This window comes from Chelonus insularis, unplaced genomic scaffold, assembly GCF_013357705.1.
Source record: "Chelonus insularis isolate UGA/USDA-ARS -01 unplaced genomic scaffold, ASM1335770v1 contig_23_pilon, whole genome shotgun sequence".
NCBI lineage: Eukaryota > Metazoa > Arthropoda > Insecta > Hymenoptera > Braconidae > Chelonus > Chelonus insularis.
This window is the reverse complement of record NW_023276443.1, coordinates 562,885-671,959: the sequence shown is the minus strand read 5'-3', so window position 1 is coordinate 671,959 and position 109,075 is coordinate 562,885. Positions and strand designations below refer to the sequence as shown.

General features: G+C 30.0%; 3 protein-coding genes across 3 annotated transcripts; 2 read left to right on the top strand and 1 right to left on the bottom strand.

Moving 5' to 3' along the window:
- The first annotated feature begins 16,726 nt into the window (after nt 1-16,726).
- On the top strand, nt 16,727-83,311 carry 5-HT2A (5-hydroxytryptamine receptor 2A). Its single transcript, XM_035079267.1, has 7 exons — nt 16,727-17,212; nt 22,030-22,321; nt 72,931-73,155; nt 74,861-75,170; nt 79,267-79,482; nt 81,861-82,157; nt 82,532-83,311. The coding sequence occupies exons 1-7, from the start codon at nt 16,862-16,864 to the stop codon at nt 82,767-82,769; spliced, it is 1,929 nt and encodes a 642-aa protein (XP_034935158.1). The 5' UTR covers nt 16,727-16,861; the 3' UTR covers nt 82,770-83,311.
- Nucleotides 48,885-52,142, bottom strand: LOC118064583 (uncharacterized). Its single transcript, XM_035079269.1, has 7 exons — nt 51,804-52,142; nt 50,723-51,092; nt 50,401-50,645; nt 49,846-50,030; nt 49,606-49,771; nt 49,366-49,529; nt 48,885-49,240 (listed from the first exon to the last, which is right to left on the bottom strand). Exons 2-7 carry the CDS (start codon nt 50,764-50,766, stop codon nt 48,899-48,901), a joined length of 1,146 nt encoding a protein of 381 aa, XP_034935160.1. The 5' UTR covers nt 50,767-51,092; nt 51,804-52,142; the 3' UTR covers nt 48,885-48,898.
- Nucleotides 83,312-88,027: 4,716 nt separating the features above from the next.
- On the top strand, nt 88,028-92,319 carry LOC118064563 (uncharacterized). Its single transcript, XM_035079246.1, has 4 exons — nt 88,028-88,132; nt 88,654-88,925; nt 89,115-89,400; nt 92,224-92,319. The coding sequence occupies exons 1-4, from the start codon at nt 88,028-88,030 to the stop codon at nt 92,317-92,319; spliced, it is 759 nt and encodes a 252-aa protein (XP_034935137.1).
- The last annotated feature ends 16,756 nt before the right edge of the window (nt 92,320-109,075 follow it).

Sequence of the window (109,075 nt, the reverse complement as noted above, 5' to 3'; positions counted from 1 at the left end):
TATTAAATATGATCAGTTAGGTATTGCAATAATTTTAATACATTGTTTATAAATATCATCAAGATTTATCTTTTATCATGAAAATAAATTTGATTAATCTGTCAAATCATTTTTAAATCAAAGGAATGTGTATTTAACATTTTTAAATATTCTAAGACTTTCAGAAATTGATTGAACATTTCAACGAGTATATTTCTCCTAAACTTGTTTTGTGATTTTACTTTTAACATAAATATTTAAAATTCCATTACATTGTTCTCTAGAATTGATAAGTAGAAAATAACTCCTTTATTAAAATAACAAAAAATTACTTATGAATTAAAAATAGTGAACTTAAGACATGAATATTAATTACTTTTATTCTGAAAACATTTGTTCGACTGAATAACATCTATTCTTAAAAAAAGTTCATTTATTTCATCTAAGAAAACTTTTTTTTTATAATTTTTATCAAATCATTTTTAAATCATTAAATTATTTGTTTCATTTAAATTTTCATTACGAGATGTCAATAACAATTTTTGTCTTAATTAATTAACAAATCAATTTGGTAACAAAGATTTTAATTATTATTAATGGAAATAATTATCTACTTGTATGGTTCAATATATTTGACATTAATTTATAGTGTTATTAGAATAAGCTTGAATGAAAATATATAAAAATAATTTCTTTTTCCTGTTATGGTACACAAAAAATAATTTTTCATATCTATTACAATTGTTCTTTCCTCTCTTGAAATTTTCATGCCAACCTCAAGTTGAAGAAAGCTGCAAAATTCTTAGAAAAGCTGTTCCACTGCCTGCCAGAAGTTTATAGAGAAATTTATCGGAGTAAATTCGTATGAAATTGAACAAGATAAGTTATTAGATCCAAAAAATGAAAACTTTAAAAGGCTAAAATCAGATTTGAGAAGTTTTTTATTAATATTCCTAGTGCAAATCAGATTATTTCTTTGACGACGAAAGTTCTAAATTCAAGTAGTAAAGTAGTAGTTGATAATGGCGTTTTAGATCAGATACGGAATGATCAAGAGAATTTAGTCTACAATGATAAATACATTTATGTAAACTTTTTTTTTATTCTTGTTAAATAAAAAATGTATAACTTAAAAGGATAAATGGGTTTTAAATATTTAAAAATTCTATGTTGAGAAAAAAGTCTGCTTTTGACATAGAAACAATCGTTGGAATTCGCTGCTTAAAATATTAAATATAAAGTTAAGACAATTTAATATCTATAAATAATTCAAGTCGCTAGTCAATGTTCATAATATAAATATAATTTAGTAGGAAAATTTAAACGCTTAGAAATAAACTTTATTAACTTCCTATAAGGAAGTTATTGTAATATTACAATAAAAAAAAATAATTTATACAATTCCACTTAAATTGTGCTTGAAATTACTACATAGTACGTATAGTATTTATTGATACCAGTTTTCATTTATTATTCTAGAAAATTATAACTTGATGTGAATAAATAATTGTATATTGTTTATAACAAAAGTCATTTTAAAAAAAAAAAAAAACTAGAAGATCACAAAATTACGGATTTCAATTAATGGGAAGTTCGTCATCAGAGCCCAAAGTAAGCCCAGACTTTTTCCACAATAGTAATTTTAATCTTCATAGAAATCAGTGCTTTAAGGGAATTAAAACAAGATAGACAACACAGGATATTCAGTGTTTGTATTAACATTTAAAATTTCATGAATCTGATCATGTTATACTTTTAAAATTTTACTTATATTATTCTATTAAAATAATGATCTTTGTTAATCAATCTTCAATTATTAAATCTTAGGAACATCTGTCCCATCAATAAATTATGAAATATTTAAAAGTATAACAAATCTTATCTCTCCAACAAGAATGTATAGTTTTGCTGCCAGTCATTATGTCGATTAGAAGTCATTAGGTGAGATAACATCGCACATTAGAAAAATTATTATTGATCAATTGGCCTACTATTCATATCAAAAGTGATGTCCTGCATGTAAAGAAGGATTGAGTGAAAATTATCCTGTTGTGCCGAGCAATTGTGGTACACTGCATAGAAAAAGTTAAATTTACCCTGAAAAATAGTGTTAATTTATTCTTTCACTTCATGAAAATCCCTATCTTATAAAATCAATATCATTATTTTTGTGTTAAAAAATTTTAGACAAAAGTTATTCCTAGTAATGCATATAACTGATCCATTTCTGGCTTCATACTAGGACGGTCTAACTGACAGCAATCTGATATTCGAACAGTTTTACTCCTTTCTAGGAACTCTGGGTAAATATTTTAAGAAAAAATTGTAGACGAGTTAAAAATGGGGTAAAAATTTCTCACCTTGAGATAAAAACGACTTTCAATAAAAAAATTCATAGATCATCACACTGATGGAGGAATCTGTTTAAATAGTCTCAGAAATTTATAAAAATCCTGATCAGAATTTGTTTGATACAAATAAAAATTGATTAGGGGAAGGTGGGGTAAAGTGGAACACCATGAAAAAACGTAAATCAGCAAAGTAACCATTATGTTAATAAATGTTAATAATTTTTAATGCATTAATAAATTGAAAAATTGATGTACAAAAAGTGCAAAAAGCGTTGTTAAACTCATTTTAATAAATTAGTACATTTTCTCGAGCGTTTTACTTTGCCTCCACGTTTCATTTCACCCTCCCTTCTCTTAATTAATAACATGCTCTATATTCTACCATCATCAATATTCTATAATTTTAAATAAATGTAGTTTTTTGTTGCAATTATTTATTTATTGCATCACCGATCTAATGGTCAAAGTCAATAACAGGGTTACAAAGATTAACATTGTACAGGTCCTTTTGTTCATTATTTTGTTATCAGAAAGAGAATACAATCTAACTTATCCCCTATATTCAATCATAGAATATTGATATGAAAATAATATTTATTGACTATTGATCAATTATTCATTTTATTCGTAAATAAATCCTTCTGTTTATACATTTTCCAATCATTTCTATCTTATTTTTGAGTGTTCTCTATCTCAAGTTAAGTAATTTATACTCCAAAATATTTTCAATATACGAAATATTAAGTTATCAATAAGTAACAAATCTTGGTTAAACGAACACTTATCGACATTTCGATACGTGTTGAAATTTATTAACTATTAATAAATTTCATTCGAGATGGTTAGATCTTTCAATCAGTATACACACTTACTATCATCGACGTACTTTTTCTATCTAAACGATAAAAAGCAGTTTATTTTTGTTGTCTGCACCAAACAAAGCTTATTTCCCTTGACCGAAAAATTTTACAGCTGTGTACTCAATCTTCAATTTTTGTATCTCTTCAAAAATATATTCCTACGTATTATTGTAAATCATACTCGCTGTTTTATACTCACAAAATTGTTTCAATTTTACATTCCTTTTTGTCGATATAAAATGTATATAAAAAGGAATTTTACGTAAAAAACTTTGATTGGAAATCATCAAAAAAAAGAAAAAAAAATACATAGCACCAGTTGATGTATTTTCAAGCGTAAAATTCAAACTTAAGCAAATAGGAAAATAGTTTTGTAAAAGTTCTCAGCGTTAATTTAATTAAATGTTTGACGTATATCACTTGCTTTTGATACTGGTACTGAATATCTATTATCTAGTGCATCAAGTGGGACGAAAATGAATGAGAAATCGATATTTACAATGCAATTCATGTGTTTATATATTTTTATATATGAGGAAAAAAGTGTAAAAAATCGGAAATATTTATACAATTTGCTATAGATATTTATTATCACCTACAAGTCTCAATGCATGACTCATGACATTGTGATAAATTCCTTTCATACTCAATACCTTTAAACAGGTGTTAGATAACCAAAATACATCTCGGAGTGTATAAAATGTTGATAACCATCAAAATAATCATCAATGATCGTTTAAAAGTTTTAAATATTTTGAAATTATTTCAGTTTTGTTGCAACATCGAAACAAAGGACGATAAATTAATGTCAGAATTTCATTTTTTTTTTTATTGTGAAAAGATAGAAAAATGTACAATTTTTTTTATTTACGAGGCATTTTCCTAAAAGTTATTTCTAATTTTTTTTAATTGAAGCAATTTCCTCTGCTACCATGTAAAGTGAAGAAGGTTAAAAAGTGTAGCTGAAAATTTTTTTAACCATATAAATAACTCAGGCAGTTTATTTCTAGAAAAATAAACAGAGTCATTTGTTGAAAAAAAAAAACAAATTTTTTTTGTCTTTCACGTTAGAAAAATTCCGATACTAATTAATAATATTGCAAAAAAAAAAGAAATAGGTGACAGAATTTCATTGATTTATTAAAAATAACTTGACGAGGTTCCATTTTTAAAGGGTTTGATGGGTTGACTTACAAGGATTTTCACTCTGTGGAAAAATTTAGGTCATCTGAAAAATGAAAAATCATCTTACTTTTTCTTGATTTTATTTTTAACAAAAATAAAATCGTGAATAAGTATTAGGTCGAGTAAGAGTAAGTAGGCTAGTTAATGAAGCTATTGCAATTAGTCGCGTCTATCATTAAAACGACTTGATAAATACATAATTTTTAGAAATCGAGTTCGTATAAAATTTACTAATTTTATTCGAGAAAACAATTTTTAACATTCAAAAATTTACAAATTAAATTTCCTTGGCCCATTTTTTCGCAAATTTTTCATGTTGACACTGAATTTATAATATAAATTTAAAAAATCAACAACAAAAAAAAACAAGTGTACAATCACTAAAAGAATTTATATACTCCAGCATTGTTGGTTAAATTCAATTATCAGTCTAACGGTTGTTTTAATAAAAATAGTATGTATAAATAACAATATTGAATCTGGTCTGATTGGATGAATAATTGTAATTTGATATTACCAGCTTTTTTTCCTTTCAACAAGTTAATGATTTATTTGAGTATAAATTTTTGTTATCTCATTAGTTGTTGGATATTGACACGAGAAATATGTTACAAAACGTGGCAATTGTTTCTGACAATAAAATAGTGGAAGAAATAGAAATGGAGCAGCTACATATGCTACATATGTTAGACAACATTCGTTTCGCTTACCTACGTGTGTAACGATCCCACGGGTTTATTTATCTTGACTTTTATCTACTATTTTTGCAATACCTCATGCTGCTTTTTGGTTATTTCAAGTTATTCTTTTACACTAAAGAACAAGTCTTTCCATAAAGATAAGTTCTTTAATTTATTTATTGATTTCTTAAGGAATTAATTGTAAAACTTCTTACGAGTATTGCTTGTTCTGCTTTATCTATCTATTGCTGAGTAAGAAAATTTGAAACTTTTCAATTAAAGGGTTTTTTTCAAAATCAATTTCATTTAAATTGTATGATATTGGATGGAAAAAAAAAATATTGAAAGACCTTAAAGTGGATAAAAAGTGATGATAATATTATCAAAATGGGTGAAGTCATAATTAAATACTTCCAAAAAATAAAATTTACATATTTATAATTTTGATGAAAATTTAATGAATTTCTGATAAGTTTGTTTTAATGAACATGATATATATTTTTTATACATCCTCAAATATGTGTGTAGTAACTAAAATTAATTGCCAAGTTGGATGAAAACAAAATTTGTTTAATAATGTTTTTAATACTTTATTATAAATAAAATTAATAATACAGAAAAAATTCACAGTTATTCTAAAATGAATTCATTGAATATAATTTGTTATTATTATATTAATGTTAATGTATAATTGATGATACATTGACTAAATTATCCTGGTGGGTTTTGGTAATAATTATTATCAATAATTTTTTTCTTCAGAAATAACATGACAAAACTTTTTTTGGTCAAGTATTCATCATAAAAGCTGTTGGAATTAGCAAAAGACAGAGGCCAGTATGTGGTAAATTCTCTAAAAATGAAGCAGTGAAAATAATGAAATATACGGCAAAATTAGTGAATATCATGCAACTGATTCAAACAGACAAGAAAATATAATTTGCTAGACATTCTTAAATGCTCATGCAAAACGTAACTGACTCCGATGAGTCACACAATATTAATATTGACCACATCAAGCAAACGCATTGACACTATATGTAATTTATTGATGAAACTGTAATGAACCTTTTTCGAATGAGTGATGAAAAATATAGTGTTGTTATTAATTATCATTGGTTTAAATGCAGAAAACAGTGAACTTTGGTAACAAACAACTCGAATTCTAAATGATGAATCGGTTTAAACGAACATTTTCTAACAATCTTTAATTCTACTGTAGTTAAGGAGCTATTAAAGACGGCAAATTGGTCGTCTATAGACACATAATGAATTTATATTTAAATAATTCGAATTTCAGTCGATTTGTAATTGAATTTTGGATCGAATGATACTTGAATTATTTAAATATAAATTTATTATGTATCGAAAAATTGTGTTCGAAATTTTGGTTAATTTGTCGTTTTCAATATCGTTTTTAAAAAAAAATCTTAATAAAAAGTTAATCTCGATCAAAGTACCTTAAGAATACAAATTTATTCGTATCCAGAATTCTTTTTAGTACTAAAAAAATGGAATCTACAAGAAATAGAAGATTAAAATTTTTTATTGTTTTGTGAGTCTTTATTGGAGATGAGATTTATACAAATTTGAGGTTTCCAATAGAGTTGAAATAAAATAAATTTTCATTTGAGCGTTTATTGAAAAAAAAAGGAATTTTTCTATAAAATTATTGTCGAAATTCAAGCAACGTCTTAGTACCAGAAACGACTTCTTTCGACTGAATTAGCGCGTGCAAACGCGACTGGGAAACATAAAACCATTCTTCCATACTTCTATTCTCTCCAATTGCAATCCAGTTTCAGTTCTTCCACGTGTAGTATGATCTATTTACCATATAAATGGTACTTTCGCTAACGCAGCATTTGATCTCTCAGGCTTTAACAATTCTCCGGAATTTCCAGAATAATAATATAGAAAATTTTCAGTTTTTTATTTAAATTCAAACTAGATCACGTCTCTCTGGTAATATCACTATGGTGATATCTATATATAGATATCTCGTTTAATTTGTGATAACTTGTTGAGAACCAAAGATACACGTGTAACCAGTGGTTCAGTTATTTGGCTTGTGTCATGATTGCAGGTAATTGGAGAACAATGGCATTGGACGTGCAATAATTTTTTCACATTTTTTAACAATTAAAATTGAATTAAATAATAATAAAAAATATTATTTTCCTATTTTTCTAGTTCAATTCATGAGTTGTTAATGAATCATTATTGAACAAAATGTTTCAGTAATGTTTCTTATAATCGTCATCAAACCCTTATGTATTTATTGACGATTATTCATAAAATATTCATGAACAATATTACATCATCCATTACAGGAAACAATTTATTATTGACAGCTGCATTTTTTTATTAAACACGACTTGTTCATTAAAGGTGATATACAGATAGAGGTGATTTGTTACTATTAAATAATAATATATTGATATACAAAAACAATTGTATTTAAGTTTTAATAAATAAAAGAATAAGTAACTTTAGATTAAATAAACTTTTTTTGATAGAAAAATATTTTTTGACAATTAACGAATCTTTTGAATCATAAAATTCCTCTTTCATACACTTTAGACAATTAATATACACTTCAGATAATACTTTCTCTTTTGAGTGTGTTTCTAAGTTGAAATTACTTTTTTGAAAAACAAACGAATGGATTGTAAAGTTAATCGTTTAATTGACAAAAACGGTCTCCATACTTCTATCCAAAAAATCAATAGATTATAAGCTATCACGAGATGGAAACTTGTTGGATGGATTACGCCCCCATATGCACTTTTTAATTTGTAACTGAGATGTGAATTCCTAGGGTCAGAAGTGGTAAGCTTGCCAGCTGATTTGTTGCTCATAAGTTTATGCTGCATTGTCAAAATATTGCTAAATATAATTACTCAGTTACTAATTAGTCGTTTTGTTGGAAATGATGCTGATAAAGGTGAATAAACATAAAAAAAATGATAATTTTTTTAGAAATCTCTGACAAAAAACAAATTTTGAAAAAATATATTTGACAACCGAAAAATCCTTTGAGCCATTGATTCGGAAAAATAAGGTGAACTGGACAGGAAGCTATGTATAATCAAATTTGTTTCATTAGAACTCTAAAAACTTTTTCTTTAATATAAATTGATTAAGTGGAGGACTAAAATATTCAGACTCTAAAAGATGTAATTGCCACAGAGGGAAAAGAATAAAATACCGGGAAAATTATTAGAGAAAAATTTATAATTCATACATAATATATGATTGAGCATTGTCTTCATTTAAAAAAAATTTTTACTATGTTTTAAAATGCTACCGCGATCAGGGTAACTTGGCCAACATTTTTCCACTAATCTTACTTGTGGTAGTCCAATTTTTCCTAACTTTTATAGTTTTCAGAATTTTGTAAAATAGCAAAGGACTTTTTTCTTTTAAATTTGTTACTAATTAATTAAATATAAAAAAAACTTAAATGTTAACAATTCCGAAATTTAAATGCATTTTTCGCGAAAACTGTCATAGATGCAAAAAAAAGTTTCATACAAAAGTTATAGATTTTAACATTCTCTAGAACTTTTGTTTGAAACATTTTTCTATATCTATGATAGTTTATACAAAAAATGTGAAAAACTCGGCTCTTGGAGCAATCTTACCCCTTTTGTACCTTGACGCTGGGTTCGCAACCCCCTTAAAACTATTCCTAGTCAAATTTAACATGCCTAGGAATATTTCAGCCAAGTTTGACCGAGGTTGAAAAATTTCCATTTCAGGTCTAACTTGACTGGATTGTGGGTGCCACTCGTTTTTGAGGCCAAACCTGTTCCAGACCGGCTCACTCTAAATACCTGAAAATTTGCAAAAACTATGAACACAAATAACCTATATTAAATAAATAATCTTACACGAGATTGCAAAAGAATATCAAATTTATTATCAATAACATGAATTAATTAATTAAATCAAAATTATTATTCATCATATGACGCAAAGAACAGTTTCAATTTTGCTAATAAAAAAATAATAGGAAATATAATAAATAAAATATTCATTAACATCCAATTTAACGGATTAATTGTTCAATAATGACTGAGAACGTTCTCGAACTTTTTATGACAAAAGAAATTCATTAGAGATATCCTGAACTACGCTAGTTCCAAATTTTATTGTCACGCTTTCTTTCACTCATACAATTCACTCAAGGATATGTGTTTTTATTCGGTTTACTGTTAGTCTCTTCGTCCTGGTAGCCCAAGAGTCCATTTGGTCTTTTTGAATTAGTATAGGCTCTTTTGGTTCCACATTTGCTTCTGGTGAGGTTTACAGTATAGAATAGGTTACTCATTCATATTACATACTTCATACTTTAATTACAATGATGTCCATTACAATTAAATAGTTTAAACTCGATATTAAGTTTATTTGTATTCTCATAATATCATATTGCATCTGGTTCGATTGATTGTTTACGATGATTGTAAGAAACATACACATTATCAATAGCTGTTTAGATATTTTGTCATTAAAAGGACAAAACAATACTTTAAAAGAAACAAGGAAATGGATAAGTAAAATATAAAGATTAAGGAGGAGTTTGTACATGGTAATATCTAATTTAACTAATGCTAAAAGACTATTTTTTAAGTGAAAATAGAGTGTTTCTTTGATGAAGCTTTGGTTCAGCTGCTTCGGAATCAAATATTTTAACAATTTCTGGTTTATTAAAAGTCTTTATATAATCCTTATCATTTGAGATCCCTTTGTGTTGGTTCAATTATTAGTATGTAATATCTCACAAAGGACTTAAGGCTGGTTCGTCATCCTTTACGTACTCATATTCGTTGTACCAAAACCCTGGTTCTGATTTTTTGTTTTCGTTTTATACTCAAACAATTGATTCTTAATTTGTCTGATTCACAATTATTTGTAGCTTTATTTTTTTCTGTTGCGCCAGTTTCACCTGGTTTCACTTGTTCTGTTACTGTCGACTTTTGTGTATCAAAAATACTTGGTTAATTATCTTCTGGTGCACTACTGGTACTAGATTTAACTGTTAAAGAGATACAGTTGATATTTGACCCTCTTCCTGCTAGTATGCGAACAGTGTGTTGATTCATAACTATTGATAAATTATAAATTCTGCCTCGGAGATTCATTTTTGTATTTTAATCAATAGGCAACTATTTATTTTTTGAAAAGCTACTTTTCCGATTGCAAGAGCATGTGTGTTTAGTCACCCCTATTTTCCAACACCTTATACAATAGTCAACCGCTCATTTTCACATTTGGATACAGTATGGCCTTGTTGAGCACAGTAAAAACATCTCATGGTTCCTTTTATTTGAGCTTGTCTTGTCTTAATCAAGGCAGCTGTTTTCTCAGCTTTTAATACTGCAACTACGTATTTACTGTAACAACTATGAATAGAGGGTTGCGGTATCAATTGTAATAATTCAGGCTTTAGTCCACGATGGGTAGCTGTTATTTGATCTTGTTCAGATAAAGCTCTATCTATCATAAGAAAATAACTTTCAATAACTTGAATGTAAGTGCTAGCATCTTCACTAGCAAGCTGGCTCCGTTGTATCATCTCAACCTGGATTTGATAATCATCTTGTTCTGGTATGAAATTATGCAGTGAAGTCAGCTCTAAATTCAGCCCAATTTCTCCAGTATCGACATCTAGATTCATACCAAATACAGGCAGAATCTTCAAATACCCAGACCAAAGCAGCTACTAGTTCTGGGAAGCTGGCTTCCTCGATATAAACATTTCTTTCGATATAAACTAAAGTTTAACTTTTAAGCTTTTAACAGAGCATTCATATGATGTCGAACAATGGTCCAGAATATTGTTGCCAATTGATATGACAATGGCGATTTCTACTGTTTTTGTTTATCAAACACGTTCTGATTAGAACGCTACCACTGATAATTTATGCAAGACTAATTAATAAATGGGTCAGTAGATAATTCTGGTTCTGCATCGATAACGTATCGATTAAAGTATTGAAGGGCTGAGAGACGATGATCGATATATTATTACGTGACAGCTTAGATTTCTTGAATGTAGATACAAACATTACCTCAATGTTTGTATCTAAATCAGGCATAGGTAAGTGGTACTCCTCAGAGTAACTGTTACTCGGTATCTGGATTACATAATATAATTTTCATTGTGGACTTAATTATACGAGTACTCTTAATCTTAAAAGATACTCTGACTTAAAAAACGTTGCCTATGCCTCATCTAAATCACTAGTAATATCTTAATCATTCATATTGAGTGATTCGTAAATGCTAAATAAAATTATTCCGACCCAAAACACATTCGAAAAAACGAAAAATTCATCCAATTAGCACTTAATTGAAACTCAAGAATATTTTCTGTATCTGAACCAAGTTCAATATCTGTCCAATCGAGGCTGGAAATAATTCAAGAAATGGTTTGAGCAACAATAGCTTCTCGTGATCTCAGTTACAACATTCTAATGTATCCATTCAGTATTAGAATTTCAGTCAATTCCACTATTGAGGTATTTTTAGAACCACGTTAGATCTGATTTAGCATTAATTATTGAATTAACTCATGCTACTCAACTCATAGCCAACAGTCAACTCCATATTGAGTTTGTAGAAATTACAACTTATAAATGTCCCGTGATTAACTAATTAGTTATTAACTAGACAGTTGCTAGCATAAAACTCGAAATTATTAAATTCATTTCATTCATGGTAAGTTAAATGATAATTTTTATTATAAGACACAGTAAGTATTATTAAACCCATGAAAATTATGCACAGTAATTATGTAAATGTCAAAGTAAAGCTAAGTAAGATGATGGCTAGATAGAATAGCTGGTAAAAGTATAATGTACAAGAGATAAAGCATTCGAAAAAAATTATTCTGTTCTTTATACACAACAATCAAACTGAATTACAGCTGAAAAAAATGAAAATATTTTCTTAGGATCTTCATTTTACCTTGGTCTTTCCTGAATAAACATGATTAAGATACTTAAAAATTAAAGGATAAATTGCATGATTTAATGGCTTGATAATAGTAATATTGTTATCAAAACACATTAAAAGCATTAATTGAAATAAATTGACATATGAATTGGAATGATAATTTTTTTTAATTTATCATAAATTTTGAACTAAATTTTGATAATAACGAAAGCTAATAAATCCCAGCTACAATTCAGTTTAAACATGGTAGAATTATAAATTTAGTGTTTGTCGAAAATTAAAATGTAAATTTATTTCACGATTAACCGAACGGATTATTTTATTAGCGAATATGGTGATTCAGTTGTGAAGGATTAGCTCTTACTTAATGCAATCCCACGTTATGCATACATTTCCATCAACCTAGTAGACAAGTTTTTAATTTTTTTTTATTTATTACAATAAAATCATCAGAAAGTATTGAAACCCCTAAAACCTTCGAGTGTAACGTAAAATAAAGCTTCAACTTTTACTCAACAGTTACTACAAACACAGTAGGAAACAGCAATGTTGCAACTACCTTTCAAATCCCCTTTCTGGTCATGAATCAAATGAATTGAATAACGAAACTTTCCCGATAATTTCTTTCAATGTCGTATTTTGGTGAATCATGATTTTATTTGTGTATTTAAAAGAAAAGGATTACTTTTATTTTCTTGTCTCATTTTGGCTAGGAATTATGTCTAGTCATCATCAATGATGAAAGCCTTGGAAAGTCCTAGTTAAAAAAGTATAATAAAATACTCAATTAAAAGCTCAAAATACTTGGCCTTACTTGAGAATAAATTGCAATATCAGAGTAAAGTTATCAATAGTTGATAGCATTCGACTGAAGTTCAATTGAAATAGATTCTGTAGCAAGTTATGGTATGAAAAATTCATGCTGTTATCAATCAATCTTGAATTTTATTTTTATCGTTACATCTTCTAATGTTGTGCTGCTTATATTTGCCATCATTTTGCTGTCATCATTTACATTTTTGAATGCTTGAAAAATTTTCAATTAAAATTAAATAATCAATATTGAATTGATATTCTGATGAATGAATAAGTACTTCAAGTGGAGTTGAATCAAAGAATAGGAAAATATAACGGCAAATTTTAAGTAACACAGTTACAAAAAGAGGAAAAAAGGAGAAATAAAGTAAAGCCCTTGAGGTAAACAATCTTTATTACAGCTCAACAAACTAAGAAGATTCATGAAACATGTTTAGTTTTACTTCTAAAGATATTTATTAATAAAATATAGTTGAGAGTTGTTATTTACTGGGTAAAATGTACCTGTGTACACATATAGCTTTTTCTTTTTTACCTTTTTTTTATTGCATATCCGTAATTTACTTTTAATTAAATTTCTCACTTCTTGGATGCTTTTTTAGTTGATCGACCGTGGACTGTTTGCCCTATTACTTTGTTCCGGCTTTCGTATTTACAAAAACTGATTAATGAAATCTAAGGGCAAATCATGCTGAGAGAATTACTTTTCACTTTAAAAATAAAATTTCAATAATAAAAAAAATCTAATAAAAACTTCCCTCAACTTTCTTGGCTTAAAAAAAATGATGAAAGTAGCAAGTTCACCTTTATTCGAAAAGCTTTTATGTGCTTTTTTTAATCGTTTTTTTCCCATTCATGATTAAAATCAAAGTCAATAAAATCTCATTATTCACTGTATTATTAATTGTATTTTCTCAAAGTTTTTCTTTGGAAAATGAAAATTACAATTCCTTTGCATATACAAAAGTTCTGAAAGGATAGAAATTGGATTTAAATATTCTAAATTATTTCTGATTATTTATAAATAGTTGAATATGTATAGGACTTACATGTACATATGAATTAATCATTCAAAACAGAACAATTATACTCATGAATGAAGTTGGATTATTAAATGAAAACTAATATTTAAATAAAAATATTGCGTGCATATTGAGTCAAGGGAAATTTATGAATGGAAGAGATCTGGACTAGGACCAGGTGTTGAAGTATTGGTTGAAGTCGTAAGAAGGATTGGCCCTGGAAGCTCTATAGTGGAAGTTTTGAAACATGGTGTCATTTATTACATTATGATGAAGTCCTTAACTTGCAAAAAGAAGAGATAGAATTGTAATTAATATTTAACATTAACATTGAGTTACAAAGAAAGTTGATCATGAAAACTTATAACACATCCTAATTTTAAATACCCCATGGGACAGTTAGAGTCTTGAAAGTTAAATAAATAATCAATTCTATACTCACTCTATAAATAAATATTCTATTAATTCTACTTATTGAATTTATAAGGGGTAAATAAATGTAATTATTTTTGTAGTATTACTCCTCAATTACATCAATCAATTGATTAATCAAGTTTGGCTCTTCATTTGAGCAATCCAGGAAGGCATGTCTTTTCTCTTCGAATGTGACTGGTGAACTGAAATACATAAGACTAAAATAAAAGCATCTCTGCTTCTATTAACAACTGATCTATTCATTAGTGTTCAAGACCTTGATTATTACATATGTCAATCTCTAATTGTATACACGTTGTTTTTTTGTTTAGACAAATAAACTTAATAAATTGATGTTTTCTTTTCTGAAACTAATAATGCAATTTGTGTTTCATCAACAGCAGGAAATTTGTTTCATAACAAAATCTTATTTATAAAAATTTCATAATACATTTAGACACGATAACTAGATAATCATTCAAAATTACTTAGATACTTAATAGCATAAATCTTTAGATTATTTTTAAAAAAGAGTTAACAAGTAGATTGTTAATAAAATGACCAAGTGGATGGTTGAAGTTGACGAGTATCGCTTAGTTCCAGTTATTTTGATTGAAACAAAAGTTAAGGTACTCAGCTACCAAAGTGTCATCAGATAAATTGGTTACTGAATTTCGTTGAGTACAGTCTAACTTTTGACCTTGATTTTCCATAAATTGTGAATGATTTATGTTTTAATTTTCTTTTGAGTAATCATACATAGTGAAGATGATACCATAAATTAACAGCAGATGTTCATGTGGATAAATGAAATTTATAATCTTTTCTTTGTTCCAGATTGCCAGTTTACAAGCGGAAATAAAAAGAAGAAAAAAAGAGATTTTTTTTATAGTGTATTTTCATGATCGAATCTTTATTTCGACAACTTCTTGTTAAAGAAAAGTGTGTACAAACGTGCAAAGTTTTTGTGATACTCATTGAGTCAAGATTCTTGATAGTAAATCGTAAAGTTCATACGAATGTTATTACTGAGGAACTATAAAATTCTTTCCTCCACAAGTTTTGTATTTATTTCCTCTTCATTCAATTCTTCCTCTTGATTTTTTTTATTTTTTACTTCATATCCTCTACTAGAATCATCCACTCGCAGTGTCTTTCTGACATAGACGAAAATCAAAAGCTAAAAATTTATTTGTGAGTTCCACAACTCAGTTTTGATAACATTCAACTCTAAATGGAAAACAACAGTTTGATCATACTAACACAAGGTTGTAAAAAAATTGACCAATGGAATCGTAAACTTCAATTATCTCCAGTTTTTAAGTATTTCATTTATTCTTGTATTTTTTTATTTTATTTGATGTGTTGAAATGGTTTGCCAAATAGAAAATTAGCTAATGTGATGATGAATATTATGATAAAAGCAAAATTAGAATCCTGATGAAATGATAAATAATTTAATGTTATAAATTAACGAAGAAAAACAATAAATAAATTTTAGAAAGTATTTAATTTTTCAATAAAACTTGACCAATTTTGTTTTAATTTAAGAATAAAAGTGACATAAAAAGTTCTCATGGTGAAAAAGTAGATATTAAAATGTAGGATAAACATGAAATATCTATATCTAGAATGCTTTAAATTTTTTTTACGACCACCATTTAATTAATTTTTTATTACTAAATACTTTTTCGTGAAATTACATATGCTGATGTAGATAAATTGGAAGTAATGTATGATGGTAATTTAGTTTTCTAGAATGCATATAAATGATGCTAAAAAAAGTTGAACATTTTGATGTTTTATTGATCTTTGGATTAAATGAACAAAAAAAAATGATTTTCACTTTAGAAACGTTACTAATGATCAAATTGTTCTCTTGAGGATTGTCAAAGGGATACTATTAAATCTCCAAAGTTCCCACTTTGCAATGCATTCATTGTACCCATCATTGAACTAGTTTGAGTTTCGTTATATCGATTGCAACCTTTGCAACATTCTTTGACTCTATTTTACTCCATTTATTGTAATGCTATTCGAGGAATGTAAATTATCAGTTATTCAATAAAATACTTTTGAAATAAGTAATGAGCTCAAAGAATAGAAAGATGAAACTTCAGTAAAGGTCACGAACAAAGCTTCTTATTCTTACTTTATTGTGCTTTTTTTACAAGCATTGAATTCTTAAAATTGGTATTTTTAACTTGCTATTTTTTTGTTCGTTATTTAAAAAGAAATTTTGAAATCTGTATGAGATAAGACGTTTTATTAAAAAAACATTATCACATTGACAATTTGGCAACTCTTCAAACTTTTCCACAGTTTGAAAAAATCGTTAGAAAGTTTTTGTTGATAAACGGAAGTTTCTTTCTTCAGGCCCGGATATGTTTATTTAATGTTATTTTTGTTTTTGGAAATTTGGAAAATCGTTAATAACAATAAACATCAAGAATAATAAGTAACAAGTGATGAAGGTGAAACTCAAAGTGAAACAAACACGATGCAGTCAGACATCAAGTGATGATACAGCTGGATTGAGCATGTGATTGACGAATATTTACAATTTATATGGACGTCGAGGTGGAGTCATCATGCTCGAAGGTAACGTCGCAGCTTGGACAAGTGAATTGACGGCTATGCTCCATCAAATACCTTGTAACATTAGCAGCGTTGGGCTTTTCAGTTGTACAGACCAATGTGGATTCATACCCATTGATTATGACCACTTATGCATGGTACAGCACATCAACGACACGATACCAACTGACACAGACAGTTATTTTGTTGGAATGCCCTATACTAGCTTATTTTGTCGACCATGTGATTACTCTGAATGTCAAATTAACGTTTCTCTTGTACTGAATGGACTGGAAAACATTGAGGGAGCATTTTTGTCACGGATCCCAAGAATAAATGATTGCAATTCAACTTTTCTTGCTGATGTAAGTAAAATAATTGACTAATAATTTTTTAAAAATTTATTAAGAGAATCTCATTAAAAAACATTCATTCATTTCTCACTTTTGATTATTGGTTTGTTCAAATTTTTTTCATAAATTCGATGATAGAAATGAATTACCCCTGCAACAGAGTTTACACCATAAAGACATTACAAATACTCGATGTCTTTTTGTTAGATTCACACTATTGTTACATTCACAACACACTGAATTTCAATCATAACATTATGTTTACACCAGGTCTACATTTTGCATATATTACGTCGATTTGGTGTTCACACCAGGTCTACACTCCGTACACGATACATTATTTTTTGTCGTTTACATCAAATTTACCACCACACTAATAATTTGTGATGTATATTTATACAAATATTTACACCTAAAAAATTTCATAATTACACAGTGAATATATTTGCTGAGATAAAATAAGTGTAAAAATGGTGTACAGTTTCGAGTGAAAAAAAAAGTATTCGTGAGGTATATAAGAGAAAGAAAAACAACGTTTATATTCGTCTACACACTGTAAATTCGAGATGATTCACACACGTGTGAAATTCATTCATTTGATGTATGTTACGTATATAACTCCGTTAATGAACTATTCTACGTGTGTGAATTTTTCACACACTCTTACACTATGAATCCAGCTAAATTCAAATGTTTACACTGCAAATTCAAGTGTGTTATTCTTGTAGAGACTTTTAACACGCTAAGCCTTTTCAATGTTAAAAACCGTAAACCAATTTTAGATTTTTCACATGCTGTGAAACGTGTAAAAAGTGTCTACAAATAATGTATTGTTTGTTTATGGATATTTTACATTAAGCACACTTAATGTGTGTTATTTTAACACGTTTGTAGAATCTTAGGATTTACAGTGTAATAATTAAATACTTACAGTTTACAATAAATACTATAGAGAAACTATATCATTTTGGTAAACGGTAAGAAACGTTTAACCCTTAAATGCATAGCGTATCAAAAATGAAACGGTAAATTTATGCTCCTATTACACATTTATAATTACTAATCTCAAGACTCGGTGGTATAGTAATGATGTCTTGTTGTATTATTTTCAAGTGTGTAAAAAAAATAAGGGTATTAGTAGAGCGCGGGAATGAAACTGTCATTTTCGATTACCGGAACGTCTTTGGTGCGAACTACACGGAGAGAATTTTTTCACTAAATGTAAGAGCAAAAATGACAAGTACATGCTCGAAATTTTGAAGTAAAAATATTTCTGTTCAATAGTGAATTTTGGGTTGTCGTAATTAATTTTTGAGTTATCCTAAGTAATTCTTTTACTAAGACACTTTTTAAGTTTCAAGTTTACTTACAAGAACTCTAAATTTACTATCATATAGAAATATCTTTACTTCTTAATTTCAAAAAGTGGACTTCACTTTTTGCACCTATATTTAGTGAAAAAATTCTCTCCATCTACAGTATGTTGAAAAATTCTGTTTGTGATTAAAATTAAATTAAATGGACTTTTCTTAGTACATAAAATATATTTTGCGTCATACCCGTGCGGAAAGTTCACTTTTCCATTGGAAAAGAGTTCAAATTACCACGCAGGTATGATGAAAAATCATATTCGGCCCTAAGTAGGCCAATCAGACTACCTTAAACCACGTATTTACCATTCTTGCTTTCGGCTCGGGGATTACACGTGATTTGAGCTTTTCTACTTTCCCCCCTAGGTGTGGAATGTACTGATACCGGTACATTATATCGATAAATATTCATATTTTCTAATTATGATTTTAGTATGTTTTTTTACTTATGTCTGTTTTATGTTATTTTCTTAAAAAAAACAATCGTCTTGTCAAAGGTTTTTTCAATAATAACATCTAAAAATATGTACTTTGAATCATTTATATTTTTTTCCTTTTGAGTAGAAAAAATCATGCATTTAAGGGTTAAAACTGCTAGAGTTTGATTATGGAATTTAACATTAGAAACACATCAAATGTTTAGTTTCTCAACACTCAGATTTGTAGTGTATGTGTGTAAAAAGTTGCTACAAAATTACTTTACAGTAGGACTCCTCGACCATCGAGGAACCTAGATTCTTATTTCCCTCTTTGGATGGAGAATTAGTTATCACCACTCTGTTTATTTCCCCAGGAATTTTTACTCCCATGCCGTAGATTGCCGAGGAATCCTACTGTAATTTATTGATGGCATTATACATTATATGTGTGGATTTTAAACATGTGTGACGAGATTTTGGATTTGTTGTGCACTAGAAATACTACGGTGCATAAATATATGGTATAAATACTGTTGCTAGGGTACCCGAATATTTAGTTTACAATACCGAAAAAAGGATAAAGTAAAAATTACCCTGCAATTCAGAGTAGCTCGGGTACAGAGTAAAATTTACCTGGCTCCATCACGGCAAATCATAAAGTTTTATTTAAAAAAAATTTAAATGCATTAAAATAAAACACTTACAATTAAAGCAAGGTCCAATAAATTAGCGTTATCATTCAGTATTGGTCTAATCATTTCCCATGATTACACTGATTAACGCTGAATACGTGCAGATAAGTTTACTGTAACACGCCTCGGATTTTATAGTGTAGACTACACGGAGAAAAAATTCCGTTAATTTTTATTTAAAAATACATACAAAAATTACCGTGCTGCTCAAGAATGTGAGTTCAAACTTACTGAAAAGTAAAAAGTAATGATCAACATACAAAAATTATAAGTTACATAAGAAAATGTATCATTCAGTTTTTTGAAAATTACTTTGGCAGCACCAGAAAATTTAGTGTTCCACAGCACCTGAAAATTTAGTAACGTTAGCTGTGATAACTACGTAACCGACAAACAATTTTATTTAAGTTTAGTGATAATTTTTTTGGTTATATAAACAAATAAATAAATAAATTAGGTTCATTGATAATTAACTTTCTTAACTAATTAATTCGTTGGAATGAAATACGGCACACGTTTTACAATACTGCCCCCCCCTATCCCTACGATCGGGATCTTACGCAGAAAACCTGTGTCGTCGATACACACCACCCGGCTCTCCGAAGAGATCTTCCTCTCCCGCTCACGGTGGCCCGAGAAAATCATATAAATGACTTTTGTCTCGGCCGGGACTCGAACCCGCGACCCATCGTGTGTCAAGCTGACGCTTACCCATGAGTCCACCGCGTCAATCCGTTTAAGCTTATCATAAATTGTTAAGATATAACGTGTTGCCGCCAATATTGAATCGTAACGAAAAATATGAATGTCATCTTTGTTTACAATATGGAAAAAGTAACTATAGCACTGAGGGTGTTCACACAATCAAAAACAAAAGCCGTAAGATGTACGCATGCGTACAAACCAATTTTTAACTTATTATGATGTTAGTATGCACGCGTACGTCTTAAATTGTACGTTTTACGGCTTATATTTTTGATTGTGTGAACGGTCTTACAATACAAAGAAAGATTGTGTTGGACCGATAATTCGAAGATTCCCGACCCAGCACGGAAACTCTCGAGAATAGAAAAAATTATAGGAGAGCACCCGAATTTTTCCTACCACACGGATCATAATAAATTATATACAGATTCTCATTTTTTTCTAGTCACTTACTAATTTTTGTTTAAAGTTTGAATAAAAATTAATATTTATCGAATATTACCGTGCTGCATAAGAATTTTTACTTTTACTCTTCTTAATAAATATTGAATCTATAATAAAAATTTTAAAAGGATTACTAATTTTTCTTTGAAGGTTGTCTTAATTTTTAGGGAATTGACATTTGCGCGTGGATTGTTGTGCTGAGCACGGTAATTTTTATTGGAATTTTTTCTCCGTGTAATACTACACGCAGAGAAATGTATAGTAAAAATTACCCCGAATTTTATGGTAATTGGGTAACACTGCAGAGTGAGGGTAAAAATTACTGTGCACATTGTTAAAATTACTAAACTGCCTAGTTATTTTTAATCTACTTTTACCCTAAAAATTACTATGCCATTTAGTAATTTTATCAATGTGCACAGTAATTTTTACAATGTGTACGGTAATTTTTACCCTCGCCCTGCAGTGTCACCAAATTACCATAAAATTTAAGGTAATTTTTACTATACATTTCTCTGCGTGTAGTTATGGTAACCAATAATGGATGTATTTTGTAACCCTGTTTAGGGTGAAAGAGAAATTTTTACGAAATAGAAAGAAAAATTTTATCATTTTATAATTTTCAATCAATCCTTTTTTTTTTGTATATCAATTTTAAAAAAGCTACAATTGATCCATTATTGGATTGTAATAAATTACCAATTAATATCTGGACCATTATTGGAAAATTTTAGGGCAATTTCAAAACAGTGTTATAGAAGTTAAGATATTAAAACTGTCCTAATATAAAATTCCCAAACAATAGTACAGGTTAAACATGGACAAACTTTGTTTTTCAAAACAACCGGCGTATATTGAATTTACGTGAAAAAAGTGATTCATCACCTCTAGGTATTTATCACTCTGGTATTTCTAATTCTGATATTAATAAATTGCAAAAAAAATTTTCTCTCCAAACCAATTAATTTTGTTTTTCTTTTTTAATTCATATTTTCACTTCCATGTTGACTTGAAATACATCAATATTACAAATTGACTTTACTAAATAAAATAAATCTACTTTCATCGAGCTTAATAATGACAATAAATCAGCATACGAATTAAAATACAAAGAAAACAAGTTAAAGTTAATGAGTAATTTTCTATCCGACTAAATAATAGTATATCAGTTATATAGTGGAAAAAATTACATTTCACAGATTTTCGAGTGCTCTCTGATGGGAAATACAACAACAGACGATTTGATGGTGTCTTGTTTGTATCGCAATCGTCAAATAGAGTCAGCAAAGAGTCGTAAGCTCGATTGGAGCTTTCTCTTTGTAGCGGTCTTTATTGTAGCTGGCGGTTTAGGCAACATCCTTGTGTGCCTTGCAGTATGTCTCGACCGACGTCTCCACAACGTTACTAATTATTTCCTCCTATCTCTCGCAGTGGCTGACTTACTAGTGAGCCTTTTTGTCATGCCGTTGGGTGCGATACCTGGTTTCCTTGGTAAGTATTTCATTAATTTAATGTCTACGTCATTATGCCACAAACTGAATCACTTACTTTCTCTTTATTTATGTAATTAAAGTCGTTATTTCAACAAATGTACGACTGAGATTGAAATGAGTACCTTCTATATTTCAAGTCATTGTAAGAATTCAAATCGATCCTTAGACTTTTTTCTTTACATACAATTAGGTTTTCTCGACATGGGTTTTGTGCAGAAATTACCGGATACTTGATTGCTTCATCTCTGAAAAAAAATCCAATCTTTTTTTGACACAAAGCTCATTTACAGGTCACTGATCTCTTGCTTTCATACATACCACTTTTTTAAGATTCCTCGATTTTTGCTTTTGGAGGTGATAAGCTGGAAAATATGTTCTCTATTGACTTGAAGCTTCATTAAATCCTCGTCACTTAAATTTGACAACAAAAGAATGATTCTACAATTGAAAAAAAAATCCCATTTTCTTTCTTTTTCTTTTGTTATAGAAAAAAATTGTAACAGGAAAAAAAAACCAACTTCGAAAGACATAAAAAAAGCAGTCACTTTCCACCACACTGGCTATAAAAGCGTTGAATTCTACAAAAAAACAATCATCTTCAAAAAAAAACTTACCTATGACATGAGCAATAATACAGAAAAAAATGAAAGTATCACCTTTGACTGTGTATTCTAATTTTTTTAACTAGAATAAAAAATAATGTCTAGAAGATGGTCATTAAGATATGAATATTTATTGTTTTTTTTTCATTTCATTTTGATACCGTATTTACTTTGATACATTAAAAATTAATCTGGCACAATGAAATCTGCAAGTTTCATGACAGACTATTATTTTAAATTTAGAAAAAAAAAAAAAAAATTCCGTTTTTATATCAGAAAGATGTTTTTTTTAGTGATAATTAAATTTTTCTGATTGTTTATGAAATCTACACTAATGAACACTGACGCTGAATTATTGTAAAACAAACAAATAATAATTTTATCACAATTCCATCAAAAAGTTCAAAGAATCAAAGCTACATTAATATAAAGATTATTGATATAATTACAAAGTTAGTTAATTAATTTCATTACATCATTTGAAAGAACATTTCAACAATGTTACATTTGGAGTGTATGTGATGTGAGAGAGATGATTATAATAACGAGACTCTGGTACAACAATGAACTGTTTCTATATTTTCTTTTATGCTTACGTACATGTCTTGTTTCTATTGCTTTTACAGTAACACAATTTTTCGTTATTTTTTTTTAACATTGAAAGTTCTTGGAGTCTATTTCTTCGTCAAGCTAAATGGTATTCTGTCGTATTGCCATAGAAAATTACTTTTTAAAAATTTTCTTATTACAGAGTCATAAAATTTGGTAATTAATCGCTTGTGCCCTCTACAGGGACGCCATGGCATTATTACAACAAATTATTGAAGTAGAAAATATCAAAGTTATATTATTATAATGAGTATTTCAGCAAAGAATAATTAGTAGCATTAAAAATAATTACAGTTTGATTTTATTGAAAAAAATGCGTTATTTAAATGAATAAAAAGATAGTAGTAATAAATATATTTGAATGATAAATGAACCAGTAATTGAAAGGGAAAAGATTTTCGATGAAGATTAGGATCAATCTGAATTATAGATGGTCTTAATCTTTATAAACATTTTTCAACCATTTGAATCTCAAAAACCTCTTCACTTCCAGCCCACCAATGATTGATACTAAACTTTTTACTCAAACAGATGAAAGCCGATAAATCGATCCAAAGCCGTAAATCCTTGTCGTATACCCTAGAACGTCTGTTTTCACGAGTCCTCCTGCTACTCGTCCTAGATCAAAATGAGAAATGAATTCTTCGTTTGAAGACATCAGATAACGAGTTGACGGGTAGTTTACAAAGGATTCAATTCGCGTCAATACTTTGCTATAAACGGAGGCAAATTCCTCGAAATTATTTCTTTCTGTGCCATTAAATACTTTTTTTTCAATTTTTATATTGAAAACAAATAAATTGATGATAAATTATCTTCATCCAATTGAAGATGTATATATATTTTAAATTCGGTAGTAAAGTACATAATTTTATTGAAAACAAAAATTAAAGTACTCTCGATAATACGAAATAGCTCTCAAGTTGTCTCTTTGTTTCTATTAAAACTCAGATCCCTCAAGCGTTGAGATTAAATTTCAAGCATTGCAACGGCCGTTTCCTAACATTCACAGTCCATAAAAGTCCCTGAAAAAATGGATTAATTACCAGACTCGTTTTGCTAGGTACTTGAAGTATGTTTGTAAGGATATTAAAAGTTTTAACGTACAAATATTTTTTTCTTTAAAATTATTATTTAGAAAGTTTATTTTATTTTTTTCTCTGAAAGTATACACGGTGAATACTTAAGTAAACATTTTTTTTGGAAGACATTTTTTGTTTTAGAGGTCGCGAATTAATGTCACAAAGTTTTTTTTTTATTTATGGACCAACGAAAAGAGCCATTTATCAATATTTAACCCTTGAAAGTCATAGGCAATTGGACTTTTAATATCAATGAAAGTTAGTTGTACATAGTCTGTAAAAAGTAGTTAGTGGTTTTACAAAAATGAGTCCATTAACAAAATTTTAATACATATTTTATTGATTTCACTAAAATTTTTTATTTAATCAATTCTATAACGAATAAGAAGTTCTCATCAACTAACTTTATGTGCTTTATAATCGAGAAATTAGTTGGTAACCATTAATGGGGTTAAACAGTGTTAAACAGCAGTACGAAAAAAAATAATATTCACACTTTTTTATGTATATGCAATAAGCATACTGGGAGCTTAATAAAGAAGAAAGAAAATTAAGTAACAAAAATAAATGCAAATAATCATAATACAGAGTGAAAGCAAAATGGATAAACTTCTGATTAGGAGTCACCTTCGATTTTGACCAAAATTTTTTTACGAGTTTACCTCAATTAGTGATAAATTTTCTCTTCGGCATTCTTGGCGCAAATGCACCATATCATTTTTATGGAGGTTTAAAGATTTTACCATTTTTAGCCATTTATTTATTTAGATCGCTCCCAAAAAGAGTGAAATGTTAGAGTTATGTTAGAGACTTAACACGATAATAGGTATTATGACGCTGGTAAAGACCATTGTAAATTTTTTATACTGCTTAAGAACTCTATCCTTTATCTCACGTCTTTATTATCACTTACAATTTTAAAAAATTATCAATCTTACCATAAAAGTCAATCACGATATAACCATGAAAACCCCTATAAAAATGTTATGGTGGCCCATAACTAAACTTTTTTAAGGAATCATGTTTGTGTTGTCAAAGTCAAAATATCGTCAAAATTCCACCCCTTTTTGGTGTGATACCAATAAATAAATGGATAAAAATGGTACAATCTTTAAACTCCAATAAAAATAATATGGAAAATTGGTGCCAAAAATGCCTTGGGAGTTTTTCATGTCCCATCCAGGTCCAAAGCTTCATCTCATTCGGAGATGACACCTAATCGGAAGCACATCTTAACTCTTTATGATAAATATTTCTCAATATATTTTTATTGTTTACATATAAAAGATATCGCTGTTTTTTAACAAATTGATTTTAGTTAATCAACAAATAAACTTTTTGAAGTTTTGTTTTCTTACATTGGAAACTATATTTATGCTGAATATATAAAATAAATGGGCATCAATTAAGTGTCACTTAAAAAAATTTAGAATAGTTATAATCCGTAATGACATAATTCAATAGATCCTTGTATTGAACAATACTCTCTCAAAACAGAATGATACTAAAACAATAAAAGAAAGAAACTTTATCTTTTTTTCAAGTTGTTAATTTGATTTATACAATATAAAAAATTTTAAGCTTGTTAATGTGTAATAATTAGTCTTAATATATAATACTGGATATAAAGATTTTTCGAATTATTTTAAATCTTGGATGTTGATTCAGATCTAAAAAGTACAGAGAATTTTCATAAGTACTCAATAAATTCTTCAACTATGACGGTAATATAAATATAATGAATATCAAAACAGTATTGTGATGAGAAATTGCAAGAACAATTTATTAAATTAAGTCAATAAATTTGTAATTAAAAAGTAATAAAAATGTTATGCATGTGAATGACTATCATTTAAAGTAACTCATTGTTCAAGATTTTTTAGTTATTTGTTCAAATTTATTGTTCAAATGCGGTGATTTGCCAAAAAAGTATTGTTGAGTCTAATGATTAAATACATTCTTCATTTGCCAACAGAAATCGAGGAAATTCCAAGATCCCTCGATTTTGCCTTTAAAGTGTCTTTTCAGTTACTTTGAGCGCTAAAAAGTTCCTTGACGAAATTTCTACTAGGGTATTATATCAATCGTTCGAAAAAACTCAGAATATAGTAAAGATTATTTTCAGCTTTATGCACTGCTATCTCTTAAGATAACTGACTAATTTATTTTGTTCTCAATACCTTACCAGTTTCTACTCCTTAATTTTTTATTTAGATCATGATAACTTATTTTTATTCGTATTTGTAATTTCATAACTGTCACCTATTTTAACACAGTCATGACAATTTTCTGTATCATAAAACTAAACTTTCCTTGTTGGAATTTCTTTAAAGTTAAGTCGATGAAGTTAATATCAAAAAAAGCCTTGGGGATGAAGAATTATTCCATTGATTTAGAAGAATTTATTGGCAAAAAATTGGATGGTTTATTTCATTTTTTAGGATCGTTGATTTAATAATAAAAATAAAAATAAAAAAATGATCAATTCTCTTTAACTTCTTATACCCTTTCCAGTGAAAATCTATTCTCTCAAAAATTTGCATAGAAATAGCTTGATAATACATGAATATTGAGAAATTTAAACACATCCATCTCATACTACAGACGATGTCACAAGTGACACTTCATCGTTGGTGTTCAGATCCCGATGTTATTATCGATTACCGATTCATGTCAATTCAAGTTGAAGTGTATGTCAATAAAAGCATCAATGCGTTCTGAAGGACCTGGTGCTGAATGATCAGTAATTATTTAGAATATCTCATTACTTCTTTCTAATTAGAAACAGTTGAAAGTGTTAGATGATCTACTAGAAACTTTTTAAGTGATCAACAATTGAATTAATTCATCGTTAACTCGATTTATATTACATTCTTGACTAATATTATTATCTTCAATTATCACAATCAATTAATTATAAAGATAATTTCAAATTAACCTAAAAACGGTTGTTGCTATGATTATTTTAGTAAGACAACTTATTTTTTATTTAATAATACAAACTTATTCATTTAATTATTACAATTACCGGAAACTTATTATATTGAGTATCCCATAAATAAACTTTTGTTATATTCCATTTAATTTAACTGATAGCAGTTCAAAGATTTAATTAATTATCCAAGTAAAACTACATTTACTGCTTAATTTACTGTTCAGTTTTATCATTTTCACCTTTGTTAAATTTATAATTTTTATCTCCCATCTTCTCTCCTCCACTCTAGCTTTTTCAATGTCTTCATAATGACATATACTTGACATTCCACTCGTGGTGAGATGCATCGAATGAAATGAAAAAGAAACTTCAACTTGATACTCACAATTCTGCTTAATTTAACTATATAATTTACTGTTTGTTATCTTTCACTTCTTTGTGTGTTTTTAGTGGTAAAATATTTTTAAAATAAAACCGATAAGGTTGGCTATTTTTTTTTTAATTATAATCATCATGAACATTAAATATAATGCTTTGGAAAACAAACATACTACTAAAATTCAAGTTTTAAAAGTGAATGATGAAGCCATTGACATACCCGAGTAGAATTTATTTTTGGGAAAGAGTTCGCATCCAATTCAAATTTCCTAAATTCAAGTTAGGCACCAAATGGGATACCACATTAGGCCCACATTGGGAATGTAACGCTTGTCCCTATTAGGACCAAGTGAGGAAAGCCTAATTAAGGCAAGTTAAATATAAAAACTAAGTTTTGTTTGATTATCTCATTTTTTATGATTTTATATTGTTAAAATACTAATTATTAAACGTATTATAATTAAATTTCCGCGAAAATACAGATGCTGAAATTTGTTCCTTGGGGGATTCGAACCTACGATCGCTAGCTTGCTCGCATCTGAGACCAGTGCCTTTACCCGCTCGGCTATTCATTTAATTAAAAAATTATTACTATTATATTAATATGAACGAATCCACATGTATAATCTTTTAAAAGATTTATGTAAATCATTATTTATTTTAAATCTCCATAATAAATAATGTTAATGGTTTAAATATTTTCATGCGTTTAAATTATTTATTTTTTCTGAAACTACAATATATTTCCAGTACAACATAATTCAGTTAAGGTTTAATAAAAACAATTAACTATTGTTTAAAGAAAAAAACAATATCTGAAAATATATTTATTATTACAATACTTTGTTATGGGAATCTAAAGAAAATACTTAATTTAATAAAAAATTTTTATATTGTTACAAATTCATTTTAAATTCATCCTCACAAAGTTTTTATTTGTTCTTTAAACATTTTAATGAGGATAATGTAATATGTGCCTAATTTAGATGTAATTTTTGTTAGCCTAATGCGGACCTGATAAACATTTCCTAATAAATGACGAACTAAGACATCGTTTCAGTCAAGTTTATAAGGTTGTAATTGGGAAGTTATTGGGTAGTGCGAAATTGGGCAAATTTTACTTCATCCTAAAAACAAATTGATCAGGCATAGGTTGGGAATGCCTAATTTACGCTAGCCCATTCAATTCCCAATAAGGGCCCAATAGGTATTTAGGCATGCCTAAAATAAATTCTACTCGGGTATATATCCACATAAAGAAGTATGAATGGTGCATTAATGATAATGGAGAACTGGTGGAAGTAAAAAAAAAACGGTTAATTTTCAGGTGTTTTAATCGTTAGAAGAATGGTAGGACTTATGTGATCTGCCGTGTTTATTTTAATTTTTTGTTATATTCATTTTTCTATTTTTACAAATTTATCGTCTTATTATTTTTTTCAAGTACATTAACCCGAATAATAGAGAAAAATATTTATGCTTTCTGTCAGATTCAATAAATAAAGTTGAATTATATTAAATGATTCCCAAGTATTTAAGCAGTGCAATGATACATAGAAAATAGAATACGCTATAATTTTTCTCATTATTAGGAATACATTTGTTGTCCCAGATAATTCTTTTTTAAAATAAATAAATCGAGTTTTAAGCTTTCACGTTTGACTTATAAATTTATTTATAAATTGATTAAAAGAAAAAACAAATTGACCCCATTACAATAACTTCCTAATCGGAAGGTAATAAATACGGGATTTCAAATGTAAAAAATTTGAATTCGAATTTATTCACTTTCAACTGTAGAGGAAAAAGGGTAAGTTATAATTAAAGCCCAACAATGAACTTGACTCAGAAAGACCAATCGAGAAATTTCAATTATTGAAAATTATCCATAGCTTGGATGTTTAGTTCAGAAAAAGTTTTATTGGTTTGACTGTTCAAATCTGTATCGATTGTAGACGTGATTCTAATAGATACGAAAGTAATAGTCTAAATTTTATATAGAAAGTCAATTTCTTTATAATATTTATATTTGTTTTTAGGATTGTTTGTAAGAGTTTGAAGTTTTAAAACTTCACTCTTAATTTATCTGTTTTGCAATATTTAAAAAAAATTATTTCAAAACAACTATCAATCTCTGCACCGTAAATTATATTGTGGATTTTTGAAATTTATCAACCGATTATTCGTTAAAAAAATTGATCTAAGTAAATTTCCAGAAATGAGTTTAAAATAATTAAATTGAGTAAAAATTTAAATGAAATTTCAGTTAACCTTTTACTCTCTGAAATTAAACAATGAAACGGTCGTGACATATATACATAGATATAGTCGGTATTATAAATTCTAGTTTGTGCAAGTATCCCTAGGTGGCGGCGGCCAGTCCGGGTTCTCGCGGCTAGTGACTGATGATTGATCGAAATCGGCATTGGTTTCACTTTATCGTGCAACCCTTTTTGTGTTACTTGATCGTACCTGTCCGACGAGTGAAGTGAGCATTTCACTATTCCAAATGACCTTTTTTTTGCTTTTTGGCAAAGGATACGGAGGAAGTGAGAGTGTATTGTTTGTTCTTATTCGCAAATTACTTTTTTTTATCATCTATAATTACTGAAGGATTTGTTTCTTTGTACAATAAGCTTTTATTTGTTATCTGTCAAATCGCCACGATTTAATTATCTTGAATATGTTTTAATATACATACATATTCTTTTCAATTGCATACCCTGCGAAGTAGGGTTTGTTACAATACTTCTCGTACATTCCCTATAGTAGAAATCCTATTGCAACCTCTTCTAATCACTCTTTCACTGTCTCACTTTTTTCTGCCTCTACCAACTCACTATTACACATATAAAATGCCGGACTGCATCTGCAGCTGACTTACTCCTTAACCATTGTATCGCATTTGCACGAGGACACAGGGAAACTGCAAAAAACCTGTATCGATAAACCAGCTCTTCAGAGAGGTTTTTCGTTCACGATGACCCGAGAAAAATCAGGTAGAGTTCCAGTCGAGAGGTACCTCCACTTTTCGCCAATTTAAACACATATAGACTATGTTACGCCTAGCTTAGGATGATTCTCTGCGAAAAATATATTCTGTCAAGACCGAGATTCGAACCCGGACCTTCCAGTTACGCACCAGCTGCTTTACCAGTTAAGCTATCTTGCCAGTCAATATTATTATTTTTATTTATACAATCTCTAATTAAGTGTATCCCAGCACAATTAATCTATTTTTGGAAGTGTACTCAGAACAAAACTATATCTAAAAAGTCATGTAGATGAGACTGTGGTTAGTAATGCATTCTAGAGATGAGTGAATACGCCATTTGATTAGAACTGCGAAAACGAATTGAGTCAGCAACGAGGGATTAGCAATCTCAGTACTATTTAACCAAGTAGAGTAATTCCATATTCAAGACAACCCTGTAAGTCAAGCTTCGTTATTTGCTCAACCGATAGCACAAATTTGTATTCGATACAAAAATATCTGTTATTTCCCTGATAACTCACTTACTCAAATGACGACTGCTATAGTTCTCTCAATATCAATGCAACTAATGAATGACTGATCTGAGCAAAAACTTATTATTACTAACAAGTATATAAAGCGAAAGATAAAAATCAAATACAAAAGAAAAAACCCTTCAACCCTTTAGCAAGCTGCTGAATTGCTCACTTGTAGATAATTCCAAAAGAGTAAGACGTCTCAAGGAAACGAAAGTGACGTGCAATTATTGAATATTGATGATTAAACACATAAATTATTGATATTGCATGTCCTATATTAAACATTGAAAACATGGTTGATCAGTAAGGTCATTCTAAAATTTTACTGAAATTAAATAGAAGATTGCACCTATCATTACAATTTTCGTCAATTGCCATTTTCATTTGGACCTATAAAGAAATTACAGACGTTTAACTAGTGACATTATAATCTACGACTAGAGACGAAAAAAAATCCGAAAATCTATTCCATTAAAACAACTAGAAATCCTAGAGAAAGGAGACTAGTTAATACCAAGGACAACCATTGAATCAATTATCAGAAATTGGATACAAAGCACCACTCCCCTATAAATCAATCTAATATTTTCAAAAAAAAAAAAAACTTTCTCATGTGCATACATAAATTGATATTTTTAACAATTCTTTTGAAAGTCTCCAACAACAATTATTAGTTTTCCTCGATGCGACACTCACCACTTCAACAAGTCTACATTAATAACTCTTTTTATCAGACTTCCAATATTTTTTGTTTTATAATTTCTTTTTTATTTGTATTTAACGATTAATAAAAATATTTAAGTTAACTGTAACTGTTTTGTAACTTAAAATTTTTTAAATCGAGTCTTATTGAAAAACGAAAAAATTTACTGAGCTTGAATAGGTCGTGGATGACAAAATGGACACTGTCTTTAATTATTCAAAAATGATTCACAAGACAAGTAGTTAATTGACACGCAGGAATAAAATAATAAATTTTTTTTTCGAATTGTCAATGTGTTTAGACAACTATAAATTGAAATATTATCTGTTGTTTCAAAAATAAAATTTTGTATATTCTATTTCGACAGTATACGAAAAGTTTATTCCTGCGTTACTAACTTTGTGATATTTCACTGAACATCTCACAAAGTTTCCCGATGGGATTGAAAGATATTTATTTTTTTTTATTGTTGATTTTTAATATAATTTAAAAGAGACCGACCATTAGAGACAAGTTGACCAAAAAAAGTTTCAGATGAAATGAGAAAGTTCCTATGTCTACCAAAAAAAGCAAAAACACTTCTCTGACGTAAGAAAACTGTGAACTGCACACTGAGAGTTTTGGATAAAATTTCAGCAGTCACGTGTTTTTATGACATGGTTGTATAAACTTTTAAGTAATTACGTGTCATATACAATGTGTAGAGTAGCATTGTCTGCTATTGGACAGTAAATAAATAAAATTAAAAATTGCTAGTAACATATGATAATGAACATTGAGAAAAAATGGTGATGAATTTTTTTATTTAATAAATTACACAGTTTTAATCGAAAAAATAAAATAAAGAGTTTTATGATAGAAATTATAATCGAATTTCGAATGGGAATGAAACTTCATGCAGTTATTGTGATGAAGTGAATAAAATTATCCATGAATGAAGAACGGAATGTCGATAGATTTTTTAATGAATTCTTGAATGAAAGCAATCTCAAGTGATGTAATTAGTTAAAGTATTTACAAGTTACCATCATTCGAAATGAAAAAAGTTGTATTCAGCTAATTACCAATGTTCCACGTAAAAATAAGGACCTACTCAATTCATTTAAAACTTTTTTAATGAAATATTTTTTGTTTTTTTCTATCAAATAATACAAATAAAAAATCTCAGTAAAGATACATAATTGAGTTAATGAAGTAAATAAAATCAAAAATTGTTTTTATGTATTTAGTTAAGTAAAAAGTTTTTTATTTTGGTAGAATATAAAAATTACTTTCTTTCATTCAACAATCTTTTAAAATCAAACATTGCGAGAGATTTTAAACTTTTCGAGAGCTCTGCAAACTATCTAGTACTGCTGAATAATAAGCCACAGTGTGTTATATGTAAATTTATTTTCAATTTTCAATAAAACTTATTAAATATACATATATATTTTCTCTTTCAAACACATTAAAAATGATTGTTTGATTATGATAAGAAGTTATTATAAGTTCTATGGAAATTTTAGATATTGGTGTAATTAGAAGGGAAGAATTAGTAGAATTCAGTCAATACTTTCCATATAAGTTAAATCATATTTCTAAATAGCTACAGTAACTTACAATTTTCTAATAAAACTTCATATTGCATTAGATTTATTATAAATTATAAAATGAAAAATCATAATGGTAATTCTTCAGAAGGAACAATAAGGACAAAATTTCTCTCGAAATATTAAAATATTCATATTAGATTCAAGATCATGTTATGGATCAGTGATCAGCAAAAAAAATTTTAATTAATCACTTATTAATAATTGAGAAATTATTAAGCATCAGTTAGAAATTACTTAATTACTGTTTAAATACATTTTGTTATATTTATTATATTGTAAGTATTATATACGTGGATTTTTCAACTGTCAAAATATTGCTAAATAATAATAAAGTAGATTCAGTCGTTTGTCTATCAGCATATAGATAAATAGATACAATCATTTTACAACAAAATTATATATTATTAAATAAATTCGTAATCACAAAAATTTTAATTTTATCATAACGACAGCATTTTTAATATTACAAAATATTTTTTAATTATTGAAAAAGATTGTTTTTGTTCATTCTAATTTCACTGTAAATAGTTTCAAATCTCTTCTATCAATATACAATTATTTAATATTGTTTCTTAGAAACATTTATATGAACAATTTCTATTGAATATTGAGAAAAAAAAGTTTAACAAACTATCAAGCAAATGATTACAGCATATTAAAAAAATTAGCGTCACTGAAAATTTGTGTAAAATTTCAAGTATTTTATTTTACTACGCCGTCGATTCTTTTTATTTCCACAAGATTTTCCCTCAGATCCAATCCCTATTCAATATGATGGCAAGTTTTTTATTTCTTTTCTCCATGAATACCGTCCCATACTTCTTGAGTGTTGAATGTTTCAGTAAAACATGTTTGTGCGCTTTTTAATCTCATTTCACTCTCTTATAGATTGTAAATAGACCGAAAAATATCTTTGAATAGACTGTCGTCATCTCACCCTTCTTCTGACAAGTAGAATAAAAATTTATTCATGAGATTAAAAACGACTACTGAACTAGCAATGAAATATATCCACACAACATACGACCAGATTAGGAAAGATAAGTTAATATATATGACTTCACCAGTCAAAATTTTCGACTTATATTATGTACAGTTTTCTATCATTTTATTCGATCTTGTCGATTTGGTTAAATCAGTGAAAGCTGTATAACATAAATTCAATATAAAAGTACAGAGGAAGATACTAATACAGGCCTTTTACTCTTCTATGAGTTTTTAAATGCTTTCGAGACAGTCTTTGTCGTTTCTGAAGCATAATAGTTAATCAGAGACGAAAAAGCTTCAAAGAATATCGATTACATATGTATTGAGCATATTTAAACGGCAAAAGAGAGATTACCAGGATTAAATAGAAGCGAAAATACCCTGTTATATCGATTGTTTTTTTATAGAGATTTAAAAGAAAGTAGAACAAAAATAAAAAATGTATCTTGCTATATATAATTTGGGATAAATGTTTAATACATTTCTTCTTGTCATTCTCAAATTTATCGAATCTTTCAATTTGAAAAAATCAAAGTATTTATGGCGGCTTAATAAGAGCGACATATGAGATACTTAAAAAATTTTTAACTTCCCAGTGGGAAGTTATAGTAATGGATACGATTTTGCGAATCGCTAATTTTGACATATCTCCACGTTTTAAGGTCCCGCGAATCCAATACGACCGTTTTCCAGTGGACGTCTGTGTGTGTGTATGTACGTATGTGCGTACGTACGTTCGGAATTATTTTTCGCCTCGATTATCTCGAGAACAAAAAATGATATCGATGTGGGACCAATTGCATTCGACGCGTAATTACGTAACTTAGAACTGAAAAAGTTTTCAGGAAAATCGGTCCAGCCATTTCTTTTGCAGAACCAAAAAACTAGCAAAAATGGAAAATAACCTGAGTTTCTCAATTTATAAATTGTACCATTTTTTAGACAAAATTATGACATCATAAAAAAAATATAAATATTAAATAATTAGAATACTTGTATGAAAATATGGTGATAATATTTCATCGAAAAAAAAAATTTTAAAAAACAAAATCAGCAATGAAAGAATTTTAAATTCGTGTCAAGATTGAGAAAACAGCATTAAAGACGCCATAATAGTCAATAATATGGAATTGTGTTTATAACAATTGAACATTGTTACTAACAAGTGATTATTGAAAATAGTAATATTTAAATAATAAGTTTTAAATCGTTATAAACAATAAAAATAGGGATCCATTCTATAGATATGTGTACTTTTAACGCATGATTTTTTCTTTTACTGAAATAAAGTAACTAACTGTGTCAAATGAATAAAAACAGACTCATTTCGTTTATAACAATTCTATTTGTTATAAAAAATGAAAACAGATTTTATTCGAATTGTTTTTTCATTTTCTTCACTGGGAAGTTGGTCGTGTGGACCTTTCGGGTCGCACCCAGACCACTGCAGAGCACTGATATTTTGAGTAAAAATGTACATGTTTAAATTTATTTTTGGCCTAACATTGACCAGTTTGGCCAAGTAATCAATGTGATAAGGATAATTTTTTTATCGATATGTTTGGTCTAAAAGTGAAAAAACAAAAATCTCCTTAAATCAGTGTAATTTTTGAGCTAATTTATTTTTGTCATTAAACTCAGTCGACTTTTATTGACTAATTTTAATTATTAAATAATATTAATTATTAGTTAAAAGCAATATACCTTTGTCTCTTTAAGACTAGAAAACATGGATCAAGCGGAGTCAGTATGAAAGATACATCTGGCATTGTCAATTTTTCTTAGATAACGAGCGAGGTTAAATGATAGCCAATGGTGTTACTCCAAGTTTCTTTGAAGGCGGTGCGTAGATAATTGACTTAAGTCTTAAGTAGAGCTTGCCAATCGATAATAAATGATATCTTGACACCTACATAAAGATAATTTTTGCACTAATCGTAAGTAAAAAATGACAAGTACACTTTTTGAATAATAGAAGTACACGCGGAGAAATGTATAGTAAAAATTATCCTGAATTTTATGGTAGTTTAGTGACACTGCCCGAGTCAGAATTTTACTCTTATTTTGCCGCTGAACCTCCTGAAAGTCGGGAGCATCAGCGGGAAATAGTATATTTCACACCTAGGGAGGAAAAGTAGACTAGCTCGAACCACGTGTAAAATTACAACCCGAGCCGAAGGCGAGGGGGGTAAACACGTGGTTTAAGCTTGTCTAATTGTCCTCCTTAGGGCTGAATATAATTTTTCGTCATACCTGAGTGGAAAGTTCAACCTCTCTCCAATGGAAAAGTGAACTTTCCGCGCAGGCATGACGAAAAATTTTTTTTTTTGTATAAGAAAAATAATACAAAATATTTTTATATTTTGCCGCTGAACCCCCTTCATAATTCCCGATTCAGGGGCTTCAGCGGCATAATATTTTTAAAAAATTCAGGGGCTTCAGCGGGAAAACAATTTCAAGGGGTTTAGCGTAAAAAAAAATTCAGGAGGTTCAGTAGGATTTTTTCATTCAGGGGGTCCTGCAGGAAGTAGAGAAAAATCGTTGGTGTTCCCGGCGGTCACCCATCCAAGTTATGTACACGAGAAATTTTGCTTAACATCGAGAGATCGAGTCCAGGTTCCTACATCCACTGCACTGCGTCGAATTTATGAATTTTTTACTTATTTAAATCCACAATAATTAATATTATAAATAAAATACTATTAATGGTAACTCAATCTTATAATGAAAAATTAATTAGGATATACAAAATAATAAAAAAAATATTTAAAAGTTGCAATTAATAATCACTGATTACTGAAAGTAACTTAATTATTTTTTTTTTAATAAATATTAATCAAAAAAACTGAATACTATTAAAAATAGTTTATAAAAATATTCTGTACTCGGTAGTAATAAAATAATCATATTAACTATAATAATGTATTGTTATAAACAATCAAATTTTATAGAAAATATTTTTTCACCATTACTAACCATTAGAAATTATTTTAAATCATTACAAATAATTTGTTAACGTCGAATGTTGATAAAACTAATTTAATAATATAGATTTTATTAATAAATTCATAATAATTATGGAAAACGCGTAGATATTCTGTATGAAGACATAAATTTTTATCTTAAATAAAGTATAGTAAGCCGGTAAAAATAAATTTTTTCAGGGGGTTCAGTGGCAAAATAATAGTAAAATCTGATTGGATCGTCCGTTTTTTCCTTGAACTTACATTTAGTAAAAAATTTCTTCATCTACCAAGTCCTTGTCAGGTAGAGGGGTGAGGATGAAACCTATGGTCTCGTGAAATCTGAATCCTCCTTCGTGTTAATCAATTTTCTTTATTAAGAATAAAAGAAATGTGAGTAAATAATCAATATGTATTATGAATGACCATTCATATGTACATACCGACATCGTGGCCTAAGTGGTAAGGTGCCAGCCTAGCGCACTATGGGTAGCGGGTTCGATTCCCGGCTGAGACAAGACCCATTTATAATATAGTCTTTTCTCTGACCACGATGAGCGGGAGGCCTCTCAGAGGGCAGTCAAGGGCGTAAGCTATCGTGCTGATGACTGAATAGTACAAAAAGTGCTATTGCCGCCACGATGCCCTTGGGGAACCAGGCGACACCCCATTGTAGTACAGCCTTGCTGATGCTGAGTCTGAAACCAGGACCCTTGAGGTAACCGGTAGAATCTCCGAGGGTAGGACGATTTCTTGTGGAACTGGGACGACCTCTTAGGTTGACACCAGGCCTATAGATCTTGCCTACCTAAGGCTGAGGAAACCGAGGGACCCATGGGGCTTAGCGGAATCTCCAAAGGCAGAAATAACGTTCTTTCGTACCACCATAATATATATATATATTGGAAATCGACAGGGACTGTTTCGGGGCTCAGAAGGGAACCAAGGCAACTTGGGAACCTAGGGAACCTGCAGGCCTAAGACATAAGACGACCGCCTTTACTGTGCAAACAGACCCTGTACAAAGGCCCTGTGGCTAAGTGCAGGGGAAGGCGGGACATTCTAAGACATCTTCCAAAAAAAAAAAAAAAATTCATATGTACATAAATAAAATATTGTATTTCGCAGATGTCATTGATAATTTATTAATTAGTTAAAAAGCACTATTGAGTGATTTCCGCTCGACTTTGGACCAATGTTTATTATGTTAATTTGAAGAATAATAAAAATTATTTATCTCTGATTTTAATTGTCCGTCACATCAAATTTGTCTAAATATATAACAGTTTACGAGCTTCAAAAGATAGGCACATACTGCAATGAATTTTTCCGTAAAAAGATTATTCCACATGGAAAAAATTTTCTAGGAATTTTCACTAGTCAATTTAGAGTAAAATTTACGAGCTAAAAAAATTAAAAATTACTTACTCTGTTGAGTAAAAATAGCTAAAAAATTATATTAAAAGTACTGCATACTTTGGTTGGTAAAAATTATCATAAATGGTAAAAAAGTCCTATGCTAGTTGGTAAAAATTTCTAGAAAAAAATTTATAAAATCAGAAATTTACTTTGTATTCAATATTCATTGTACTGACATTGTATAATTTTACTTTAAATTGACTAATGAAAATCCCTAGAAAATTGTTTTCGTGCATAACAAAAAAAGTTGATAAGATTTTAGTAGGTTTTGAAAAATAATTAAGAATGCAATATTTCGAGTAGCAATGAAATAGGTCTATGTATGGATTTGATTACATTTTCTGAAGACATATTGTAGTGGGTTTTTTGTCTGATTAGTTTCCAGTTACCTTATCATACACATTAATATAAAATGAACAGTTAACGGTTCAATTGTTCTGATGTGTCTCCCATATATTCTGAAGTATGATGAACTTCTTTCTAGATGCATCTTGAATTCATTTTCATATATAATGAACGCTCAAGTTATCCTCAAACAAGTTATTAATCCCTTGGTTTCATTTTTTGTTTTGAGTTTGAATTTACTTCCTTCTATCCTCGTAGCCAGTCCTGACTTACGAATTTTCGTCAGACTTACACGTACGTCTGTTTCTGTTCTGTATCAGATTGCCGTTCATTTCTGACGTGAAATCTTATGTCTATCTGCTTCAGAAAAACGACAAATACATACGTAAATGACAAACTTAGGCCAAAATATATAGGTCTGTCATCAGTCTTATGTCGATTTGGCTACTAGGGTAGAAGCCCTATTGGGCGAGACGTCTCAAAAATCAAATAAGTTTAGTTTGAGACTCCAAATTAAGGGCAAATTTCAATAGGTACCCAAGTTGTTTAAAGTACTTTATCAATTTGAAACTATAATTGATAGGAATTGCAAAAAATTTATTCTCTGTATGTCATAATAATTCTGAATAAACTAATAACAGGAAACGATGAAAACGATTGTACTCATATTATCAAATATCGTAACAAAAAATCAATGAAAACTACATGTCATTTCTTGTAAAATTTCTACCGTCACAAAAATGTACAATAATCTATCAAAAACAAAATGAAGTTATTTATCTTATTGTTTATAACTTTTTTATCTGTTCAATACAAAGAGGTCGCTTTGAGAAAATGAGACGTGTTTCTTATAGATTCTTTCTTTAAAATTGAATTTCCTGTGAAGACAAAAAAATTGTCAATTGCGAAATCTTTCTTGTAAACTTCAAAATAAAATTCAGTATCAAGTGATTCGATGTTTCGATAATATTGTAAAATATTTGTATGTCGCCATCTAATGACTATTAGACTAACGTCAGTTTGTTAGTTAACGACGATTGCTTGACGATTAGATTGTTTATAGCAACGAGGGGAGAGTTTGTTTATCTCCAGTTTTTGACTGAGTCTTGAGTTGACCGCACGGATTCTTTCTTTCTAATTAATTGCTGTCAATCTTTAATAAACATTTTTCTTTATTTATTAATTTTCCGAAGTTGTTATTTAGTATTATTATACACTATTATTTTTTAATATTGAAGTGTCTCTGATGTAAAAGTTTTTTTGCTTAATTTATATCGAACTTTTGCAAAAATTAATAAACTCACAAGAGATAGGATACTTTTTCATGTTTATTTATTCGTTACAGACAGTTTTTGTCTCATTAATATTTTCAAAGATTTTTAATTTGAAGTTTCAACCATTCATTTGAGTAAATATCCATTAAACTCTTTATCAAGCTCTAGACTCAACTCGAAACCCAAAAAATTCAAAAACTCATGTGCTTGTGGTTCCGAATTGGAAGCATTCTGCAAAGCTACTGAGTGGATATTTTACCCTGAATCTGACTCACTTTTTTTCAATTCATTTTATTACATTCTTTATGCTATTCTCCAAACTATTTCTCCTCAATTTAGTTTCCGGTTATAAAAATGACATTAGATACAGTGAAAATTCTATTTTGTTATTTATATCAATACAATTCTGTTGTACAGTATTTTTTCACAATTGTACTTAATTTTTTAATTATTTGTAGACAAAATTTCTTAAATATCATTGAACTTTAACTAATTGAAAGAAAGTTCTTGAAAATGTTTCTCGAAAAAAATGTATTATTCTTTTTATATATGCCATTGTTTACTTATTGAACAATGCTTCAATTTAAAAAAATAAAATCGTTTATAGTAAAAAAATATTTTAAAAAAAGATATTAAAAAAATGTATCAATTGATAAACAATATTTTGTTATAATCAATTCAAAATACGCATTAAAAAAATAATTTGAAAAAAACCCTAAGTGGGATTATTTTAAAAAAAAATGAGGAATGATTTTTAAGCGAAAATAATTGTTTTTCATAGTCTCATTTTTTAAAATTGTATAAAAAAATTATAAAAGACAGCTGCTAAAAAATTTTCAAAAAAATTTAATTGTAAAATATTCAGGAAACGATTACGAAAATATGGTAATTTTAAAAATAAAATTTACCTTTTTTTCCAAGGGTAATTAAGAAGACTCTTAACACCACATTCTACTAGAACGCTAAAAACGGTCGATTTTCAAGTACTACACATTTCTACCTGTATGCGTTAGATAGGTGCTCTTGTGTACTTTTCTTATAGAGCATTCGATTTTCTACAAAAAAAGTCTCATCACTTTTTTTCGTATCTATCGCTGTTTTCGCTCCGTAAGTGGTGAAAAGTTGAAAAATGCATTTTGCCAAAATCTATTATTAAATAAACAATAATAAAAATAATTTTTCAGAATCGAAAATGAGCACAAATGTTCTTCTCACTAATCTCTATAAGAGTTCGTTGTTGAAAATTTTTTATTTCAATTTTAAGATTAATGCATCGTGAAATAGGGCTTAAAATTATGGCTACTACATTGCAAACTTAAAATTTCACGAACGTGTTTGTTTAAATTATTTAATATGTTTGAAATTTAATTAATAAAATAAACAAAAAAAAAGTAAGAAAAATTTTGATTAAAATTCATTTAAAATTATTTATTATCAAATTTTGAATTAGGCTTTAATAACTGAAATTAAAATAGCTGATCTAAGATAAAGTAGAATGTAGAGAGCTGGTTACCCGTCGAGGTGATCGCAGACCAGTGTTGAACGATAATTAAAAGGTTGAAGCTGTTGAATCCTGAAAGAAAATACGAATTGGTATTTTCTCAGAGAGTGAAACGTATGCCCAAAATTAGACACAGCATTGAATCAACATTTTTAATCGAACTTTATTAGAATTGAATCAATTGGTTCTGTCAGCAGAAGTGTTTAATAAACTTCGTGAAGATTCATGCTGAATCTTCCAATAGACATATGATCAGAGATTCACTTGATTGCCAATTGAAAATCAACAACAAAACTTCATCGTCTAAAATGTTTCATATCAACTAGTTTAGCCAGCAGATGTTCCTATCTGGAAATCATTGAGATTTGAGAAAATCTCAGCACTTGAGAATGTGGCTGTTTACGTAGTTGATATGTCTCATTTTTAATCAATTGTGGAGATAAATCAAGGTATAAGTCAGCAGAAATTGTGTATAATTTCGTGGAAGACCATCTTAACTTCCTCAAGAATGTGACTTATACGCATTTGATCTAGTAACATAAGAAGAATCAAGGCTGGGCTTGATTCAAATAATAAAGAAAGTAACTCACAACTTAGTTGAAGATTGAATCCAGCAATAAGATTTATTGCAATTGACCAAATAACAATGAAAAAGAGAATAACTTGTTGATAGACTGACTTATTTTTTCTTTAAGATATCTTTGATGGAGAACCAAACGTCTCTTTCTTTGTCTTGATTATGCGTCGATCATAGACTCATGTGCTGGTACAATCATCATGAAAGTAATAAAAGTATCAACAGATGAATGTAACCTGATACTTGAGTATACATGAGAGTACTTAAAAAAGACTCTCAACGAAAACTTTATACTAAATATGTATATTGGTTAAAAATTTTAGTCTTAGCTTCATCATTTTATTAAAAATAAAAGAATGGTTTTAATGTAACATTATAACATCATTATTTTAAACAGTGTTAAAAAGTGTGTTCAATGTGAAATATCCATGCATAAACAATGTGTTCAATTTATCGTGGAGGACATGTGTGAACACACACAAAATAAATGAAGAAGAAGCGCTTAATACAAAACACATTGAATATATTGAATAATAAATATTTAGTTAAAGGTTACAAATATAGAATTTTTAGTTGATCGTTTGGTCTTGTGTTTACCGTCAAACTGATTGCAGACGAATAAGTTTGGTCTAGAGACGACCTCATTACTCACCTATCCATGTGAAGTATTGGATTTTTCCCTACTTTCCATACTGCAAATTCCAAGACTTTACAAACGTGTTAAAATAACACGCATAAAGTGTGTTCAATGTCAAATGCCCATAAACAGACTATACATGATTTGTAGACACATTGAACATATTTCATCGTATGTGAAAAATCTATAGTTTGTTTACGACATTTAACATTGAAGAGGCTTAGCGTGTTAAAAGTGTCTACAAAAATAATACACTTGGATTAAGACAAACTAAATTTGAATTCGACAGTTATCCGAATTCCAAAAAACTCACTCAAAACATTTTAACCCGAGTAAAAATAAATAGGCCTAAAACAATTTCGAAACACGCCAAAAATGAAAAATAAGCCCAGAACAAACCTAATTGAAGCCCAATCTTGGCTTAGAGAAATTTTTAGTGCCAAAAACGAGCCCATTACAGGACAAAATTTCGAAGAAGCCCAAAAATTATTTTCTAGGCCCATGACGCGATCGATTAAAGTTGAGGTTACAAATGTATCTGATAAAACTTCTTTTGAACCTCGAAAATGGAATTAAATTATAGGCAGTAATTGCACCATCAAAGGAATTGAAAATTTTTAAGTTGAAACTGAACTTTAGATTTAGTAGCGGGATAGTTTGTTTACAAAATTAACATTGAAGAGACTTAGTGTACACAGGGAGAATTTTTTCACTAAATGTAAGTGCAAAAAGTGACCAGTTCACGATTCGAAATTTATAAGTAAAAATATTTTTATTCGATAGTAAATTTTGAGTTCTTGTAAGTAAACTTGAGACTTAAAAGGTGTCTCAGAAAACAAATTACTTAGAATAACTGGAAAATTATTTACGACAATCTCAAATTCATTGTTGAATAGAAATATTTTTACTTATAAATTTGGAATCGTGCACTTGTCATTTTTGCACTTACATTTAGTGAAAAAATTCTCTCCGTGTATAAAAAGTGTCTGCACGAATAATACACTTAGATTTGCAGTGTACATAGACTACATGAAGACGTAATTATTTTGTCCCAACAGAACATACTTCTTTAAGCTTCTTTTCAATGAAAAAAATGAAGTAGTCATTCTTTTCAGTGAACGTGTGTTAATGACTACAAAAAATTATCATGTTTATTTGGAGATCAAACCGTTCCATTTCTATCTATTGTTAATGTCAGTATCAGACAAGGTCTTGACTAAATTCGCAAGCTTTCGAAAAGAGGATTGAGCAAATTGTAAAGCTTTTAGAAGATCTTAAAAGATCTTGAAGACTTTCAATATTAGCTGTACCTTAAGCTCTTCTTTGGCAATAAGAAATAAGAGGAGTAGTATAAAAAGTACATAGCCGGAGGATAAATGGAGCGTTTGATTGGTTTCCGCACTTCTTACCCACGTGGCAAATGAAATGAACTCTAGGGACAGTTGATTACAAGGTGAAAAAATGGATCAAGGTGAAAGACTAACTAAAAGATAATTTAATCTACGCACGTATGAAAAATAAATATTGTTAGAGGCTATCATTTTATTATGAAAAGATAAAATTTCCTTTATTCCTTAAAATTCCAACATTAAACAGAGTCAGCCCCATTTTTGTATTTAATTCTGGTAACTCTGAAATAAATTTATCAACACGATTACTTTTTAAAATTATTATTTGTATACTTGTTACATAATCTTTTAACTTGAATGAATTTTTTAACATCTTTTTTATGTCGTTGACTGTCAGATTTAAAATGAAAATTCAAAATCTTCAGTACAATTAAATAAATCTTTCAAATCTGACTATCCTATTTTAAAGCTGACACTTTCTTTTTAAAATCGTGTTTTTTTATGAACGCATTAGACTTTTTTCTATCGAGTTGCCACCTGTGGAGAGCAAAAAAGCTACTTTTAAATTCCAACGCTTATAACTCATGAACAAATGACCGCATAACAATCACTCAGGTGTCATTACACTGAGAAAAGAGATTATTTATAATAAATAAGATTTGTTTGTAGTTAAAAAATGATATAGTTGATAATGGCGAAATAAATATTTAGTTATTATTAACAACTCCCATATTTGATGATTTGATTTGCATCAAACTTTCATTTGTTAACAACGAACAAATCGTTGCATTGTATTAAATTAAAATCAGATTAATTCAACATTATAGTCAATTAGGCAAAACGAGCATTAATTTAAAAAAGAATTACATAAGTTTGGGCGAATAAAATAAATCTTTGTAAAAAAAAATTGCAAGAGTCATCTCAAATAAAACAATATTTCTATATATTATAAAAATAATTCATTGAATAAATACAGAAGCTAAAGCAATCTATTACATGGTTACATAGAATAGATTTTTTTACTTTTCGAAATAATGTGCAGATGGTTGGAAAGTCGGTGTGTTAACAATAAAGAAACGTATTCTTTGATAACATCAGATATTATGATGGTAAAAATAAATCAATATTTAATATAAAAGTATGCTCGTTAGAATCAATTTTGTCAGGAGACAAACGAAACCTGCACGATATTTCAAATAAATTACTTTGTATTTGAATCAATTTTCAATTTTTGTTAAAAACATATTTTAGCAATTCGTAGTAAATTAAGCATTAATTCAATTTTTTTCTTGGTAATTTACAGGATATAAATATTAATACAGAATAAATTATTGAACAACAAAATTATAGATAAAATAACTCTTTATTGTAAATCTCTGCGACTTATAATTTTTTTACCGTTTGCTGTAACATGAATTTTTACAGGCCTTACATAAAAATTATTATTTATATTAAATAATTTAGTTTTAACATGAATATTTGGCGTTACAATTTCATATCCCTTTTGATGATTATTAAAACCAATAGTGTAGCATTCTTTATAAACTAAGAAAATCGTACAGTCTTTACTCATAATAATACTTATAATTATACCAAACATTGGATCATTAAAATCATCATTTTTTACGTATATACCAAAGTCAGGTTTATATATTGTTCCGTTGATTTTTACCCACGAAACTGTACAAGCTTCTGCACCTATATGTGATGAAAATGTTGATTCATAATTATCAGAAATTTCTAACACCTGACCGTATTCAATTTTTGGCTCAAGTCCTTTCTGACTTAAAATTCTATAACATACTTGTAATTGCATTTTTAATGCCAGAGTATACGTAATATTAATCCTTGAGTTGACAACATGAGCATTTTTTTCGACAATTGATGAAACGATTCAAATTTAGAGCCAGATAGATTCTTTATTGGTCCCATATTTTTTATACATGATGGGTAATGAGTTAAAAAGTGACTTTTTGGAACTAAAGGCCCAAATAAGTTTATGAAAAGTTCGTTGTGATTTCGTATTAACTGTTCCAAATGAATTACTTGGTATTCTGATATTGATGAACTGGTTACAATGTCAATAATTTCATAAAGGGTATTATATAACTCCCATGCATCATCATCAACTGGAACTAAATCACCAACGATTATTCCAAAATAAGAAATTAAAGCTGACATTTCTGAAGCTGTAATAATTATATTACCCTTATGAATGTGGTGTGCTGAAATAAACGATATTTTCTTACCACGATCAATTTCCGAATAATCAAAATATTTCAAACGGTTATTTAGATGTTCTAAGCTAAAATAGTTTTTTTTAATACAGTGATCTATGATTTTAGCCATGTCATAACGACAAATGCCTAAATATAAATCATGCATCAAATCCCAAGTAATATTTATCGTACAATGATAATGCGGAATTACATTAAAAATACATTTTTCCTTTACGCCTGTTGATAAACTTCTTGTATCATCTTCATAATTATGAATATTTCGAAGTGATCCTTTATTTTCTACAAGCTGCTTACTACATTCATTGTTTGTACTTCTACAACATCGACAAAAATATTCAGCTATAAAACTTTCTGAAAACCCTAATATGCCATTCATGCCCAAATTATCACCTAATACACCAATCAGGACGAAAAAAATTTGTTTATTAATGCCATTTACATCTACCCAAATCCCTTCTTCTGCCAAGAATTTTAATTCATCAACAATAGCTCGACAACATTTTTCATTTCCGAACTCTTTTAAATCCATAGTATGGATAAATTCAGCTAAAAAAACGGAATCAATCGAAGAAGAATATTCTGGGGGCATTGAAGCTATGGAAAAATAGAATGCACCGATTTTATATATTCCAGCCGCACTTGAAAGTGTATTAGATATTTCAAAATCATCATCGTAAAGGTAAAGAGGTATCACAACTTTTTTACCATAAGAATTTGAAATATTTTCCCAGATTTTTCCTTGAAATAAACTGGTGTATAATTTTGGTAAATAATTACGGGAAGACTCATCTTTAATATAACTAATTATTCTTTCGTAGACATTGGGTAATTCGAAAAATTGACGCAGTACAATCCGCATTGGTACTACTTGAGCAAAACATTGTTTATTTGTTAAAACTACAGTACCTTTCATTTTTTTATCATCTTTAATTTCTCCTATTTTGAAAGGTACAGGAGTTATAAGTAAATTTTGACCTTTAAAATATTTGAATCGTTTGTATTCACTGTCGAAATTGCTACATGGATTAATTTGTAAAATATTTGTAATCAAATCGTGATAATCAGAAGGAATTGCAGTTTTCAAATTATGTTTAAAAATGGAAATTATACCGTGTGTCAACTCACTAAAATTTTCTACAATATCCTGGACAATCAATCTCGATAATGATGGCTTATTATACAAATAGCCAATAAATTGTAAAAATTTTCGCTCAATACATTTATCATCGACAATTGTACCAATACTACTCTGATCTTCAGAACTTTCCGTGTGGTCATTATGATCTGTATTATTTAAAGTAGAATCAAACTTGACTTCTGATTTTAATAGTGTATTATTTTGTGTTACCAAATCATTAGCAGCTACTAAGCAAATTTTAATATGTTTCTTCAGAGTTGGTATTGATGCAAATGTCCTGTTACAATTATTGATACACGGATAAACAGTATTATGAGAGTGAAAAAGTTGCATATGACGCAATACTTGTAAACTGCACGGAGAGGAAAATTCGTTGCATATACTGCAATACATTTTGTAATTAAACCACACTAAGTTTTAATTCAATTAAGTAAATAAAAAATTATAGTAATGATGTGATGAAAAATATAAATCAATATAGTATGTCAATCAATTGAGTATCTCAATATTAGTTGACTTATCAATTTTTTATTTTGATCAAACTTCTATAATTTACTTTAATACTTTCTATCGTTGAGATTAAGATTACATGATAATGAATCTATTCAAAAAGTTTTCTTTGATAAAATTAAAAATTTTTGTATGAACTTAAAGGAAAAAATTAAGCAATTCATGTATAAAAATATTGAGTAAACATCTAATAATAGCGAAGTAACTATAACAAAGTGTTATTTATCTTTGGGCTTTAACTTATTTAATGTATTAAATACCAACGGAATTTTCGTGTCCGATTTAGTTTTAATTTGATAGACTCCCCACTGTATCAAGTAACAGAAATTCTCGCATTCTAACGGGTAAGCTAAATTAAAAACTAAATATATTTTGAACAGAACATCAATAGCTTTTAAAAGTGATGGCAGTTCATATGTAACTGATTCAAATCTTACATACGACTTAGTAATATTCGTCAAATCTTCTCCTATAGCAATCACTAATGGCTGCAGATGCAATCCTTTTTGAATCAATGCTTTTTGTTTAGAATATATCCGAGTCTCTATGTCTCCGGGAATCTGTAGACCATTGAAAAAATTATTATCATGTCATAAACTATCTTTATACAGATATCATGCATATTTATTTACTACTCTTCAAAAATATTAATAAAGTATTAATAAAAAAACAACGAAGATTATACCTGTACGTGAAGAATGAAGCCTTCACGCGATTCAGCAATACTCGGTTTCCAAAAACCTAATCGTTCATTATTCGTTGTTTTTTCTTTTTTCTTAACCCCTGTTTTATTAGACTTTGGAGCCATTAAACTCGCTAATAGATAGAACTGTATAGCAGTTTTACTGTCTATATAACAAGGTTCACAAAATTAGTTTATAAAATGAGATAATCTATTGTTAATTTATAAGTTAAATATATGTACCTGCTCGAAGTTGGCTGTCCTTGTTATCTAAGAGTTTTACGTATATAGAATCCTGGTCTGTAATTTTTTGTCCATATAAATTCAATAGATTTCCAAAAAACTTATCCCATTCTAGGATGAAAGTGTTACCAGCATTAGGAAACTTTCTATCAAAGTCTTTCTCAATCTAAAAAAACAAAAACTCATGCAACTATGTAAGAATAAAACATAATATTAAAAATCACTTGAAATCAATTATACCAGCTCAAAGCTTTTTGATTCTTTTAAAATTGGCCAATTGTTTAACACGTCTTCAATGCTAGCATAGTTCTTCTCATCTAAATCTATTTCACGCAGAATGTACGATGAATTCCAATGGTTTAATACTTCAGTCGATTCTCTGTTATGCACAAGCCAAATTTTGCTTTCTTCTGCTGTTGCTATTTCTGATAAATAAATCAAAATTTTCTCTTACAAATAAAAAATAATTAAGTATTTAATTGTATGGGTTTTTTGAATCTATTCATGTGTTTATCTTTGCTATTTTAAAATGTAGTTATTCATAATTTTAATTTCATCATAATAAAAGAAATTATAATTATACATGAATAATTCTAATTATGATTTTGAAAAATAATATTTGATTCCAGTTATAATGTGCATTCAAATTTTAAATTATACCTTTTTTTATTTAATACTTTAAAAATAAATTATTGGGTGTCAGAGCTCTAACTATATTTAAAAATTTCAATAAAATTCGAAGAACAATTATAATCAATATTATCACAAATGCAAATCAGAAGAAATTATAGATACCTTTTTGGTCGTGATTCTCTTTCTCTGTATATATCGTTACTTCTTTTCCAATACGAGCTGCTTCACGAATTATTGTTCTCAAATTACGAAGTTTATCTGGCAGCTTTCCTTTTGAAACTTCTGATAAATTTGATCTTGAATCTCTTTTTTTCACGGGTGGTATATAGAATGTTTCGACACACTCTTTTTCAAATAACAGCACTATTTGTTGAGCAACTTCACTAAGATCATCATTTGTAACGTGTCTATAAAGTGAGTTAACTATTAATGAATAATTTGATAGTGAAATAAAGAAATATACACATAATAATTTGTTACATACCGTGGAATACGTAAAAGCTCACAAACAATAATGTCAACTATCATCGATTGATATTGAGTCGTCAGTTTTTTGTTGAACTTTCCAATCTTCAAAAGAGCTACTCCAATTGGATGTCCCTCCAATGTTGATTCCACAGAAAACTCAAATTTCGATGACTCAATAATTGCCTTTTAGGAGGCGATTCAGCTCTGTTTTGCAAAAGAGCAGCTGGATCACTTGCACATAAGACAGGAGCCACTGAATTACTTTCAGATGTTTCGGGTGGTATATTAATGAATTGTTCAATCAATTGAAGTGGTAAAGGATTTACTAATCCACCACCTGAAGTCACTGGAAGATTTAATTCGAGGATATCCTTATTTACTTGTACCTAAATTAATGGAAAGAAAAATTATATCACTACAGATGCTTGATATAAACTTACAGAATAAATATTTATTCATAACAAACACATCATATTTTCAGTGAACAGATCATTTTTATGTGAAATATGATGTGTTAATTATTAACAAATCTTTTTTGTGATCGATAAACCTTTCTACAGTACAAAAAAAGCAACATGAGTGAAGAAAATGAGACATACTTTAGTTACAATAGAGAAATGGGAATGCAAAATGGAATATTAATAATTAAAAGAATAAATATTTTATGATGTAATGAATTGAAATCAAAGAAAATGTCACATACGTATTGTTGATATTTCTTTTCTAGCTTCAATCGTGCTCCCACATTTGTTATAACCGCCTTCATATCATCTGGATGAGCAATAAGCTCGCCCAGAATTTCTAAATCATTAATGCCATTTTCTGAGAATATACACCGAGTTAATGGTGTTAGTGGATAAAAAAAAATAAAAATTGGGATTAGATATATATAATACATCAAATTAAATGAATAAATTTCCTACATAAACTCAAAAAAAACAAAAAGAATCCAATGATGCTACGATATCTATTTTTTTTTACTACAACACAGATTGATAGAGAATGCAGTGAAATAATTAGCTTTAGAGTTATTATATGTATGTATTTATTATATATAAATATAAAACTAATTATCATGTTTAATATAATTTACGTACCTTCTAGAACTGATTGTAGATGAGTAAGTTCTGATTGAATCAAAAATTCTTCCATTACACAAAGTCAACACGTCTTTATCGTTTCACGTTCACAAAAGAAATGATGTGAACGACAACGTACGAAACTTAAACACGTCTTTTGTTTTCTTCAAACTTGATTTGGTAACTGTTAATAAATGGATGTTTGAGAGAATACTATCGATACTGTGTCAAACACCGACTGCATTCGCTCAAGTGTTGGCCGTTTGGTCAACAAAGACGCGTTTCTCTGACCAGCTAATTCTTAGGAACTCGATTTGTTTACTATTCATACATGAAATACACACAAGTTAGCTGAAATCTTTTTTACTATAATCGAATAGCACACGGATTCTTGGTTTATGTATGTACTTTAGCAATTATACATTCGCTTATCTAAAATCGTATTTGTTTATTCTAAACAAATGATATTTTTCAAAAATAATGGTACATTTCGACGAAAGAATTAATAAATTCTACTAAAGTAATATCCGATTGTAACCATTAATTATATCGTGTCCAAAGCATCAAACAATGTTTTGATTTATAGAGCAATGAATTGTAAATAAAGCGTAGGTTTTAGTTCTAATACAGCTCGGAAAAAAATTGCATATACATATATTTATATGTATAAGTGGGAGAAATATACAAACATCGAAGATCTCCAATACCCTTTTTTTAGCGCAGCAAAATTTAATTTATTAACAGTAAATACTTGTGTACTTACATCAAAATAGTTTATTCTACACCTACTTCTACATCTTTATTTGATAACTTGCAAAAATTTGATTCACACAATTTTTTATTTATTTAACGATTAGCAGATGTTATATTCAGTCTAAAGATTTCAATCTTACCACTAAATATAATTTACTGCTAAGAATAACTTTAATTAATCATTGACAAATTTGGCTTGTTAACTATTAATAAATCCACATTGAAAAAAATATGTCTATTTTGTAATTATAACTCTTTCATACATTTCAAAGTAAATAATTTTATTTATCTGAAATAATACTAATTATTTTATTTCCTGATTAATTTACTTCGATGAAATGTAATTTGCTCTGATATTTCAAACTTTTCACAATTTTCTGGAAAATAAGATTTATTTGTGCTGAATAAGTACCACAAATAAATGTTCTTTTTGTTTCAAGTATTCACCTTATGGAATGTAATTCTGCCATTTTATAAGATTTACTAAATTTGTTAATAACTACTAAATACTCGAAAAAATATTGCAAATAAATATATATATTTGGCTCAGTCAAACTCTTTTCTCAGTGTAGTAAGCTAAAAGTATTCACTTTGAAATATTTCCCCTCCAACTCTGATCACCAAAATTTTCATGTCACATTTTCCATTTTAAATCTGTTTAAAAAATTAAGTATTTTTTTTTAACTTGTTGCCACTTTAATAAATGGCTGAATCGTTGAGGTTTTTTACCTTTTTTCGTTTGAAAACACTTCAAACGACTGGAAAAAAGATCGAGTGGGTAAATTTTTTTTTTTCTTTATTTCAAAGATTCAAAAGTTTAAAAATAGCAAATAAAGTACTATTTAGTTTTAAATATTTTACGGTCGAATTTTGAGATTCGTTTTACTATAATTGATTGATTATTTTTTTTTAGTTCGTAAATCAATACTCAGTTTAGCGATTCTATCAAATTTAGAATGTGTACACGAGGAATCAATATTTTAATAAATTTAAAAATGGGTTTAAACTCACTGTAGAGTTTCCCAAAGATGAATTAGTCATTAGAGCATTTTCACTGACGATAAAAGAATAACTATTATTATTTGTTTATTCCAACTATCATTGTTATAGACAATATGCAATGATTGAAAGAAATATATAGTCATTGACGACAATATTTAATTAATATTGATTGAAATCATTAATAACATTCATTGTTCAATTTGTAAAACTATTTGAATTGTTCATAATAAATTATCATTGTTGTGAATATTAGACAATTATCAAAAAGCAAAATTTTTAATCATAATTCAATCAATTTTAATCATTATTCAAATGAAAAATTTGTTCTTCATTTTTTTAAATAGAGAAATACTCTTTCTATTCCATCAACATAGAGATATTGAGTTGAATAATGTGCTAGAAAGCAGTCTTTATTTGATTTATTGTTTTGTTTCTTTAGTATAAAAAGAAAAATGACTTTGCTGAATCTGTTCAAACTTCAAATTATCTTTCGAATAGTATTGAAATAGAGTTGACATCTCCATCACACGTTCATACATCCTGTTCAGAATCTATCAGTATGCTTTCGAATAGTTCAAATCGCATCACAATAACTTTCTGATAAAAAGTTAAAAATTATTTTATTGTATAGTTGACACAAGTAAACAAAGAGCTTTCAAAAAGTTAAAGTTGCCCAGCTCTGGTCTAGACTTTACACATTGAACGAGCAAATCATTTTCACTGTTTTGTGATTTAGTAGCTCCTGACTTTTCTAATTGCCATTCTGTGTGCTCAATAATTATCTAGGATTAATGAGTACATCTAAATTCAAATTCAACCAATTTATTCATTTTAATTTTATTCAGTTAATTCATCACACTATCTAATTAATCAATCGATTGACTGTATAATCTATAATTTTGTAAAAAAGATTAATAATAATAATTGATGAAGATCCAAGCCAATTTTTTAAACTCTGAAAAATTGAAAAATCATAAAATTCATTGCTGAAACCAAATATTATAATTAATAAATTAATTTTTTTAGGTATTCAATGATAGATAAATATATAAATAAAATTCATTTTATGATAATGTAAAAATATGTTATTCAATCATTTTACCGTCAATATAGTTTTGAAAATTGATCCTTATAATTTATTTATTATACCACATGATTAAAATCAGTATTTTTGATTTAAAAAAATATTGAAGAAGTGATTTTGAATAATCAAATATAAAATGTTTTTCATCACAATTATAAATTATTGACAATCATATGATGGAAAAAAGCTTACATTTTCCACTTTCATTCTGATATGTTTTCGATAGAAAACTATTAATATTCTTCAAATAGGAGCGGTTAGAAAAAAATTGTAGATAAAAACCATTTATTGCAGCTGTGAACGTTCATATCATTGAGTACAAAAAAAAAAAATTAAAGATAATTGCCAATTCAAAAGCTATGAATGCTCGTCAGCTGGCGATTATTTTTACACTTTATTCTCAATAAACAAAAGGTAATTTAACACATCATTGATGTTTAAAGGTTCCATTTCATTTATCACAGCATACCGGTTGACAAAATTTAAAGTATACTCACTGTTAATCACTATCATTCAGAAGTATATTATAAAATATATAATCTGTTTTAATATTATATTATTATTCAATAAGAAATTTCGTGAATTCAATCGGTATTTCTATTTCCAATTTATATTGATAATCAACTTCTGACATTGGATGCACAATTGTATAAACCTACAATATATATACATATCTATATTAGAATGCTTTAAAGAATTGCAGAAGCATGAAAGGAACAGTAAGTTGAATCTGTTACAAGTATCGAACGGAAATAGAAAGCACAAACCGTGAAACCAAAGTAAGTCTCATTTATCAAACGAAAAAATATAGGGAAGCAATTTATTGTAAATAAGCAGATTTAAATAACGAATTTCTTTAGCATTATGAAAACCCTTGATGTGATATTTTCATCAATTATCACAAATAGATCAATTATATGAGTTCTAGGACACCATTTCTAACTCTGTGATGATTATGCAATATCTATTGAGTTTTGAATTGTGTCCCAAAGCTCTGATAGTCTTTCTATTTATGATAATTAATGAAAATATCACATCAAAGGTCTCATGTAAGTGGATATCGAGTACGTATTTACATTTATAAGGTTTTCAAGCAACTTTATCGTGATATCGGAATCTCTAGTAAATCTATTAAGCATCATAAACACCTTCATAAACAACATCTTTGATATTATTGCAACTGAGTCATCCAAATTGGCTCATAATAACAAACAATCTAACATTACATCTTGGAATATTTAATCAAATATTTATCAGTTATTACCTGGTGAGTTGACTAAATACACTGTAAGTGAAGGCACAAAAACTGTCACTGTAAGGATTTTTTTTCTGATTTACTCTGATCAAAAATAATTAGAGTAGTTATAATATTGGATCATCAAGCTTGGACTGATGTTCATGAGCATTGGTTCCAGTTTGTGTTAGTCCTAAGACTGTTATTATTCCCTACATGAGATAGTGATTGGTCATACTCATCAGAATATACTAAAACTCTGTACGAAAAGATTTTCCACTTACTTTATAACTGATTAAGATTATGCTATTGAACATGACAACAAAATATCCATCAAATAATTCTGATCATTTGTCTTGTAAAAGTCATATCTATCAAAAAACTTTGTTCGTCATACAGACATTATATCTTTTAGAATAACTTTGACCGTCTAACTACTAGAGGTCATATTTAGCTACTAAAACTAATTCTTAATATCGTTAGGTGTTAACACTGCAAATATTACTGTTTTATTTTAATACATTAAAAGTGTTTTATTATGGTGTCACCCATTTGATAAACGTTGTTTTGTTTTTTAAACGTCTGAAGTGTTTTAAAACAAGACAATGTTAATCAAATGGGTGACATCATATTAGAACACTTTTAATTTATTAAAATAAAACACTAAGATTTGTGGTAAATAAATTAAACAATCAATAATTTCTTATAATTATCTAATTTTTTTATTTTTATATTTATTTACACTCATATATATTAATTCTATATTTGTGTCTTACATGCATATATCTTCAGACTAGTTACATAAGTAGGCCAACCCTGTAGTTCGTTTTTTGGATATTATAATTTTATAAATATTTTCAAACTTTTCCCTAGTTTTATTACTAAACACTATAATATATCTCTGTTTATCTTTCACAAAATCTAATTTTAGCTTATTGATTGATCAAACTCATCGCTATTAGGTGGAGTGTTAAGCGGTTGACTTTAAAGTAAACTGATATTTTTTCGACTTTTTTTTTCACACTAGGTATCTCCATAAGACAGTTATTAATTCTTCAACATCAATACTGGAATAACAAATGAGTTTAGGTAAATCTATTTTTTTCTATAAATCCTCATTTATTGAAACACTACTTACAGTAAACAGTGAAATAAATCTGATCAATTTAATGAGGAATTAAGGATCATGTTGCATCCAAACTAAACAATCAATTACCTAAATTAAAGCTGAATCAATTTGTATATTAACAAAACTTTTGTTTAGGAAACATGAATTACATGAAACCTACTTCATGCATTATAGCTTCAAGCTTTTTTTTCCATCAACAATCAGAAATAAAAATTACTTCAATTGAGATATTTCGAAACTTGTAAGAAAGAAATGAAAATTGTCTCAACATTGAAATTTATTTCCATTAATTTTTTTTTCAATTTTTTATTCTAATATTTACAATATATATATATTCAAACTCTACAGAAGAATCTACACTATCACATTTCTATTTGACTACAAAATGAAAAGCGTATTTGGACATTTATATACCAATATAAAACGTGCTTTTTAAAAAAAAAATTGAATAAATTTTTTCACATTAAAAATCGAGAAAAAATTTAAATTTACGACCTAAATTTATGATGTATTACAGCATAATTTATTATAACACGTGCCTTGATATACCTATATTACGCGTTTATACATATGTATACCTACATACATACATTATGATGATAAAAATTCCCAAGATAAAAAAGAAACTAAAAGACTCTTTTTCCTTTCTTTGTGCATATATACAGTCTTATATTGAGCTTTCGGGAGTATATTGGCACTAAAGAATTGATGCATTTAAATTGGTGATTATAGGTAAACGTTCAACAGCTATAATGATTCAATCAGTGCAGGTGATTAAACCATCAAGATCCAACTTTAGTGTTCTTTACATAGTTGATAAGCTTTTAGATTAATTAAAAATGTTTTATCACAAAAATGTAGTAACCACACAATTAATATACATCAAATAATTGAATTCTATTTTGATTTAAATTATAAAAAGATGATATTAACGTTGATGTTATTATTTATAATTGAAATCAATTCATGACCGTTATGAAACATTTAAGTGAATAATTCAATGTGAAGATCTATAATAGTTTGTAAGACAAAATTTAATTACAACAAAGTTGTGTACTGATGCAGACCTATCTTTCCTTCCTGGCCGTAATTACAATTCTGCTAAGATCCACAGTAGTTAGCATTTTATTACGTAATTAAGATGAAAAGCCTAGTTTAGTTATGAAGTATACCAAAATACGCTTAACCGCAAAATCACTGATACTGCTAATTTACATCTGTAAATAGGATTTTAGCTTTTTTGTATTTTATTTAAGTGAATAGCTTCTATAATTCTAATCTTGAAAATATTGGATAACGATTCAATATTCTAAAAGTAACGATTATCTATAAATAAATGTGTTGAGAATTAATTAATTCTCAGTATGAATTTGCCAGCTGACAGGAACTTCGGCGGCCATCTTGGGACTGGGTCGATAACCAATCAACCAAACAATCAATAATTCTTAATTTAGTCAATCATTTGACTAATTTTCAGTGTCCCTGTTTACTAATGAAGTTCCTGTCGCCATTCTTTCACTGTTCTCGTTCACGTGTTCACGCCATTCCTATTCATTCTTAACAAATCTTACAAGTTTGAGTCAATCATCAGTACTAGTGCTATTGAAAATCATCAGAGCCATTCAAGCTTCATTCTAAAACTAGAATCAAGAAATATTTCAAGATTTTTCAGTGTAATTCAAGACATTTCATCAAGATTCATTTGCATTGCATTGATAGGCTAACGCCACGTGCACAATCACATTCTTGCTCAACTTGAGAAGCGTGCTGAGCTCGTGTGGGAGGTCAATAATACCGAACACACCAAGTTGAGTAGTTTTTTGGACATTCAATTCAGATTCAAGAATTAAAAATAGACATTCAGTGATTTTGAGCGACATTCAGTCTTCCTAGTTAACAACTCAAGTTTGTCAGTATACTTAGTGTACCTGTTAGTGCTTAAAATAAAGATACTTTATTTTTTATAAAACCTGACTTCCGTTTGCTCTGTTCCGGCACAATCATCCCTATCCTCAAACGGTTAGGTTAATTCACAAGTTGAGATTTTCTCAACATTCTATTGGTCCTTCGAGCCGGATCAGAGCTCTCGGTTGTGAAGTACTAAAATTTTGGTGCCACAAGTGAAAAGGACAAAGACAATCAAGTGTTCAAGTGCACAAAATGGCCGACCAACAAAAAGAGAGTGAGGACCAAGAGTCCAAGGCCTCAAAACCTCAACCCACAATCAGTGTGACTCCTGACGATGGCGGAGAGGAGTTTGGTAGTCCAACTGATCAACTAGAAGAACCAGATCTCCAGCCACAACGGAGATCGACAACGGAAAGCACAATACAGACAATCACACCATCCAATCCTAGTCTACCTATTCAATTGACCTTTATGATTAAGTCTCAAATGGCTCGGCTACGCTTAGCCCAGTCATTCACCCAACAAATCAAAGACCAACAACAGACAATCACTAAAGAAGAAAGACTCTCGCTGGAGAAACAACTTACAGCGTTGCACGAGGCTTTCAATTCAGAACATCAAGTGCTCGAGGAGGTTTGGCCACCATCTCAATTTCATCATCCGTACATTGTGGATGATGTTTTTGAGACATTCAACAAATCAGTCTCAGACTTCTTCATGATATCCGCTAAAGTTGCTTCCAAGGAACCTCTAGCACAATCAACATCAACCAGTGACGCATCTGACGTCGCACAAGCTTTAGCCCGACTTCCTAAACTGTCAGTACCTAAATTCCATGGGACTAGTGCCTCCTGGTTGTCATTCAGAGATCAATTCGAGTCCATGATAGCCAATCTACCTGGTCTGGATGAGGTAATCAAATTCAATTATCTCAAATCAGCTCTTTCAGGTCCAGCTCTCTCTCTGGTAGAGAACCTTCCTCACACGAAGGAATCATTCACTAAAGCATGGTCGACACTCAAGTCCAGGTACGAGAATCGCAAGAGGCTCATTAATGTTCACCTGGAAAAACTCTTCAGCCAGTTTGCTGAGTCAAAAAGAGCTCCACTACATTCAGCCAAGATCTCATCCTTACTTACAATTGTAGACAATTCATTGGACTCACTCAAGCTATTAGGACAATCAACTGAGAATTGGGATACAATACTCATATTCCACATTCTCAAACACCTTGATCAACACACTCGTGAGCTCTGGGAAACTCAGGATAATGATCTTGAGCGGATGCCTACTTACTCAGAGTTCCATGACTTCCTATTGGCTCGGATTCGTACGTTGGAGAAACTGGAGCCACGTATCAAATCAGACAATCAACAACGCTCATCACATTCAACAAAGAGTGAGCGTAGATTCATTTGTGACTGCTGCAATGGTGGTCATTTCATCGTAGTCTGCCCAGAATACAGGGCTTTGCTCCTCGAACAACGATTGAGGACTGTAGACAGTAAAAAACTGTGCATAAAGTGTCTTGGAAGACATAACACACCAGCTTGCACCAACAAGAACAGATGCAAGGAGTGCAACTCCAAACATCACACCATGTTCCATTCACTACTACTCAGACAATCATCAAGCAACAACAATCAAGCGTCTTCCAGGACACAATCATCACAACAATCACCATCAGACACTCAGCCTTCAACTTCACAGCAATGAGGAGGTGAAGCAGTCTTCGAAAATCAATCATCATTCACACAGACATTCAAGCTTGCCGATGGACTTGCTCTGGAGAGTCAAACTGACTGGATGACCTTAGCACATGAGGTTTCGGCCTCAGGAGGGTTGAGGGTTCAGTTGGAATGGTCCAAAGGACATGTTCAGAAGCAGCAAAATCATCTAGGACAATCAAAAAGTCAGAATCACCACAAGACAATTAATCAACATTCAACTAGTAGTGCTGTCAACACACAAAATCATCAATCAAGTGACGTTGAATCAACTCAACTTAGTAGACAATCATCGACAAGAGCAATCTGCTCAAATCAAACTATTCCAAGTCATCTGCAAGATGATCATTCAACGCTGTTAGCAACAGCAAAAGTCAGAGCAAATTCACCTACAGGGAGTTGCATAGCACGAGTGCTCATAGATCCTGGATCAGAGCTAACACTAATCACAACTCAACTAGCCAATCTGCAGCAACTGAAAAAACGCCATCAGACAATCAACATAAGAGGAGTAGGAAGCTCTAAATTCACTCAAAAAACAGGTGTAGTCCAACAGCTCCTATAGCTCAACTTTCAAACTTTGGTTGGCTAATTCTTGGTCCAGTAGCACCAAATTCATCAGTCAATCATTATCACATTCATCATGCTACTACAATCAAGAACCATGAAGACATTCAAGAGTCGCTGACAAAATTCTGGGTCGAATTCCACTCATTTATCCACCTGCAGCTCTTGGGGACTCCTATACAACTGCGTATCGATGCTTGAGACGTCAGTTGAGGAGATCAACCAACAAGAATGAATACAACAATCTCTACAGACATTTCATGAAGGAATACGAAGGAGTTAATCATTTTGTGCAAGGGGGGCGGCTTTCCCCTTGCAAAATGGCAATCAAATAGTCAATCACTCCTCCAAATAACGTCACTATCATCAGTCAATCAAGGAAAAATCACCTTCGAAGACTGTACCAAAAAATTCTTGAACTTTACTAGAATCCGAATTCAGACACATTCAGATTCTGATCAAAATCAGTCATTCATGAGTCAACATATTCAAAACGCCTCATTCATTCAGAAGTAGCTCAAAACTATGATCCATTGGGGTTGTGTCACCTATAACAATCACAGCTTAGATGTTCCTTCAAGAGCACTGGCTACACAACCTCAGCTGGGACGAACTAGTCCCACAACAATTCATTAATCGCTGGCTGCTCATCAGAGAATAATTCACATAACTTAAGAAATCATAATTCACAATGGATCCATACAACAAGACATTCAACAGTAGAAATTCATGAATTCTCTGGTGCATCACAGCTCGCGATGGCCGCGGCAGATCAATTAAAAAATCAATTCACCGTCCACAGGGCCCAAAATCACATTCATCCGTGCGAAAACTAAAGTAGCACCAATCAAACAATTCACGATCCCCAGGCACGAGTTAACAGCTGCGTTAATTCTAGCGAAATTCACAAAGTATGTTCGAGCTACACTTATAAAGTGAACATACAATTCAATTCACTCATGGACGGACTCTTCAATCACTCATTCGTGGATCAATTCAAATGCAGGACGCTGGAAGGACTTTGTCAGGAACAGAGTAATGCAAATTCAAGAACTAGTTGCGGACACGCACTGGCACCACATTTCTGGCAAGGAATATCCAGCGGACTGTGCTTCAAGAGGCATCACAGCCAATCAATTAAAAGATTACTCGCTATGGTGGAGGGGATCCACCTGGTTAGCTGAAAATCAAGAAAACTGGCCAGTAAATTCACCACCAGCTGACGAGGCTTGTAACTTAGAAGCTCGTCCTGGAATTTCACTCATAGCAGCAATTGACGATACAACAATTCGATGGGACTTGGTTAACAGATATTCTACACTCAACAAGTTACTTAGAATCACCGCCTTAATCATTAAATTCACTTCAAGACTTCGACATTCACCAGTTACCAGTTGTTCTGACTTGGAGGGGCCCAAGTCAGTTAGTCAGGAATAATCAAAATTTCATAATGCCGGACTTGTCCACCGGCGCTTCAGTCAACTCACTGGACCAATCATCGGGAAGTATTTCCCTCATGGCCCAGAAGGCAACTCTACGGCCCTAGTGACGCCAACAAGCACGCGGTCGAGCACTTGTGGCGTCAGTTAGCTCCAGGCAAATCACGCGGTCATCTCTGTACAATCGTTCGCAGTCAAATCGCAGATTTTTGCAGTCAGCTCACTCTTTGTACAAAAAAGTACGGTCAAATAGACTCAGACAACTCTCACGAACATACGTGAATCATCAAATTACTCTCATCAGTGCCAGTGGTCCAGTATATTCAGTTGTAGTGTCTTTGGGCGCGAAGCTGAACTGGCGTCGACGCCATAGTGCCTCACGGACATTCACATATACATCGCACCCACGAACAACTCTGGTGTATACTGTGAATGTTGCTATTCACTGTGTTGAGACTATTTTTTTTGGTGAAAAAATAACCATCAGACAATTCATACGTGTACAAACAATTACTGTACAGTCAACTCAAATATATGTAGTGGTTATTAAGTTCTATTGATTATGTTAAGTGTTATTGTTGAATAAAAAACATCAAAACCTAGACAAATTGGTGTTTGTGAATCATTTTAAGGAACCTTCTAGCATCCAACCTTTGTTCTTATTCTGCTCTTAATTATTACAGTCCACTAGTTTTAGTTTGCTCATCCGGCCGACTCGAAGTCAGAACACCAGTCCTTTAGCATTAATTACAACAGCTGACATTGAAAAAGCGAGAATCTTCTGGATAAAGTCTACTCAAGCAGCACATTTTCACCAAGAAATCAGGACTTTATCCAACAATCAACATCTTCCGCCAAACCATTCATTCAACAGACTCACAGCATACGTTGACTCAGAAGGAGTTCTACGAGTAGGAGGACGACTTCAGCATGCTCAGTTGAGTCATGATTCAAAACATCAATCAATTCTACCTCGATATTCACCATTCACCACTCTTGTTATTAGACATTATCATTTAACCACACTACATGGTGGCACTCAACTTACACTCACAACAATCAGACAACGTTACTGGATCATAGGTGGAAGAGCTCCAGTAAAAACATTCATTCTTCGGTGCATCGAATGTGCTCGACAAAGAGGCATAAGAGCACAACAACTCATGGGCCAATTGCCACAATCACGTATCACTCCTTCACGGCCATTCTCTCATACTGGCATAGACTATGCTGGGCCATTCACAATCAAAACATCATCAGGCAGAGGAGCCAAGACTAGAAAAGCTTGGGTCTGTGTATTTGTCTGCATGTCAACTTCTACAGTTCATTTGGAAGCAGTTAGTGACTATTCAACTGAAGCATTCATTGCTGCCTACAGGAGATTCACCTCTAGACTAGGATTATGCCAGACAATCTATTCTGACTGTGGCAGAAATTTCATAGGAGCTGATATAGAACTTAAGAAATTATTCACACAATTCACCAGAGAGCATGAGGTCATCTCTAGATTCATCATCACCAACGGCACTCAATGGTCATTCAACCCACCTGCAGCACCACACATGGGTGGCAAGTGGGAGTCAGTAGTTAAATCACTTAAATTTCATTTGACGAGAACAGTAAAAGAATCACTCTTCACGTTTAAAGAGATCACCACACTACTGACCCAAATAGAAGCCATTCTCAACTCAAGACCTCTAGAGCCAATCAGTGATGACCCAGAAGACATTCAAGCACTCACTCCTGGACACTTTCTTATTGGGTCAGCACTCAACACTGTTCCTGAACCATCAACCTCAGAACCTGCACATTCAATTCAAAATCGTTAGCAGATGATTCAACGACAATCACAGCAGTTCTGGTACAAGTGGTCACAATCTAACTTACAAAAATTACAAGCTATTTCTAAGTGGTTTTTCAGGAACAGAACAATTCAAGTTGGTGCATTAGCCTTGCTAACAGATGAAAGATTTCCCCCCACGAAATGGCCACTCGTGAGGATCATACAAATGCACCCAGGGCAAGGCGGGCTGCCACGAGTAGCAACGGTAAAGACACCAACAACGACGTTGGTCAGACCAATCGTCAAGCTAGCCATTCTACCGATCAATCCAACTCCTGAAGCCCAGCAGCAGAATCAACCAGAAGACAATCATCAACCAGTTGCTGATGGCGGGCGGCATGTTGAGAATTAATTAATTCTCAGTATGAATTTGCCAGCTGACAGGAACTTCGGCGGCCATCTTGGGACTGGGTCGATAACCAATCAACCAAACAATCAATAATTCTTAATTTAGTCAATCATTTGACTAATTTTCAGTGTCCCTGTTTACTAATGAAGTTCCTGTCGCCATTCTTTCACTGTTCTCGTTCACGTGTTCACGCCATTCCTATTCATTCTTAACAAATCTTACAAGTTTGAGTCAATCATCAGTACTAGTGCTATTGAAAATCATCAGAGCCATTCAAGCTTCATTCTAAAACTAGAATCAAGAAATATTTCAAGATTTTTCAGTGTAATTCAAGACATTTCATCAAGATTCATTTGCATTGCATTGATAGGCTAACGCCACGTGCACAATCACATTCTTGCTCAACTTGAGAAGCGTGCTGAGCTCGTGTGGGAGGTCAATAATACCGAACACACCAAGTTGAGTAGTTTTTTGGACATTCAATTCAGATTCAAGAATTAAAAATAGACATTCAGTGATTTTGAGCGACATTCAGTCTTCCTAGTTAACAACTCAAGTTTGTCAGTATACTTAGTGTACCTGTTAGTGCTTAAAATAAAGATACTTTATTTTTTATAAAACCTGACTTCCGTTTGCTCTGTTCCGGCACAATCAATATAATTTAATTTTATTAATCAAAAAAAATCGAATTGACAATTTCAGGAAATTCTCGGGAACTGGAACGGGCGCCAGGCAGGGGATTACCTGCCACTCAATAATTCAACTTATTCCAAGCAATAGTTCAATCAACGTGCCTAGGCTTTATTTAATAAACTTTCGGTTGAGACTCTTTTACTCTTAGTCGTGGTACAATGGTTTCGGATAATAACCCACGATTTTAGGCGTGGTTCATTTACGTTAAAAATTAATGGTTTTATCGCATCAAATATAATTCTCAAGAAATTAATATCTGGTAAAAACCGAGATGCAATTAAATTTAGTTTGTCTCGATGACATCATAATCATAGAATTACATAAATTTGATTTGATTTTACGTCAATTTAATTTTCTTAATGATTTCATGAATAATAAGTAACGTTAAATCACTAAACGTTGATAATACGTTGAAGCAGACAGAAGGTCGAGCTTCAGTTAGAAAAAGGCGCGAAGCACTCACACATAACCCACACGCGTGACATAAGTCGCGGCTCACACATACAAGTCATTAATTTTCAACTAGGAGATTTTATCTCATGCAACAAAATTTATAGTATAAAATAGCGAAGCCAGAGCAATAAAGAATTTCTTACTTGCTCCCTCTTCGGGTCGACCGATGAAATATCTCCGTTGCCGGCTTCCAAGATGGCTGCTACGTGGCCAAGCAATTTCTGAGGGCTGTAGCCTCCAATATAAGTGCTGGAACACTGGGTCGGATCTACTGGGCTCCTCCACAAGGTTCAGGAACACTCAAATTTCACTTGAACTGTTTTCTACTGGACACACGTCGGTGAGGTATAATATGCACAATTGATTTGCCCAAACGGCTATGAATCAGCTGACAACCTGTCAACGTTCTACGTTATGGCTGACTGCCGGACGTCGGTAGCGTCTTCGACTTCGAGAAAATCGATAGCCAATAGGAATCGTAGTTTTCATTGATTGGCCTATCGACAGCATTCCAGTATGATTTTTCTCCGCTCGTGGCGTGAGAGTAGCCAAAGGGCAAGGGCTCGAATTTCAAATAGTCTTTTATTTGTATTTATAGTGAGGGATTATTATATGGTGAAAATTCTACCTTGTTACAAGACTATACACTAATACTAATAGACCAATACCACATGAGGGTGAAGTCTAGATACTTGGCATACTGGGATGATTGCTTAGATACAATGAATAATAATTTTTCAACTCCATTTAATATCATAATGAGATGAGATATGAAATATTAATCAAGAAAATTGCATTATAATTAAACCCATAATTATCAACAAAAAAAACGTGTTATAAATCAGGTACATAAACCATGCTTTCATATGATACTTTCTCGTATGTTGCATCAACTCATTAATAAATATGTTTATTAATAGTTTTAAGAAAAAACTTTTATTATACTGCAGATACTAAAGTTTTATTTTTCATGATTAAAAGTAATGGAAATTAGCAATCATAGTATAATTTGTTATTCTCAAAGTCTTGGATATACATATTCAAAATCTAACTTTTTTTAGCATGATTGAAATAAATACTTGCAACCAAACAAATAAGTAGCAGAATGATCTATTTTAAAATATTTAAGTTCTATGTATTATTGATTGTTATTCAGTTAAAAGAAAGTAAAAGATTCTTATTAATTTCTACCCTATATAAGTTTCCTAATTGTATCTTAGTTATAGTAGTCAATGATGAGTTTATTCGATTGTACAATCCTATTAAGATAATCAATAATATAATTTTTAATTATATTCTTTTATCTATTTATTAATTATATGTTTGCATATACATTTTCTAAGTCACAAATAATTATTAATAATAATAAACCCTACCTAAACCCTTCGATAACTTGACCGTCTATAGCTACCTAGCTTTATGATTGGTGTCAACATTTTGGTAGGTCTGATCAATTTTTACTCAAGTTAATTCTAGTCTTTGAAATAATGAATAAAAATAAAATATCCTTTTTTTAGAAACGTTTTCTTCAATCATTTACTTTGCTTACTATAAAATCAGGTAAATGTCACTATTGGTCACTACTTGGTAAATATAAAATTTCAATAATTATTTTTTGCACAATACAGTTTCCTTTTTTGTATCAAAAATTCAATTTTCCTTTCATCACCAAGTCACAAACAATTACTTAACTATACAATGGAACAATTAAGAATCTCAACTCATGCAGTAAATACAAATGTTCCATAAGTGATACTAAAAACCAATGTGGATGATTGTGCCATTTGCTATAATTGACTATATCTTTCAAGAGCTTCATATAAATTAAACCCTAGTTAATGATATTCTTAAGTTATATTATAGTACCATATCAATATTCATTAATTATGACGTAATTAACAATGTAATATTTATCTAAAAGATATATATATAAAGTCAAGATAAAAAAAAATCAAGAATTAGAGGAATGTATGAAGAGCAATAGAAAAGCATTAAAAGGGACAATAAAAATTCAAATGAGTCAAGAAAAAGTAAAGAAAAATTGTCCAGACAACATTCTTCTTGATAGAAAATAAGTGACAGTAAAAAATTAAATAAATTCCATGAATAGATTGTCGCAAATTAAAAATTTGCATTATTTAATCTTATACAATAGTTATAGAAGTAGTATGAGAAACAAGAGAGTCAATAAACCATTCCAATACATCATGATATGTGGGCGTATTCTTTATTGAATATACGTATTCCAGTTAATCTCAAAGGTAATTTGTAAAAAATGAATTTTTATCCAGTTAATATGAAATGAACTCGTTCAATCTACTAACGACTGTGTTCTATTTGTGATTACAAAGAGTTTCTCAATTTCATGAAAATGTTGATTGACCTAAAAATAAATTTCACTTTTTGTCATTGAAATTTTTGTTAAATTTTTGATTAGAAAAAGCAAAAAAGTCGAATTAAAAATAATTTTATTGATTTTAGATAAGATGAAACAAATTTAAAATTATTTATATTTAACTCCTTCAAGTTCACAAATCAATGTTTTTTATTGCTTGTACGTTGTGCCAATAAATCAAGCACCATGAAGTAAGTACATAAATTAAGGACTTGAGTTTGAGCTGAAGTATTATCTCGTTCTCTCTGTTAGCGTAATTTTCTTGCAACATTGAAAATGATCTCAGGCCATTTCTCTAGTTCTCGAGGCAACAAAATTCCGTGGTCGTTTCACTGATGACACATAAAGAGCAAGAAGAGGAAAGAAAATATAGACGAGAAAATAACGAAAAAGTAGCTTCATCATTTTTTCTAGATTTTCCGTAGTCCGTTCTTTATCTTTTTTATTGTTCTACCTCATGAAGGATTAAATTTGATAACCTTACGAAACCTTTGTTGGGCTATGCAGATTTTTATCATTTTTTTTGAGAAAATTTTCCAGTAATATGAAAACCTTCGAATTGGATTTATGAATGGCAAAATGAAATATTAAAAAAAGCTTTACTTTTCCATTATCACCTAAATTAGTAATTTCAAAATATTCTTGTTTTATATTTCTTGCTCATGAGGTACAAAGTTTCATGATAAGGAGAAAAGATATCATTACATTTATATAAGCTTATTAAAAGTAAACAATCAAAAATCATATTTTAGGAATTAATAGCTTACACTAGTATGTAAATATTTATTTATTCGATTATTTATTCAAGAATAGATCCAACAGTAAAAGCACTAACAGGGCCATACAGGACCCATTGGCTATGAGCATGCTGCTTTACAAGAAGTATTAAATAGTAGCTGCAACCAATCAAAGTTGAGTCCTGCATAAATCTAAAACTTTACATTAGACAATTTTAAAAGTTTGCTTGGCTGTAAGCTTAAAAAAGGTATTGAAGCAAGGTATCTTTTCACAATTATGCTATGAGAAGAAAAAAGATACAGTTTAGAAAGTTGAAAAGTGATTTACATTCTAGTAGAAAAATATCAGCAAGTATTTAGTTCATCAAACTCTAAACATTTTTGATTAAAATCTCATTTCATCCTTGAGTAAAAGCATGACAAACTAAAAGTGAATGCTGAATAGTTTCAATCTCAGAAATGTCATAGTAGAAATACTGATGATTAAGATTACCAGCATTTTTTTGATCAAAGTAAAGTAGCAAAAGTAGGTAGTTGTTAGTCTACACGAAGAGAATTTTTCACTAAATGTAAATACAAAAAGTGACAAGTCCACGTTTTGTAATTTAAAAGTAAAAATATTTCTATTCGATAGTAAATTCGGAGTTCTTGTAAGTAAACTTGATACTTAAAAAGTGTCTTAGTAAAAGAATCATAACGATTATTTTATAATTAAATACGATAACCCATAATTCACTGTTAAACAGAAATATTTTTACTTCTAAATTTCTAAATGTGTACTTGTTATTTTTGCACTTATATTGAGTGAAAAAATTCTCTCCATGTATCTTAATCAATTTTCCTATTTATCATTAATTTAATAACAGTAATTTTGAATTAAGCAATCTATAAATGGAATAAGAATCATCTTTTACAATACCAATATTATTCCTTCCAAAGGTCATTTTAAAGATATTCTACTAAATGAAACAATAATTTTTAACTGACTCGCACAGCTGCAATTTCAACTATTATAAATTCTACTGATTCTGCAGTTTTTTTTCATCCAATTTCCAATAATAAACTTCCTTTGCAAAACAATGAGTTTTCACTGTGAAATAGTAAATTCCTACGGTTTTACCTTAAGAAAGTATTGAATGCAATGTGTTCCAAGCTGCATTATCATAGGATTCGCATGAGCTAAAGACTAAAGCACAATCACATGGCTTATTGAGTAAATAGTCGATAATAAGTCATTTGGAAATTCACTTAGATATGAGACCTGACATCAATAGCTACGAAATTTCAATTATCCTTGCATCGTTTCTCTCACAGTTATATGTTTCAACTAAATCATGGATAAATTTCTCGAAATTGGACTAGAAATACATCCTCCTGATTTACCAGCATTATCAATAGATTGTATGTCAATAGTATTCACCAATAGAGATGAAATGATTAATCTAAGTGAAATACAGACATTATTATAATAGATTACATTTACTTACTATTGAATAGTTGATTATATTAACGAGGAAAATAAGATTAGAAATTTATTATAATCATTTGATAAAGAATAATAATTAAATTTTCGCGTTTTTCATTTAACTTTTTAACTTTCCATTAGGAAGTTATTGTAATGAAATCGTTTTTTGAAATTCGTAATTTTATCATATCTTTACGTTTTGAAACATTTGAAAGAATATTAGAAGGTTCAAAAATAAATTTATCTACGTGCGTACAATTGTCCGTATGTATAATTGCACCTACGTATGTCAGATTTTTTTTCGTTTTTGATATCTCGAGAACTACTGAAGATATCGACTTCGGACGAATTCCATTTAAAAGATAATATAATGAAGAAGATCTGAATGAAGTTCAAACAAATTCGGTACAGTCATTTTTTTTTATAACGAAAAGAGTGTAAAAAAGTTGAGTAAAGAAAACATTTGGAATCGATTCTAATTATTAGATGATTGACATTATTGACAACTGAGGTCAATATAATATGGTTGTTAATAACTTCATATGACTCTAGATAATTATGTGTTGTTTATAACAACAGTTATTTTTCATAAAAAAAAGAATTAAAATATGACAAAATTACAGATTTTAATTAATGGAAAGTTTATCGTCAGGGCACAAACTAAGCCCAAACCCATTTTCTTTATTGATATCATTAAGCAAAAGAGCAAAGCAAATTAGCAAATATTAAGAGCAGATATTTAAATAGACTGTGTGTGTTAATATAGTGGACATCAATTTATCATATTATATTAATAATGATATTAGTAATGTATGTAATATTTATTATGTTAAAAAAAACTCTAGGATTCATCAGTAAAGGTACTATTGTTTTATATTTAAAAAATATCAAACAAATATCGAAGAATAATTATAATGTCAAGTAGGAAATAATAAGAACTGAAGTGAAGACTATGTCAAGATTGCAGGCTTTTTTTTAACGGTTTTCAACCATTAGGTTTTATTAATTTTCTGTAATAATAGTTTTTAAGTAAATGTCTATATGTTTGTACGTTTTCTTATTCGCACTGATAGAAATATTTCATTCTATCTAACATAATTTATTAGCAGCTAATAAATATGTTATTTGAAAAAGAAATCGAATGAACATTTGTTAACAGTTGAGAAATTATTTATTAGAGTAGATTTATTTGGCTCAATGAATGATTAACAAATATTTATTTCTCATCTAAATACTATGATTGGGCTCGATAGTAAGGTAGAATGACGGTAAAGCATAATCAAATGTTAAGTTGTATGATGAAATAACTTTTATGTATTAATAATTTTCAAATAAAAAATAACGGTTTCGTAATGATTAAAATTAATATTTTCTTTTAAACAATAGCTCGACGAGCAACTACATTATAACCATTTAATTTCGTATGAATTTTTAATGGTTTTATAAATATAATAATATCAGACAGCTAAGCAGAGAAGATTTATTACCTACAAATAAATATTTATTTGTATCAAATAAATGCTGTAAAATAATTTTAATGAATTAATTTAGTCCCATCAAATATATTCTTCTATCAGTGTGTCAGTTGCACTCGCTTTATAATGATGAGCATGAGAATTTTTCTATAAAATTTTTCTCCGTGTATATGAGTACGTACGTTCGGAATTATTTTTTGTCTCGATTATCTTGAGAATAAAAGATGATGTCGACGTGGGACCAATTGCATTCGGCGCATAATTACGTAATGTAAAACTAATTAGGTTTTCAGCAAAATCGTTCCAGCCATTTTCTATGCAAAATCGAAACATTGAAAAAAATGGTTAACCAGCAAAATCTTATTCGTTCTCTCCACTGGGAAGTTAATGATGTGGACCTTTCGGGTCGCATCCAGACCACTGGAGAGCACTGATATTTTTTCATGAAATCATACTTCAATCTAGTTTCTTATTGTGGATTTATTACTCTTCCGATATTAAGATAGATTTTTCTTGTAATTCACTTGGAGAAGATCTGAAAATATATAATTTATCATGAAAAAGGGTTTTTATATTAATTTTAATTAGAACTTTTTATTAAATACCATATCTTGGCATACCTTTAAAAAATCTGGTAAAATTCTAGCTACACTCAGACATGTCCTAATATTTTTCAGCTCAAATTGTTCACCTTGTCTTTTCTGGTGTTCTCCAATTCCATCATTGTCTTACAAGATAAATTTCTGTCTAAAAGAGTAGAAACTTTTCTAGAAAAACTTCTTCGACAAAATTTCTTAACATAAATGATCAAACATTTAGCAAACATTTTCTCTCTCATGCATTAAATTAAACTCCTAGATAATAATGTCAACGTTGGACTTATAAATTACAGGATATTGGCCTTTCGGAGTTACATGGTGCAATGTGTATGTGACGTGTGATGTCCTGGCATGTTCTGCAAGTATCATGCACATGTGTTTCATCTCATTGGGAAGATATTTAGGAATAAGAAATCCTCTTCATACCCGACACATTTCTACTAAACGGATGGTCGTGTTCAAAATTGCGGCTGTCTGGTTCCTAGCAATGCTTGTTAGTAGTTCAATCACAGTATTAGGTAAGTCAAATATTTATCAATAAAACAATAAAATGGCAGTTAAAAAAAACGAGAAAATAATAGTTCATGAATAATTGAAGGGTTTAATATGACAATAAAATAAACGAGCAGAGAGAAATATTTTTAAAAATAGCGAACAAATATTTATCAATAAACGAAAGGATTTTCATTTACTCTGGAGGATTGTTTTTTATTTAGTAAAAGAAATGAAACCAATAGACCATCAATTATATAAATAATAACAATTTATTGCAATAATTTGTGTGTAACGAACAAATTTACAATACCGAGTACAATTACAATAGATAACAAGTCGTTAATAAACGGTGTAAAAGTAGAGCATATTTATAGATGCAGGGTCCAGTTTGTAGACATTAATTATTGAGATAAATGGGAAACGATAAAATTCTTCTTTGGTTAAATTAATTGTGTTACTTCGTTCAACTAACTTTCGATAGTCGCTTTGTAAGTTTAACGTGATTATCATCCAACCAGATGCTTCAGTCTCTATTATTTCAATAGATTATTCCAATATTAATTCATGTAGCAAATTAATGTAATTGAATTTTGTATCAGAATTAAATTAATAATTTACTTTTAAACGAAGTTTAATATTAATGAACTTATGACAAATTATTATCTTAATTGAACAATAATTATTGTTAGTAATAACTAAACTTTGTCATTCATTTAAACTTCGATTGGGTATTTAAAAACAGCTCCAATCAATTTTATTGAAAAAAGTTTTTTAATTATGAAATTTACTTGACTATTCATTATGATTTTTATTCAACCGTTTATCCATTCTTGGATAAATATTAATTGTATTATTAATCAAGTTATTTCAGGTGCTAACTTCATTATACTTCATTGAAGCTTGGAAAACAGACAATTTTATATGGAGTTCATATTTTTGAAATATTTAACAATAAATTTTTTTTAATATTATAGAATTCTTTTATAAACTTCTTAAGTGAGAATAATTTATGAAAACTATTACTAATCTTTTAGTAGTTCATATATAGAGATAATAATTTAACACTTGTCACATTTTAATTCTCGGACAAGTCTGTTGTATAAATAGTTCTTACGACATACAATATCTCAGTAACTTGGTAATAATTATCCTTATTTGCTATCAGTCTCAGTTGACTCAGACTACTCCAACCATGACCCAATAATGGATCATAAATGAATCAGTCTTTGCTACCTGCTAGCGTAGGTTCACTAATAACAGACCCCCCCCCCTCATATTTTAAGCGATAAACATTCTATGAATATAATAGTAAGTATAAAATAACAAAGAATATCATTATTTAATAATAAAATTGTTAATTGATAAACCTTGACACCTTAGCTATTATTATCCTGGCAACTAATGCTGGTCTGGTTGTGGGAAATGAGTGGACGATAACATCATGTCAGGAATTCCCGGCATGAAAGATGACCTTGATACTGGAATACATTCCATAGATTAAACCAGTATTTGGAATACCTAAAAAATAGATAAACAAAAAAAAAAGATTGATTAAAAAAAATTGTTTGCCATTTTTTAGCAAAGCTTTACAATTCTCATTTATAAAAAAATTCCACTCAAAAGTATAAATAAGCTTTTTTTTATTATAAAAAAAAACACACGTAAAGTGGTTTACTTAAGTAAGAATAGATTGATGTGTTGATAAATGGAATGAATTATTTTTTCTAGGTTTAATAAATCCTGTAAACATAATGCCGAAAGCAGGACTATGTGTGATAAATAATCGAGCTTTCTTCGTATTTGGCTCCCTCGTTGCATTCTACATCCCAATGGTTGTTATGGTAAGCACGTACGTGCTTACGGTGCAGCTTCTCCGGAAGAAGGCACGCTTTGTAGCGGAACATCCGGAGGGCGATCACTTCAGACGATTAGGTGGAAGATATTCATCCACAAAAGCCAATTCGCATAATTCTAGACCAACTACCCGAACATCCAGACAATTATGGAGACTATCTGGTGGCAGCACTACTGTTAGCAGGTATAAACATAAAATTTTACAATCAGGTCAATTGTGTTGAATAGAACTGTTTATTACGAATATAATAATGCTATTGATCATTGCCCTTCGCCCCAACCAGCTCTCTCTGCTTCATAGATACCAATCCCTTTATCTACACCAGAGTGTTAATTCTCAATATCTGATGATCCTTAAATCCTTACAACGTGGAATACAATAATAAACTATAAATTGAAATAAATACTAAAAGTACTGTCTATAATTAAAGCTAACGATGTTTGAATTTGCTTGAATTTCAAGTACTTTCTAATACGTTTGGATTTTCTCAAATAAATTGTCAGGAAAGATATAATGGTTGTAGAGAAGAAAAAAGACTTGTGTGCAAATAGAATGGGAGGTGGAATGATTTCACAACCTCAACTGGAATTTTAAAACCATCTAAATGTGGAATTTCTTTATACATAAATGCTAAAGATAAATAGAATTTATAAGGTTGTTTTTTTATTAACCAAATTTCATATGCTTTATTATGTCTTATCTCATTTTGAAGAAGAGAAAATATTTGTTATTTTGATCTTTACATACGTTCTGTTATCAGTAGAATAGGAAATAATAATTGAATAATTTTGTCATGTCAGGATAATGAATTGTGTTGTGTTCCTACAAGATTTATTTGAAATTGAGTAATGAGTTTAGCTCTATTATTATAAAGTTTAAGTCTATTTAGAGATGGTTTAGAAATAATTATTAAAGAATAATAGGGAATCTGACTAACAATAATTTGATGTAGACCTAATTGAACTAAAATAGAATGTGTATGAATTTGAGCAAGTGGACTTACTTTAGTTGGCAGTAAGATTGATTCAGTATTGGATTAAGATTTATTATATTAATCTAATGTTAGACTAATGATGTGCTTAGTAATCTTACTGTCTATTAGGGCATATGTTAGAGTGCATGATGTGCATATTGTAGATATAGAATAATAGGATGGAAGTTCAATCTAACCAACTTCATTGCTTAGAAGGTTTAAATGATATCTTCACTTTTATCTCTTATATCCTGCTTCTAATACTTATTATGTGCATGAAAGATCAATTAACTAGATAAGTATTAGATTTTTAAAAAGTTTTTAAAAGTATGAAGTATTAAATAATCCATTTAATATTGTTTGTTGGCCCAATTATCAAAATAGTGAAATCCAGTAGGACTGAGAAGTTCAGGTAATAATCTGAACATTGTTGAAAGCAATGAATGATAGTAAAGATACTTTATGAGATAATGACAAAAAAACTGGGTTTGGAGTAGTTTGTTTATAATTTCAGTTTTTGCTCAAAATTGGAGCAACTGCAAGATTATTTCCTGAAACTTTTAGCCATGCTAAAAAATCTCGACTTCACAACTTTGTTTACTGAACTAACATTTCTAGATAATATAAAGTTAATGAGAATTAAATAGATGAAATAATTATTTAGCTAATATAAATGAGACAGTCATAATAATATTCAATTAATTAGTATGAGATAATAAACTTAATTTTTCTAAAAGATAATGAGTTTGAAATTAAATAAATATTTTTTTCAAATCCGAAGAAGGGTTTAAAGCTACTTAACATATATGTTTAAAGCAATAAGTCGATTAAAAAAATAGAAATAACGAAGTAAAAAAGAGAAGAAACTAGGTTGAGATCCTTCAATGAAAATATTAGTAGATAGATTAAGATATCATATTATTGGAAATATCTTAGTTTTCTGCAGTTCATTTACTTACCATTTCACGCATGATTTCGACGAAGAAAAAAAAAAGAAAATGGACATGAGCGAACAAAAAGTTCGTCTAAGGGTAGTGACTTTACAAAAACATTACATTAATCTTTAACTGAACGAAGTAAGGGATGGAAAGTCTATCAGCTGCAAATAACAACTCTATTATCTATACAATGACATTTCCATTATCCTGCAATCTTTAAATCATTCATGGTGAATGTATTATGACTTGTATATAAATTATTTTTGGGAAAAATAGAAATAAGATTGAAATAGAATAAAAACCTTTTTTTTTTTACGAAAAAAAACAAAAATGTTTATCAATAAAATGCATCATTGGATTGCAGCTATATCAACATGCTGAGTTGAGAAATTTGTTTGGTTGTTTTTTTGTTTAATTTGTCTATAAAGTTATTTTTCAACTCCTATTTTAAGATTTTATCTATTTTAAAATAGTTGAAGTGCTTTTAAATTTAACTGAAGTTACAATGATCTACGGAAAAATTTTTTAACTTAATATTTTTAATTAATTGACTGAACAAAACTTAGAAGTGGTTCATCATCCGTGTGGAAATAATTTTCTGGCAAACCACTGATATTTTCTGAGATGATTCTGTACACGGAGAAAAAATTCCAATAAAAATTACCGTGCTCAGCACAACAATCCACGCGCAAATGTCAATTCCCTAAAAAATTAAGACAACCTTCAAAGAAAAATTAGTAATCCTTTTAAAATTTTTATTATAGATTCAATATTTATTAAGAAGAGTAAAAGTAAAAATTCTTATGCAGCACGGTAATATTCGATAAATATTAATTTTTATTCAAACTTTAAACAAAAATTAGTAAGTGACTAGAAAAAAATGAGAATCTGTATATAATTTATTATGATCCGTGTGGTAGGAAAAATTCGGGTGCTCTCCTATAATTTTTTCTATTCTCGAGAGTTTCCGTGCTGGGTCGGGAATCTTCGAATTATCGGTCCAACACAATCTTTCTTTGTATTGTAAGACCGTTCACACAATCAAAAATATAAGCCGTAAAACGTACAATTTAAGACGTACGCGTGCATACTAACATCATAATAAGTTAAAAATTGGTTTGTACGCATGCGTACATCTTACGGCTTTTGTTTTTGATTGTGTGAACACCCTCAGTGCTATAGTTACTTTTTCCATATTGTAAACAAAGATGACATTCATATTTTTCGTTACGATTCAATATTGGCGGCAACACGTTATATCTTAACAATTTATGATAAGCTTAAACGGATTGACGCGGTGGACTCATGGGTAAGCGTCAGCTTGACACACGATGGGTCGCGGGTTCGAGTCCCGGCCGAGACAAAAGTCATTTATATGATTTTTCTCGGGCCACCGTGAGCGGGAGAGGAAGATCTCTTCGGAGAGCCGGGTGGTTGTGTATCGACGACACAGGTTTTCTGCGTAAGATCCCGATCGTAGGGATAGGGGGGGCAGTATTGTAAAACGTGTGCCGTATTTCATTCCAACGAATTAATTAGTTAAGAAAGTTAATTATCAATGAACCTAATTTATTTATTTATTTGTTTATATAACCAAAAAAATTATCACTAAACTTAAATAAAATTGTTTGTCGGTTACGTAGTTATCACAGCTAACGTTACTAAATTTTCTGGTGCTGCCAAAGTAATTTTCAAAAAACTGAATGATACATTTTCTTATGTAACTTATAATTTTTGTATGTTGATCATTACTTTTTACTTTTCAGTAAGTTTGAACTCACATTCTTGAGCAGCACGGTAATTTTTGTATGTATTTTTAAATAAAAATTAACGGAATTTTTTCTCCGTGTAGTGTTGTACAATATGCTAAAAACTCTGCAATTTGAAACACTTCTAGACTTCTCTCATTTCATCTCTGGATACTTTCTAAAAATTTTCTGAAAAAATTAATTAATTGTTAATTAAATAATTTGAATATCTAGGTACCAATAAAATAATTTAATTACTTACAATTTAAACTAATCAACAAAATATGCGTGGAAAGAGTGAAAAGATTTGTTGTGTTTTTAAAATCAATTATTAGTATTATTATAATTATTATAATTATATATATATATATATATATATATATATATAAACCAATAAAAAAATCTATTGTGATTCTTAAAAACAATAGTTTATTGATACCAGTAATTTTGTTTTTCTCAGTACATCAAATTGTTCAAAATAAATAAAAAAACCAAACAAAAGTAATCCAAGATATCAGTATTGTTATGATGATAGTTTGATTACATCACAATTATTTGTTTTATGAAACAATAAACTTACAATATCTTTTGTACTTCCTTATGTCAATACAACAAAACAGCCGAAGCACAAGTACGAGAACCGGAATGTCACATTCAAGTTTTGAGCTGAATGGCGCAGTGGAAGAGACAGATGTTGGGACGACGCAACCTAGAACATGTAACAAAACAGATCAGAGTACTCAAACACCAGATAACATTGCCCGAGAGACTAGAAATTTTCGTCTTCGATCTCTTAGGCTTCATCTTAATGTCGCTTCGACTAATTTAAATTTTAGGTGAGTTTTTTTTGGAAAAATAATCTAATCTAATAAATAAAACAATAAAATAACTGAATAAATAAAATTATTTAATGAAAGTTATTCTTAATTAATAGAGAAAAACACATTGAAAAATTTTCCAAAACAATTATAGCATGAAAAAAAAATAAACAAATTATTTGACCTAATATCCATCTATGCAAATCTGCAGGCTACAACTAAATTTTTTTCACATAAATTTTTATTCTCTCAATTCAATTGCATTCCCAAGGTTTGAAAAATATCATTCGTAGCCATTTTTTTGTAGATGCTAATAGTAAAGACATATTTTTCTGATATTATTTCAATAAAATAGTTTTTTTTTTTTGTTTTTTAGAAAAAAAATTAAAAGTTGAGCAATAAAAGTGTATGGTCATAACTCTATTGTTATCAATGGAACGACTATGCTGCAGTGACTATAATTCATTCCATCACATTAATTTATTGAGCAAATTTATTGAGAAATTAGGTGAGAATAATGAGCATTCAATGTCACCCCAGCTATCAACTTGCTCAAACAAGTTTTCCCACAAGTTCCTAAGCTTCAAGTTTGATAATCCTCAACTAACTGAGTACAGAACTCAAATTAACATGACAAGAAGCTCCTTTATAAGCACACTCGAAAACGCAGAAATAGTGAAAACCGATTTTGGGTTCCGCTGAGTTTTCATGGCCAGTATACTCTCAACTAATTCTATCACGACAACCACACATTTATCATTCACTTCATTCATCTTCTTAATAGTTCTAGCTTACATTCATGAATATTATATTACTGAGTGAAGGATTTTATAATCATGAACAAAATTTGTTAAGTATTACCAACATTATATTTGAATACTCCAAAGCCTTCAGAGTAATAGTAAATACACCAGGTTTTGTGTCAAACGATACAAATCCGTAATGATTTGAAGATGAATCGAGTTAAAGAAGAAATAGTGCAATTTAGCTCACGTTACATTAATAGACTTAACAATTATCTGACAACTGTATTAGATGAAGAAAAGATGGAAGGCCAAGAAGTTAATGCCATCTACTAGATCTATCTGTTGTTATAGAAATCAATTGTAACTGCTTTAGAATTGAATGAATATTTATATATACTAGAAAAATTTATCCAGTTAGTAGAAAAAATAAATTCAAACAGTTAAGTTTTATTAAAAAATTAAAATGAAAAAAAGGAATAGTATGAAATTTTTCACCTAGGACTATTTAAATAGTAGTAAGCCCTGACGTAAGAGTTTTCGTCAGACTTATATCCATCTGTTTCCTTTCTGCGTCAGATTCTCATTCACCCTGTGATGTTAAATTTCTGACGACAGTCTTACGTTTGTCTGCTCTTTAAACACAGTAGAAACATACGTAAATGACAAACGTTAGCCAAAATATATAAGTCTGCCATCAGTTTTACGTAAATTTGGTTACTAGGGTCACTTTAATAAATTAATACCATCAAAGACTTTAGATATAAATAAAAAAAAGTTTAAAATTTCTTTCTTCATTTCATGTAAGAGAAAAATTTCATTTATACTGAACTTAATAATCACACAAGCTATTTTCCCTACGGCTAAATATAAATAAATTCACCTTGTAGTTTTGTTTTCAATTGATACAATTGATTTTATAGAGTAAAATGCTTTTAAATAAAATGCAAGAGAAATAGAGTAATTTAATCAATTTCTATGAATTATTAATACTTGCTTGGCTGAGTTTGATACCTACAGTAGTCATGAATATTTTAATAAAATTCATTGAGAGCTGCTGACCACATATTGAAGAATTGATCATTCAAATATTGATGAATAAATAGCTGCAGTCGCGAAAGTAAAGGAGAATAGAAGAATAAAAGAGCCAGATGATGAGAATTTTCATTATCATTCATATATCTCTTTTTTACTTTTTTATTTTCATTACTACTTTACGTTCGATTGATTATTCCAAAAGTTATAAAATCAATGACATCTAAGTCTAAATGAATAGCTAAAGTTTAATGATGGATTTGAACAATTTTATTTGATGCTTAATTTATTTATAATTAATGTCAAGTTTAGGAAATGGTATAGAAGTAGTAACTAAATTTTAATTACTACGAAGTTGAGAGGATAACTTACTCTTTCAATTATTGTACGTGATTGATTGTTTCACAATAATGATCATAATAAGGACAGTTTGAAAAATGTAAAAGCAAAAAAAAAGTTGGTAAACTTTTAATAATGTAGAATTTTGAGAGCAATATTAATTAATTAACTGCAAAAAAAAAATTGTTAAAATATTTGTATAATTAAATTTAACAACTACTAGTAACTGAAACAGAAGCTACTTGACTGTGCTTGACATTATAAAATCTTTTTGTTTAGATTTCTTCAAGGAAGATCCAGAAGAAGATCTTTAGCTGCTAATGCAGTTGCTACTGAACAGAAAGCCAGTAAAGTACTTGGCTTGGTGTTCTTTACATTTGTTTTCTGCTGGGCACCTTTTTTTATTCTCAACATCTTTTTTGCTGCATGTCCTGATTGTGAAGTTCCAAACCATGTTGTTAATACATGTTTATGGCTAGGATATGTATCGTCGACCATCAATCCTGTTATATACACCATCTTCAATCAAACATTTAGAGCTGCTTTTATAAGATTATTGATGTGTAAATGTTCTAGGTGAGATGATCAATTATTATTATTTAAACAAAATCTTTTCTAAACAATTCGTCACTATAATTATTTAAAAAAAAATAAAAAGTATACAAAAATAATTAGTTTATTCATCAAAATGAAATGTTTTCCATAAATAGATTGCAAGACTAGCAAATTTTTTTATAATTTTCCAAGTAAAACTTGGAAATAATTTATGTTTGTGTAGATTGACGTAGAAAACATGGAATAGGGAAATGAAAAAAAAATCCGCAAAAAGTCTGTGCTGACATATTATTTATTTCAAAATAAGTAGTAATTACAGAATACAGTTTTGGAAAAGATTTTTTTTTTAAAGTTAATTTTGGAAAGATCAGGAAAATGTGATAGTAATGTTTTAGGTCAACGAGACTGCCAAGATATCGTTCAGTAACGGAAGGAGGACGTGGTGCAGTGGGGATGTGTACTCCTGGAACACTTCCACTTGCCATCAGTCTTCAAAGAACACCATTGCTCATCCCAACGCCAAATCCTACTGAGACTCCGGCGTCAGGAAGTTCCTACGTGACGAATCGAATGACGCCAAGTTCTCTTTACTGTGACACTTTTCTTGATGATGAACGTGATCACAACTGTTAAATACTTGCGTTTAGTAATTCAATGCTATCCAAAACTCTTATCTCGGTTATGAGACCGTGTCAATGGAAATAAATGCGTTGACTTTGAACGCTATTTCTTGGTGGAAGTCATGGTGGATTAAAATAAAGATGATAGAGTTAATGATAAAGTAAATGAGAATAGAGTGAGTGAAGGCTCCGATGAGCATTATTAATACCTGGGCTTATCTATACGTTTTTTCAAGAGGTTCCATGATAACGAAAAACGTAGAAGACCACTTTATTGTCTATTAAAACTCTCCGTTTTAACCACAATGCGTCACAATCATTAAAAATAATGAGATTAGTCAAGTTGACTTGAGAAGACTGACGATAAATTGGTGATCGTCTCCTGTCAACACTCGAATTTTACCATGGAAATCGATTCAAAAATATTTATTTTCCACTTTCTACATGATGCTGATTGAAGAATAACGTTAAATAGTAATACAAGTTTTTGTGTGGCAAAAAAATTTGCGAATAACAAAAATAATTTTTTTTAATTGAATTCTAAACATTTTTTGTTTTTGTTTAGTTGGTCATTTTTTTGGTATTATATGTGGATTAAAAATTAATGGATTCTTATTATTTCATCTCTAACATATGAAGTCAACTATAAACAAAGAGTAATTTAAATGAAAATAAGTATATATTTGCGATATAAAAAAATTATTTTTTCACTATAAAAAATGTTATTCAATAATATCGTGAGTGTATTGTTAGATACATCCAGAATAAAATTATGCATGGAAAAATACAATATAGTTTTGAATATGTACTTATTTTCATGCAATATATATATTGTTTTTAAATTTTAAACTAAAAAATAAAAATCATTGTTTCTTAATGACAACAAATAAGTTTAAGGGAAAAAATATAATTAAATTTGATTAAATAAATTCATGAATTATAATTTAATTTTTTTCTATTGTAATATTATATTATTTAAAATCCTCAACGAGCTTAAAAATGTGTTACAAAATAAGAAAATATAATTCTTATTACTCTAGCCACATAATAAAAATTTGCATACAAATCAAGTGTGAAATATAATGTACAACTAAGTATTTACAAAGTAAAAAGTACCGTTATGTATAAAATTGAAATAATATGGTAATAATTATTATTTCTTTACAAAATGTGCGTTAAAATTTTTTTGTAAGTACAAAATATAATATTAAATATCGTATCAATATTGACATCATGTAAAAAATATCTTTGTTCTTAAAATTGTTTTTTGAATTTTTATTACACTTATTACAATATATTGTCACTCTGACTAGAGTAGATCTACATTATTTAGTATTGCACCAATCTTAAGTTTTGTATTTTACAACTTTTTGTTTTCTTTCTGTCAAGGTTCTAGTCAATTTCCCGATTTAAAATTGTTTCTACAGAGATCAAAAGTTTTTTTATTGGATCTGACGTCACCTATTTGATTAACATTGTCTCGATTTTGAAACACTAAAATTTACAGTGATAATAATAAAACAATTTATTCATTTAAATCACGACGATTATTATCATACATTTCATCTTAGAGAATTATGATTAATTTGATTACGTATACTATAAATCCAAGTGTGTTATTCTTGTAGACACTTTCAACACACTAAGCCTTTTCAATTTTGAATGCCGTAAACAAACTATATGAAATGTCCAAAAAGTGTCTACAAATTATGTATAGTTTGTTTATTGAGATTTTACATTGAACACGCTTTATGGGTATTATTCCAACACGTTTATGAAATCTTGGGATTTGCAGTGCGCATAGATACTATTTGACTGGCATGAATAGTAATGAACTAAAAAGATAAAGGCATGAAAATTTGGAACTATGTTATTTTTTCAGTTAATGAAAAGAATGATTTTACAATTAAACTATTAAAAACGAGATCTATGCAATGTATTTAAGTTCTTCTAACGGAATATTTTTTTCGTTACTCAAAGAGAGTTAATTATAATGTAAAATCAATATAAAAAAAAACCCTTTTTTTGTTTATAGTAGTATATATTGGAAACAGGATTTATGCAGGATATTTGAGTTCTTCCAACGGAAAATTTTTTCTCATTAAAAAACGAGTTATTGACAATTTAACATGAATGGAATTAATTTATTTATTTAAATTAAATGATAAAATAATTTTTTTGTCCATTACTGACTTCTTGACTATTTTTTCTAGCTTTATCAGATTTATAACAATATCTTATTGCTATAAACGATTAAGAATGGAGACTACGCCTCAGATGTCAGATTTTACTGTAAAATTGGTCTGATAAAAAAAAAGGTAACTATAGACTTTCAACTAAGCGCAGCATGCTATTGACTGCTTGAACGGCTTATTATAATTTGTATTTGAAAAAAAAGCTACCACTTATGTAGTTATATGAAAAATAAATTAGTAACACCTTTTTTTATCACACGAATACTCCTAGCTGATTAAATAGGAAGATAATAAGAAAAAAAATTTATACTAAAAAAAGAAACATTTTTCCGTATACTGAAATTACAACTGTAAACAATTATATTTATGAAAATCTTCTGTTTGGTGAAATTTGAAAATTATCTCCAATTTTATTTGTTAATCGGTAATAATAATTACTCGCTTGTTGATTGTCATTAGTAATCTGTAAAAATTCTACTTGGTTATACTAACCGAATCAGTACACTCGGTGTCATTAAGGCTGGGCTGAAGTCAGAAAGTTTCCCGGGGAGCGTGACATCCGTCCCCAATAAGATGTCAGTCAAAGGCATTTTCACAATCTTTTAAATTTCAATCTTTAAATGTATAATCTTACTGATTGTTAACCAAATTCTATGATGCCCAGATTTTTTATTTAATGATCATTTTAAAAATAAGCTTTATTCTTTTAATCTTTTAAAATTGGTTTTTTTTATTTTCAATCATTTAATATTCAATCAAATTATAAAAATTTTTCTTTTTTTAATGTTTATCATTTCGTTGAGCAGTCAACTTAAGAAATTAGGACTGGTAAGTTATCTTGCGTCGGTATAGTAGAAAAAAATTCAACTAGTGTCACTGTTTTCTAATAGATGACAGTAATTACACTGTTTTCAATCAAAAATTAAAAATGCTTATATGATTTTAAATTTTGAACTGTTTAATAGCAACTTTACTTACCAAAAATAAATATTAGATTGATCTTCTTGAAATGGAGCATAATTTTCTTCAAAACCAATTACTTATATCGATATTTTTTATCGTTAGAGATATACCACATCAAGTTATATTGAGTTAATTTCTTTACAATATCAATTACACAATTCAAAATAATAAAAAAATACTTTACTTTTAAATTGAATTTTTCTTCAATATATTTCCTTTTTTTGTTTCATCAATCATTTAAGTTACTGAATTACTTGCTATTTCTTCAGTTAGTTTGTGTTTTAATTGACTATCAGTAACACAGTCTTCTAGTATTATCGTAATTATAAATAAAATAAAATATATTATTTGTATCATTAATTTACGCTTAGTTTAACTTTTCTAATGAAGTTAGTTTCTTCCATCGTGTAATGAAATTTTTTAAACAGGTTTTTTTTCAATATAATTTTTATTTCAAACTCTTTTTTCATTAATGACATATTTTTTTAAAAACAAAATAAATTTTCACACAAATAAATTATATATTGAAGAGAAATAAAATTAAGATCCTATTAAATTTTTATTATTACTCAATTTAGTTCACACGACAATTAGTTTCAACACAAAAAAGTAATTTTTTGGGTAAATATTAAAACACATTTGTTATAATATCAATTTATATATAGGATGACATTGTCAGAATATTTGTAGGCAGTAGTTGAACGCACAAATATTCGACGGGAGCTGAGACAACGTGGCTCATAATTTGGAAGTGTGGATAACCAAAGTTAGAGAGATACACGCAAATGTAAATTTTCTTAAATATAAATAAAAGTTATACTTATAACTTCAGGAATGATTTTTGAATTCTTTAATTGACCCTGATTATTTTATTTTAAAATAATTGAATTGAGTAGTGATTTATATGAAAATTTATTAATAAATTTATATTCATATTATATTTATATTTAAATTCAGGTAAATTAAGGTATTCATTAAAAATACTGATTTATTTTTATAAAAACTTAAGTAATAAAACTTTTTTTTCGTTGCACGAAAATTGTTTATGTTTATTAAAGGAGAGAATAATACTGACAGACATTATTTTTGAAGTTTTTCAACTTTTTAATAATTCAGTTTTCAAATTTTTTTCACTTGGATTACGTTATTACGCTAACATTAAGATAAAAATGTTATTATCATTAGATTATAAGCCTAAATATACTTATTTATGTAGTAGGAATTACATGACATTACATGAGCCAGAAAGAAGACTTTTCTCTGTATAAGCATTTTGAATTTTTTTTCTACTATACCGACGCAAGATAACTTACCAGTCCTAATTTCTTAAGTTGACTGTTCAACGAAATGATAAACATTAAAAAAAGAAAAATTTTTATAATTTGATTGAATATTAAATGATTGAAAATGAAAAAAAACCAATTTTAAAAGATTAAAAGAATAAAGCTTATTTTTAAAATGATCATTAGATAAAAAATCTGGGCATCACAGAATTTGATTAACAATCAGTAAGATTATACATTTAAAGATTTAAATTTAAAAGATTGTAAAAATGCCTTTGACTGACATCTTATTGGGGACGGATGTCACGCTCCCGATGCCACGCTCCCGTTTCCCGGAGTTGACTTTACGCCCTCGCGTTGTGCGGCAAAAGGCCGAAGCTTGACATCAATTGAAATTAAGTAGGTAACAATGAAATCGTTCGAAAAATGATAATAATCTGTTCCGAGCAAGACAGAGCACAGAATATATCTACAGTAGAATCCGTTTATTATGAGTCCGCTTACATTGACCAACCGCCTATTATGACGTAATTCCACTACGAAGTTTTGTTTTCATATAAAATTCTTTACAAAAAAGTCGGATATAATGACTTCTCTTATAGTCACATGTCGTTTATTATGACCCATTTTTAATAAATTATGTCCGGTTATAATGACCGATATGATACTTTACATTGCAAAGTATCATGTTTACACCTTCGGTAATGTTCGTTGATTCCCGACGACGTTTGGCACATGGCTCGTTTTTTATTTGAATCTCAGTGAGTAATTGACGCTTGAGGGTCACACATTATTTTTCGTTTGTCGTTTGTGTCTATACTGTGAAAAGAATGTCATTTCAACGTCGTAAAGCATTTACGATTGAGGAGAAAGGTGCAATAATATGTAGATTAGAAAATGGAGAATCGAACTCATCTCTCGCAAAGGAATTTGGCGTTGGTCATTCGACAATTTCAATGATTTTTAAAAACAAGAACCGCATTAAGCAATCGTTTAATTCAAATGTTTTGAAACCAAAGAGGCTTCGAAAATCGCGACAGGAAAATGTTGATGAAGCATTAATTCAGTGGTTTAAAACCATGAGAAACAAAAGAATACTTATCAGCGGCCCTATGCTACAGGAAAAGGCAAACGTTTTTGCCGCGCGTTTTGGTATTCTCGATTTCAATTGTTCTGCAAGCTGGATCAGTCGTTTTAAAGTTCGACATAACATTGTGGCGGGAAAAATTGTCGGCGAATCTTCGTCTGTTGATCAAAATTCAAAAACAAACTGGTTAACAACTGTGTGGCCGAATCTACGAAGACAATTTTCTGATGATGAGATATTCGATGCTGATGAAACTGGACTGTTTTACAAATTGATGCCGGACAAAACATTAAAATTTAAAGGTGAGAATTGTAGTGGAGGCAAGTTATCGAAAGATAGAATAACTGTCATGGTAGCAGCTAATATGAGTGGCACAAAAAAAAGAAATTGCTCATTATTGGAAAGTCACAAAAACCCAGATGTTTTAAAGGTGTCAAATCATTACCTGTCGATTATGCTAACAATCGTAAAGCTTGGATGACATCAGAACTTTTTGAAAAATGGTTTCGAGATTGGGATCGTGATCTAGTGATGAAAAAGATTTTATTGCTGGTTGATAATTGCCCGGCGCATCCAAATGTTACTGATTTAAAGTCTATAACACTTGCTTTCCTTCCGCCGAATACAACATCAGTACTACAGCCAATGGATCAGGAAATAATACGAGCACTCAAAACGAATTTTAGAAAAAACCTTGTGCTCAAAATGATTAATAGTCTTACTGTTAATGACGACAACCCTTCTACAAAAATAACGATGCTAGATGCAATTCTGATGGTTAATGATGCCTGAAATAAAATGTCACAAAGTATCATCCACAACTGTTTCAGACATGCAGGATTCATTGAAAAACACGACGGTTTACCTAATCAAATATCAGAACATGAATTTTATGAAGAAGATGAAGTCCCTTTATCTTTGTGGTCACGAAATCTAAATTCAGATTCTTTAGCAGCACCGGTAATGTGGGAAGATTATGTTGACATCGATAGCGCTCTTCTCACATCCGAAGAACCCACCGATGACAATATCGTACAGAATATTAATGCTAAGGAACAACTTGAAAGTGATGGCGAAGAGGAAGTCGAGGAAGAATCATTACCTACCGCAGAAGAGGCATTAAAAGCTGCAGAATTATTATCCCGATTTATTAATAGCAATATTGAAAACGATAATTTGACCATGGCGATGTCTTCTATACACAATAGTATTAGAGACTATTTTTACAATAAAATGAAAAAAAAAAGCAGACAAAAATTACAGATTTTATTCATTAAAAAATACACTTGTATGTGTATCATGTGTACGTAATAAATGTGCAATTTTGATTTCATTAGTTACATACTATATTTTTCTATTAAAATACATACATACATATTTACGCACAAATGGTTTTTTTTCACAAAACGCTTTGTATGACGTCCGCTTATTATGACGTGTTTGTCGATTCCCTTCGATGTCATTATAAACGGATTCCACTGTATTTATCTCCGTCTTATTGTTCAGAGAAGACTGCAAGTTCAAACAGTTGACGAGCAAGCACATCCCCCACCCTCTGTTACCAAGCCTGAAGCTTATGATATCTAAACGTAAACAAAGCAAATAAAAATATGCTGGCTCTATAGTTAGAAGATTCGACAGTTATTTTACCGAACGGTGTTCGATTCTAATTGCGGCAATATTTTTTTTATTATTTTAATTGCATGTAATTGCAATTTTATCATGCCAGAAATGAGTTTTAAATTTCAATTTTTATGTAAAATTATTTTTCAATTAATCGATGACAAATGAGAAAATATTTGAACAGAGCCATTAACCTTTTTTTGTACAAATACATTGATAATAGCTTTTTTGAACGACTTATTAACAATAAAAAATAGTTTAAACAATCCGTGGCGAGTTCCGGCACTTCGCCGGTAAGCTCTACCCCCACTCTCTGTGCCCAAGCCTGCAGCTTATAATTTTCAAGCATCGTCCATACTATTGTAATCACAACAGCTCGGTGGTTAAAGCATTAATCTTTTATTTTGCTGGGCAGGGTTCGATCCCAGTCATAGGCAATTTGTTTTTCTTTTTTTTGTTCAAGTGACTTTATACACTTATAAATTAATTCATATATTTTATTAAATTATTTTTCCAATTAATTACGAAAAAAAACTTGTTTTTCAAAAAATAAGCTGAGGGTGACGAACGAGTTACTATGAATTCTCTTTTTTAGAAAATGTTGTCTTAAAAAGACAATAGGAATTGATTTTAAACTTACATAAACAACCAATCATTGTATTTATATAAAATTTTAATGAAAAAAAAAATTGGATATGAGTGGGATCCAACCCTAATTGGTAAAATGAAAGCCTGGTGTTCTACCCACAGAGCTAACATATCATCTCTGACATTCCGTTTATGTTTATGAATTGTATAATGCAGGCTTGAGTACGAAGGGTGGGGACAGAGCTTGCCGGCAAAGTGCCGGAAATCCCCGTGGATTATTTCAACTACTTCTAAATATTTCTAAATTGCTTAAAAAAATGTACGTCCATAAAGCTATGGTAAAAAAAGTGTTTATAACCCTGTTCAAATGTTTTCCGACTCGGCGTCGATAAATTACATAAAGAATTGAGAAAAAAAAATCAAATTGTTAGTAAGAATTCATTTTAGCATGTTATTATTATATAATTACATGCAAATCTAACAAATAAAAAAGAAAAAAAAAACTTTATCATGACTGGGATCGAACCCTGCCCAGCAAAATGAGAGAACGATGCTCTAACCACCGAGCTGCTGTGATTACAAAAATATAAATGATGCTTGAAAATTATAAGCTGCAGGCTTGGGCACAGAGAGTGGGGGTAGAACTTGCCGGGAAAGTGCCGAAACACGCCACAGATTGTTTAAACTACTTTTCAATGTTAATAATAATATGATTAACTTGTTAATAACATAACATTGTTAATACATGTAAAGATGTATAAGTTGTTAAACACAGGCTATTATCAATGTATTTATACAAAAAAAAAGTTTATGGCTCTGTTCAAATATTTTCCGACTTAGCGTCAATAAATTCAATGAGTAAAGAGAAAAAAAATCAAATTGTTATAAAAGATTAATTATGGCATGTCAATATTATATTTACATGCTAATCTAATGAATAAAGTAGAAAAAAAGAGTGGTTATGACTGGGATCGAACCCTACCCGGCAAAATAGAACTCTGACGCTCTAACCACATGGCCAGCATAATCTCGGTATTGAGTTTATATGTATGTGTTTTTATACTACATGCTTGGATACGCGGACTTGGATTGAGCTTCCTTATTCACATTTTTACCTAATAAAAATGATAATAGTGGATGAATATATGTACTTTAAGTTATTTTCAGGTATTATATTAATTAATGTTAAATGAGTATCATCATTTTCATTTATTTTAACTGCAAGTAGATATGTAAGGCCGGTTCTGGATCACTCTGCAATACCGGCCGAGTCAAAAAGTGGGTTCTGATCCACACTAATTACCGACCGCGATAACTTTGACGATAAGTTACCGACTTATCTACCGTGATAAGTTATCGACAGCGATAGTATCGATTTTTACCGTCCTCGATAAGTTATCTTCAGCGAGTATACCGATTTTTTACCAACCGCGATGAAAATTTCAGTACCAGCAAAAATAATGATTTTCAAAAGTTTGTCAATGTATTAATATTCTCTCAAATTTGCGGTACCGACTATCGGGTTTTTCTGAAAGTAAATGAATGAAAACAGTCATCTTTCTCGTGTACACAATTTATTTATAGCCAAAACAATTTGATTAATACATGAATAATATAATCATAATTATATAATATATACATTTTTTTACAATATTTTATGTTAGTTTTCTCATTTGCGCACTTAAAGGTTCATACTCTATTATTCGATCATGTAAGATCAAACAATAGGCTGATGTGTTAGCAGGAAAAGCTTTTGATGATTCAAATCCCAGGCGAACATCAACTGGTCCTGATTTCAAGGATTCATTCCGTTTAGAACAATAAGTTACAACGAGTGGTGCTATATCTATAAATTTTTTTTTCGTAAGTAGAGGTTCTGCTTCTATATCATAATATGATGTTTGAAAATCTCTATACATATCATATAATAAGGCAAATTGATTGTGACTTATGTCAAGATTCATGTTGCCATATGGATAGCATTGTGAATTGAGGAAAAGTTTTACATCCCTTAAATCACAATGATCGAAATGACTTGCATCTTTTGTAGCATCATTTTTGCGTGCAGTTTGAAATCCCTATATAACATAGGGGGGCTTTTCCAATTGAGTTGATGTTTTTACGACCCATACGTGTTTGTTTGTGTTGAGCAGCATTGGATATTCACATAATTCCCATGATCTGAAACTCACTGGAATCGGTGGGTCTTTTGCAATATAACATAACAATTCTACTTTTTTTATGTCTGCAACAGTGACATAAGGAATTATCCATTTAATTTTTATAAGCGTGATCGTCTCTCCAGGTTCCGCTGCAGCTTGTACAATTGCATTGAAATCAGTATTTGAATGAGTAAGTATTAATTCATGTGTAGTATTGACCATTATGCGATGATAATCTTCAGCAAATTCCAATAGCATATGTAACGGTATCGAAACATCAAAGTATCCATTATCATTAAATAATCTTTCATGATCAGTTACCCAACCTGCATTATCTAAATAATTTTTTTGATCTGGATGAAGAGATAGATATCCCTTCATGAGACTTGTAAGACCAACATTTTTATTTCGATCAATCTCAACACCATTCAATTCATATCGTATTTCTTCAAATCAATAGCACACGGCCATATTAACGAATGTTGATGTTGCTGCTACAGCATTTCCGTTAGATTTTGTAAATTTCCCCGTAATATGAAGGGAACTTTTGCTCGGCAACAGACATAAATCTTGATGTTGAACTGAGATATGTATCTCATCATTATTATTATATGTTGTAGATGCATATGGTTGATGAGCATGCACTTCAATGTGTGCAATAGACTCATCAAATATGACACCTTTGCTTATTGCTAATTTTTCATCTTCCTTGGTAAAAGACATGCAAGACTGCACACTTTTATGTTATGTTAGTTTTAGATATGTTAGTTTTATAGCTTCCCCCTACTATTGGTTTATAAACAATCCCCATCACGTGACTGATTTCAAATGTAAACGTATTATTACAGTTTCACCACGTAAATTTACCAATTGACCATCTTGATCAACAATGCGCAGTTGTAAATTATGTATTGCTTGTACGGTGATTGGAAGATAAATGAAGTTTGATGGAACTTCAATGATCTTATATCCTGGTGGAACTGATGGGAAAAATTCGTGAATCGTATGTACCAACTGATTATTCATGTATGCTCTTGTAGTGATATTACATTCAATCCTTAATACATTAATTTTCAAGATAGACACTGGTAAATCTGATGTGTGAGTCAATTTTGGAAAAATAACTCGTGGACTAAAGCTCAACAAACTACCAATAGAATCATGCGGTTTGAAATTTATTGTTGCATTTTCACTGTAAACTTCACTGTGTAGTTCATTATTATTGGGCTTAATAGAAATCGATAATTGAGTATTAGCTTTCTTCAAATAATTTTCAATGTTTTCAATTTCATAGCTTCCTGTGGGTATTTTAATACTTTTATCTTCACTATTGAGTGTATAATAAAATTTATTATTGCCGTCATCAATATTTGGAATGGAATTAAAGGTTAATAATTCCACAAGTCCTAGGGTATATTTTTTAGATGATGATAATTCAATTGGTGGAAGATAAAACGCTTCTAGAATAGACGTTTGTCCAGACAATGTTAACGTGAGTGAATCATCCATTACTGATACTTATTGGAAAGTGCATATTACTTTTATACTTTTCTACGTAAAAATTTTAAACACAAGTGTCCGCAATTATCTGTACTGTAATCTTGATGTTTTTCATGATTGTACAGTATTTTATCAACATTAAGATATTTCATAAGCTCATGTGGTGGCTGCAAATTGCCAAAACTGTCATAATATATAACTTTATTACCACGTTTTTTATATACCACCCAATGTGTTCTAGGTCCAATTTTATCGTCGAGATTAATAATTGCCGATTCATTTTTCCACGGTGTAGATTTTGGAAGATCATTTCGCATAAAAATACCACGAACAGAGGGTATTTTCATGATTTTTGCATATTTTTGAAGTTCAATATCAGTTAGTGCACGATGGGGTAAATTTAAAAGTTTTTTTTCTTGCCGGTTTCGAATACAATCCTAATCCTTTTTTGTGCAGTTTTAGACGTAGACCTTTACCCAAAGCTAGTGCTTCCATTTTCTCGTTATGTCGTTTAGCTTGATTTTGATTTTTTTCTTTCCACCAGCATCGCAGATTTAATAGGATCTGAACTGGAATTTAACATAAGCTTTGCTGAATTAACAACTTTTCGCAAATGTTTAACTCCCTTGTCCTTTTTGTTTTTTTCCTTCAAACCCATTCCCAATTTTGATTTAACTTTCATGACGTTGGAAATTCCTATATCAGCAATTCGTTCAGCAATATCTGCGTCTCTTGCAAAAACACGTTTCATAGATTTTTCAGCAGGTATTCTATCAGCTGCGTTTCTAGCTTCAATGTTATCTCGATTTTGCGAATATGCAATATCGTGTTCTTTACAAGCAGCGTCGAATGGATTGATTCCTGGATCTCCACGTGCTAATCTCTCCTTCAATTTAGTTCTCGAACCACAATAATGATATCCTGGTATATGAAGTTTAAATGGCAATTTGTTTATAAGTGTGTTAACAATACCAGCACCTCGTTTTTTGATACGTCTTCGCACTATCATTGTTCAAGAACGACTAACTCGACACCTATAAAAGATGTGAATTTATAGCTAGAATGTCATTCTACATCAAAATGAAGTTCAATCAACAAGACTTTAAGTTGCCTGTAATTAACTTTGACCTATCTCGAGACACAAATATCAAACGTCACGGACAACTTTTACTAAATAGTGTTTATGCTTTTAATGAGCATGAGGAAGTGGTAAAACCGGATAAAGCAAAACCCAACTCAATTATGATTTTCGATGACGTTGCATGCGAAAAACAAGATAATATGAGAACCTTTTTTTGTATGGGACGACATAGAGATATTGACTGCTTCTATCTTTGTCAAACTTATGCACGAATCACAAAATATTTGGTACGTGACAATACAAACTTTCTTGTACTTTTCAGATATGATGACATGAATTTAAAATACATTTACGATGATCATGTAAATACTGACATGACTTATTCTCATTTTCGAGATATATGTTCAATGTGCTGGAATAATGATAAATATGGCTTCTTGGTAATTGATAAAGACAGTGATCTTAGTAATGGGCGATATAGAAGAGGATTTGATTGTTTAATAGGTATAAATTCATCGTGAATACATTAAATTGTACATTATGTATGTGATTGTCAAAGTGTGAACATGAAAACTACGAAGCTGCAACAAGAAAAAAAAATATTGCATCAAATAGCGAAAACTAGTGATGCAATACGCCAAAAGCATAAGTTGATTAAACTTGCCAGAGATATGACTCAACAAACCATGAGTGAAATATTTAAACCTATGATGACTCCTCTTAAACAATCAGCTGATAAAACACTTATTAAAGAGGAACCTCAAGAAATAAAAATAAAAAAAGAAGAACCTAAAGAAGAAGTTGAAAGCAAACAAGAAAGCCTTACACCTGATTATGAAATAACTGATGATGAATCGTATACAACAGCGACAATTACCCATCAAAGTACTCCCATTAAAGACATACCTGTAGTAAGGTATTTGAAGATTTTCGATTCTAAGCTCTTGTCCAAAGAATTAAATACAAAGTATGGCATACGAAAGTTAAAAGGTAATCGACTGATGATGGGTGATTCTGAAGTCAGGTTCGACAATAATTTTATTTATATTGGTGATAAAAAATACAATTCTACTTCTGGTCTATTGAAATTATTATTCATGAATTCACCTGATCAATCAAAAAAAACAAAAGAAGATAAAAACACTTATGGCAAAATTATCAGTATGACAAACGCCTATCGAAAGCATTATCTTCCTGACAGAAGTATCAGAGTAGAAAAGAATTTAAAAAATTCACCGACATAATCAGTAAATATATACCAAAAAGTTGGGAAAGTTTACCACGGTATATGATTAAACATAAACAAAATCATCCTGTCGATTATATTCATTAGGATGATCCCAATGAACTTGTAGATCGACTTCGTTTACTTGTTACATCTCAAACTGCTGGAAATTTTAGTCATACTAACGAAATTTTATCACTTTTAGAGAAATTGCGTAAAGCTAAAATCATTTATTAATCTAATGTATTCTACACAGCTACTCATTCTTTGAAGAACTATTGAAGTGAGAGGTTTAAAAATGAGTGTTGACGTTTTCGGACGACAGTTAGCGAAAGATATTGTGAAAAGTGCTGTCCATGGGCCTCCTGGTGAAGGATTCAAATTAACTGTGGATCAACAGTTTGACATGGGTAATAAAAGATAGTGTAATCTCGCTAAACCTATAGATTTGAAAGATGCAACATCATTAGGAGTAATTGAAAAAAAGATTACAATTTTAAAAAAACTTATTGAAATAGAATTATGTCTGTTACGCGAAACTGTAGCAAATTTAAGAAGATTATTTTCTTACAGTTTCCATAAGACCTACGATTTTTTTTATTAACTAATGGAATATTAAAACGGTTATTTGGTGGCAAGTCTGAGGAGTCAAATTTATGTATATTATTTTTGATGCAATCATAAATATCAGCATTGAGAAATTGATAAATTAAACTATCTGTATCTGTGTATAATAATTTTACCTGGTTGACTGTAAATTGTCTTTTAATTAAATTGCAATGGAAATCATAAATAAACATTTTTGAAAGATCTGAAACTACAAATCCTACGTATATCGGCTTATTGAAATATATATTTTTTCGCTTCATTTCTTTTATTACCATGTCATTGTCAAAAATTATACTATTGTGGAATTTTGGAGAGGCAATAAGATTTTTTGCACCATACCGACCTTCCCACTGTGTAACAAACTTTCCATCTTTATACTTCTAAACGTTTTTCATTGTTTTTCCGTAAACTGCGCATTATTCATTAATTTATAGAAATTCTTTTCAAAATCATTTGTAGATTTTTTTCGTAAATCTGAATTTAGATCTACATACTTCTTTATCCATGGTGATTGATTAAATTTAAGGATCCTATGGATTTTGGTTACAATCATTCCTAAATCGAGACATTGTTTTAAATTTCTGTAGTGAATCACATATTTAAGTTTAGGTAATAATGTCGTCATAAGTTTGCTGCTATTGCTGTTTGGAGGTTTACGGTGTTTAGGTCACAATGGCAAATCTTTATGATGCTCGTGTAAGATTTTTGGATACTCTAAATCAACCTCGAAAATGTAACCAACTGGAGAATCATTGGAGATATTTTCAATTATTTCACAGATACTAGATATATTGATGTCATCTTTTACCCATTCAAATGATCCAGTTGGTAGGTACTTACTCATTACTGCTCCATACAAATTATTTACATCAGAATACATGAGATATGATATATTTTCATTGGGGTCATAATCATTACACAAATACATGTTACTTGCTTTTGCATATCTATTTGGACACTGTGCCACTTCTCCTCTAATACCTTTTTCTATGAAATTAAGCATTTCTATATGGTCCAAGAGTTCGAGTTCAATTTCTGTATATTACAACATAGCATCAAAAGCTAATCCAGGTGCATTGTAGTAATGTAACGGATCAAGCTTATAAGTAGAGATACAACTTTGTCTAAAATTTTGAAGAATGTCTGCTAACAGAAGAACGTCTGTTTTTAAATGTAAATCTGAATATTCACTAAGGGTGTTTAGTTGAAATTGATCCCAAACGTGGCGTGCATGTTAATAATCGTCATCGGAAATGTCCGAATCATTGAGTTTCGTCAAGTTTTTCTCAACTGTCAATATATTCATATGGGAAAACACCTTTACGAGTTACTAACTGAAATTTATCTGGCTCGGGATAGAAACTTTTGGTGATTGATTTTCCGTTATTATCCAAAAATGATGCAAGTTTCTCAATACTATTGCTCATGAATCGGAAAGAATCAATAAATCGTAATTTAACAACTATTTCTTCTTTTCTTTTTTCGTGGGAAATTTTTTGATCAACTGTTTTTGTAAATGCTATGTATTTTTCCTCATTGACAGGTAATAATTCAATATAACCTTTAAATGATGTAGCTAATGATTTAAAAAAAAAAATGTGAGCCATATCCTGAGAGGTTATGAAAAATGACTGGAATTATGCATGAATTTTGATAATTTAAATTACAATTAACATGAGCAGCGCCTCGATAATTGCCTGTAAAGTGACAGTGATCATGTACTTTCGTTTCATCATGTAAAAATGGTTTATTACAAATGTGACAGATTTTTGCATTATGAAAATCGTTTAACTGCTGGGATGTTAATGGTTTCATTGGTACTACGTTTTTTAGGTAAGTTTTAACGGTTTCAGCTATTTTTTTCAACTTAGTCATGAACCAGTTAATACAATTAACGTCACGTTTAAGATTAAATCGACATCTCGAATTGTTATATGTACAGTGCATATAATAGGCTACACTACATGGAATATGCTTTTGATTACATTCATTGACAGGTTCAAGAATACTCTCAAGATCGGCATAGATAGCAAATGGCACAGGCTCTTTAAAATGAAAATTTTTAAATTTTATTTTAACACCTTTTTCCGGGAGTGAAATTCGCGTATCGTTTATATAGATACAATCTTTTTGATAGTTTTTATATAATTTTTCTATTTTAAAGTGATTTAAACATCTATCACATAAGAATAGTTGGTGTGCATTTTTAGAAATTTGATTCCCAACTAATCTTAAAAGATCCTTTATCAGACAAAAATGAAAAACTGGATTAATATTATTTTCATTACCTACTTCACTCTACTTTGTACCATTAACAGGTGAATACATGGCTCATCTACTTTATAATATTTACTTAAATATAACGGAATACTTCCATAATTATTATCTAAACCATACGTACAGTTATCTGAACCATACAGATTTATTGCTAAATCGTTGAGTTTTTCAAATTTTTGAACATCATGTAAGGTTGTGGGACAGTTGATACCTTCACATTTTAACACACTTTTGTAATCAGGATATTAACTTGTTCTTGTTGACTTTACAAAAATAGGATAAAGAGCTGCAGTAACCGCCCAAAAGAAACAACATTGATCGTTGTTTTTAATATTTAGTACTGCTTTTTTTTGTTGTATAAATTTTGGCAGAGGTATAAATGTAGATTGTCCAGCTAATAAAGGTTGATAACGATTAATATTGACTTGCAGATATTCAATTTCTACAAGTGACCAACCAGAATCTCGTTCTTGAAAATCCTCGACTTTTGTTAGTAGTTCGTCAACAACATTTTCCAGAAAATGTTTTCTCATGTCTGTTGACAGCAAAATTTCAAATTTTTTTTTTTCATTTATTGTATTCATTATTTTTGTGACATGAAAATTTTTTTAGATTACATTGATTATTGTAAGATTTACATTTCATCAATTGTATCCATTATATGACATGTATAATTTTAGATCACATTTCATCATTAACGTGTAAATTCATAATAATTATTAGCTCCACCATGGTACGACAATGATAATCTGTTGTCAGCGGCCAACTCAACCAATTTTTCAAATTCTTTACGATTTTCCAAAATTTGCACCGTTCTTGGAGGTAAAAATATCATGTAGCTATATTTAACTGTTGCCACAACTTTTGTTCCATACACAGTTTCAAGTTCTGTTAGACCAGTAATTTTGTACGATTTAGAGGGTTTTAATGTATCCTTCTTCTTGGTTGGTAAGTATGTTTCACACTTGGCAATTTTATGTACTCTCGATAAATCCATTCTTACTGTTCGAATTATGTATCACGACGTATCTCTTACAGTTTGAATTTATTAGTGATTTTAAACATGACTTGCATGGGTATAAATACAATTCATCCCCTCCAAACAAAGATTCCAGAATGTTTCAATTTTTGATGCAATCATGAATTAAAACATGCATATAAAACGTTTACATGATGTTTCATCATCCCCCGCAGAAAACTTCCAGAACATGTCAAGGCTGTGAATCAGCCCTGAGATTATGAAAATTCTTGCCCGATTTTCCATGAAAAATTTAATGCATGATGCTTCATCATCCCCCGCAGAAAACTTCCAGAACATGTCAAGGCTGTGAATCAGCCCTGAGACCATGTAAATTCTTGCCCGATTTTCCAAGAAATATCTTGAGGAGGGGCGGCATGGTATTTTATCATTCTTGCTGAACATTTCAGACTAACAAAAATTACATGTAATGTAAAAAAAAAATCCTACAAAATACAATTCTATAGCTAATCGTTGTAGTGATCAAACAATAAAATTAGATGCTATAATTTCAATAAGTGGGGCTGAACATATAAATAGATGATTTACTGTAAAACTATTCAGTTGGATTTTACATTTTCGGCATGTGTACAAATTTTACGTGCATCATGAAAATGATATTGGATGCGCAAGGTTTCAAGCAGCCAAATAATCGGTTTTTAGTGAAAGAATTGGCGACTATTGAAATCCAAAATAATAGTGATGGCATGGAAGACATTTCAGTATTAATTTTCAAACCGCCATATCAGTGGGAATATTTACTTGAAAAATATGAACGCATAAATTCGTGGCTGATACGTAATTATCATGGCATTCCATGGAAATCTGGAACAATACCATATGATGAACTTCCATACATTCTTCGTGTACTCGTTAAAGATCGAGACCGTATTTACGTGAAAGGAGATGAAAAGAAAAAATGGTTAGAAAGTTTAATTGACAACTTAAAAGTTGTAATTAATTTGGATGAGCTTGGATGTCCTTTGCTACATATTCTGGATATGAATCATCTAAGAGATTGTGGGGTGCATAATGGAGAAAATAAAAAATGTGCAGAAAAGAATGTAAAAATTCTAAAAGAATGGTATATGGTGAATTTTTATGAAAAAACCCCATTTGGAAAGTCATTTAAATTGTATTGTTTATTAAAAAATATAACAAAAATGTCGAGTGAAGATATTGCTTGTCTTCCAAAGTATTTTTTCTTGAAGATTGTTTCAGAATACATCGACGATATTTGGGATAAATTACCGGAACATTTACAACTGGATAGAGATATTTTATTACATCGTAAATGTTACAAACATTACATACCATTAGGTTGTACGAGAATGTTGAGAATTAATTGTATATATTATAAAAAAGAGAAAAAACACTCATTCAAATACATAAAATGAAATGTATAATCTTTATTTCTTGAATAAAAATTTTTTCTCAAGATAAAAAATCTTATTATTATTGTTAAAGAAGTCATTTAAACGTAAAGAATCACTAATTGTAGTTCAAAGAATATAAAATAAAGAAAGATAATACTTTTTCTACATTTAAAATACGTTCAGTTATGATTACTCATACAGTAAATGAAATGTTACAATTGATTATTTATAATATATATTATGTTTTACTTCAATAAGTAACAGAGAATAAGAGTATAAACAAAGTGAAAAAGAGATAAAGGTGAGGAAAATATGATGCAGTCGACCGACTGAGTCAAACGTTAACGTTTCTAGATGAAATAAAATAAGTCGATTATTGGCCCTTTCAACTCTTGTCTGAATTACAGCTTCTTAGCGGAGAATAAAAGTATGGACAAAGTGAGGAAGCGGTGGCAGAGCCAGAAAAAAATAAGATAGCAGAGGCATGAGCGACAAAGAAAACACGTTTAATTAAAAATCCAATCTAAAAAATATGTTTCTAAAATTATTTATCCATAGTAGAGATCGTTTACAAACTATTTTAATAATTAAAAAAGAAAAAAATGTCATACATAAATTTTTTTTTTAGTGAGAATTTTTTCTTGCTGTCAAATCCTTTTCTCTATCTGTAATTTGATGCTGAGTGATGTGATCAAGGCCTCTCTATATAGATTTAAATCAATATCGTTCAATGATTTTTTTACCATTGGCCTATTTGAAAAATATAAAAATTTAGCCATGGTGTATGATGCATAGGACAAAATATTTAGTTTACTTTCGACAGTCAAACTGATCAAACCATACCAAGTAAGTAGTGATTTTTTCTTCATTCAAGTATAAAAAGTGTGTTTTTTTTTTTAATTTTTATGCATTAATATGATTATTTATTGAGTGTAATTGTGAATTTCATGAATTGTTAAATGATAATTTATCAAGTGGGGAAATTTTTTTAAGTTTGAAATAAATCAACCATAATCGTTATTACTTTTCAGAAAACGACGTGCACTTTTATTTTCCCGGAGGCCTGGTTCGACCTACCGATCACCCTCCTAGAAATTATTATTCTAATGACACTTGAAGATCATTGGGAAGAGACGGGAGGGATAGAAGGCGCTACCCTCACACTTCGTGGCGTGACGGCTACCTGCCTAACGTTCCCCGGTAACGTCATATGGTTCCGGATAGAAGGAGACATCTCCGTCGTGCCACCACCTCCAAGCCAGGAAATCATCACTGTCGAAGATAGTGATAGTGAGGTAGAATTTCTGATGATGATTCCACTGACTATGATGATGGTTATGATACTGTAATTCTTGTTTTATAATTAGTTTTTCTAGTTTTACTTATATGAAAAAAGTTATTAAAGAAAAGAATTTTGATTCATACAGGTAGATTAATGCTACTCGGGAACCATCATTCAAGGGATCATTATTTTTTCTATAAAAAAGAAAAAATATATTATAATTCTTTTTTTTAATGAAAAAAATTAACTTGAAAGAGAAATTGTTTTTACTTTAAAACCTTTTCCCATCATTTTACATCCTTGAGACACATCACCGCCATTTTTTTTTCTACGGTTATTTTTTTGCTGATAATTATAATATTATCACTGAAGATAAATTATTACCAATCAGGATCGATAAAAATCGCTGCCGATAATTTGTCAGTGTCGATAACTTATCACGGTCGGTAAGTCGGTAACTTATCGTCAAAGTTACCACGATCGGTAATTAGTGCGGATTGAAATTCACTTTTTGACTCGGCCGGTATTGCCGAGTGATCCAGAACCGGCCTTACATATCTACTACTGCAATAGTCATCAAAATGTAGGCCATTATAAAGTGATACATTACGTTCACATCACAAACATATGTTACCCGTACACACACATACACAAATTACTCACCAAAACGCAGGGCACCATAAGTTCTGGATACGAATTGAGCATTTTTTCAATATGAATGACTGGGGTCAACTGTGATCATAGTGCTGCTATCAGTCGGACTCATTTGAACTAATTTCCAATGATAATCATCCCAAATCGTAGGTTTCTAATTTCTTCGTAATTATCCAATTTTATCACCTGAAATAATTTTTTTTATGCTTAGAAATGTTGCAAGAAGTGCGCTAAACAACATTTAGGAAATGTTGAAATTAGATAGAAAATAAATAATTCACGATTTGTTTTCATAACCTTGTAGCGGCCATCTTGGAAGCGCGGCAAATCAATTCATAATCGTTCAATTTCTTTTTACTTTTTTAATTAAAATAATCAGTTAGATAATTGAAATTGCTGCACTGCATCATAAAACAAGCTTTAATTTGGGACCAAAATTTTCAAGTAAAAACCTAAATCTGCAGAGAAATTAGAAACCTACGATCTAATGTATTTAGATAGGGGGAATCAGTCGCCTCCGTGACTTCAGCCCAGCCTTGATATTTTATTGTTAAAGGATATTTAATCATAAACTTTCTAAATTAACTTAGATGTAAAATCTTTTGATGGACCAGGCATTAATGACGCCGAGTGTACATTGGCAGAGAAGAGAGACCAAAATAGTCTCTCTTCTCTGACATTGGTTTACGTTAGTCTCTCTTGGTCAAAATAGTACGGAAGTCCGGTCGGCTCACCTCCCTCTTGATGGAAAGTAGCGCCATATCGTGATCACTTTCAACATGTGTGCACAAGAATATGTTACAAAAAGAAAAAACAACATGACCATTTGCAACAAAATATCAAATAGAAGTATCTATACATTGATGATTTTTTAGTAATAGTTAAAATAATTGTTAACAATAATTATTATGAATAACCTTCTAAGTTAAATTCACTGTGAAGATTACTGCTAGAATTTAAAGAATTATTTCCATCATTCTTTTAACTACAATTGATGGTTAATCTAATGTACATTATTTTATTTCAAAGTATATAAAAAAGAGGTTATATTTTTCTCGCACCCGCATGTGTGTGCGAGGAAAAATAATTATAATTTGTTGCAAGTGGTCATGTTGTTTTTTCTCTTTTCGACATATTCTTGTGCACACATGTTGAAAGTGGTCACGATATGGTGCTACTTTCCATCAAGAGGGAGGTGAGCCGACCGGGGTATGTTATGTAGTTAAAAGAGTCATGACTGCATAACTTCAAAGATTCTTTAATGCAGTAACTTATGGAAGTCCGTAGAGCTCACCTCCGTTTTTCGGAAGTGGTGCTACACAGTGACTTCCTTCAACAAAAAGTATAGAAAATAAAGAAACTTGCTCCTTCTCGAGCAACAAATAATAAGTGTAACCTCAAATTCTCCTCTAAAAGTGAGAAAAATGAAATCTCCTCCACGAAGTTGGAGATTCAAATCACATGGTAAAAGCGGAATTCTTTATCGCATGCCCAGCCAAAGAATGATATTCCGCCATAACAGTTAGAAAGTAGGGAAATCAGTTTTGTTATGATTGTCATTATATGAGAAGCGAAAGATACTCCGCGCCACGTCACCTGCACATTCTGCCCCTTATCCATCCATTGCCCCTCGTCAAACTAGCGCGCTCTCGCGGCTCATATTTACAGTGCCGAATAACACGCTACTCTATACTAAAAAGTTCGCGCGTGACGTCAAGATGCGATGTTTAATTGTAAATATCTCGATAACTATTTAACATTACGGGATAATTTCCAATACACAATTATTATCGACTGTAAGCTTCCATAAAAATCCAAAATAAGATTTATTCATGGAGTATTTATTGAGATATAGATAAGGCCATGCCCTTAATTCCGTTTTTTGCACATTTCAACTCGATTTCTAGCCCCTTCTTTGTCAGTCTTACCTAAATGCCATCTTACGCGGACCTCTCTCTCTCGTGGCCACAATTTTTCTACGATACATATATAGGTATACTTCCAATGTATGTATATAGTGAATGCATGGTTTATGTATTTCTTACGTTAATATTGATAAAAAATACAAATTATATTATGTTAAGATGCTTTCGCAGGGAAGCAGGTGATTTAGTAGTAATTAATTATAAATCAACAATAAATTTATTCATAATGATTGATTGAAAATAAAAGGATTACTTTATACAAAAATACAACAAAATAAACGTGACCACATGTCTCCACGGATATCACACAATCGAATGAAAATCAATAGTTCCGGTCGAATTATAGTAAATGTATCAAAATAAATAGAGTATATCAATCAAATATACTTATGAGAATAATGGTGTGACGTGACGAATTTAGCGGAAAGATTTTAAATCTAACACCTCCCTCTCAAATCGTACGTTACCAAGAAACCTCAATGTTTCTAAGACCTAGCTCTTGAACACATTTTTCATTACTAGCCCGAGCCAATGGCTTGGTCAATATATCAGCAACCATCTCCTGCGTTGGTATATGCTGCACATCCACCAGTTCCTCTTTGATAATATTTCGTATGAAATAAAACTTGATGTTGATATGCTCAGTCCTTTTGTGGAAGACAGGATTATTTGTTATGCACTCAGCACCTCTGTTATCAGTAAATACTGTAATTTTACTAAGTCTTTCTAGACCAATTTCTTACAGCAGACTTTTCAAATAGATAGCCTCCTTGAGAGCTTTGGAAAGGCTAACATATTCAGCTTCGGTTGTTGATAAAGCAACTCTTTGCTATTTCTGCGATCTCCAAGATATCGCTGCATTACTCAGAATAAAAACATATCCAGTAAATGAACATTTGTCGGTCGGGTCACCAGCCCAATCAGCATCTGAGTATCCATTAACTCCATCATTTGACTTGGTATATACCAGTCCAACATCTTTGGTCCCGGCGAGATATCTCAAAACTCTCTTAGCTTTGGTAATATGCCATTCCTCAGGGCAATTATTAAATTGTGCTAATCTCGCAACAGTGTTGGAAATATCTGGTCTTGTAGATATAGATAAATACATTAAAGCTCCAATTAACTCACGATACGGAAAATTTGCGTATGACTTATCACTCGAACCCCCATCGGTTGATTCATAAAATTTGTATTCTGACGGTGTTGAAATAGTATTGCACTAACTCATTTCAAAACGTTCAATGATATCTATAATATAACTTCTTTGGTTAATCACAATTCTGTCCTTGGATTGATGAATGTTAAGTCCTAGACAAGATTTTGCTAAACCCAAATCCTTGATTTGAAACCTTGCTGCAAGACCTTGCTTAATCTCCTCTATCCATTTAACATTTTTTGAGGCAATCAGGATATCATCTTCATAAAGTAACAAAAGCAAAATATCATTATTACGATGAGCATAATATAAACATGGCTCACCAACAGTAGGAGTTAACCCAAGCTCCTTGAGTCTCTCATCGATAGCTTTGTTCCATTTTCTACCACCTTGACGAAGTCCATATAATGCTTTCTTTAACTTACATACATTGCCACCACCTTTTATCTGTTCTAGCAACTTACTGGCCTTGTGACATAGACCTCTATCACTACTGTGGGCAATCTTCTTTAACATCTCTTCAAGCATGTCAGGCATCTCCATGATAACTTCTTCGTCGAGCTTACCATTTAAAAAAGCGGTTACCACATCAATTTGGTGTATTTGTAAACCATAAGAAGCTGCGATGGCCATTAACAAACGAATGGATTGTAGCTTAGCTACAGGAGCAAATGTTTGATGATAGTCGGTTCCATATCTCTGACTATATCCTTTTGCTACTATCCTTGCCTTGAAACAATTGATAGTTCCATCTTGACGATACTTCTTCGTTAGAGCTATTCTAGATCCAATTACATTCTGATCATTGTGGTACTTAATAATTTCAAAAGTGTCATTCTTAATTAAACTGGTCACTTCAGCTTGAAAAGCACGTTTCCACGCTTCTTTTTCTTTACCATTTGTGGCTTCGTATGCTGATATCTCAGCCACACCAGCAAATACATCATCATCACCTTCTTCTTCATTTGTAATTTCTTGCTCATCATTCAAACTCGTAGTTTGAAATATTTTTCTGGGTCTTCCTCGTTTCCCAGTAAGTACAAGTTTGGGTCTACCTCTACCCCTTGGAGGATAAGCATTTATAGGAACAGATTCTGGTGTATTTGATTCACTAAAAGCTAGACTTGCTAATTTTCTTCTTTGGACTACTTTTACTACGTGTACTCTTCTTTGGACTGTCTGCTTGCACATTAGTGTTGATGATTGGAACAAAATCTTCCTGATATCCTTGAGTATCATTATCTTCTTTTTCATCATCGTCCAGAAAATCAATTAAAGGTCCATTCTTGATTGAATCTATACTATCTTTTATGAATTTCACATCTCTAGCAATTACAACCTTTCTAGCTTCAGGTAGCCATATGCGAAATCCTTTAGCTTCACGAAGATATCCAATAAATATACCTCTTACTGATTTTGGAGCAAATTTATCTCTGTTGGGAAGTTTATCCAATATATATACAGTGGATCCAAAAATATAAAGGTTGGACAAATCTGGTTTTTCCCCCTTTAATTTTTCATAAGGAGACATTCCACCTAAAGCAGATGTAGGTACCCTGTTACGTATATAACAAGCTGTGGCTATAGCATCAGCCCAAAATACTTGAGGAAGTTCCGCTTGTAATAACAACCATCTTGCCATTTCAACAATTGTACGGTTGAAACGTTCGGCTACACCATTTTGTTGAGGAGTATGCGGAACCGTCAATCGACGTTGAATACCAGATTTACTGAGCAAATCATCAAATTCAGTGCTACAGTATTCTTCACCATTATCAGACTGTAAACATTTTATACTTTTGCCAGTTTGATTCTCCATACAACTTTTATACTGTCCAAATGCAATGATCACACCACTTTTTCTTCCCAGTAGATAAATCTCTGACCATCTTGTAGCATCATCTATGAATGATACAAAGTATCTGGCTCCATTCAGTGCCTGTACTCGAGTTTTGCCAACTACATCAGAATGAACAATTCTTAATAATTCATTACAAGGAGACTTACTTGTAGTATACGGCACACTGGTCATTTTTTCTCGAATGCATATGTCACACTCTGGAACTTCAATATTACTAGCATCCAGATTCATAGTTTCTTTTAATATCTTGGTGACATCTTTATAATTTAAATGACCGAGCTCCTTATGCCATTTCTTAAGGTCACTTTGACTCAAATGGGTAGATACATTAGCATAATGAGTATTCTGTGAAAGAAAATATAAATTATTTCTTCGAATTGTATTTAATCTTACTCTACCTTGTGGATCAGCAATTATAACAGAATATTTTTTAAATTTAACACTATATCCT

Bases quoted from the DNA above. Each gene is read 5' to 3' on its own strand.
- 5-HT2A (XM_035079267.1), top strand. From the start codon at position 16,862: ATGCTCGAAGGTAACGTCGCAGCTTGGACAAGTGAATTGACGGCTATG. The intron at 75,171-79,266 runs GTATAAACATAA...ACAACAAAACAG, and splicing joins GGCAGCACTACTGTTAGCAG to CCGAAGCACAAGTACGAGAA. The intron at 82,158-82,531 runs GTGAGATGATCA...GTAATGTTTTAG, and splicing joins TTGATGTGTAAATGTTCTAG to GTCAACGAGACTGCCAAGAT.
- LOC118064583 (XM_035079269.1), bottom strand. From the start codon at position 50,766: ATGATAGTTGACATTATTGTTTGTGAGCTTTTACGTATTCCACG. The intron at 49,772-49,845 runs GTATAATTGATT...TTGTTTTTTTAG, and splicing joins AATCAAAAAGCTTTGAGCTG to ATTGAGAAAGACTTTGATAG. The intron at 49,530-49,605 runs GTACATATATTT...CTTGTTATATAG, and splicing joins GGACAGCCAACTTCGAGCAG to ACAGTAAAACTGCTATACAG.
- LOC118064563 (XM_035079246.1), top strand. From the start codon at position 88,028: ATGTCATTTCAACGTCGTAAAGCATTTACGATTGAGGAGAAAGGTGCA. The intron at 88,926-89,114 runs GCCAATGGATCA...CAACTGTTTCAG, and splicing joins AATACAACATCAGTACTACA to ACATGCAGGATTCATTGAAA. The intron at 89,401-92,223 runs GCATTAAAAGCT...ATCAAACAATAG, and splicing joins CATTACCTACCGCAGAAGAG to GCTGATGTGTTAGCAGGAAA.